Source organism: Haliotis rufescens, unplaced genomic scaffold (genome assembly GCF_023055435.1).
Source record: "Haliotis rufescens isolate VD_foot unplaced genomic scaffold, xgHalRufe1.0.p SCAF_5, whole genome shotgun sequence".
NCBI classification, from domain to species: domain Eukaryota; kingdom Metazoa; phylum Mollusca; class Gastropoda; order Lepetellida; family Haliotidae; genus Haliotis; species Haliotis rufescens.
In genome coordinates this window covers 44805380-44917276 of record NW_025964223.1, presented here as the reverse complement: position 1 = coordinate 44917276, position 111897 = coordinate 44805380, and the positions used below count along the sequence as shown (strand labels likewise).

General features: G+C 40.2%; 7 protein-coding genes across 11 annotated transcripts in view; all 7 read right to left on the bottom strand.

Moving 5' to 3' along the window:
- Positions 1–9501: 9501 nt before the first annotated feature.
- Positions 9502–21981, bottom strand: LOC124140068. Its single transcript, XM_046507421.2, has 6 exons — positions 21887–21981; positions 18081–18113; positions 17573–17890; positions 16757–16906; positions 15305–15386; positions 9502–10645 (listed from the first exon to the last, which is right to left on the bottom strand). The coding sequence occupies exons 1-6, from the start codon at positions 21978–21980 to the stop codon at positions 9991–9993; spliced, it is 1332 nt and encodes a 443-aa protein (XP_046363377.2). The 5' UTR covers position 21981; the 3' UTR covers positions 9502–9990.
- A 4498-nt stretch (positions 21982–26479) lies between these two features.
- LOC124139970 lies at positions 26480–37585 on the bottom strand. 3 transcript variants are annotated; one of them, XM_048384398.1, is made up of 7 exons: positions 37366–37585; positions 35847–35873; positions 34960–35295; positions 34720–34795; positions 34293–34420; positions 33666–33762; positions 26480–26988 (listed from the first exon to the last, which is right to left on the bottom strand). In XM_048384398.1, exons 1-7 carry the CDS (start codon positions 37412–37414, stop codon positions 26943–26945), a joined length of 759 nt encoding a protein of 252 aa, XP_048240355.1. In that variant the 5' UTR covers positions 37415–37585; the 3' UTR covers positions 26480–26942. The 3 variants fall into 3 exon arrangements, with proteins under 3 accessions (XP_048240355.1, XP_046363219.2, XP_048240354.1); XM_046507263.2 differs by having other exon boundaries at positions 37326–37584; XM_048384397.1 differs by lacking the exon at positions 35847–35873 and having other exon boundaries at positions 37326–37585.
- A 1639-nt stretch (positions 37586–39224) lies between these two features.
- On the bottom strand, positions 39225–47775 carry LOC124139971 (location of vulva defective 1-like). The gene is made up of 7 exons (XM_046507264.2): positions 47597–47775; positions 44463–44546; positions 43864–43896; positions 42946–43272; positions 41913–42449; positions 41180–41255; positions 39225–40983 (listed from the first exon to the last, which is right to left on the bottom strand). Exons 1-7 carry the CDS (start codon positions 47658–47660, stop codon positions 40602–40604), a joined length of 1503 nt encoding a protein of 500 aa, XP_046363220.2. The 5' UTR covers positions 47661–47775; the 3' UTR covers positions 39225–40601.
- Positions 47776–53771: 5996 nt separating this feature from the next.
- On the bottom strand, positions 53772–61080 carry LOC124139972 (mucin-5AC-like). Its single transcript, XM_046507267.2, has 6 exons — positions 60949–61080; positions 58119–58145; positions 57363–57701; positions 56780–57079; positions 55096–55168; positions 53772–54222 (listed from the first exon to the last, which is right to left on the bottom strand). The coding sequence occupies exons 1-6, from the start codon at positions 61034–61036 to the stop codon at positions 54060–54062; spliced, it is 990 nt and encodes a 329-aa protein (XP_046363223.2). The 5' UTR covers positions 61037–61080; the 3' UTR covers positions 53772–54059.
- Positions 61081–61820: 740 nt separating this feature from the next.
- On the bottom strand, positions 61821–75032 carry LOC124139973 (integumentary mucin C.1-like). Of its 3 annotated transcripts, XM_048384559.1 has the most exons (14): positions 74823–75032; positions 74339–74368; positions 70779–71105; positions 69933–70016; positions 69793–69845; positions 69687–69753; positions 69307–69336; positions 68651–68974; positions 68188–68394; positions 67100–67129; positions 66602–66925; positions 64296–64721; positions 63542–63617; positions 61821–62872 (listed from the first exon to the last, which is right to left on the bottom strand). In XM_048384559.1, the coding sequence occupies exons 1-14, from the start codon at positions 74899–74901 to the stop codon at positions 62506–62508; spliced, it is 2424 nt and encodes an 807-aa protein (XP_048240516.1). In that variant the 5' UTR covers positions 74902–75032; the 3' UTR covers positions 61821–62505. The 3 variants fall into 3 exon arrangements, with proteins under 3 accessions (XP_048240516.1, XP_046363225.2, XP_048240517.1); XM_046507269.2 differs by having other exon boundaries at positions 69687–69845; positions 74823–75031; XM_048384560.1 differs by lacking the exons at positions 67100–67129; positions 68188–68394; positions 68651–68974 and having other exon boundaries at positions 69687–69845; positions 74823–75030.
- Positions 75033–80323: 5291 nt separating this feature from the next.
- LOC124139974 (flocculation protein FLO11-like) lies at positions 80324–103786 on the bottom strand. The gene is made up of 6 exons (XM_046507270.2): positions 103516–103786; positions 102999–103025; positions 100812–101141; positions 83136–84134; positions 82348–82423; positions 80324–82119 (listed from the first exon to the last, which is right to left on the bottom strand). Exons 1-6 carry the CDS (start codon positions 103589–103591, stop codon positions 82074–82076), a joined length of 1554 nt encoding a protein of 517 aa, XP_046363226.2. The 5' UTR covers positions 103592–103786; the 3' UTR covers positions 80324–82073.
- Positions 103787–110731: 6945 nt separating this feature from the next.
- The window catches only part of LOC124139975 (mucin-21-like), a 5653-nt gene continuing 4487 nt past the window's right edge, over positions 110732–111897 (bottom strand). The window contains exon 6 of the mRNA XM_048384544.1: positions 110732–111897. This exon is cut by the window's right edge and continues 606 nt beyond it. The gene's annotated coding sequence lies outside the window, so the exon portion shown is untranslated.

Here is a 111897-nt window from a genome sequence, read left to right as displayed (position 1 = left end):
TGATATTGCTGGAATATTGCTAAAAGCGGCGTAAAACCTCAATCACTCACTCACTCACTACTAAAGAAGGTCCCATGTAGATACATCGGATAAATCACATTCAAGTGTTCATAATCGTTTCCTGTTGCAGTATGAAGAAAGTATTTGCCATTCAGTATTATTAAGTGGCTTAACGTCTATGTTTATCAAGTGTTCAATATAACTAACTAACCCCTATTTATCAATTATTAATTATTAGTTCATTAACTGCTCTTTTATGCCTAGGTATAATTGCCCTTCGAAAAACAGAATGATAGTGATGTATGAGTTAGCTCCCTTGGTTGATTTTCAATAACCATCATATTCAGATTGACATGTGATGTTTGATGCATTCGCAGTAATGACCTACGTGCTAAGGTAGCTTCATGGGTAACCATTGGCTCCTCAATCCTAGTGAGTGAGTGAGTGGGTTGGGTTAAACCCCGCTTTTAATGGTATTCCAGTTATATCAAGCCGTGTCAGCTTCAATTGGGAAGAAATCCTTAAGTGATGTCTGGCATGTCCTCAACCCGAAAACGAGGACATGTGTCCATCCTAAATGTCCCAGGCAGAATATGACTTGAATAGTGTTAAAAAGAGCTTAAAACCCTATCCTTGGAATCAATCTGCCCGACAAGAAAAATAGAAATTAGTTTTTCATTCTTTATTTTATTAAATAATGAGATAGTGTGTTTTAATTAAAAACAAAACTATATTTACTTGATATATATATCTAAAATCTCAGAGTAATATAAAACTGCATCACAGATCCAAATATACAGTTATACATCCAACCTAATCAGTTTACACAATGTGATATAGTGAGTGAGTGAGTGAGTGAGTGAGTTGGGTTTAACGCCGCTTTTAACAGTATTCCAGTTATATCGCGGCGTGTCAGCTTAAGGTGGGAGGAAAGCCCGAAGTGATGCAGGTCACAGACGTTTACCACTTCGGTGAAACCCACGAGCACGGGTATGGTGCTGACAAACCTAGAAACGCAATTGGGGCGAACCGGGATTCGAACCCCAAATCATAGGTTTCTGGCGTGCCTAAGGGACGAAACTCTGCACAGCGAATCGCGGCGCCTTACACGACTGGGCCAATATCAATATCAATATACACATATTGTATCTTTACCCATATATACATATTAGGCAATAAAGTATAAACGAGGGGAGATAATGCATAATTTTATTTTACATCAGCTTGTGAATCCCAAAAAGGAATCTGATTATCCATTTAATGTAAATAAAAGCGACAAAACCAGTAATCATAGATAATTCTGACATATTGTCAATTCACTCTAGCATCCTTATAACAGGATTGTGATACTTTTGGAAATGGTCTCAATTTTTAATAATCTTAACAACTGAAAAAAATCATTTATAGACGGGGATCGAACCACGGACCTTCAGAATTCCGGGCAGACTTAGTGGTAGCACAGTTGCAGAAGTAATAGTCTGAACTGTAGTTGTAGTCGAAGAATGGATAGTGATGAGGAAGTTGTGGTAGTAGCAACTGTTGCAGCACTGCTATCTTTGAGAAAGCATTGTGTATAACATCATCCGCGAATAGATTATGAATGTCCATCTTTCCTGCAGTATCGAATACAGATTGGTCATGAATTGGCGATTCACTTCTGAAACACATACTCATCTGACCCGTGAGGATCCGGGGTAGAATAGGTCTTCAGCAACCCATGCTTGCCGTAAAAGGCGACTAATGGGATCGGGTGGTCTGGATCGCTGACTTGCTTGATGCATGTCATTGATCCCAATTGCGTGGATCGATGCTCATGATATCAATCACTGGATTGATTGGTCCAGACTCGATTATTTACAGATCGCCGTCATATAGCTGGAATATTGCTGAGTGTGGCGTTAAACAACAAACCAACCAACCAACATACTCATCTTCATTGTCATATTAAACAAAGGGAGCGAGAGTTATGCGATTGAACATAATGTTTTCTTGGTCATTCAAAGTGACATGCATGAAGCAGTATTTCCTTCACTGAAGTAATCACTCACTTTTTTATATCTCGCTGCTCATGTTGTGTATAGGAACCAGTTCCTTTATAAGCTCATTCTCATGATCCCAGGGCTATGGATGCGGCTTTCATTAACACTAAAGTGAATATAACCTTTATCATGTTCCAGCGGACGGGGCGGACGGGGTGTGGCTGGGGGGTAACGACATCATGGCGGAAGGTCTGTGGGTGTGGGACAAGTCAGAGACATCTATTCAATACTTCGACTGGGGGAGCGGACAACCGGATGACAGTGGCAGCAAACAGAACTGCATGAGCCTATGGAAACACTTCGCCTTCAAATGGGCCGATCATTATTGCACTCATCAGCTTGCTTTTTTGTGTGAACAACCATAAGAATAAGATTATTGCTCTAAATAGCTAATGAATCATAGATAAAGAAAAGGTGATATATTTTTGCAGTGACAAAAAACGTAAGGCAATGTTTAATTTCCATAAGCACGTTTTCTGTGTTTGCAATATTCTGTAACACCAAACGAGTAATCATTTCATGTAAATGTGTACAAGTAAAACAACACGATTAATCTCATCTTATCAACAATAACTTAAAGCTGGTCAAATTGTCAGACCAAATAGGAAATGCAAATACGGTTCATGATCACAATTGACAACAAAAGACTTTCTTTTCACAGAGCAATATAGAATGGAGACGTCACATGCGGAATTATTCACCGAATCACCGTCTTCTGTGTGTGTAAACAACATGCGTATGTTAGATTGTGAGACTGAAATAAATATCTGCAAAAAATGATGTTGTTTTCAAGTTTGTCATTTAAAAATCACAGGGAAAGCATTCACGGTAGAAGGATTTCCAAGTCTTGTATCACTTGTCGATGTTGTGTTTGTTTGTTACCCTCAGCAATATGCCACCTTCATGACTACGATCTGTAAATAATCGAGCCTGAACCAGACAATCCGGTGATCGACATTATGAGTATCAATCGACACAACTGATGTATATATAACTGTATCAATGATAATACAAATTATTGGCATATACGATGAGCCACGACGCACAGGTCGGATTGCCCAGGAAAGTCATACATTGTTATGATCCCGTTTTCAATCTGCCCCTACGACTAGCCGGAGACACGTGTAATCCATAGCCTTACGAAATAATACGTAGAGGAAACAACTGTCTACTATAAAACGCTGGATGACAGAAGGGTGTGTCTTATTTCGGCTGAACAACGCTTGAAAGATAGGAAAATTCATTTTATGCTTTCATGTGTGTTCATATCCAGATTTGATTCTCCACATAACACAGATTTGTTGATTGGCAGTTTTGTCGTATGCGGCGCTATGGACTTTCCAAGATAGTTTTACTTCCGAATTGGCGCCATGTGATAAGTGAAAAAAACCGAAACGATTTTATCATAATCACGATGACCTGCATAGGAAGCGATAGCGGCTTAGTTATAGAAACACGTGTTTTTTTCTCACTGAAACTGATCACGTCACTCTTTATAAGAAGAACTAACGACACCTAACTTCGCCATTGAGCTCGACGTTAAACAATGAACAACACTGGACTATCCCTAGACTTCAGTGCTCTCGGAGCAACAAGTGAGTCTGCGTATGATACTACTACTACTACTACTACTACTACTACTACTACTACTACTACTACTACTACTACTACTACTACTAATAATAATAATAATAAGAAGAATAACAACAGTACTTCTTATTCTCATACTTCCCTTGATTGTCTGGATGTGCAGGCTCCCTCCCTCCCTCGACACCCCCTCCCACTCACTATTCTGGGGCTGCATGTAGGCCTTGATGTGTAGGTTCTCTCCTGCACATCAATGGGCCGATCATTATTGCACCGATAAGCTTGCATTCCTCTGTGAACAGCCGTAAAACTATTGAGATTGTTGTTCTAACTAAGCTAATGCATCATAGAAAAGGAATAAGTTATTCTTTTGCAGTGTCAAAAATGTAATGCAATGTTTACATTTTCATAACGATGTTTTTTTCAATTTGCGATATACTAAAATAGTAACTACGTAATCATTTTATGTAAATGTGTACAAGCAAACGACATACTTAATCTCATCTAATTAACAATAGTTGACAGTGGGAAATATTGTCAGATATTGAAGAAGATGCCCAAATGGAGCACTGTCCCTTTTTTACATAAACCCTATATTTTACAGAGCAAAATAGACCAGAGAGGTCAAGTGTGGAATTCTTCATCAGATACCGTCTACTATGTGGATAAACAACACGTCTAGATCTGAATGTAAACAACAGGTCAAGTTAAACGAAGGCAGGGACTAGGTGGTGTTTCCCAGAGTGAGTGAGTGAGTGAGTATGGTTTTACGCCGCTTTTAGCAATATTCCAGCAATATCACGGCGGGGGACACCAGAAATGGGCTTCACACATTGTACCCATGTCGGGATTCGAACCCGGGTCTTCGGCGTGACGAGCGAATGCTTTAACCACTAGGCTACCCGACCGCCCCGGTGTTTCCCAGAAGCAATGATTACACGAAGCTGGTATTAAGTATTCTCCGATGCGTCGAACAGCCTTGGAGAAAGCCTCCTGTACACCATGGCATGGACTACGCGATAGTAGAACTCTCCCTTCCTCGTGCGTCAATCTGAAGTGATGCAGGCCTCAGACGTTTCAGTTCCGTGATACCAACGTGCACGGGTATGGTGCTGACAACATAATCAGGACAAACCTGGATTCGAAGCCACGCTCATGGGTTGCTGGCACTCGTTTCTGCATCACTTTCCTCTCACATCACGAATGCATTGATACACATTCACCGACTACATTCATCGACGACGGCAATAAACCCCATTGTGTTAATACCCTATAGTGTGGCCCCTGGAAACGTACATGCAATACGTTCCCTATTTTGACTTAAAAATGAGTTCCCGTGTTTGCTCATGTAAACGCTTGGTTTGCCTTTGCATGTGGTTGTGACCGAGGCCCTCGGTGGTTTAAGGTTCATGTGCTTCTCGTTAACGCCGGGTGTCATCACTATTTGATGATGATTCATAAACACATGCTTAATAGTCCGAATCGTACAATAAATTTTAGCAGAGATTAATATTGGTTATGCAAAGGTGTTTTTACTGACTGCTTCTGACAAATCTTCTAACGATAGATATATAAATACAACAAAATGCTGTGTTATGTTCGTCACACACTCGAGAAAGTTATAGCGATGTTGAATTTGATAAAGAGAAGACATGAGTTGGCCACACTGTTAATTTATGATAACTATACACATTTTCCTGATGTATGATAACATAACCGTCACAATAACCTTGCCCACAAACAAATAATAAGCAGTCAGTTCACGCTTCAGGCTAATACAGCGTTATGGTACAGTTGTACATGGTCAGCATGTCATGATTTTACGGCCTCTTCCGTTTTTCTGCCACAAGTATAAGAATGGAAAGTTGATTACTGATGAGATGACCAGATGATATGCTGATGCCTATTACAAACAAACATAGACCTGATGAAGAACATTTAACGAAAAGCTACCAGATACTACCAATTGCAATGCAAATCACATGCACGTTCAATAGATAAAATGATAACATTCCGAATGAATCAAAATATCCCCGTTTATAAACGGATTAACTTGTTAGTCTAGGTATGAGTAATGGTTTAATGTTGATGCCACATCAACATTCCCCTGTCGCCGTGGCAGAAGAATACACTCGTTAACTTTCGGTGTGGATTTCGCGGGTTCGAATCGGCGACATACGTGTTTCGTGAAATTGTTCAATTATCAAGGTAGATATAGCTGGGGAAAGGCTTCGTTATTTCCGAGTGCTGTTTAACAAAAAAACTCACGGACATAATAAACTTCACCTAAAATATTTTTTGAATATATTTTCAACCAATGTCAAAATTCTTTTTAATATAAGTTAAAATATATCGCCTAAACGCAACTTATTCATTCCTAACATTGACATGCGTAAAATGAACGTGCTGGATGTGAAAATGCCCCATTATTGCTCGGAAAAATTTATATCCAATTTATATACCGGGTTTATACCCAATATATATACATGTAGTCATGTTCAATGAACTAAATAGTACCTGTGCGTTTCATTTTTTGAAGAGTGTATATTATTAATTCTACCATGTGTGTAATCACATAATGTGTAGACAATTTATCAGTTAACATTTGAACCCACTTCTTTTACTAAACACTAGAAAGAAATAATTGGTGAATCAGGTTGAAGACATCGTGAATCTACCAGCTGCATGGACACATTCATAGTTTACAGTATAACTAGTTCAGTCATAGTAACACTAATGCGAATGTAACCATGTCAGTCACTTGAAGGTGTATGAAGGCAGGATAGAAAATCTGAAGAGGTGGTACAATTGTTACCTTTTGTTAATTGACGTGGACCACAGCTGTTACAACAGTTCAAGTCTATTTCTGAGTGATATTATGAGAGTGTGTACATCAGAATTAATAAATAGAGGATATTTCGTGTGTTGAGTGAAATGTCATCTTTCTCTTATCGAGTGAATGGGGAAAAGGATATATTTCTCTCGCGAAAATACCAGCTTTCCCCCGTCACGAAATGAGAGAAACATGATATTTCACTCGACACATGGAATGCCACCGGAAAATATTTTTTTAATTACAAATGTAAAACCTTAAAACGTAAATACTCCCTACCTAACACGCAGGGACGTTTTACTAGCCCCTGTAATTGCGACCTAAAAGTAGTTTGCAAATTCTTAACCAATATAAACAAAAGTAATAACACATATATGAGGTCAGTAAAATTCTTTATCATACATTTGAGAGATGATTATATAGAAAAGCAACTTATATATATTATATATATAAGTTGCTTTTCTATATAATCATATATATATATTTGGATACACTTTCCTTATATCATTTTGCAACTCTGAGTTTCACGCACCCATGTTATTGCGTACGATCATCAGGCATAATGAAACCTGGTTTTTAGTTTGACCTTTTCTTTTTTGCTCGGGTTATGGGTTTACCATGGCGACAGGTGGACATGAGCTCGCTTCTTTTGTTTAGCTTGTTGGATGTTAGCATGAGAATCTCGAGCTTCTCAGAATTCATTCAGAATTGAGAAATATGAAAAAGAGACAGAACTCCCCAAGCACATCTGGAAGTTAAAACGAAACAAAACCAATTACAAAATCAAATGGGACATAATCAAGAATTCAAACACCAACAAAAGAGACTCAGGGATTTGCAATCTATGCATGGAAGAGAAGCTCGAGATGCTAACAGTGAAATATGAAGTGTTATGTTCACAGCAGTAAAAATATCCCTTTTCCCAACTTCATACAATAAAATGATCTATCCATGGTATTTTAGCAGAATGTAACAGGCCAAGGCAAGTCTGACAATGCACATTGTGTTGAACGTTGAATGAGAAGGCACTTTGATGGGCACGTTGGCTTTACATATGACATTGTGGGACATCATAAAGTGGTATTAGTGCTGATATCATTATGGTATTCTGCTAATGAACACAATATCAGTTTTTATATTAAAAACTTCGTAAAAAAGAGTGGGTATTTCAGTTATATCCGTCGTGTCAGCTTAATATTGAAGGAAAACCGCAGTGATGCAGAGCCAAGACGTTTGATGGAACTTACGATGACGGGTGAGGTCCTGACAAACCAAGAGTCACATTCAGCGAGAACCTGGATTCGAACCCATACATACTATTCCATGCTTGAGTCATATACACCTGATAGACATACATTGAATATGTGAAATATTCTACATAAATAAGGAAGCAACGTCCTGGTTCTTGGCATTTGAGAGAGACGGTTAAAGTCAGCTCCCTCCCCTCAGATACTTTTGTGGACACAGGTGTTAATTACAAGAAAAAAAACTACAATTTGCGTTATTGAATGAAGATTGAAGATTCGTAAAAGCCGTAAAAGGTGACTATGCTTGTCGTAAGAGGAGACTAATTGGATCTGGGGGTCGGGCTCGCTGACTTGGTTGATGCATGTCATCGTATCCCAATTGCGTGGATCGATACTCATGATGTCAATCACTGGATTGTCTGGTCCAGACTCGATTATTTACAGGCCGCCGCCGTCATAGAGCTGGATTTGTGCTGAGTGCGGTGTTAAACAACAAACAAACAAACAAACAAAATGAGAGCAAGCACTGTGTCGGGTGTGACAGGTGCGTACAACAGTGAGGTGACATGAGAAAATATACCACTGTAGTTAATATTACTTACAAAATGTCAAAACAAAAGTGCGCTTCTCAAGATGTGTCCATTTTCGTAGCGATATACATCGCTATTATGGTTTGATCACTGGTAACATTCCGACTGAGGATCGGCAGTCGGGTGACTGCGAGCGACTAGACAGTCAAGTCAAGGATTAACGAGTATGTCGGATAAACGAAATTAGGTGGTATAAACGTTCGTGATCGAAAATTGGACAACTACACGATAGATAACGATACGAATACGTGGGGAAAGGAAAAATGAAATATTCATATTGTTGTGTTACATTGTCAGCGGAATATGATTTCTAATCAGGCAAACACAAAACTACTGTTACGGACTGTATGACTGATTCACAATTGACTGATTTAAAAAGCATAGTCTGGAATGGAAGTCGCTAATTTGAAACTAGTGCCGCAATGCTTATGAAAGCTGCTTTCTTAGTGGCTAATGTCGATTTCCTGTCAGTAATTTCATTGGTCGGTCAACGTTCGCGAAAGGTCGTTCTGACGTGACCTGTAATGGGATGTCCTCAGCGGAAGCGAGAACTTGTATCCGACTTGAGATTGAGGTAATCTAGGCATGCGATTAATCCTGTTTTGTTTATATAAAGCAGTAATTGTGTTTTTAGCAGAGTGTGCAGCATACGAACATTATCAGCACGAACTGAAAGAAAAATACGTGCAGATTCTTACCCGGAGTGAAACCACGTATTCAAAACTCAATGATGATGTTTCTTGCTAAGTAAAATAGACGTTTCTTGAAAAGCGCACTTTGCAATTTTGTCATTACTGCAAGTAATATTCCTCATCGGCGGAATGGATTGTTTTCATTTTATATGTATTTGCATACATGCGGTTATCTTCGTGATTCTAGTATGTGGCGAGGACTTTAATCGTTACTATAAGGATAACGCTATTTTTCGGGGCATTATCATTTGCAGAAGCCCGAGGTTTTCCATAACTGCCCGACGAAGGAGGGCAGTTGAAAAGACCGAGGGCTTCTGCATATGATAATTCCCTGCAAAAGAGCGTTACCGTTATTATAGCTAAAATTGATGGAATTTGTTATCAAATAAAAAGAAACAACATCGGTTTTGAAACATTTACTGCAATCAACACGAATGTCAATGACCCCATTTTACAAATATGAAAACGTCATAGAACAAACCAGATGACGTCACTATAATACCTGACGTCACTTTCTCTACCCTATGACGTCACCTAACGGGCTTGATAATGTCCCGTCGTCAAGCACTATGAGGGCATTATCAAATTACAGTGGCCCGCTCATTTCTGATAACGTGCGGGCGGTTTAATGATAATTCTATCCATTTTAGCTATAATACTGAATGATTCAAAATACCCAGGGTTAACTCGGGTTAGGTAGCACTATAAGTTCTACATTCTGTGATCAATGTTTAGGTGTCACAATAAACAGGGTGCCCCCGTAGGGATTCCGGGCTATTATAGGTCCTCAGTAACCCAACGGTTGTATGTGGCGAGGAAGTGGATCGGATGGTTATGATCGGTCAGTTTGGTTGACTTTGTCGTACCCCGACAGCAATCCTAGCGCGACGTCCGCTTTGTGAATTACACTCTGTCATGATTGGGCATGCAATGTCGCAGTCGCTTGCTCCAGGGTGCTGTTGTACAAAACAAACTGAGGGGTACGACTACCGTAAGTCTATCTTAAGGTATGGCAGTTCCGATAACCTTAGCGCTGATATCGCTCTGTGCAACGGCACCAAGATCCCTAGCTGTTCCCGTCCTCGTCTTCAGGTGATCATAGTTGTACACGGACTGCATTTCATCCAGAAACATGGCTGCTGAAGCCATCGTGTCATATTCCACACTAGACTCGGGACGCTGACTTGTTCTACGCAGACAGCTGTAGTTATTAGTATTCATACTCTCGATATCACGTCCAGGTACCTCATAATGCGATGTTGGCAATGTACCAGTGCCATTGTCTGTACAAGACTTGGGACGCTGACTTGTCGTACGCAGATGTTCGTAACTGTGACGGTCACCTTTCTGGCTACAGCATGTATATGAGACGATATGCTGTGATGGATCCGCACGTAAATTGAATGTAACTGTGTTGTAGTTATCACGAGGTGTGGGAAGCAGATTCTGACGACCCAGATGGTCGTTGGTGTAGGAACTACTGCTCGCACAACCGTGTGGTAGGCTATGGGTCGACGGATCAGTGTGTACTTGAACAATGTCGTAGTTGTCTCCAGACGATGTGATAGTCACAACTTGTCCATGTGCTGGTTCTGAAGGACGTTTTGCCAGATCTTGGAGCTCATGTATTGGGATGTTTTCCGGATCACTTGAAGGCCTGAAAAGATTCCAAGATATGATGCATGATTGACCTTCTGGATAGGCGCAAAAAAGAATGTTGCATAATGAATATACGTCGTGTTGATCAAGTAGTAGTTTAGAAATAAATGCAAATATAGGATAACAAAAAAGATAAGTGTTCGAAAGACGGGCAGACAACAGAATTTCAGTAACAAGCCACCAGCTTATAATAGATAATTATAGCATGAAGAATCACGCACGGGAGTACTGTATATGAATATAACACTTTCATTCATGAAACAAAGTGTTTGTTGTTTCTAATTATATTTGGTGTCTCCCGCCGTGATATTGCTCGAATATTGCTAAAAGCGGCTTAAAACCATACTCACTCACTCACTCTTATATGTGTAGGCTTTTGCTAACAACACAACCGCATATTATGGAGGACTATAGCATCTTCTCTTTGCGTTAGCTGTGTGAATTTCATAATTATAAGATATGGATATCCAGGGTAATCTGTCGAGAGGTATATTTTTCTTATAGTGGCATATTGTTCTCATGTGAATATCACATGGTATTCATCTCCAAATTAATTCAAGGTTTTTCAGAAAACTCCGTACACTCCAACAAGTGACTTTAACATTAAGAGGTTTTGACGAGGTGACTGTGCGAGCCAATATTTCACTGATCTGGTCAAAAAGAGGGAGTCTGCTATTCTCCCAAAGTACCGAATAATTATATATAAAGCGTGTTCATAAAGAGACAAAGATACCGTTACAAAAATATATTTGGTCAGTTTCAATTAATTAGTTGTACATATGTTTGCTCAAACTATACTATTGATTATTAATCGTTTCCGAATCGTGTTCCTCATTAAGTAATGGTGATAATTAACTCTATCAATGTTTACGTTTGCTAAAAACACAAACTGACAAAGAAACTTCATGTCTATCGATTGCTTAGACAAAGATGTAAATCCCGTCTGAGATCCCTTTTGAACAAGTCCATTGAATACAATGACCTTTTCGCCTTTTACGTGAACGCCCACGAATTCCATACATGTGTATCAAATGAGTGAGTGAGTGAGTGAGTTGGGTTTAACGCCGCTTGTAACATTATTCCAGTTATATCACGGCGTGTCGGCTTAATTCGGGAGGAAAGCCCGAAGTGATGCAGGTCTCGGACGTTTACCACTTCGGTGAAACCCACGAGCACGGGTATGGTGCTGACAAACCTAGAAACATAATCGGGGCGAACCGGGATTCGAACCCACAATCACAGGTTTCTGCCCAAGGGACGCAACTCTGCACAGCGAATCGTGGTGCCTTAGATGACTGGGCCACCCGTGCCCCCGTGTTATTGTACAATGCACAATCAGGATGTATTCGGTTTTAACTAAAAAAATTGTAATGTTAAAATGAATTACAAAATAACCACACTGCATTATGTGAACATCGTATGACACAATTAACAAAACCAAATTTAAGAAAGGTCCTTATTTAGGATGCTAAACCAGGACAAACTCACCATCGTTTAGAAAGAGAATAATTACTTCCTTGTTATATAACTGCTACCAACGACCATAGTTTATCACCTATACATATTCGTTTTACTTCCCGAACTTTCCCAGTTAACTTATTTCATACATTTGCATACAATTGAGATCCGGGAAGATCCGGGGTAGAATAGGTCTTCAGGAACACATTCTTGCCGTAAAAGGCAACGGTGCTTGTCCCAAGAGGCGACTAACGGGATCGGGTGGTCAGGCTCGCTGACTTGGTTTATGCTTGTCATCGTATCTTCATAAGATTTTTTCCCAATGGACTGCTGGTGCAGCTTAACATTGAAGTCGCTCTGAATGTGACAGTAATACGTAGGATATCGTGAATGATGACGAGGTATGTGTTGAAGCAACAAATCAATATTATTTCTGTCCACAAACCCTTTACTTGTGTAACATATATGACCACAGTCATAACTTTAAGTCGGGACAGAACCTAGTAGGGGATTCACATTTGTCACAAATGACTTTGGCAGATTCCGTTGCTACCTGTTCTTACTTGCAATAACAGCTGAATGAATCTTTCTTTCTTTCCCATCGGACCAAGCTAACCATGACATTGTTTGGTTTGACATTCACGCGAACATGCTGTATTTTTGTTTGTGTTTAATAGAATATATTCAATCAAGCCAAGCGGCAATCACAATTGAAACAAGGAAAAATATATTTATTGTTTCCTGTAGAGGAAATAATCATGTTCAGAGATAGGACAACCTGATATAAACGTAGAGACTTTCTCATTCTCTTGGACTGTATAGTTTCTACATGCATCAGTAGAGCCAACATAGTGTTTTCATTTTGTCACTCACTCATTATGGAGTCACACAATCCTTCCTCCTATACATCGGCATCATTGTGATAATAACAATGCCATATTTAGACTTGTCACGAACACAAAATTTAATGTTTTCGATTGCTATCAAATTTGTATTATCACTATACTGAACCTTTTTACTCCTGTCTCCCATGTATAACAATGCGATTTCTTGGCCCTGGAAATAGAAATCCCCGTCGAAATCCATGTAATCACATATGTGCTATGGCATATGTTTACAAAGGTAACTCAGACGTTATCATTATTTTTTGTCATATAAAATAATTTAACACGGCCATTTAACAGCTTTAACTCTGAAAAATGTATATGAACACTTTCATTACTTTCATGCAATTGAATGTGAACTCAGCCCTCGTCTCGTAATTTTACGTATACTTTCCAATTCCAGCAGCTCCAGCCTTTGGTGTCTTCATTTCACAACTTTTGAGGCACAATCGAGCATGATCTTTGCCCAGGGAGAGGCAATGGTGTCACAGCAGCTCGGTACATTGATCAAGTCTTGAGACCACACGCGATACCTCATTTGGCACGTCGCCGCAACCACGAGTTTCAGCATGATAACGCCCGTGCCCACACTGCGAGAGCAACAAGAGACTTCGTACAGCAGAATGGCATCAGAACCATGCAGTGGCCTGCCCTCAATTCCGATTTAAATCCAATTGAGCACCTGTGGGACGAGATTCAAAGACGGCTGAATGACGTCCGACCAAGGCCGACAACTGCAGCTGAACTGCGTCAGGCGTTCCTCAGAGTGTGGGCTCAAGTGCCTATGGCTTTCATCAACCGCCTCATCCATTCCATGTATCGACGTTGCACGGCAGTCATCAATGCACATGGCGGACACACGAGATACTGACTGGTGATGCCATTTCTTCAGCGACTAGTGTTGTGTTTCAATTTAAGAACATTTGACACTTTGATTTCAACCTTGATGATCAGTTTTGCCAAGTTTCATCTTTTTAATATGTCTCAAGGTATGTTTACAATGTTTGGACGAATAAGGTTTCTCATATATCTATCCATGGTGACGTTTCTTTTGTGGTTCAGTATATTTCACATGACAGTTCTGGTACAAAAAATTGTTATTCGACACTGTTTTGTGTTTTAATATCATTAATTTTGATGTGCAACGACGTTAATAGTTTTTTTTTTATCACGTTCAAGACTTTATTAAAAATTAAATAAAGTTAAAACTATCAACACCGTTTGGCCTCTGAGGTTTTGAAGATTTGTCTCCCTTTGTCCCTTAACGTCTTAGGTTGTCAGTGTTAAGTTTTGAGTTTTAAGTTTTGACATGACATATGCGACAAAGATTCCAAATAGTGTAAATCTTTCGGCATAATAAATTCGTTATGGTGTCTTTAGTTGCCGTATACGGTGTCATATTAGGTTAGCAGAAAAATATGGCACCGTAAACGGCAACTAAAGACACCATAACCAATAAGAACACGTTGGGCGTGGGAGCATGCGTATGGTGCGGACATATCTAGAAACATAACCTGGGGAAGATTTAAATCCACGATCAATATATTCTGGCACACCTAAGGATTGCTGCGACTCAGACGACTGCTGTCTACTCGTGTAACAGACACTGTGGTATACTCGTGTAACAGACGCCGTGGTATACTAGGGTAACAGACACCGTGGTATACTCGGGTGACAGACACCGTGGTATACTATGGTAACAGACACCGCGGTATATTCGGGTAACATACACTGTGGAATACTAGAGTAACAGACACCGTGGTATATTGGTGGTATACTAGTGTAACAGATACGGTAGTATTCTCGTGTAACAGGTGCTGTTGTATATTCGTGTGACAGACGCTGTGGTATACTCGTGTAACAGACACTGTGGTATACTCGTGTAACAGACACTGTGGTATGCTCGTGTAACAGATACTGTGGTGTATTCGTGTGACAGACACTGTGGTATACTCGTGTAACAGACACTTTGGTATGCTCCTGTAACAGATACTGTTGTATATTCGTGTTACAGACACTGTGGTATACTCGTGCAACAAACTCTGTGGTATACTCGTGTAATAGACACTGTGGTATGCTCGTGTAACAGATACTGTTATATTCGTGTGACAGACACTTTGGTATATACGTGTAACATACACTGTGGTATACTCGTGTAACAGATACTGTGGTATATTCTGTGACAGACACTGTGGTATATTCGTGTAACAGATACTGTGGTATGCTCGTGTAGCAGATACTGCGGTATACTCGAGTAATAGACTGTCCGCACAATGAACAGACAGTCATCACAAGGTCTGCCATATAAAACTTACCCGCGGCTACAGACAGTAACGACAGCGACGAATACAAGGAGCATCAACAGCCCAGCGCCAACACCGCCGGCGATTTCAACAACTGAAACACATATATTTTCAATTACCTTTCTTGTTGACGGCCAATATTATGTTTAACACAGGTGTGAAGGTGGATGTTTTTAATACAGTTCATAACACGTGATATTATACATAATCCAATCACAACGCACCACTTCTCACAACTTAGATTCCCGAGTGGAACAGGTTGAGCACACGTCTTTTTGTGTATCGCTGTTATGTATGGTGAACATGTCAATGGCTGTTCCCCCGAGATTTAACAAAGATGTAGATGGTTATAATTATTCAACAGCACTGTTCCATACTGACCTATTGTTACCATGTTTGCATGAATGTTAAATTCAAACTGAACCATTTCATGATATTTGAATTTCGGTCATAGACGGTTGCTACCGGTGGAGCAGGACACGCTCACCGTTCCGCGAACACCTGGTGTCATCATTATTGCAAGGTGATTCATAAGCATAGGCTAATGATACAGTCGGAATCGTACACTGAATTCTAATTTTAGCACCGTTCTTTTTCGATGATTATGCAAATGGTTTTATCGCTTTTATTAATAATGAAAGATTGATGAACTTTTCTACACCGTTGTTGGTGTCTGGTTATAATGTATCTACTTAAAAGCTGCAAGACGGATGTAACGACACCTATCATTGGTGTATGTTGATACCTTTTCGTTATATTATCGAAAATAACCCTGAATGCATGGGAAGTTTAGTTGAGTTTACAAGGTTAAGATTATTGATTGAATGAAACAGGAAGCTATCTACTGTTCAAGTTGTAACTTGAAACGTTTACGAGTTGTAATTACGTTGTCGGTGACATAGCATGTATAATCACGAAATCTTGTGATCTGGACATCCGAGATATATCATACGCCTATGAACCGTGTTCTGAGTGTTTTATGATTAAAGCCACGTTCAGCAATATTCAAGCGGCGGCCCGTAAATAAGGACACCTTTCAAACAATAATTAGTATTATGAAGAACGTCCTACGCCGCCGAGGACCATGCCAACACCATCCTATCCATCTTGTCCCTCTTAAGGATCTGCCAGTTAATGGTTTTTTTGTTGGTATATGGGTTTGTTAGAGGTGGAATACTTTTGTACTTGTTCCAGTGCTTCAACTGAGATATTATATTAATGTAAAGTAGGCATCCACAACAAAATTTTCAGGATCTCCATGGGACATTTTATTATTTTCTTTTTAAGGTACCAGGCATGATTTCCGGGGACAAAAGGTTTCTAAATAATCCCAAGCACATCTCCAGAATATCAAATGGCCTATCATTTGCGACATACATGTAGCTCTATGCTATTGGGATCAAAATATTATTCCACATGGATCAGGGAAGTTATGTTGTCAATAGTCGATTACAATGTTCTTACCAGGGAGAGAAGTATCCTGCTTGACGTTAAGGCTTGATCCTGTCGTGAATGGAGACGTCGGCGTATTTTCAGATACAGGTTCACCGCTGTAGGAGACATTTGTAGTCGTTGTACGATGGGTACCAATGCATACAGTTCTTATAGTTGATGCTGAAATAGAAGAAGACCTGCTGCCAAAAGGTGTCCTAAAACTGATATGTGCAGGCTTAATTGCTCATGAAACATAATTTCCAAAACATGAATATATTACATTCTCATATTCTTAGGGAAGCGACATGCTGGGAGTGTTACATGGGGTAAAACAGTACGGACTATCATACATATGTGATCTGTTTGCAATTGGGTTTGGTTGTCTTATAATTAGTCACCTTGGATCACGAGAATAGTGTATATTAATATATAAAATCTAATTGATGGGATTCATTTACTTAGTGATCAGAGTCACTCTAATTATGAAATATCTGGTTCATGTGTAGACATAATAGATCGTGAGTTATGCTCTCTTTAGTGTATTTTAGAAACAAAACGCTAGACCGTCATGCCCTCCTACCAAAAACACACATTGTCATGAAAATTGTGTGATTGGCGGGTGCTTACGGTAGGGCGGGATATGGTCACCGTTGTCGCGAACACCTGGTGTCATCACTGATTTTCATTAAATTATCTATATACCTTTCATCACTATTTTGCCTTTGACGCTCAATTGAATCTGTTTCGGTAGCTAATCTGACTGATTTTGCTCTGGCGTTGGCGGTTTGAATTATGACAGACATACATATCATCACAAGATCCTTTAAATTTAGTTTATACATGTACCTGGACTCCCTGTCTGAACCTTCAAGCATTTACTGACATCCGCAGTGTTGGAGGTGAACGAAACCACATAAGTATCATGAGGCACAAAATTGTGTTCATAAACTGTCGTTGTACAGTTTCTTGTCGAACCACCTGGAACCGTCACTGTTCCTCCACAGGTAGAAGAAAGGGCAACGATTGTAAATGTGACCAGTCCTCCATCACCGATCATTGTCAAATTACAGTCACACCGCTGTACGTTTCCCGTCGGTGCGGCATACAGGTGGAAGTTTGATGCTGGTTCTGTTGATCTAGCTCTTTCGTCACACATCTCGATCTCTGTAAAACAGCGTTGGATGTTTTAACGCAGTGGTAATTTGATGACACTTCAGATTCTTATTCAGTGTATAAGCGGTAGTAATGTAAAGTTGTGATGAAGTTACAAATGTTCCATGTGATTGTAATAAGGATATTGCTATGATATCGGAAATGTGTAATATTATATATTCATATTTAGGAGTTTTGTTACCTGTAAAATCATTGTCCCCTCCACATGAGACCACTGTAAAGACAAATATTTTTTTTACAAGATTATTGTGTGTGGCTGTGCAACAATTGTACATGCATGTAAAGTGATATATATTATCTTCTGAAAGTCTTATTTTGGACCAATGCTTACTTTGCTCATAATAAAAAGTATTTAAAAATTGTGTTTCAACTATGTTTTAATTAAATTTTATTTGCATACATAATACAGTAATAAATATAAATATGTACATGTTACAGTATGTTTCTATGTTTCACCAAAGCCTCTTAAATGATTGGTACGGTAAACTAAATGTGCTTTTACACAACATATCCTGGTTTATATCTGGTATGAATACCTGGTATCATAACGATTTTATAGCGATACGTACACATGAGTTTCCAAGTTCCATCACAAACCATGGACGTTGGAGTAATTTTTCTTTTTGATGAAAGAAATGTTATGATGTTTTAGAAAATGTAAATGGAACCTTATATGGGAGATGTTTTCCCCATATTTCGCATCCGCAGAGAAGAAATCATATAACAATGCTGTCAAAAAGCCGCAATTGACATTCAAGTAATAAGTTTAATTTCCGTCCTTGACATAGCTTTAGTTGCTTGTTCTAAAAACATTTTCTTCATTATAGTGAATTATTATTTTAAAAAAAAGCATTTATAAAAATTAACTTTCACCAAAACATCATGACCAATTATACTTATAAACATGTTATTTTTGGTTTTAATACAAATATGTTATTTTGTAAAAGTTAATGCTTTCTGAAAATCCACAAACGCACGGAATAATTTCTTTTCTACAGCTTTTAATAATTCCCCATTATTTTTAAGGTTTGGGTTGACATAAAACCTTATAACAATATTTTCTGGGAACGTATTGTCCGGCGTTAACATTTTATTTTCAAATACTACTACCTGTGCAATACCACTGCTTTCTCCACCATTACTCATAATTATAATCTTAAAATCGTCGGTCATATGAACTTGAGCCTAAACTTGAACAACTTTTTAGTCTGTTGCAGACATTGCGAACACACAGATGTCAACAATGAGGATTATTGTTTGATTGTTCTTACTCGCCGATTGGCGCACTTTAAATATGCATCTACTTATTACTATGTCACGGGGTCATTATTTCGCTCGTGCCACGTCTAGTGACCTCATCGCTGCCCGGTTTTTTAATTCCGAAATCTCTCGGTAAAGTCCGGCGGTTGTACAGTGTCATTACATTTTGTGTCAGGGAATAAGTGGCCCGATTATTTCATTCTCTTGTGATTTAATGTCACTCTCATACCATAAATTGACTGGATGTATGTGATATCCTACATCTCCGCTACCTTATTTTTATTCTGAAAATGTTTTGTAACAACGATTTCCAAAATTAGGGGAATTTATATGTACACTCAGATATTTCTCAAGTAGTTTTGATCATTTATGCCTCATCAATAACTGTAAATAGCTTGTTGTAAATCGTTAATGTTACCGTTGGAAAGTGTATGTTCGGCGCTTTAATTTGATACTTACATCTTCAGAATAGATGTAGTAGTGAACTATAGTTAGCTCTTCGTGTTTTCCCCATGTTTAGAAACCCACGTTGGCTAAGCGCCTCAGTCTATTGTATTCCCCGGCTGTCCAGGAGAGATTGACCACAATGAGGATCGCACACAGTATATTTATGCTTCTGGATTCGTTAGGGGTCGTTTGTACGGGTCGATGTACTACTGGGTGGTCACGTTCGAAACTCAGGTGTTGTTAGTTAGCGGTTACGGACACTTTTCGATCTGGTATTGACATACTCTTGTTGTATTGGGGGAAGTAGTTAGGGTTTCCAATACTTACGTTTTCTAGTAATCCGTGGATAACCAACCTTCCCGTGTCTAGCAACATGTATTTGGGAATTTTACTTTTACTTTTTAATTTTACTCCTAGCTCAGTCAAAGTGACTGAATCTTTAGTCTGTTAGGCTAGTTTGATATTCAGACGTTCTCGTCTATTTTTATAATAGACTTAATTTATGGTAAAGCCCTCTAAGTTTATTTTCCTTTATTTAACCCAGTCGAGGTTATTCACTCATTCGCGAAATCTAATGAAGACATATTTCCCCACCACACCTTTTTTTAAATTACAAGATTTTTTTTTACCCTATTTTAAACCCATTCGCTCCTTAACACTGTCGCTAGCAATCGATACGTAAGTACACATGTACCAACTCGTGTATGCTGGGAGGTCTGAACGCTCTGCGATATTTCGTTCCCTACCAAGAGTTAGCGAGTGTGCCATACCCACATCACCTAATTGTATTTTGGTACCTTGTGGGGAGAAATTAGGCGATCTGGGAGGACACCATACGACCCAATCGTTTCATCGGGATATGAGCTGCGACAGCTGTTTCATTTTTCTGCATGATTCAAAGGGATGAATTTAATAATAATACGAAGATATTTGAGAGTGTTATCAACATGGTAGAGGAAGTACACTTACCCGTTGACATTTATCCACAACCTGCTTTGTCTGGACAACCCAACTCGTGTTGTAATGACTCCCAAAAGCTACATATATATATTATTCGTTCTCCGTTTATACGTATATCTATCTTCGTGAACTTCATTATTATATGTAGATGGTCTCATAAATTCTTGCGAAAAGGCTTCTGCTAAAATAAAGAATACTGCAAAGGACGATTATCGTGTTCATGCATGCTTGCACTTTTTAAGTGTGAAGAAACACTATTTTGAAACGAGGAATGCGGAGACTGAATTGAGATCAACACGCATGTGTGGAATTTAATAAAATTTGATAGTATCGATTGTCAATTTGTCAGTAAGCGTTGTGTTCATATCTCGGGATTTATTACGGTTAAAGACATTATTGTTATCTGTAACCGGACGTATTTCAAGTCACCCATATGGTCATGAGCGTGAGTTGGTGAGTGGGCATGGTATCACATCGTATTTAGCAATATTTCAGCAATGGACCTGACAGAATGTACCCATGTCGGGAATCGAACCCGGGCCTTCTGCGTGACGAGCGAACGCTTTAAGTACTGGGTCACCCCACCACACCTCTGACTCTAAGAGTGAGTGAGTGAGTATGGTTTTACGCCGCTTTTAGCAATATTCCAGCAATATCACGGCGGGTACACCAGAAATGGGCTTCACACATTGTACCCATGTCGGGAATCGAGCCCGAGCCTTCAGCGTGACGAACGAACGCTTTAACCACTAGGCTACCCGACCGCCCCTCTGACTCTAAGAAAGAAAGCGTACATAACTACCTCTAACGTACTAGAAAAACTTGATATTACAAAACAAAGTCAAAGAGGTAGAATCATACAACTTTCATATCATATTCGATGCATGTATTGTACAGAATCCACGACTAAAAATAAATTTACGAGCACTTGGCTTACTCATCAGTAAGTTATCAACACAGACCAATCTAATTTCAAACTGAAGTGATGTAGTCGTGTCGAATAGAGATCACATACATATGTTAAAGGTCTCTGTTTCCAAACGCCACAATTTGGTGTGCAGGTCTCTTAGACATGTCGGAATAGCATGATCGTTGGTTCGAACACTAGTATATCGATCCGGTAGAATAATATAAAAGCTCCTATGGGGTGGAAGCTGGAGCTTGAACTAAAACCAACCCACATACACATGTGTACTTAGGCAACCATGGGCACTGACATTCAGTTATTCTATATCCTGCATGTACGGTTAGTGAGCATGCCCTCCTCGGACAAACAGAGTTCACGTAACAATAATACTGTGAAGTGAAGTTTAACATTACCTGTCTCGATCATATCCAGAAAATGAAACCAACCCAGTATGACACAGAGACATCTCTTCCTGTCCATAACTCCGGAGTGGATAAAACTTGTCATGGACGTGACATACCATATGTATATTCACTTACTTCCTTGTGTGTAGGGGCACGGGCACGGGTGGTTCAAAAGGTTAGTCATTAAATTCAATGACATAGTGAAAAATAGAGTACTTAACTTTTCTTATTATGATTTCCTGTGCTTGCCTACGTTTTCCAAGTTGCTTCATAGACACCTAGGTTTGGAAGGGGCACGGGTGGCCCAGTCGTCTAAGGCGCCGCGATTCGCTGTGTAGAGTTGCGTCCCTTGGGCACGCCAGAAACCTATGATTGTGGGCTCGAATCCCGGTTCGCCCCGATTATGTTTCTAGGTTTGTCAGCACCATAGCCGTGCTCGTGGGTTTCACCGAAGTGGTAAACGTCTGAGACCTGCATCACTTCGGGCTTTCCTCCCACATCAAGCTGACACGCCGTGATATAACTGCAATACTGTTAAAAGCGGCGTTAAACCCAAAATCACTCACTCACTCACTCCTTGTGTGTAGGCTACGATGAGGTCAACCCACATGTAACAATGGTAATATGTTTTTCACTCAAACTTAATTTATTGAGGTAAGCAAAACACACAGAAATGTATTATAGCTTACAAAAGGCATTGCATATATACTCTGCAAAAAACAGAAACTCCCAAATGACTTTAGATGTATATTTGAAGTATCATATAAATAATCAATAGAGGGTGATCGGCTTTTCAAACTTGACACACATCATTATCATTGACCCAGGCCCCACGAGAGTCCAGAACTGACTGGCATATTCGTCCCATGGAAGCAATCAGATCCCGAATTGTGGCATGAGGAATGTTCACCAACTCTGCCTGCAGTGCTTGTGCCAACTGTTGGTGGTCATATGATTGTTGCTGACGTGCACGATGTCGTTGATCAAGTGCATCCCATAAATGTTCGATTGGTTGAAATCTGGAGACCTGGAGGGCCATGACGGGGCCTGGATGTTGTGATTCCTGAAAAAGGCTATTGCAAGTCTAGCCGTGTGAAGTCTGGCGTTGTCATTATGTTCGGTTGATGCATAATAGGAAGGGCGTGTGGCCGGAGAATATCATTCGTGTAACGTTGTATCGTTAAAGTCCCCAAAACTTCCACAAAGTCTGTTCTACCAGTGCACAAGATGGCTGCCCACATCATCACACTACCACCACTAAATCTGTCCACTTCCTGTATGCAGTTTCCTATGGCGCCTATAAACACGTCGTCTACCATCCTTACGGCGAAGCATTAAACGTGACTCGTTACTAAACCGAACTTGCAATTGCCTCCATCGCAGTCGTGGCCATAGTCTATGACCTTCACACCATTGACGTCGCAGCCAATGATGCAGACCCGTCAAACTGACACCTCGAATTGGTCGTCTAGCGTAAACAGTTCCTCTCTGTCTGGCCTGATATCCTACGCAATCCTGGTATTGTCGTACTGGTAGAGGTGGCCGTGGTTGTTCTTTCACGCAACTGACGTAGCCTAATGAATCTGTCCTGTGCTCTAGTGGTGACACGTGGTCGACTGTAACTGGGAAGGTCCCGTGGTGTCCCGTGTATATGATAACGGTTTCACAGTCTTGTAATGGTGCTTTGTACTACAGCGATCATTCTCCTGTTTGCAGTCGGCCGATATCGTTGTTGCGTTGGGCTTCCGTCAGTCGTGGCATGATTTTGCTGTTCATTTGCTATTCATTTGCTGTAAGATTGTGATGGCAAACAAATGAAAACTAAACGTTTTGATAGCCCAACAAGTGATGTTGCACGTGCATGTCATGTTCGTGTGTTTCGGCTACAGGCTCTCACGTGGTTGTATTTGTTGGTATCATACTTGTCGTCGTGAATTCCCACTGAGGTAAACATAACGTTTGTTATCCTCCCCCGTTAACCGACATGGTGTAATTTAACTTAAAACACCAACACGGTTTCATTAACCCTAAATTATTCACTCATTTATAGTCAATTTTCATAGACAAGAGGTGCGGCCGGGTAGCCTAGTGGTTAAAGCGTTCGCTCGTCACGCTGAAGACCCGGGTTCGATTCCCGACATGGGTACAATACGTGAGGCCCATTTCTGGTGTCCCCCGCCGTGATATTGCTGGAATATTGCTAAAAGCGGCGTAAAACATACTCACTCACTCATAGACAAGTTTGCGCTCTACACATACACTTCTGTGCACAATTACTTATCTTTACCTTCCTGGACTTTCCGCATGTATAGGTAGGTGGAGGGTATGACTGTTCACGGCAGAGTTACCCCTGCGCGAGGTCACTCAACTATACACAAGGGGTTATATAGTTGATATGTATAACTGGCACAACACGTATCTACATGAAGAATACATATTTGTTTGGAGAATGTCGTCGAATTAATGTTGCATTAACACCTCAAACCAGACTTATAGATACAATATTTACATAAGAAATCTTAGCTATAGCAGCTATCATGTTGAGTCTGATTGTAGTGTATTTGAGCAATATAGTTAGGCCATGCAAAGTAAATCTGTCATTGATTTTCATTTGATAAAGATATGATATGATACAAAGTTGATGGGCATTCTAAAGTTGTGCTGGGTGCAGGGGTTCAGGGGTTTTACAATGTGTGTCAATACCTGCTTTCAACGGCACCATTGGGCTCGGAGCGTGGATGATATTCGATGAAAAGTTTATTTTATAAATGTGACCTGAACCACATTTCAAGTAAATAAGTGACAAGTATGTTCTACACAAATGTAGTCTTAACATCAGGAGCGTCAAACACTGTAAGAGTTTATGAATGTCCTAGCTAGAAACCGCCTCCGTGGTCTAGTGGTAGAGCGTCCGCCCGGAGAGCGGAAGGTCCGGGGTTCGAACCCCGACCGCTTCATACCAAAAGACGTTAAAAGATGGTACTTGTTGTTACCCTGTCTGGCGCTCGGCATTAAGGGGTTTAAACAAGGACTAGTCGGCTCGGAGTCAGTATACTGTATCTGAGTAGGGTATTCATGTTAAACTGCGGCATGGTATCTCAGTGAGCTAGCACTATAAATCGGCATCAGTCCGGACTAGAACAAGCAGCCACACAAACACAAACACATACACGTACATGCACGTCGCTATATAAGTGCAATAATCTTGGACGCGACGTTAAACCAATTTCACCTCACCTCACCTCACCTAGCTAGAATCCTAGAATTCCCTCTATCCGAGAGGACTAGCTTCCACGTGAGATAGTGTGTATCAATACTGTGTTACATGTTTATCAATTTTAATTCATTGTATCAAGGAAAACATCGACATGTGTGTCAGTTCGTGTCGTATTATTTACCGCTATTTTGACGTGTTAGTTCAAAGTAATCGAGGCGTTATTTGCAACCGCCCTTTGCTTGCACGCACCACTGAGTTTGAATACCGCATCATGACCTGATCCGTCGATTTATTTCCCTGTGTTTCAAAACCTTCCTGGTTGTACACAATAGTTGCCTGTGAGCATGTTCCCGCACACACACTACATACAGATATCCGATAGTGGATAGTTTTTCACTCGATTATCAACAACAACTTTGTTTGACTTGCCAGATAAACATTCGTGTTGTACAACATGAAGTGTAGAGAACCGTATTTAAAGGCAACCATCAAGCTACACACAAAGGCTGGAGGACAGACACTGAGCAATATTCCAGTCATATGACGGTGGCCTCTAAATAATCGATTCTGGACTAGACAATCCAGTGTTTGTTATTGCGAGCTGTGACACAACGTCGGTCGTTTCCATAACGCACAATCAACCAAGTTACCGAGCATGTCAACCAATTCAATTAAGCACCTCTCACAACCAGCATAGATTGCTGGCTACGGCCATCAGTCATCCCCCTGATAGTACATGATTATATACAAACCTGTTCTTTGTATGTCTGTCCATTTTCGCTTATTTCAACAATCTGGCTCTCTTGCATATAGATGTTACGGAGTGGCGATGTGAAACCGCTGCAAATTATATTGCTGTTTGTAGTGGTCGGTTATTAATGATGTAACTGTTATTAGAGAGCAAGTAAAATGCAAAGTCATATTGTTTTTCATTCTTTCAAGTTTATTTAACAAGTAAGTTATTTACATGTATGTAACCAAATTGCATTTAGAGCCATTTTTTCATTGTTTTTGTATTATATTGTAACAATTTTACAAAGCACATTCCACATTATGCGCTCAGACCATGATAGATCGAAACAGTACCTAGAGCTCGGTTAATGAATCAGTGTGTTTTATCTCTTAAAACCCAGGAAGTATATAACCCAAGCAGTCTATGAAGTGCAAGAAGGTTAACACTCATATACTAATTACCATCTTCCCCTACCGGGTATCCATTCACTGCTGACCCGTGAAGATTCCGGGGTAGAATAGGACTTCAGCAACCCATGCTTGTCGTAAAAGGTGACTATGCTTGTCGTAAAAGGCGACTAACGGGATCGGGTGGTCAGGCTCGCTGACTTGGTTGATGCATGTCATCGATCCAAATTGCGTGGATCGATGCTCATGATATTAATCACTGGATTGTCTGGTCCAGACTCGATTATTTACAGACCGCCGTCATATAGCTGGAATATTGCTGAGTGCGGCGTTAAACAACCAACTAACCAACTAACCATTCACTTCTGGGTGAACACAGGAATATTGTGAACAAACTGGCCTAAACAGATATCACATATGTGCTTGAGTGCTCGACCGAAGACTGTCAGGAGGGTCATCCATCCAACTACTCTTCGGAACCGACGTTGCTGAACTTCTCCTAATTTGTGACCTGTACGCTATAGCCAGTACCACTTAACTAACCAGATTATCTATCAATCACATCTCATCTCTCACTCTTACAAACACTGGTGAAATGTAGATAACATCAAGTTCCGAAGGCTGTGGCTCAGCATGAAATCGAGGCATCATCACATGTGCTGACTCCTTGAATCTCCCTTGCAGCACATCACAACTATGGTGTTCACGTCATTCCGTTTCATCTTTATCATTCTTACCGGACAAGGCGTTTTTGCTGAAGAATGAGTGAGTGAGTTAAGTTTTAAGTCACATGGGCAATATTTCAGCCATAACGTGACTAAATCAAGTTATATATTAATACATAGTGACAATAAAATCTGTCGACAAAGGACAGTAAAAACACTAGACTATCACAGATGTAGATTGTAAAACTAGCATATCAGAATAAAATTCATAACAATTCAAAACAGTACACAATAAAAATGGGCTTTAGATCACCAATAGCCAAAGGTAGGTCACCAAACTAGGTACCATGGGGACTTACTATACTTCTGCTACCTACATGGTAACCCAGCAGGATTTACACCATCCCTCCGGCTACTGGTGATTGTCGGCAAGTTTAAGCCAAAACATTTAAAAACAACAAGAATTCTACGATTAAAAACATGGAAAATGAAAAATACTTTGAATGAAATGGGACTTACATACCTTCTCAGGGGGACAATTATTTTACGTTACTTCAACCCCCTTTGAAGGTACAGCCACTAACAAACTCAGTTATTACGTCATTCTACCAAATTAAAATCACATACTGTTTACAATACATGTACATATCAAAATTTATCAAGCAATTCTATTTCTTTTAAAAAACCAAGAATTAAATGAGAATTAATCTGATTAAAAAGATCCTTTAACGATGAAACTTTGAAATACTTATCCCTTGTGATGGAAAAATCAATACAGTCAAGCAGGACATGCTTGACCGTGATTCTCTCATCACAAGGGATACAGAACGGAGGATCTTCACCTTTTAACAAATATTCATGTGTGTATCGCGAGTGGCCAATACGACATCGTCGTACAATGACCTCTTCAAATCTGGACTGACAACCCAAGTAGGTGTAACCTATGGTTGGTTTTATAGCATGTAATTTATTAATACCTACTTGGGTGTCCCACTTCTGCTGCATTATATCTCTGATGTAGTTTCTTATTACAGGTTTATAATCGCTGTATGGAAGCAGAAGTGGTGTCACAGATTCGTTGAGTGCTGCTTTAGCAGCAGCATCAGCCATTGTGTTACCTGTGATGCCCATATGACTCGGTAACCAACAAAAGACGATGTCGTATTGGCCAGTTGAAAGATCATTGTAAAGTTCTAAAACATCTAAAATCAGTGGATGAGTGGAAGATACATTATGCAGTGCCTGAAGGCAAGAAAGAGAATCAGAAAAGATGATAAACTGTTTACATGAAGACTGGTGTTTAATATATATCAAAGCTGTAAGGATAGCATTGGCCTCAGCAGTGAAAATAGAGCTATTGTCAGGTATTCTAAATGATATGGTTTGTGATCCAACGACAGTGGCACTTGCTACTTTGCCACCACCCTTGGATCCATCAGTAAAGATTGAACGGTGAGTGTCATATTTGTTTCTTAATTGTAAATATTCCTGATGATAAACCAGTTGATTTGTTTCAGACTTGAGAAAGCGTGTCAGTGAAATGTCTACTTCTGGCCTCACCAACTGCCAGGGAGGAGTAGACAAAAGCCGAGAAGGAGAGATAAGATCCAAATCAAGATTTGCAACAGTAATATTGGATTTGAGCCGAATCCCAAGTGGAGGAACCAGCTTCGGTTTCTTCAGAAATAGATTTTCATAGAGGGGGTAGAATACAGAGGCATAAGCAGGATTAGAGGGGTTCGAACGTAATTTAGAAATATATTGAAGAGACAATTTAGTACGGCGTTGTTTTAAAGAAGGTTCATCAGCCTCCACATAGAGGCTGTCAACCGGAGAAGTTCGAAAAGCACCAAGACATAGACGTAGTCCTTGATGGTGAATTGAATCCAGCTTTTTTAAATTGCTCTTGCAAGCTCCAGCATACACAATGGAGCCATAGTCCAATTTAGAACGGATCAATGATCGATATAAGTGAAGGAGGGTTTTCTGATCCCCTCCCCACTTTGAATTTGAAACGACTTTTAACAAATCTAGGGCCTTCAGGCATTTGGTCTTCAGATAAGTAATATGTGGCAAAAAGGTTAAATGATGGTCGAAAATTAATCCTAAAAATTTGGCTTCTTTTACAATCTTGATTGGAGTGCCATCTAAAAAGAGTTCAGGGTCTTTATGGGGTTTATATTTCCGACAGAAATGTATACAATTGGTCTTCCTCTGTGAGAACTTAAAGCCATTCTCAAGACACCATTTATGAATTTTATTAAGACACAACTGTAATTGGCGTTCAATAGTACGCATATTTTTACCACGACATGATATATTGAAATCATCCACAAACAATGACCCATCAATTGAGTCATTTAATACTTTTGATAAACTATTTATTTTTATACTGAACAATGTGACAGACAAAATACTGCCCTGTGGAACACCCTGATCCTGATTATAATGATCAGACAGGGTTGATCCAACACGAACTTGAAATTGTCTGTCAGTTAAAAATTGCGATATAAAATGAGGCAAACGGCCTCTTAAACCAAAGTCATGTAAATCTTTTAAAATACCATGTTTCCATGTTGTATCGTAAGCTTTTTCTAAATCGAAAAAGATCGATACAGCATGTTGTCTATTTACAATGGAATTTTTAATGAACGATTCTAAACGCACTAAATGATCGATAGTACTTCTGTTCTTCCGGAAACCACATTGTATATTGGTAAGAAGATTATTTGTTTCCAAGTACCACACTAATCGATTATTTACGATGCGTTCCATCGTTTTACAAACACAGCTAGTTAAAGAGATAGGGCGGTAATTTGATGGATCAGAATGATCCCGCCCAGGTTTGGGTATTGGTATAACAATGGCATTATGCCATGAAGGTGGAAACGTCCCAGATGTCCAAATGTCATCAAATATAGTCAACAAAGTTTCAAGGCATGATTCTGGCAAGTGTTTCAGTAGCTGATAATGAATATTATCAGCGCCTGCTGCTGTATCATGAGCTTGCCCTAAGGCAGTATGTAGCTCATGTAGTGAAAATACCTCATTGTAATCTTCACCATTATCAGATGTAAAATTTACTTCTTTTTTTTCCTGTTGGAGTTGATACTTTTGAAATTCAGGAGCGTAATTAGATGAAGAAGAATGTTGAGATAACGTTTTCCCAAGTCTATTGGCAATATCAGATTTAGTCGTTAGCAAAGTATCGCCATCCTTTAGATGGTTTACTGTAGAATTTGATCCCTTGCCTTTGATCTTTTTGATCATGTTCCATACCTTGGACATGGGGGTACGAGAGTTAATTTTTGAGACATAATTCTGCCAGGATTGACGTTTATTTTGTTTAAAAAGACGTCTCGCCTTAGCATTTGAAATTTTGACGATGTTCAAGTTATGGACAGTGGGATGTTTACGGAAGTATTTCTCCGCCTTCTTACGACATTTCCTAGCGTGTTTGCAAGTGTCATCAAACCACGGTTTACGAACACGTGGGTTGATCGAGGACTTAGGTATTGATTCATCAGCAATTTCATTCAGTTGATCTGAGAACAACTGAATGGGGTCAATAACATTCTGAAAAGACGTAGGTTGTAATTTATCTTTGCATAAAGATTGAAATAAAAGCCAATCAGCCTTCACAAAATTCCATCGAGGTGAAGGTGGATCATCAACGGGATGAATGGGTTTAAGCACGGTGGGGAAATGGTCACTCCCACATAGGTCATCATGGACGGTCCATGAGAATTCATTCAACAACACTGAATCCGTCAAAGACAGATCTAATGATGAATACGTACCAGTTGCAGGGTGTAAGTAGGTGTCCGAGTCATCGTTAAAGATGCAGAGGTCATTATCAGAAACAAAATCCTCGATGACTTTACCCTTTTGATTAATGATAGAACCTCCCCATAAAGGATTATGTCCATTTAGATCACCCATGATGACACAGGGCTTTGGGAGCTGGTCGTACAGTTTTTGGAGATCATTACGCTGAAGATTTGAAGATGGAGGAATGTATAAGGAGCAAAGTGTGAAGGCAATATGCAGTGTAAGTCTAACTGCAACAGCTTGCATATTCGTGTCAAGCGGAACAGGACTGTGAACAACGCCCCGCCGCACCAAAATAGAAGCTCCTCCAGTAGCTTTATCTCCCGGAGGAGAGAAGGAATGATACGAACTATACTGCCTTAAATCAAATGTGTCGGTTGTTTTAAGGTACGTTTCTTGTAAAGAAATTGCTGATGGACAAATATCCGTTGATAATAATTGCAGTTCGTTAAAATTGTGCCTAAGTCCTCGGCAATTCCATTGAATTAGATTCGAATGATTCATGGTGGTTCTACCGGAGATCGTTCACGTAAACGTGAAGAGGAGTCACCACTGCTGTGGTGTGAAGATGGGGTGACATCCATCTCAAGAGGCTCAAAGTAATTGTGAACATCTACAGATGTTTCAGTGAGAGTAGGGATCTTTGTAGAAATTTTCTTGTTTTGTTTCTTCTTTTGTTTTTTTGGCATTTCAGTTGATGGTTTGTTGGTAGCTGGTTTATCAGGAGTGGGTGTAGATGGGGCCACAACCTGAGTCACAATGATAGAATCTGAAGACATTTCACCTGGGCTGACAGAATGAGTTGTTTGACTGTCACATGATGTTGTCAGAGGCAGCGGGTGTTCAGAATGTGTCCACGTCAAGTCCGTCTGACATTCTATAGATCTACTGGTTGAAGGGCGAGAGACAGCAGCAGCAGCAGCATAAGATTGTTTGGATGAAGGTGTCCGGCTATCATAGAGTTTTTTTGCATCAAAGTAACTGATGTTGTTTTGACATCTGATTGTCAAAATGTCTTTTTCACGTGTCCAAAAAGGACAGGATTTTGATGACGCTACATGTTGACCCTTACAATTTGTACATTTCAGGTCTGCTGTACAGCCTGAACCATCATGATTTCCACCACAACGGTGGCAAACAGTAGGACGATCACATGATTTGGAGCCGTGCCCAAACTTCTGACATTTGTAACACCGGAGTGGATTGGGGACATACACCTCCACTCCGATGTTAAAATAGCCTGCCTTAATAGATTGTGGAATTGTTGAAAGAGAAAAGGAGAACAAATAAGTATTTGTTGGAATGAAATTTTCACCATCTTTTCTATTGAAACGTTTCACTGATGTGACATTCTGTGATTTAAGTTCTTCCAAAATGTCATCTTCTGACATTTCAGCCAGGCAACGAGCTCTGTCGCGGATGATCCCTCGACTCGAATTCAACGTTCTGTGTTCAGAAACAACAACTTCTGTGTTAGCAAAGCTAGTACATTTTAAAAGATTAATAGCCTGCTGTCTCCGTGCACACTCCACCAAAAGAGAGCCGCTCCGGAGCCGTGAAACATTCTTCACCTCACCACAGATACCTTCAATGGCTTTAGATATTGCAAAGGGATTGATTTTCAAAGGTAGTTGATTATGTGATTCCACTACGATAAACCGAGCCCAAGAATTTGAAGTTCGTGAAATAGAAGCATCGTCGTCAGATGAGAAAATCTCAGCTTCCAGACGTCTCTTCTTGTCAGTGCGGTTTGAACCAGAATGATTGTGTGCCGTAATGAAAGTAATTGATTCAGCACCCCTGCTCCCCACCCACCATGGAGTGCTACAAAGAGCGATGTTTTCCTGCACCGGATCTCCAACATGCAAACATCAGGGATACAGAGGTGTTATACTCCAGTAAAAACAACATGAATAGCTGCATTTGTCTAACAAATAAAATGCCAGGCTGGTCCGGCCCATGACAAGAAATTGAAGACATACAGAACTCAGAGGTCGAAAGTACCAGATTGGCCCATGAGCCACCGCCTTCTGGCGTAAGACTCTAGGCAATGTATTCAATCCAAAAGTTAGAATACACACAAGTTAGGGACGGCCAAGGCCAAAATATACATTAAAATACAACACACGTGTGCATATACAATATTACGCACAGGGCCTGGCATGACCAGCCGATTGATAAGACCGGGCCCATCTTACCACCCGTCTAGGCGAAGTAAGGGTCGAAGTAGTGTGTTGGGCAAAGGAACACAGTTCCAGGAACCAGTGCCCTCAACTACCAGACTCCCGTCCTCCGCCGACACAGGGACGCAACCCACGGCAAACAGGTTGCCCATTTTAGTCGCCTCATACGACCAGCAATGGGAGGCTGTGGAATTATTCTGCCCCGGTTCCACACGGGGGAAGAGCTATTAGCGTTACCCAGCACTCACCACGAGGAGGTTGCTCTTCACGAGTGCCTTTTGCTGAAGAAAGAACATGTACATGGATTCCACAACTAGACTATGAAGATTTCATGACATCGTGGTACATATTCATAAATGCGTTCAGGAACCCCTTGTTAACATGTATGGCCATGACCAGGTTTCTCTTCATCACGACCCGTAAAGATCCGGGGTAGAATAGGTCTTCAGCAACCCATGCGTGCCGTTAAAGGCGATTATGCTTGTCGTAAAAGGCGACTAACGGGATCGCTGACTTAGTTGATACATGTCATCGATCCCAATTCCGTGGATCGATGCTCATGATATTAATAACTGGGTTGTCTGGTCAAGACTCGGCTATTTACAGACAACCGTCATATAGCTAGAATATTGCTGAGTGCGGCGTTAAACAACACACCAACCAACCTAATCTCTTCATCACAGTTGGATAAGAAATCGACTTCCTTCAACAGATAACTGTTAAATCAATTTGTATTCGCTTCTGAATCTTACCTGATGCAGAATATAACAACTGCGACGATGAATATAACAATGACAATTCCCACTCCGCCCATGACCCAAACCGTCGAAGTATAAATTCGGTTACCATCTGAAATAGATGATGATGGTAATAAAATGAAGGATTGCAGTGGATTGGATATATGAGGGGATATATCGGGAGGAGGACTAAGTACACGTAATTCATATAAACTACCATAGAAACATACACCTAGGCTTGATGGTGACGAAATTAAACAATGATCGAGAAATGGTTACTCGATGGTGATGTATTTGAAATGGGTATAAGAGCTGTGTTTTGGACCTTGGGCTTGCGAGTATTTTGATGACTGTGTCCGCCAACTAACGTTTTGATTACATTTGTAATTTTGGGGTCAAATTCAATTTTTCAGTGTAAACATCTTTTGCCCCGCAGTTAAGTACTAGATGTATGTATGGGAAGCCGGGACTCATATTTCTGGCAACCACATGCAAAATCAAAAGAAGACATGAATCTCTTGTAACTAGTATCTTTTTCAAAACAATTAGAAGGTTGAGCCTTATATAGCCATATATTGTAATACATGTAAATGTCCGTATTTCATAAAAGCGTATAGTAAATAGATGTACAAGATAACATACTTCTCACTGTTGTAACAGAGGTCGAGCTGGTTGAAGGAGACCTGTCGGTTGATGCAGCATCTCGCAAAGAAGACGCGGAAACTGTGTATCCTGTGTATCCTGTGAATCCTGTGGCGGTCGTCAATGTGCTGGATATAATGTAGAACGTCAACGCCAAAGAACAACCAGTCTCGATCATCTCCAAAAGCAGATGCCATTTGGCTCAAAAAGCAAAACAGACTTGAAAACTAAACGAATGCATCACTGAAAATAAGTGACAGCACCAGTTGTTCGCGAAACGGGTACGCATGTCCTGCGCTACGGGTAGCTCGCACCATTCACATAATGTGCATAGAAGGGTTAAATGAGTTCTTTTTCAGTTAGTATGATCAATATGGATCGAGTGGTCTGTTAAATACATAACCAGGGGCATGCGTTTGATACAGACCTAATAGTTGACCTTTTTCTTGATGCATCAGGTCTGATTTGAACCCTCGGAGAACATGCTATCTTGAACTTTGATTCTGTCAAAATAGTTAATATTATACTAGAGTTACAGTCAATTTGGTATTTGTACAGCAAAATTATTATCTGTTGATCATAAACCTAAACGTTGGCAATTTACTTTGAAACACTAAGCTTTCCTGGTGTGTATAATGTTTTAAAATGTACACGTGTTTAACCTTACTTTTTGCAGTATTTCGAATACCAATGCAGATATCTAGTGTGCCAAGTCCTGTGAGGTTCAACAGAATCTCTTGGGTTGAAGCAAAAGTTTCAGTGAAACTTCTATCCTGGAGACAGTGTAGACTGTAGATGGCAGCATTGGTAGTAGATAGTCGTTCATAGAAGTTCAGTTTCACTGTACAGTCACTGATGACAGTACCTGGCAAAGCAAAGATCTCCATCTCGCCGGAAAACTGAGAGATGGTGCAGGAACAAACCTCATGTTCATGAACCATTGTGTTGGCGTTGATGAAGAGGGACGTCGTTGTCACTTCACCACTCTGACACATCGTGACAACTGTCATGTATGAATGTAAAATATCAGGGTTGTTAAATCCAAACATAGTGGTTATATATATTCATAGTCGCATACGAAGTGGGGTCAGAGTAACGATGACAGTACTATTCATGAAAGTGCCAACAGATTGTATACATTAAATAACATGGCAAAGAAGGAGCATGACTTAGCAATCTTTTAAAAGACGTATACTTGATGGGGTAAAGAATATAAGAGATCTATTTGTTTTAAAACGTGGCAATAAATAAGTCCAGCCAGAAGGTTGCGCTGTTTAAAACTTGTCGGGGTCAGCTACATTTTCAGTGATAACCAGATGTCTTACTAGCTACCAAGGCTTAACAGGAAGCTACTGCTTCGTAGCTTCGTATTCTTATTCTAAATATATGAAAACACGATATCATGTGGAATCATTACTATTGAACGTACACTTTATGTAGTATTTCCTTTCGAATGCAATCATGCGCTGTCATATAGATACATGGTGTATTTAGAACTATATGCTTTCATAATGTTAGAGATGAAATGATATTGAGTATATGGAATTTACAAACCTGTAGAAGTATTTTGAAAACAGCCGCCTGCAAAAGGAAACAGTTGCCCAACGGACACATTATCTTATTACAACATCACAGCTTTACAACTATTTCACATAAATGTCTCTACGACGTCGCTTCGACGCCCTACGATGCCTTTACAACGACTCTACAACGGACCTATGTCTACGTCATACAGTGCATCTGCAACGTCTCTATAACGCCTCCACAAACGCCTATACAAAATGCATCTAAACGCCTCTCCAATGCTTTAAAAAGGCCTGTAACACGCCTCTACAATGCCTCTACAACGCCTCTATAACGTTTTTACAATGCTCCTACATCGCCACGAAAACGCCCATACAACGCGTCTACAAAGCCTCTACAACATATCTACAACATCCATAAAAACATTTATAACGCCTCTACAACGACCCTACAACGACAATGCAACGATTCTACATCTCTACAAAACCACTACAATGCCTTTTCAACGCCTATACAACGTCTCTACAATGCTTCACAAACGCCTGTACAACATCTCTACAAGGTCTCTACAACGTCTCTAAAACGAATCTACAACGACTCAGGTACGACAAAGTCTTTATAACGACTCTACAACGACCCTAGAGAGACCCCACAGCAACTTTACAACGTCTCTTCCATAACACTACAACGCCTCTACCTCGACTTTACAACGCTTATACAACGTCTCTATAAAAACACAATAACGTCTCAAGAACGCCTGTACCACGTCTCTACCACGCCTGTCGAACGTATCAACCACGCAACCACGTGAATAAGACTTCTCTATGATGTCTCTATAACGCCCCTAAAAGTCTCTATGACGCCTTCACAACGCCTCTACAACGTCTTTCAAACGTCTCTACAGCGCTTCCACGACGACTCTATATTGGCTCTACGTCTCTACAACACATCTACAACGTCTCTGCAACGACTCTACGAAACCTGTACATTGAAACACCCCCCCCCCCCCCCCCCCCCCCCCCCCATGTTTTTAAAACGTTGACGTCACATTGTGACGAGAACAAGTTATACATTATTAATATATATACTTAACATAATAACATGCCGTTGATGGACAGTCCAACAGCTGGACTAACAGAACTTTTATATGAAATATAAACCAAAGAACTATCATTCAACAACACAATACCAGGGACTGTGACATGAGAGAACAACGTCGCTCTGTAAAAGGTTTTGTTACCAATTCACATATGTTTTCAAAAAAAAGGTTTAAGGTACACTTTAGTATTTCGAAAACTGCAGTTATAATGTTAAAATGATGTATTACATATTTTATTATCACAGTGCAATGAAGCATCATTAAGTATTATCCAAGACATGTGCTTCTAAATTATTCAGTATATATGCATAGTACACTCCCTGTGTGTTCTTCATCAACTAATTTAATCTGTAAGTTGTATAGATGAATTTCGGTAACAATGCTATTATTAACAGTAACCTGTGACCAACCTCTCACAACAGGAACCATGATGATGAGAAATAGTCTCACCAAGGTGGAAGTGCGACCCATTCCCGATGCCACACAATCCAGAGAGCATCCACGCCACATCATGTACGGCTGTGATTGACCACGTGGATCAACACTGGTGTTGACGTCCTGCAGTGAATGTCGTTAATGGTCCAGGGTAAACTCACAACTTCCCAAACAAGGATGCATTTTCCATCTGCGTGCCGTAGTCATGCTCTGTATGCAGTAATCAGGATACATGCATGAAGCTCTTTTTCCGTGATACTTTGTACAAACGTACTGAATGTGAAACGAGGAGTCATAAAACCGTTTTGAGCCTGGCATTCATAAAACTAAAATATTGCCATCAGGTTTTATTATTCTTTATCATACATTACACTTGTTCCGTCTCCCACAATGTTGCAAAACAAATATATATTTCTTAAGCGATTTTTCTTTACTGACAAGCAGCGGAATCTCTGTACTTGTACACACACACAGACGTAATTTATATTTACATAATTTAGTTTCAACAAGATAAGCAAATGCTCTGAACTTTCTGGATCACCGATCACTTGATTGTCTGGTTTGTGTACAAGCCACCGTCGCATGTTATGACTACTGCTGTGCGGCTTCAGGCAATAAATACTTATTATTTATGCAAATTGTGTGATTCGTGGGTGCTAGCGGTAGGGCAGGCCATGCTTACCCTTTTCGCGAACACCTAGTGTCATCACTGATTTTACAGTGGGCCATTCGTATAATTCATTTTCACAGCTCCTTTACCCTTAACGCCAAATAGAATCTGTTTCGACGAGGAACCAAAACTGGCTCTTACCTTGCATTCACATTTTATAATATTCTCCAAGTCATGATCAGCTGCCCTTGTTTTCATGTTCATGTTCAGATACCAACCCTTCACAGCAGCGTTAAATCTCTGACCATGCAAGTTAAAAAAAAACTTAAACAGGTGGTAGTCACTTGGGGCCACGTCTCGTGGACTGGGTTCAAGCTTGTATCCACATTCCAGAACAGCAGCGATTGCAGCATGAGTGCTGTGAACTGGAGTATTGTCCTGATGGATCAGAGCATCACATCGAAGTGTGTCACGACGCTTCACTTTCCAATAAGTTGGCTAGTATCCACCATTTATTGTTGTTTCCCTTGGTATATAATCGAAGTGGATTGTGCCTTTGTTGTCCAAAAGAAGGTTTCGATAACATTCTTTGTGGATCTATTTGCTTTCAACTTCTTGGTGTTAGGAGACTTTTTTTGTACTCCATCCAATATTGCTTGCTTTCGGGATCATAGTGATGAATAAATCTCATCCCCTGGCACTAGATTAGGTGAAAGTCTTCTGGATTGCCCCTAACGATCCCTACTTATTGAGTGTAATGTGCCAGAATAGATGACATCAATGAACCAGTATGGACGTCATCAGTGTTTTCTTTTGTGATGCTTGTTTCGGGTCTACGAGAGAGAGTGAAAGTAGGTGTGGGTTTGTGAGTGAGTGTGCGTGCGTGCGTGCGTGTGCTGGGGTTATGCTTTCAAAAACAATTTGGCCTTAGGTGCACATGATGATTGTCCTCAAAGAGAATGTTGAGGTTCTCTCCGTTTGGATCAACTTTTGCAGGTCTTGAGGTAGTGATAGGAAACATTTCCTGTTTCTAACAAAAACAACATGTTTACACATGAGTATATATCACACACCGATACCCACAGAGCTCAGAAATAAATCACAGGGGTATACATGCGTATATATTGTATATCACACACTGATACCCAGAGAGTGAATAAATAGATCTCATGGATATATATCACACACTGATTCCCACGGAGTTAATACATAAATCATATGTGAAAATCACATGAAGTAAAGAAGAACAATGATGTGTCCAAAGAAAATATTGTATTTATTCAGCATTTCCTTTGTGGAATGTATAATCAATATAAATGAATGCATGGGGGTTATTTGTTATTGTTACTGTACAGAAAATAATAAATTAAACAAAATGCACATGAGATAATGGTAGGTAGTTGCGGTACGGGACAGTTGCGTGAGTGGGCAAGAACTACTCTCCTCGGAGTCATGATTGATATCATTGGCTTATTACAAGTATAAAATTCTGTGACATTTGAATAAACAAAAGAGTATCAAATTGACGTTTAGTCGCGACGTTGAACAATGTCGTGAAGGCCTGGAAACAGTATCCTCATTGCTTGTGTCAGTTTGATTGTTGTAGGCAGCATGTGTTGCACTGTGCAATAAATGAACATGTCCTGTTCCGAATACAGGGCATATGGAATGGAAAATGTGATAGTAGTATAAATAACATCGGAGAAATAAACTACTGTACATGATACAAATATGAATCTTTGATATCGGAGAATAATAAATCTCAATTATCCACCGAAACAGATTCCATATGGCGAAAAAGGCAAAATAAAGATGATAACTAAAGGGCTTGATTACTGGAAATGAGCGTACACCTCTGAAAGCAATACACCAACAACATTTGGACGTGTGAGGTAAAAGAGCGGACACCGAAAGTCAACGACGACTCAAGGCGCCCACGGAAAGGATAAATATATACCCCACCGGCTGCAACCGCAGGAATGCGTTTTCTAAATATTATGTTTTAGAGTCGTCCTACAGCGGGTTAATCAAAACGACGTGCGTAATGTCATATCACCGTGTCATATCACAATTCTCACAGAATAGCTTTTAATAAGATTCCGGAGTGAAGAAGGTCTGTTTAAACCAAGTTTCATTTCAATCAACTCAACGGAAACGTTTTTTGGTGTGTAACTTAGATCATTTACAGATGACACATTGATATTAATTCAACGGTAGCCTGAAAAGTGCAACCGTTTTTGTGCCTAAGGACATATATCTGTGTGGAGGTAAGCTCTAGCAGGATCCGCCGGCTGATGGTTCAAGTACCAAATGCCAGGAATTCAACTGCAGCCCGTAAAGTGTGACCACTGGATTGCCAGTGGTTGAAGGCGCTTCATCCTTCGGTGTGAAGGTTAGCTGTACCAGGATCCTCTGGTCGAAATGTTAAGTACCAAACCGATTTATCAGCACAACGCCAGGGTTTTACCAAAGGGATGTATGGCTGTCTTATCACGTTATGCAGACATGCTACGTCATAATATTGTTTTAACCAAAGTAATCACTCAATCTCTATAAAGCAGGATTACACGAGACAAGTTTCAATGTCACCATTACACGCCCAAACGATGCGGTGCTCTTCGTGCTAACCTTGCTAAGGTGTTCACAATCGATAAAGTCTCTGTGTGGAACCTTTCCTTCCACCAGGTGAACAATACGACATACGCTTTGAGCATTCTCTGCTAGGTTTAGTGACTAGTGTATACATCATCTCGACTTGATCCTGGTCTAACTCAGGGTCAGCGTCATTGACTGAGGGCTCCACGGTGTCAGGTTCTTCAGAAACGAAGGAGGATGCATTAGACACGTTGTCTTGGGGACGTGGTTCCCACTGTGGAAGAGACATCAGTTCCGGGCATTCACCGTACAAGGGGTTAAGGACTTGGATATGTGGGATGGACCCTTCCGGGCTGACCAGAGAGGCAGCTATGGACTTTATTCCTTCTTCGTCTAAATCGTCATCATCACCCTTCTGATGTCGGCACCTAACGAAGTGAAACACAAGAACGGTATTACACGGCTGTAGAAGGGCTGAAAAGAGGTGACAAACTGTTTGATTTTGTTCTAGAAAGAAACAATCTGGGTTTGACTATTAACATACTTGCTTCGTCCAATCGTTAGTTAGATAAGGTACATGCTGCATGTCACTGTTGTATATTGTATATCTGACTTGACACTGACCTGCAACACAGCACGATGACTGTCAAGACCAGGATAACAATTACTCCAACTGATAGGCCAACCGCTAACTCAACCACTGGAAATATATTAAGTTTCAGATGTAGTGACATACAGTCAACACGACTGTTAACACATTTTGTTTGTTGTTTATTGTTGTTTAACGCCACACTCAGCAATAGTCCAGCTATGACGGCGGCCTGTAAATAATCAAGACTGGACTAGACAGTCCAGTGATTGACATCTTGAGCATCGATCCACGCAATTTGGATACGATGACATGCATCAACCAAGTCAGCGAGACTTTACGGCAAGCATTGGCTGCTGAAGACCTGTTCTACCCCGGATCTTCTCGAGTCTACGAACACAACGAATATTAGCTTTGCTGCTTACAGAAATGTTTACACTGGTATAATCAATATTGTATAGTGATTCGCAAACACATGCTCATGATATTGTCGGAATCGTACAATCGACTCACTAATTAGCAGCAAAGTTTTCTTGTGGACATGGAAAAGGTTTTTGCCACTTTTGTGTTATATATAAGTAACGAATTCATTTCGAGGGCTGTTGGTTAAAGTGCAATAAATATCGTTTCAAAACTGAAATAGTCAAGTGCTTTCTTTGAATGACCAATTGCAATTATAAGTAAAACCTATATCATACAGATGAACCACTATTGTCGAAATGGCAATATTAAAAACGTGGAATGTATTATAGTTAACAACTGTTTTACCAGGGAAACGTATGCCTGGAGACTTGATATCAGGGTTCGTGTCGTTATCTGCAGTGGGAGTACTTTTAGCAACCGCCGGTCCAAGTGTTATTAGGGATGGGACAGTAGTTTCCGGCTCAGATGGTGGTGAAAGCGATACAAACTTTGCTGTTGATGGTCTCTGTGACATTTCTCTTGTCGTTACAAACACACTTGTTGCTGTATCTGGAGAAGTCGTTGATGAAAGGGATGTAATTCCTGATGCAGTTGTCGTATTAGTTGACGTTGTTGTTGAACCAGTGGGCGGTGTTGTGGACGTTACTACAGGTTCCGTCTTGGATAGCGTTGTTCTGGTTTGTGCCTTCGCTGAAGATAAAGGTGTAGTTGTTGATGTTGAATATATAGGTGGTGATGTAAATCTTATTGATGTTAAAGATGTTGATGGTGAGGATGTAGTTATGATTGTTGTCTTCGATGATGCGGTTGGCGTAGCTACCGTAGTCGTGGTGTTTACAGCCGCACTAACACCAGACGAACAATCGAGCCGGAGAGCAGTCGCTGCAATAACAAATGATTACTTGAGACAGGCAACAAATGATACCATAGAATTATGTTACGACGAAGACGTTGAAATGCAGGGGGCGTATTAACAACACATTACAGTTTGAGGCTATTCTAAGAAATACCAAAAGTTACTCTTCACTCCAAGAATTTTCTTAAGTCATAACTAAATTTTCATAAACACCTTTAGCACAAAGGGAACTCTTAAAATTAACCCTTCAAAATAGCAGATATTCACAGACAAGGATATGCCACATGCGAACTTTCAGGGACTATATGGTTGTGTTTGAACTGAATAAAGTGACTGCAAGACAATATTTCATTTCAATACAATATGTGACAACTATTTCATACTCCTCCATGGCTCTAAAACTAAATGCTAGAGTTTTATCATGTTCATATCGTTACTGATGCATATTAGTTTGACTTGATCCGGACAGTCAAATTATGCATTAAACACTTTTAGGGATGTATCTACTTCCCATAAACATACCTTTATCTTTTGTTTTAATATGTAAACAAAATTGGGCGACACCTTGACCTGTAATATTCAGTTTCAATGCCTGCGAACTGGTCAGATTGCTGGTAGCGGAAGATGTCGTGCCTTGGCAACCAACTAGGCTGTATTTGAGAACATCAAAACTGATCCGTGCTTGGCAGTTCGTCTGGTCTATTTTTATCGGGTATATCTCTATTGAGCTACTAGTAGCGTTGACAATACGTAGACTACATGAACACCCGACGAACTGTCCTGAGTGTAGGGTGTAGTCCAGGTACATGCTGGTTCCCTCCTTGATGTCACCCCGACACATTCCTACAACTGGAACACTGATTGTAATTAGCATCGCCACTCAATTAACGCTATATTATGCCGTCTATAAATAATCGAGTCTGGGATAGACAATCCTGTGCAACGATCCCTACAACCTGGACACGATGACACTGTTAATAATCAGATCATACATGACAATTGTGTCAACAATTCCTCAAATGGGTGAGCAAGAGGGCACACACAAGAAATTATCTCGACTCAATTTCACCATCTTGGGAGTCGAACTCGAGTCGTCAGCATCACCACTAGCTTTAACCACTAGCTATGACCCTCTCAAACAATCTTGATACACATGAACGCACAGTGTGCCTTTATTAGTCCCAGTTTCAAAATGACAAATATATACAAATTGAAGGTAATGTCAGTAACTTAAACAAATATTACAGTTTATTTTAAGTGATAGTATTGTTTGATAACCATTACTTAGAAGTTGACGGATGACAAACTAGACAAAATTTATGGATAACAACCTTTTTACAGTATGAAAGAAGCTGCTATCCATAAATTGGGTCAACGAAGTGATAGTAGTTGTCTTGTGTATGTACAGCTTAACACATTGTGACATATGGTATAACACACCTGGTATCAGATCCTTCTTGGGACACGCAGACACTGCAAACATAACGATCGCACATGAAATCAGTATAATGAATACAGGTATTTAACAATACAGCAGACGCATGACCTTGGGATAAGCACATGCAACAACACTATATGTATGCTGATATAAATACACTGTGAGGAAGGCACGGGTGGCCCAGTCGTCTAAGGCGCCAAGATTCGATGTGCAGAGTTGCGTCACTTGGGCACGCCAGAAACCTATGATTGTGGGTTCGAATCCCGGTTGGCCCAAATTATGTTCTAGGTTTGTCAGCACAATACCCGTTTTCGTGGGTTTCACCGAAGTGGTAAACGTCTGAGACCTGCATCACTTCGGGCTTTCCTCTCACATTAAGCTGACACGCCGTGATATAACTGGAATACTGTTAAAAGCTACGTTAAACCCAACTCACTCACTCACTGTGTGTTTTTATGACTTCAATAGTCTGGTTGTATTAAAGGATTGTGTTTACATTGCTGTTCAATAAGGACCTGGGTTAACATAATGAGTTATCTTTAAGAAACTATTTGAATTATGACAAATCTGTAATTAATTAAAACAACGGCATAATACCCACACTCTTTCTCATATGTAGCCGGTGCCGGCGGTGTCGCAGTTGTTGTTCTTGTAGAGGTGAAGGAACCTGTCGTCGATGACATTGCTGAAACATTCAGGTGGTTACTCATATCAATATTCTTTGAGCATACATATATTATGTTTTGTTTGATTGGTTGGTGTTTTGCAATTTCCACGTGCTTTGTATTTCATATTGTTTTATTTATTTGTTGTTTAACACTGCACTCAGCAATATTCCAGCTATATGACGGCGGTCTGTAAATAATCGAGTTTGGACAAGACGATCCAGTGATTGACACCATGAGCATCGATCTACGCAACTGGGATACGATGACATGCATCAACCAAGTCAGCGAGCATGACCCCCTGATCCCGTTAGTCGCCTCTTACGGCAAACATGGGTTGCTGACGATCAATCCTAACCCGGTTCTTCACGGGTCGTATTTCGTATTGTAATCATACTTAATGTTTTCAATATTATATTTAATGTGGTTGTGGGTAATAACAAGCATAGCAAAATTATAAAAGAATTAGAGTCCTTTGGACTATGGCGCCGTAATTCCCTTTGAAATGTTGCACCCCTTAAGCTGACCAGGGTCGTGGGTTAGAATTCCAGATTGGCCTGATGATTTGTCAATACCTTGAAATAACTGAAATACATTTCAAGTCGGTATAATACCAAATCACTTACTTAAAATCATAATTAGATTGCTCATGGCACTAGTCTATGTGGTAACAATAATAATAACCATCTCTTTGTATTATTTTGCAGGAAAACTTTTTATCTTTCTATCATTTCATTATCAATTGCCAGTGTGCACGAAGTGGAAAAAGTCATCGTGACAGGAAGTTTTCAACGAATTATCATACAAACCAGTCATATCATATCAACACCTACTTTTCATAAATGTGGGTGTGCCCGCGTTAAGAGGAAAGTCATTAAACATCGTGAAGTTTAAATACAAAGGATTTCCTTATTAATTCAACCGTGTAGGGTGTTGATCATTTGTCGAAAGGTTTCCTTGTTGGGCCTTTGTCAACCTCTGCGCATACACGTATATATTGTAGTCTCATTATAGGGGCGACTGGGTAGGCGTGAAGTTTATTTGTTTGCCCGTCACGGAGAAGGCGTGAGTTCGATTTCCCACATGGATACAATATGTAAAAACCCATGTCTTGTGTTCCCCTGTCGTGAAATTCCTGTAAAACTGCAAAACTTAAAACGCATTCACTTGTATTGCTATATTATCAATGTAGAATTCCTGAAAAGAGTGAGTGAGTGAATATGGTTTTACGCCGCTTTTAGCAATATTCCAGCAATATCACGGCGGGGGACACAAGAAATGGGCTTCACACATTGTACCCATGTCGGGAATCGAACCCGCGTCTTCGGCGTGACGAGCGGACGCTTTCACCACTAGGCTACTCGGCCGCCCCCCCTGAAAAGAGGCAGAGGTATTGCCTTCTGAGCGAGGATTAACAGAGCCGTGCAGATGTTTGTATGTGGATGTCATGCAACCTTGCTTGAATAACTTTGAAATCTTGGTTTCAAAGGTCGGGCCTTTGACAAGCACCCGCAAGATGTTGATATTCAAGTTATATCCTCTCAATGCAGGGTTTCAATACAATGCGGGAACACGGGTGGCCCAGTCGTCTAAGGCGCCGCGATTTGCTGTGCAGAGTTGCGTCCCCTGGGCACGCCAGAAACCTATGGTTGTGGGTTCGAATCCTGGTTCGACCCGATTGTTTCTAGGTTTTTCAGCACAATACCCGTGCTCGTGGGTTTCACCGAAATGGTTAACGTCTAAAACCTGCATCACTTCGGGCTTTCCTCCCACATTAAGCTGACACGCCGTGATAGAACTGGAATAATGTTCAAAGCGGCGTTAAACCCAACTCACTCACTCACTCACTTCGATACAATGCCTTGTACGTGTATCTGTATCAAGCAAGGTGAGAAACTAGATATGATACGATTATGCATCTTTCCGAAGCAAGCGTGTCCACAAGTCTATATCAAAGCCTAGAAAAGATGCGATTACGCAGATACTGTTTCTTCAGCTTCTGTTGTCTTCATTTCACAACTTACGATCGAACATACTCTTTCTACGATTATTTCAAAAATCGACATACGACTCTTGCTCAAAAGATGTTTGATCAGGGTTACAACATTCAAGGCCTTCGTAAAGCGTATAAATAAATGTGGTATGCATGACGAAGACATGCCATTGCATGTGTTTGTGACCCGTGCCACCTGTGGGGCAGGATACGCTCACCTTTACGCGAACACCTGGTATCATGCCTATCATATGGTCGGAATCGTTCAATCACCTCTGCTTTTTGCACATTTTCCTATGACTATAGAAACCGTATTTGTGGCTTTTGTTTGTCATTAAAGTAAACGGTTTTTTTCAAAGAAAGGCGTGACATTTGGTAACTTTCCTCTCAAATAGCGCAATTGTTTCATCATCATTCTTTTCGTTAATTGCTAATTAAATGAGCCAATTCATAAACCTTATCAAAGGTTCCTAAAACGGTTGAAAAACGTTCATAGCACGTGCTCCAATCAGATATATAGTAACTCGGTTTTCATCTTGTTTAATCTTACTACTGCCGGTTACCCTAGCTACATGGTCAGAGAGTGAGTGAGTACGCTTTCAGCAATATTCCAGCAATATCTGGGTTTCACACTTTGTACCCATGTGGGAAATCAAACCCCGGCCTTCGACGTGACGGTGGAACGCTTTATCCACTAGGCTACCACACTGCCTCCCTAAGTACATCGCAACACCATGCCTAATACAGACAAGGGACATATGCTTTTGTTAATTAATTATGTCGTAAAACAAATGATGGTAAAGCAAATCTCAGTACAGTAATGAATGCAGAATCTATAACCCCTAATGTTTATTATTATTTTCATAAAATATTATTTCAAACGGTCAGATAAACATTTTTTAATAAATTGTTTATTGCAGATTAGTTTGAAGGGGCAGACTGAAGTTCCTGTCAGGAGCATTTCAACACAGAAATATGTACAATATATCTTCCAAAACTCGTAAGTAACATATCAATGGCAAACCTTTATCCATGCGAGATTAAAATAAAACTTTAAGAAAAAGGAACTTCTCTTACCTATGCTGCTTCCGACACTCAAAATGAAAATATGTGAGACAAGTTTTAAAGCCCAGTCGCCCATCTTGTTACCAACGAAGCTATACACGCATGTGTGCAGATCCAATTGTGGTGGCTATGAGATCACCATTATCAGTTTCTGTTGTGTTGGAGCGTGTCCACAGCAGGCGGATGTTAAATGGCCAAATAGGGTGTGACCAGTTAGCTCTAGGTCGATAATCGTATGACGCATAATCTACATATTTGTACATATTACAAATTATTAATCACTGGACTGTCTGGTCAAGACTCGACTATTTACAGACCGCCGTCATATAGCTGGAATATTGCTGGAGTGCGGCGTTAAACAACAAACCAACCAACCAAATCCTGAAATTTGTCTGTTGTGGTTGCCATGCGACGTGTGATGAGTTGTCGATGACCCATGCTCATATCAAGCATTTTTTTCAAGTTTGTGGGGGCAGTTTAAAGTCGTCCTGATCTTGGATCACCTTCGAAGCTCTCGCTGTCTCTCTCCCTCTTGAACTCCGCTGTCCAATCTGGCATAGAAAGGAGCATCATCCCCTAATTTGTAAAGTTGACACCATTTCCGAATGGATGGTCGTTGGAGTTAGCTCTTTCAGGTGGAGATAATTGATGAGAAAGCGGCAGCAATGCCCTTTTCCCATAGTACTTAATATATGCAAGCCGTTTAGGGTGTACTATGCATTATGATGCCCAATATACCATTTCGATCCTTATTTCGTCTTGACGGGAGATATGATGAGCCCTGTCCAATCAATCGGCTGGTCATGCAAGGCTCTGTGCATCAATATTGTGTTGCACAAGTTTGTTAAACTTTTGAAATGATTTGTCAAAATGATGTAATGATTTGTTTTTGTCTTGACCAAATGTCACATTAGATGAATTCGAAATGTATGCTTTCAAGCATGTAATTTGAGTCATATGGCCAGAAGGCGCTGGCCCATAGGCCAATGTGGTGGGTCTTTTAGTTTTTTCTGCTTGAGTATATCATCCGAGTATCCTTTTGTTGTCGGGGATCCATTCGTTTATAGCATTGTCTTTATGGTACTCCATGTTGGATCCCGAGCTCGGATGATGAAACCTAAAAACTAAACATGGATTAAGAAACTCCCCAAAGAAAGCCAACCGTCCACTCGACACTGATCATGATAAAGAAATTAGACCGTCCAAATCCTCTGGATGCCGGCAACGTTCACTGGTTATTGAGACGCCTCTCACATTTAACCAGTTTGCAATATCTAAGGATATTCAAGGCATAGCAGGCGAGGTCAAACACAGCAAAATGTTACACTATCCTAATAGAATGTACCAGGAAACCGCAATCTACCACCCTCTTGTCAACATATATGTTTCTTGGAGTCCCTGTTATGATCTCTGCTCACAGAACACTGAAAACAGAAGCAAATTTATTGTGAGAGACAGGATAATTATTCACTGATGTGACTGAGATTGATATTGTTAACTTTCCAAAATGAGAGACCAAGAAGTCATATATGTCAAAAGGTTCACCATCCCGAAAAGAAGTCAACACACTGCCAAACAGACTTGACAAGCGTTAACTCGGATCATCGTGAAGTTTTCTCAACTGAATTATGTTTCATAAATAAATACCTGAACATGTCTGTCTAAGGTCTGGAATATGGTGCAAAGGATAAAGGGTAAAGGATCCAAATCTAGTGTTAACCTAAGGTGACATATTATTAACTGATAAATCTGATATAGCAAATAGATTAGATTAATGAATTAATGTAATAAACCGTACTTATCCGGGTTGGTTATTCTCTTTCTTACCAATAATAAAATTTAGTGCAAACGTCTCTTAATCTTATTTCTAACTACTTTCGAAATTTCTTACAGACACGCCCTCACACCAACTCCCTCCATCCCCCCACCCACACACTATAACTCCCTCCTTTTATACATTTCAGCACATTAACATTGAGTCATAATTTGGCTCAGAACATTGTGTAAAATTGACAATCATTAAAAAACGTTATAAAGAAGATTCTTTTCAACTACCTTGACTCAGTCATTATACTTAAAGACATCAGTAACACAGACCCTGAAACAAAGGCATCCAAAACAGTCCAATATTTTCTAGCATCAGGTCTGTGATACGTTCACTGCAACAGTGTTGACATTAAAATGATATTTACATATATCAATATATACAGAGGAAATGCTTAGCATTTATCTTTAAGGAAGTGTGCCGGAGTTGCTTAATACATATATATGTGAACATATACATGTATGTATGGACATTTGGATGGAAAGAGATAAACCTTCTTATGGGTATATATTTGCGTTGTATTACAACGTTAATTAATCAGTATATATTTGTTTTGCGCAAAAAAAATAACTCATATACACTCACAGACACTCTGAATATATATAAAAAAACGTAATTGTCTTTTGATATATATCGATAGAAACACGGAGAGTCTGTCTGAAGAAACCTGATGAAATCTAAACTTGTATGGGATCATTTGGATAGTTGTACTTCACGGTGAGACTAAAGCTTAGTCTCTGAGTGTACACTATTTTGATAAATGGGGTGGAAATTTAAGCCTGAACCTGTTGAGCATCTAGGCTTGTTTCATTTGGGGCTACAGCTTGACAGTAGGGACTGCGCGGAAGGGAAAATAATATGGTTCAGGGACTGAGTCTGTATCGTCGTCGTGATCTTTAGAGCTATGCAATTTGAGCCATCTGAGACAGTGACTCGACACTGGTTTGCACCCATCAGATACCAGTCACTACTGTCGCTACGTCTCTCTCCAAACGAACAATGTCGGAAGTGTATATTTTTAAACCTGCTAATTTACTATTCAGATACATGTTTTAACTTTTAAGTAATTATATGTAACTCGTGTTCAAAAATGTATTATTGCTATCTGTGATGCTGGAACAGTTTTTGTCGCCAATGTGTAGCTTTTGTGGAGTTCTTATGAATATCAAATACATGTATTGAAATATGAACTTGTAAAAGAGCTCATGATCATTGAACCATATGCAGTCGAACCCATTTAATTGGCGTGTACCAGTATGTTATCCATCTACTTATACACACGTATTCTGCACATATACAGAATTCCATTGTTCAATATTCAAAATGTACCCGTGAAGATCCGTGTTAGAATAGGCCTTTAGCAACCTATGCTTGTAAGAGGCAACTAACAGGAACGGGTGGTCAGGCTCACTGACTTGGTTGAGTCATGTCATCGTATCCCAATTGCGTAGGTCGGTGCTCTTGTTGTCAATAACTGGATTGTCTTGTCCAGACTCGATTATTTACAAACCACCGTCATATCGCTGGAATAATGCTGCATACGGCGTTCAACAACAAACGATCAAACAAAAACTATTATTGAACACACTATTATCCAACACTGAGAAATTATACTTGTTATTCTCTATATCTTTAGTTTTATTAATGAAATAATTAGATTAATATTTTAATCGTTTGCGTTGATATCTATTCTGCACATGTTCCAACCCCTAAACTTTGAATATAGTCCTAGGCCAAATGCAAGAAAAGTGCCTTTCTTTTGGGATGTCACAGAAGCAGTACAAGGGTTTTATCCATTGATTTGTATGACACCTCCCACCCTCCAGAAATTCCTATCAGTACGGAAATAGTTCCAGAATGTATCAGGTTACTACTATTAACAAACAGGGTTTTCCCCATTGTTTGACCCCCACAGCCCGTTGGTTGGATATGTGGAGCACAGTTTCTGATGGAGGTTTTTTTAATGTCTTTCAATTTCAGTAGTTAATTTACGGTTACTTTATCTTAGTTCAGAAAAGTGCACTCGATATTTCCTTCTTTTACACCGACTGAGATAGGGTTCGAATTATATTTTCATTTTTACCCTGTATGTACAAAGAACTTTCCTGTGCCTTTGGTTGCATTAACATCTGGAGAGTGTCCTTGAAGAGAGAGTCTTATTTAGACTTCATTGTCTCTTTGAAAGCTCGTGCTAGGAAATCTGAATTACATTTAATATTGTGTTTTTTTCTAAGAATAGATTGAGTTGGGATACCCATCCTATTCGTTTATTCACCAAAGTTATTTTGTACATTTTCCCGAGGCAAGGGCGTTAACTGACTATAAAAGTCCACTCTCCACCCTTGCCAAACTATGCTGGAATTACCAGACTAGATCGTAGCGCTTTTGCGAGTTATGTCCCTTCTATGTCCCTCCTACTGACTAATCAGATTCCACCTCTCATATCGCTTGCGATTGTTTCAAACAAAATGGCGGCGTCATGTCAAGTCGATCTGATCGATAATACATAGATCCGACCTGGAGCCATTTAACCGGTAGGGCGTCATCTTGTCCCCCAAGAGCTAACGATATCCAAGTGAACAGGCTTTACAAATCCTTCAATCATGGATCACTATACTTCAAATGTAATATGGGCACCCGTCAAGGATGTAGCCAATCTCATTAAAATCAGATCTTAGTTTTCGCTATCGCTAAACAAAGATCTGAGGACATCCCATTACGGGTTACGTCAGAACGACCTTTCGCGAATTTTAACCGACCAATGAAATGACTGACAAGAAATCGACATTGGCCAATCAGAAGGCAGCTTTCTCGAGCTTCACGACACTAGTTTCAAACTGGCGACTGCGCTTCGAAGCATATTTTGACGTATTCTCGAATAAACATTTTAAAACAAATAAGAAGAACATTCTGGAATGGCTTAAAGATGACACAGATTGTATGGATATAATCATAAAACCTGTTACTGTCGTTCGGAATACCCCGTGTTAAATATATCGTGGTTGCATGATTAGAAAACACATTCCGACTGTCACTTTCATGATCTGGTAAGCGACGCACTGATTGGTTCAACTTAGATGAAATGTCGTTCTGACGTGACCCCTAATGGGGTGTCCTCAGATCTTTGTTTAGCGATAGCGAGAACTAAGATCTGATTTTAATGCGATTGGGATGTAGCCTGTGCCCCCATATTTCCATCAACCCTCTTGCTACAATGTAGGAGAGGTACATATACATGTAGGTGGGAGAGGTCATTTTATATTTCCTCATATTTCTGATGTGTTTTCATTATTATTTGGAGATGATGTCCCATCTGTATTTGATACAGCGTTACAGCTTTACATTACGTATGTTCATATACATGTTACACGTTTCATATAAAATTGGGATGTTCTAGGTCTGGATATATGCCAAATTCGCATGGTGTCTGATCAGGTAAAAAAACCCAGTCCAAACATAAAGCAACAATCAGGCTCTTGATAAATCCCGCGTATCGAAACTGAAAATAGACGAATACTGACTCCTATTGTATTTTGTATGGCCTAAGCTGAATATATATATTGTATGTGAGGAGCTTCACCTATTGAGAGGCATGTATAGCCAAATAGATAGTCTCCACAGAGTTCGTCTTTTCCCCTTAAAATTCTATTATAAAATGAATGAAAGGATAAAGACTGATAAGACTGTGATACCAACTGAATTATACATGGTCTCTCACGAATGAAATCCAGTTTGGTAGATGTGTTTGCTTAACATGATCAGCATTGAATCTCACACTTCCGCATGTCTCAAAGCTGAAACTTTGTGCATGTCAAATGTTGATCCTGTAGACTTATCTCCTGCGATAAAATTCGGGATACGACTAACAGTGATTTCAACGTTGCTTCATATCTGTAACAATAAATTAAAATGTGAGACAAAAGTCTGTCACATGCTTAAATTTGCCACAAACTGTTAATTTAATAATGATATATATACCAGAGGTGGCTTTTGTTTTTACAGTTAGCAGATTTTGTCTTCAAACGCACTTAGGATGAACAGCCGTGGCATAATTTTGTTAATAAACAATTACAAATAAACCTTTGTAATAAATATTTAAAAAACTGTGTACCCATTTAATATCCATCTTATGTCTTCGGTAAAATAGTATTATACGTTAATACTTATGCAACTATGCATATGGAGTTTATTCATATATCATATATTACAGTGAGTGAGTGAGTTGGGTTTAACGTCATATCGCGGCGTGTCAGCTTAATGTGGGAGGAAAGCCCGAAGTGATGCAGTTCTTAGACGTTTACCACTTCGGTGAAACCCACGAGCACGGGTATGGTGCTGACAAACCTAGAAACATAATCGGGGTGAACGGGGATTCGAACCCAAGGTCATAGGTTTCTGACGTGCCCAAGGGACGCAACTCTGCACAGCAAATCTCGGCGCCTTAGACGACTGGGCCACCCGTGCCACCTTTATATATTACAGAAACATTTATGTCAGAAACACAAATGTTATTCATTCCAAGCAACGTAGACTCACTATGTACACTTATATACACTATTGCAGATTGCACCAGTCTCATTTACAAAAGATAACTGCACTGGTCATCATCTTCAGAGTACGAGGTGATAAACCAGGCATCACAGAATGAGTTCAGATGGCCAACGTTTCAGGTACATTGTAATACACTCTGTCTGACGCCGACTGGGAAATATCCAACGACTGATATTCATTTTCATCCGATGGTACTTGAAATGTTGAATAAACCTGTGACTGTTCTGTTTCTTGTTTGACGTTCTTTCTGCAAAGGGCATGTCTGAAAAAGATTGAATGTCTCACATGTCAATTTTAAACCATTGGGTTCTGTGAATAGGGTTTAACATTATTCCGGTTATATCAGGGCGTGTCAGCTTAATGTGTGAGGAAAGCCCGAAGTGATGAAGGTCTCCCACGTTTACCACTTTGGTGAACCCACGAGGACGGGTATGGTGCCAACAAAATCGGGGCGAACCGCTATTCGAACCAATAATTATAGATTTCTGGCGTGCCCAAGGGACGCAACTCTGCACAGCGAATCGCGGCGCCTCAGGCGACTGGGCCACCCGTGCTCCCTCAATATGAAACTTAAAGAGGTTACGTTAATTGTGTGTAATAGCGTTATATTTGCTAAGTTCTAATCGTTGTAATAACATTAACATACCATTTGTATGGGGCTTTTTCCATCCTGAATATTACACTATAATTGCATTATAACCCCGTCAATTAATCAGTGTGCACTCGAGTTTCATTCTCAACTTCCTGGGCAGGATACAACACACGCTGCCTTTGAGGAGGTTTAAGGTTAACATTGACATCTCATCCTAGAGGGTTTCCATTCACTGCTGGGTGAACACGCGTGTATTTTGAAGGCCCGTGCCCGAGGAGACATCACGTGTGTTACATGTGCTTCAGTGTGGGGCAGGAACGAAGACATAGAGCCAAGCTACCGAACAGGGTCACCCATACAAGGACGCTGCTTAGCTTCACCTGAGTTGAGACACGTGCGCTGTGCACAGGACCACGTGCCGCCAGACCTAGGTGTCTATGAAGCAACTGCATGCAATTGGAAAACGTAGGCAAGTACAGGAAATCATAATAAAAACAGTTAAGTACTCTATTTTTCATCAAGTCATTCAATATAATGACTAACCTTTTGAACCACATCACAATGGACAAGACGAGTACAATAATGAAGAGGCCAATGACTCCAATTACCCAGCCAACTGTCGTGAAAAAAAACACATTATCATGAAATTCGTGTACCAAACATTATGTTAAGAAAAAGTGAGAGTAATCAGACTTTTGTTTCTATGTGCTCCATTTATAGATGACCTGGAAGCTCTGGGACCGATGTGTCTGTCTGCGTGTGCGTGTGCGTGTGCGTGTGCGTGTGCGTGTACCTTCTTGTTTAACGTCGCTCTTAGTTACAATTAGCTGTATGGTCTCAAATTATCGGACTAGACAATCCAGCGACTGATGTTATGAGAAATGATCCAGGCAGACGAGGACACGCAAAGTCACCATGACTGTCCAACCGATTCATGTTTTCGCCTCTAATATACAGCATCTGGGTATGGTGTTGGGTGTGGGTGGAGAAGGGGTTTGGGGGGAGCCAATACTAGTCCAGAGTCACCGCAGGTGGCTGGTGAATTTATTTTTACTTTCATAGTTTACTGTATGGGAAACATGGAGGAAGCTACACAAATCCACCTACTGATATCTGTGGCCCGTGGGATACTGTTGATGATTGATCTGGTGTAAAGGATGCTGTTGTTTTTTGTCCCGCGTGGCTGGTCCTCTTGACGGTGTTGCTCCCCCCGTGATTGGCGCCTGTGCACTTTGTGCTTGGTACTGGTGACTCTGTTGGTGCGTGTTTAATTTGTGCTGGTATTATAGGTGTCTGTGTGGTTGGTCCGGGGGCCTGTGTGTTTGGTCCCTGTGTTTTCGGTACCTGAGTGATTTGTGCCTGTGTGGTTTGATCCCTGTGTTGTCGGTGCCTGTGTGGTTGGTGCCTGTGTGGTTTCGATCCCTGTGTTGTCGGTGCCTGTGTGGTTGGTTCCTGTGTTGTCGGTGCCTGAGTGGTTTGTGCCTGTGTGGTTTGATCCCTGTGCTGTCGGTGCCTGTGTGGTTGGTGCCTGTGTCGTTTGATCCCTGTGTTGTCGGGGCCTGTGTGGTTGGTGCCTGTGTGGTTGATTCCTGTGTTGTCGGTGCCTGTGTGGTTGGTGCCTTCGTGGTAGGTGCTGGTGTTGTGGAGGGGATTGAGTGTATTGTATGACTCAATAAATCTTTAATTTACAATGTTCTCATTCTCAATCATTTCTGGTCAAACTATATATTATGTACTTTAGGGACCATTTACCAACATTATCCCATTGGACAGACCTTGTTTAAAACAAAGTACACAAAAGCAAATAAAAGTGAGGAATCAAAGTTGCGGATATCGTACACCAAACATACTGGTATATGTCGTGCTTACTGACAAACATATATCACCAGAGACTGATACCTGGGAACTTGCCTTCTCGAGTAACATCATACCTTATATACCTGGACAATTGTCATCTTGAGTAGCAATATATCTAACGAGCCTGGGAACTTGTCTTGTCGAGTAACATCATACCTTATATACCCGGACAATTGTTATCTTGAGTAGCAATATATCTAACGAGCCTGGGAACTTGTCTTCTCGAGTAACATCATACCTTACGTACCCGGACAATTGTCATCTTGAGTAGCAATATAGCTAACGCACCTGGAAACTTGCCTTCTCGAGTAATATCATACCTAACATACCTGGACAACTGTCATCTTGAGTAGCAATAGATCTAACGTACCTGGGAACTCGTCATACGGTGATTGCGTTGATCCTACGACGGGGGTTGAGGATGTCGGTGTAGCTCTGGTCGCTGCATGTGATGTTGGCGCCTGTGTAGTAGGTGCCTGTGTGGTTGGTGATTGTTTTACAGGTGGTTGTGTAGTTGGTCGGGGTGACTGTGTTGGTCTTTGTGTGGTCGGTGCCTGTGTGGTTGGAGCTGGTGTTGTAGCGGCTTGAGTCGTAGGTGCAGGCGTAGTTGGTGGCGCAATGGTTGTGGCGACTTGGATCTTTGGTGAACACGTTATTGTTATCGTTGATCCTGGCGGGATTTTAAAACTGTTAAACAATATGTTAAATGAACATTGGAATATGACCCAGGCAGTAATATTATGTTTCCCTGACATTGAAGTTTGTATATGGTTTCATAAAAAAAATTGGTAACACTACGGCCGTGATACAGCCGTCACAATTATAATAGTGTTGTTGTCATAGTGCTGATTTATATTATTGCCCTACCTCCAAACATTTGATATAAGATTTGTTTTTAAGAAACAGGCTAGTTATGAATGCGTTACTAACATGTGCAGTGGAACTGTTATTACCTGTAGCAAAAGTGCGCATCATGACACAGGAGTCGATGGTTCCGGGACCAGTCAGGTTATACATGACTTCCGTGTTTGCTGCCATACTCCTGCTATACGATGCATCCTGCAGACAGTGTATGCTGTAGATGTTTGAATCCTGGCTTGACATGCGTTCATACACGTCCACTCGTACTGAACAGTCACTGAAGGTAGTGCCAACTACAGCAAATATCCCCACCTCTCCAGTCCTAGAGCTAGTGGCGGTACAGGAACACAGCTCATTGCCCTGGACGGTGGTGTTGGCCTCGATGTAGAGGGTGCTCCCCGTTATTGTTTTGCTCTCACACATGGGGATGACTAAAACATTATGTAACAAGATGTATTTTATGACTCATGGTCAGTGCTATTATCTAAATGGGGGCGGTCGGGTAGCCTAGCAGTTAAAGCGTTCGCTCGTTACGCCGAAGACCCGGGTTCGATTCCCGACATGGGTACAATGTGTGAAGCCCATTTCTGGTTTCCCCCTGCCGTGATATTGCTTGAATATTGCTAAAAGCGACGTAAAACCATAATCACTCACTCACTATTATCAAAAGTCTTTAGTTAATTGTCGATTTAAAGGAGCGGATTCAAAAGCACGAGCCAAAAGATTAATCCATCTGCTAGCTATTATCATCGTACATGTATATCATATTGTATAATAAATGTGTATCTCAAACATGCAAGCTTGCAATGTACAAATAACAACTATGTAGAACTATACATGGCGTGTACCTTTGTCCCGGTCTTGAAAGCAAGCGGCTGAAACAGAACATAAATACTTAAGAATTGAACGTCAGTTTGGATGGGTTCATTGAAGTGTGAACGATTTAAAGGCGCTGGTTAAACTGTGTGAACCTCCGAGCTTTGTAGTTTACTGGTCTCGCCGAATAATATCGTAACAATGTTTCCTTAAATTTGAAGTCCTCTGGTTTCGCCGAAGAACATTGCAACAATGTGATTTTGTCGGTATTTGCCGGCTCTCGGTCACATACGTTTCCCCACTCATACTCAGTTACGCAAAGAAACATAGTTCTTTGAATATATACAACATAATCTAGAAATATGTCAACATAATTTCATTCTCTGAACAAATTTACAAACAATATTTGGGATAAATCAAATCTTAAAAATAGGTTACAGGAAGGTGAACAAAAATATAAACATGACCTCGATGCACCGAGGCGAGGTCAACCTTCAAGCGCGGATTTATATATGACGTCACATAAGTTTTAAAGAGGTGCATTTCGAGTCGAACGGCAGCATGAGGATGAAATTTATAATTACTGCTGTTGAAAATGACGTTAATGGAGCAGTCATGGAAAACACCCCGACGCATGAACCCTGTCATGACACTAGCAAATTGGGAATATCACCGATTTATGATTGTGTTGCTTGTGTTTGGATAATCGCAAACCACTTCGGGCGATGCAGAATTGACTGGTGGGGATTGAACCGAGTGCTCTGAAACTTGTGTGTTTTGTGATAATTTTCAACGTCAGAGTGTGTTATATTTGGAGTTTGGGATTTGTCGCGTGTGATGTAATACTTTGCTTAGCTGGTGTTCCGTGTCACCTGAGATGGACCTACTGTGTGACCTGATGCCAGCTTCATTACTGTGCCCCGTCACTCCTCCTGTGACGCCGCTTCTCGGCCTAGAATGCACGGGGAAAGGTCGGCCAACTCAGAAACCGGAATAGTAGATTTCTAATTCCGCCTACGGATATTTTCTCGTCCCCGATGACCAATCAGTAAAACAGGTAGGCATGTTTTTTTTGTTTTTTTTACAAAATTTATGTTTATGTTTTATGGTTTCTCAAAATCGTAGATTTTTTCCCGATACGATAGTGAATCGAGTTTTAGTTTGGGATTGACCAGGAGCAGTCGCGTTTGCTCTGTGTCAGCGGCCACATCTGAGCAGGGTACTACATTGTTTTCATTATTGCTAGATTCCTGTCATTTCCGAAAACAAGGCATCAAAGTCAATATCGCATAATAAATCAATTTCGTTCACCTCAGTAATTTTACAGAATTAATTTTCTTTACTTGCGTTATTAGTATTGAAAGATAGCCATTCCACATCCAAATCACCGTAAGGACAATCCATTTTGTTTCATGTAGCAGCTAGAAATGTTACAAGACCAGGCAAAAATACTAAATTAATTATATTGCTGATAAATGCAGGGATTAAAAAGAAAATAGAAAAAAAACGAGTTGATCGTAAACACCGATCGAGAATTCGGGGAAACCCCGGAAAGTAGTTCCGGCAAAAGTTCACACGATCAATTTCACAAAAAATTGTTCACATCGTGTGAACTTTTTTTGTCCGTTCACAGTTGTGTGAACTCCAAATATAAGATCACGTGACTACCCCTTCAGCCAATCAGTATGAAAGAAACAGTGTAAACATCAAAGTATGAAATTATTTGCAAGTAAACACCAGTCAGACAGCATATAAGTTGCTCAATCACATGAAAACATCCCCCTAAAACATATTCGCAATATATCAACACCAGTGTTTATTACCACACTATATTAATTACCACGTATCAATAACACAAATAAAATATAATGCTTCTTAAAAAAGACATGTGGACAATTGTTCGTCATACAGACAAGTGTTGCGCCAGGCCCAAGCTTTCATAGACATTATTAGTGACAGTAGAACAGGCCAAAGCTTTCATAGACATTATTAGTGACAGTACAACAGGCCAAAGCTTTCATAGACATTATGAGTGACAGTAGAACAGGCCAAAGCTTTCATAGACATTATTAGTGACAGTACAACAGGCCAAAACTTTCATAGACATTATTAGTGACAGTAGAACAGGCCCAAGCTTTCATAGACATTATTAGTGACAGTAGAACAGGCCCATGCAGCCAGTTCTCCCACACAGGATGTCATTGTGGACTTTTAAGTGCTATGTACATGTAAATATGTTCATGGAATATTTGACAGAGAGTATACGTCTGATACCTAGAGCGTAAATACAGCGAGCATTATCTTTTGCACATACAAACGTATCAGTGTAACTGTTAAATCGAGGCAAGGTCTGTTTTGTGTGTGCTGTAGACAGCACGGGGTGGGCATTACATAAAGATGGATATTAGATAAAGTTAGGTAAATATGTAACGGTAGTTAGTTGGTTTGTTGTTTAACGCCCCACTCAGCAATACTCCAGCAACATGTAAATAATCGAGATTGTACCAGACAATCCAGTGATTGACATGAGCATCGATCCATGCAATTGGGATACGATGACATGCATCAGCCAAATCAGCGAGCTTGAACACCCGATCCCGTTAGTCGCCTAACAAGCACAGTCGCCTTTTACGTGTATGATTTGTCATGCTATCGCTGACTAATATGACCCATTTCATTATTTACAGGACGCCAAATGCAATATCCAATAACTCAGTCGCTCATATTTCCTGAGTGAGAGAATTTGGTTGTGTGCAAGATATAGAGTTGTCTTCGGTGTTAGATCTTCGTCTCATGATCTAATGTCGTATCAAGAATTATTAAGGAATAGCTACATATATATGAATTATTTCAAAGACATACCTTCAACGGACGAAAACCACAGGTAAACATACGTGCTGATTCCGATAAAAGCGCTATACTTTAGCTTCATATCCCACACATTACACATTTGGCAGCTGTGTGTGTCTCACGTCACTGGATGTCATCTATTTTTAAACTGGTTGAACGGGTTTGTCGCATATGTAACGAGCCCCTTCCAGTATTGTTCGGCAAACATATTGACACTCGAATCTTTCGCATGACTTTCCTGCTTGATACACACATTGCGTACTCTCCTGCGTGCATGTGCTTGGTACATACATTGTATACTCTCCTGCGTGCATGTGTTTGGTACATACATTGCGTACTCTCCTGCGTGCATGTGCTTGGTACATACATTGCGTACTCTCCTGCGTGCATGTGATTGGTACATACATTGCGTACTCTCATGCGTGCATGTGTTTAATACATACATTGCGTACTCTCCTGCGTGCATGTGCTTGGTACTTACAATGCATACTCTCCTGCGTGCATGTGCTTAATACATACATTGCGTCCTCTCCTGCGTGCACGCGCTTGGTACATACATTGTGTACTCTCCTGCGTGCATGTGCTTAGTACATACATTGGGTAGTGTTTATGCTCACAATGGAGTGTAAAAAAATGTCACATTTTGCAGCTGTAGCTTGAAGAAATATCCAGATTCAGAACAAAATCCAATAGGTAATGGCATTATGTATGTGGAAGAATATTCATTTATTGTATTTCAAATAAACGTAAATATGAGAGCATACATCATCCGCGAAATGGTGAATTATCTAGTAGTAGAACTACCAACACGTACATATGTATCCCATATCTTACTTGTTAGGAGAATGCTCATGTTCTCACCTAAAATATAGAAGCAGTATCAATTTGCATTATGAACATTTATTAAGTGATCAGTCATTCAAAACCATAGATGAGTACTTTGATTGTACACTGTAACTAATACTGGAATTGATGAATGTGTTTTAAGTATGGATCTCGAACAACCAACATTCAAGTTCTGGTTTACACTTTCATGGCACTTTCATGTTTTTCATCACCTCTGTTTTGTTTTGTTGAATGGTTAGTAGTCATGATTACTATTATAACTGAAATAAGGAAACCCACTACCAACATGTACCTGTCTCACACGAATTATATAAATGTATATGTAAACAGGATTCACAAGTTTCCTAACAAACAGAATGTGTATGCAAAACTTGTCTAGATTGTGTTTGTGTTCTCAGTAGCTTCTATAGCGATCGGTGTTTCAGGAAAGTGTACAATGACCACACAACAATGCCTTTACTGATTGCAGGCATTCTCTCCTCTTGACATCCTCAGGAAATTATATGTTATGACCTGAGAATGCAAAATATTTCCTCATGTTAAAAAATCTGTTTCTTTGGTGGTGTGAGATACAGTAGGACCCCTATCTGAGTGTTAATCCGAAATTGTGCAACAATTAAAAGTAATAATTTTCACATAGTTTCCAAGGAAGGTCTCACAGCACTGGTTGAGACATTTACCCCTCCAAGTCCCTCTGAAGAGATCAGTTTCATCACAAAACATTCACAATCGGTAAAGCCCGTGTGTAGAACCTTCAGTCTTCGTTCTTCCAGGTGGCTCCGTACAGTTAGAATGACCACGGTTAGGTTTAATGACTAGAGCATAGGTCAGTTCCACCTGTCCCGCGTTCACTTCAGTAACTGTCCGACCGGCAGATGGGCTGGGCGGACTTTCTGAAGAAGAGGAGGATACGTCTGAGCCATGTTCTTCAGGGCGTTGACGAGCTTGTTGAGAACACTCTGGTTCAGCCTCTTCGCTATACAGAGGGTTCAGCACTGAGACATTTGCAGATGAATATTCCGAGTCAGCGTAGCCAGCTATTGGTTGCTTCCGTTCGTCTTCCTCATCACCACGATGTTTGTCTTGAAATCTGCAAAGGCAAATATGTGATGAAACACTGACGGTGAACATGGAGTATGTTTAACAAAAATCGTGTTGTTTGCCATTCCCCCCGTTTGTAGCTGTAATTTTGAAATACATCATTCCACTGATTTGTCACATATAGTGAGAAGCTTTGAGCATGTCTCATTTTGAAATCCGTGACTGAGTTAACTGTTTACACCACATCTGCATTAGTGCAACCGCATAGCACATTTTGAATTGAAGTAGTCTAACCTTTCTGTCACATGACATGCATGGGGTTGGTAAAACGCCGATTCTAACGGCATTTCATATTTGAATCACGCCGTGTCAGCTTCTTTAGGGTGGAAAGCTCGACGTGATGCAAATGACACTTTGGTGACACCCATGAGGGCGAGTAACAAACCTATAAATAAAATCAGGGCGACAATAGCGATCTACAGAAGTAATAATCGTTAACTGGACATGCTATATTGTCGTAAACAATATTGGTTCAAAACAAATTATTAGCAATCTTCTTTCAGAGCAGAAACACATGGTTTGACATTTCTGACTAAAAACACTATTCTGTCATGAAAGAAACTCCAAGGATCCCAAGGAATATAATACAGTCGGTCCTTTAAAAGTTGATGTGCTACATTTGTTACTTCAGGAATAATTACTTCCACCGGTCACTAACCTGTTGCAGAGCAAGATGACCATGATGCCCAGCAGCACCATGATTCCTGCTGACACACCAGCCGTAACTTCAACCACTGGAAAGATGCATCCAAACATTAAAGCATCGATTATCAGCGCCATTGACACAATGTATGCTTACGGTGTAAAATTAGATTTCCAAGTTCTATTTTGTACATTAGGAAATAAATTCCAGGAATTCTTTTTGATCACCCCGCCCCAAAATTGCATGTTTAGCAAAAACAAACCAAGAAGTGGGGCTTGGTTTACACACTAATCCTCAAGATCACGAGTGACTTTACTTTCAGTGCTCATCGATAAATCATGAAGTGTCTTTCTTTATTTTATAATTGGCATATGACAGGTTTTCATCTCCACTATCAAGTTTTCCTTTTGCCATTTTCGAATATGTGGGATAAGTATGGGAGCAATAATATGTGTTCGGTTTAGAGGTTAAGATGTGTAACCCATAATGAGTTGTGACTGATTTTTACATGTATCCAAATATCCGATCGAAACCTTTGAATTAAAAACAGACCATTTGGCTTATCTTCTGGTTAACCTTTAAAGGTTAAAACATAAAGTCAGTGTTCTGATATTATCTTGCAACTTTAAAAACTACATGTGTAATACCTTGTTTTGCACCTTGAACGGGAAATGTATGACTGTATGAAATCCTTGCGATAACAAAACTAATATGAATACATGTAGTTGTAGTTTAGCTGATATGAAGTATCAATTTGTAAAATACATACCGGGAAAACTGTACCGTGTTGCTTGCGTGTCATCAAGAACAGTTTTGTTATCTAAACCAGTACTTTCGGAAACCGTCGTGGTCGTCGTAGTCTGAGATGGTACTGTCACTGGTACGGGAGTGATTTCTGTTGGAGATGTTGGTAGAACTTCCGTAGTTATTGTCGAGGTTGATGGTGCGGATGACGTTACGGTAGTCGTCTTGTGTGTCTTTTCTGTTGTTGGTTGGACTGTTGTTGTCGGTGCCTCAGTTATCGAGACAGGTGTAGTTGCAGATGTTGTTGTGGATGGTGTAGGCGTTGAGGTTGATGTGACCATAGCTTCCGTTGTTACAAACGGTGTTTCTGGAGTATATGTAGTCGTGGATGTGGTCGTGTTGACTGAGTCAGCAAACCTTCCAGAATAACACTGAAGTTGCAGCCTCACCTCTGGAATATAAGTTTCACAAGACACTCGACTAAGATGTATTCTGGATACTCTAACGAGATTACCCTGCTGTTATGACTTTGTGTGCTTATGATTGTCAATTTGCTTTTGAAAGGAAGAGATTGTTTGTTGATTAGATATCTTAGAGAAAGGTTGCATGGTGGTGGATTATGGAAAACATGTAATCATTATGATAAAGTGACTGGGTGATTTGGGTTTGATCCCGATCTGAACTAAAGTTTGGTTTGTTTGTTGTTTAACGCCGCACTCAGCAATATTCCAGCTATATGACGGTGGTCTGTTCGTAATCCAGTCTGGTCCAGACAATCCAGTGATTGACATCATACAAATCGATCTACGCAATTAGGATACTCCCGTTAACCAAGAAACAACATATATGTACGAAGTCCCATGTTTTCAATTAATAATGGTATAATGAACAGATATAGTTTCACACATATAACACGTATTCAAAGGCAAAAGTTATTGTGACATACAAAAAACACAAAGTGAATCGGTCAAAATTATTTGCCGTGAGTGCGATTTTATCTTGGAAAGTATGTCTAAAGGTCCAATAGCCTGCAACTGTCTAGGCAAATGAGTCATGACACCTAAGAGGGTTCGGGGCGATCGGGTAGCCTAGTTGTTAAAGTCTACGCTCGTCACGCCGAAGACCCGGTTCGATTTCCGACATGGTGTATAATGTGTGAATCCCATTTCTGGTGAAGCCCATATTGCTGGAATATTGCCAAAAGTGGCGTAAAACCATGCTCAACCAACAACCTAAGGGTTCCATACAGTCAGAAGCTAGTGTGTGCACCTTGGGCAGTGATACAGGCCTGAAACCTCTGCCTCATTGCGGACACTACACTTTGACGAAAGGATTGGGGAAAGATAATCGGTAGGTGGAGGAGTTGAAATATATCGTAACGATGTTCCGTTTCATCCCAGACATGATCACCTCGACGCCAGTAGACACGCATCCTCCCATCGGATCGGTGAAGGAGGAAACGTTACTCATTAGTAAGAGGACCCCTCTGCACTGACGTGCTGTCCACAATAAGTGAGTTAGTGAGTGTGTTGGGTTAACGCTTTGAACAGTATTTCCATTATATCATTGAGTGCCAGCTTGATGTGGGAGTAAAGCCCGAAGTCTCACACCGCAAGCGTTGTCTTCACCACTCGATACATTGACGTTGATGCTCTGCCGTCAAGGTTTGGCCATTTGGCTGAGCGACATGCTCGGATGCTAGCAGATACGTCTCTGTTGTCATGGATGGCACGGACTTGTTCTATGGAACCTGGATGCGTGTTTCGAAACCATATGTCTTGGTGAGGTGTTTGCATGGGTAGTCGGCCACTACTGGCACCCTCGCGGTCGTGATCGTTCTGTTGATGACGTTGCCATAAGTGCTTCATGTTGAATTGACGTGCGACGGCACGTTGCGAGGTCCAGGATTCAAGCCTTCCTACAGCTTGTCATCTGTCATTTTCACTTTGATTTAGAATGGTGATATCTCATTAAAGCGATCAAAAGTGTTGGTTTCTGAAGCAATTTCTCCTTAATATTGGTTATTTCTTGCAACGAACATGCAATACCAGCGATATTTCTTTTGTTGGCATTCTTCGAGCTTTTTCATAAATAGTTTTCCTGCATCAAGTCAGTGATATCAAGTTTTTAAGTGAAGAAAATCGAAGTCACAATAACTGTTGCATTTGAATATACAGTATTTAAGACAGAAATCTTTCAGCAAACGTGATCTCTATTTCACACGTTGGGCTTTCGTTTAAATGAATACTAAAGCAAAATTATGATGCATGAATTACGGCAATATAATCTTTCGAAAATATACTTGTTCATCAAATATATTCTTTTACGCACCTGTAGCTTTCGTTTGAATCAATAAGCAATATCTTCCAGCACCTTGGCCTCGAATATCCAAATCCAAACTGTCTAAACTATGAAGAAACGATTGTGCGTGATCGTTGCTTTTGTGGCAATCCAGGCTGTATTTGAGGACGTTAATGTTGAAGCTGACTTTGCAGTTCTTACGGTCTATCGTTGATGGGTAGATGTCCACTGATCCACCAGCAGCGCTGACAACCCGCAGACTACACGAACACCTGGAGAACTCGCCCGAGAACAGTGTGGAGTCCAGGTATATCCTCGTGCCTTGCTGAATCCCTGCACGACACATCCCAACAACTACAACATATTTGAAAGACATTTTATACAAACGCTAACTTGGTACTTTCATTGAGCAAAATAAATCCTGTGAAGTTTAAAGCTTAAATAATTACAAGGGACAGTTATTACAATAACAAAATAATCTTACAATACATTCTGACAAGTTGTAGAATAGAATAGCTTACAACACACCTGGTATGGCAGCTTGGGGACAAACGGCCACTGAAAACATACAAGTTGAAAATGAGAGTTTTCATTAAGTGCGGTAAGATTTATTATTGACCATGGTTACTTCGGTTAATACATAAACTGGTATATGTATACACATGGGTATAATCTAACATAAATGTAATGAAACATGAAAGAGGGTCTATGTTCCACAATCTTTTCTTTTTTTCAAATGTATATCAAGACGTTGTAATTAGTGCGAAGTTGAAAACTATGACACTGTGTCCTCGCATGCGTAATTAGGCAATCATGTACTTGTAGCTTGTTTATGACAGCAGTTGTGATCCAATATCCTGACCAACCGAAGTGAGAATGTTTAACTCAGACTGGCATTTGAGGTCTGCATGACAAGGGTCGTCATTCGAGGAGAGCATGTATACGACTCCCACTGACACTGCAGCATTGACATGCATGCCAGTTCATATATCTTCATTAGAGTTTAGATTTTATCGACCGTGTAGACGATGTGATAAAGGTGCAAAAAGGGGTAAGCATGACAGATATGGCGGCGGTTCACTTATTGTTTTTGGCACAATCAACTGATCTGAAAGTTCCTTAAAACAGGTGTTCTTTATCGTGATAAAATTCTTTATTTCTACGTGAGACCTTGTGCCAGTGCCATAGGACATTCATCCCGACGGACGACATGGATCGTGCAAGAGTGGTGTAGGATTACCTCTAGCAAGAGACAATCATTCGAATGCACTGGCACGTTCCCGAAAGCTAAATCTCAGGAGTTGCTGCTGAAGTTGTTTGTCGCTGAAGCGACCGGTTCCAAATTACATCAAATTAATCGGAAGAAGTTTTGGTCGTTAGCAAATGTTGACTTGTGTGCGCATTTCATAACAATTTAAGTAAACTTTACGTTAAAAGATTATCAGTGATTTAAGGAACCCATCATTCTTGGCTTGCCAATTGCCCGGACATACCACTTTCACAAATACATTTCTGGTTTGTCCAAGTCTATTTAGCACAATGGCCGTTTGTTTCCATTCGTCGTCATGAGATGTGGATCTTACAAGAAATATGTGAATTATGAAACTGTTCCTCACAATCATTCCCTTCTGTTACTGATGGGGGAGTGGTTATCGACTCTGTGGAGGTAACCTGGGAGGTGGTTGACGATACCGACTCTTTTGAGGTGGGCGTTGATGATAGGGATGATGTCACATGCGGTGTTGTTTTGGACGTAGATAATGTGCTCGTGTCTTGTACCTCGGCAGAAATCCCAAACGAACATTCGACTTGCAGTTTCACCGCTGCAATAAATAATCAGAATACAAACATGTCTAAAATGTATCCTTGATAACCTTATAGTATACTTCCTTCCTCAACATTTATAGATGATGTATATATTGTGTTACGTTTATATAATTTCTGTACAAATATATTTTCGTTGGTCCATCCATCCATCCACCCATTCATGAATTTACCTACTTACTCTCTTGTAACCTATTTGCATCACTTTTATCTTTTGAAAATACATCAGTTTATCGAATATTTTCTGGTACGCACCTGTAGCTTTCGTCTGAATCAATAAGCAATATCTTCCAGCACCTTGGCCGGAAATACTTAAATCCAAACTGTTTAAACTGTAAAGAAATCGTTGTACGTGACCATTGCTGGTTTTACAATCCAGGCTGTATTTCATGGCATCAATACTGATTCTTGATTCGCAGTTCTTGCGGTCTATTATTGTTGGGTAGATATCTACTGATCCACCGGCCTCGCTGACAACCCGTAGACTACAGGAACACCTGGAGAATTCGCCCGAGAACAGTGTGGAGTCCAGGTATATCCTCGTGCCTTGCTGAATCCCTGCACGACACATTCCAACAACTACAACATATCGGAAAGACTTTTGAAATCAGAAGTTCGACTGCAAATGTTATAAAACTTATTGACAACTTCACTTACAGCGGTGAAAGTAAATTCAATATAATTAAACAACTACAACATTTAAAAGTCATGTGACGTTAGAAGTTTGACACTGACGTAATGAACATTAATTGTACCTTTGGGACAAGTTTGTTGTTTTTGCGGCAACAATATATTGTCACTAAAAGTTATGTTTATGAATAACGAACAACAAGTCAAATTAGATATACCTGTTGCATGCCAGTTGATAGACATCTGATCATGATATTAAATATAATACATATCTTACACACCTGGTATATCAGATTGGGGACAAACGGCCACTGAAACATACGAGATTGACTGAAATTATGACAGCTTTATCATTAAGAGTAACTGAATAATATGATGTCGTGTTGATGGCCATCTTACTGAGAGAAAATGTCTTTAAGCTGGAGCACTTACACGCAGTGACATGATTCGTTAATACGGCAATCCTTACAATTTCAGTGGGAACGCTTCCACCTTGCTTCATACATATGTAATTCATAAATAATCCAGCATTTCCGCTTCTTATAGTTCAACATTTCAAACGAACTTTATTCGATTCCTGTGTGTCCAAACTTAATATTTTAACAATCAATACATAATTCAGTTCGAATCGAACTTCTCAAGCAATCGGAATTACACTCACACTGATTCTCTTCTGTTACTGGCAAAAGTGGTTCAGTGGGGAAGACCGAGGATGTTGGCGACGACACCTCCTCTGTGGTACTGATCTGGGACGTTGGGGACGACACCGGTACGGCCGATGTGCCCTGCGTGGTAGAAGCAAACGTCGTCGGCGGTATGACTGAAACATAAAGGCAGATGAAGTACGGCTGACACGACATGTAACCAAAACCCATTGTGGTTGAAACAGTGAGTACAAAGTAATTACCTTCTAGCGTAGTCGTTATCTGCTCTGTTGTCATAGGGGTTGCTACGGTAGTTGCTGCATAACAGGAAACAGCCAGCATCATCTCTGTAAAATATGAACACGTTTTGTTATCTTACAACTTTAAACACCCGGTCCCGAATTACAATGGTGTCGATGACAAGTCTATCAGTGATACGTAAAATGTAAAATGCCCATGAAGTAGGGGCGGTGGGGTAGCCTAGTGGTTAAAGCGTTCACTCGTCACGCCGAAGGCCTAGGTTTGATTCCCCACATGGGTAAAACGTTTCTTATATTTCCGGTGTCCCCGGCATGATATTGCTGGAATATTGCTAAAAGCGGCGTGAAACTATTCTCACTCACTCCCATAAATCAACTTCAGAAAAAAAGCCAATGTTTTGTGTTATGCAATGATTTAGGGCGCTTCACTTGGTACATCATATAAAGTGACTTGTTGTCAGGCACTCACATACATATGTACGCAGTGTCTCTCTTAGCTATTTCGTATAAGAACAGGCACAAAAATTCAGATACCTTCATTTAGAAACATACGCACTAATTTCTTGTCCGATGGAATATTATGCACATATTACACCCTTGTATATGAAGACAGCACATCTGTTGTGTATTTCTTGTTGACGAAATAGTGTTGGAATGAAATGGGTTAGACACAGCTTTGAAAGTATTAATTTTAATATCACGGTATGTAGGCTTCATTTCGAAGATAATCACACTTGACACATGTATTTGAAGTCTAGTTCTTTGGATGAGACATAACAGCATGGATAACGTGCCGACATATTAAGGTTCATGATGGTTAAATAGTTCGTTATTACTGATTATAAATACCTGCAGCCTCAGTATAGACCAGCATACAGTGGGAAACAGGACCTGACCCTTCCAGCTTGAGATCAACAGTAGCGTTGAAATCCAGAAATCCGCTGTAAGATCCACCAGATGAACAATTCCTTATGAAGTTGAAGGAAGAAACAACTATTGTTGCGTCACAGTTGACACTGTCTACAACGGGGAAACTGAAAGTGACGGATCCCCCTGATCCAGTGGCTGTAATGGAACATGTGCATGTGTCCATGTTGCTGGAGAAGTAGGACGTGTCAAGGTACACCCTCTTCCCGGAGATCTGACCACTGAGGCACATCGACCTCACTATGTTCTCTACAATCAAAGTAATGGATTATGGGTGGCATTTATTAATAAAGTGCATCTGCCTTTGATGTACGTTTTGCTTAAGTTTATAAGATATGCAGTGAATTAATCATTGCGAAGTAGAGCCGCCGTACCACCTAGAAATGAAATCCCTTTTCTTTGGGTCTTCCAGAGATATTTCGTAGCGTGATATCGACCCCATACATTGACGTGGAGGGACGCCATAATGGGCCTCTGGGTAGCTGTCGCGTACATGTAGCTTGTGTCATATTCAATATTAAATTATAAGGATTATGAGTATATTGAGATAAACATGTCGGGTTAGTTTAATTCATACACACACAATTAATGTCATATAAGTTCAGATAAGATATATGGATGAACTTACTTAGTACTCCAACTTCTAAATGCATCTCAAAGAAGTAATGTCAAAATTTGAATTCTCAATTCAATTTGTGACTACTGGTATTAGTGTGAAATTTAAAACTGTGAACCCTTCGGTGTCAAATCAAAGATTTCACACACAAGTAGAATCGCAGTGCGATTACATTGGCATGACAAAAGTGAAAACTGACTTTGTATAGGTGGATGGTCTGCTAACACACATAGACTGAATTACGCAATAATTATATATAAAAGCTACCTTGTGAACATTCCGAGAGATAAGATTTTGTCTGAACATGAATCGAGGTATTCATATTATAGTGCACAAGAAACATGATGCCAGGTGATAGGGAAGCGTCATGCAGTCCCCATGCACTGGCCGTGCCTGAAATGTATATTGCACTCCCCTCTCGTTTTTTAACGGGTTGTTGTTCAAATTGTCCACCCATATATTATTCAATATTAATTATAGTCACCAGAACGCTACATACTGCAATCTACATGTGATGATACTATCCGTGTGAACTGGCGACACGGGTGGCCCAGCCGTCTAAAGCGCCGCAATTCGCTGTGTAGAGTTGCGTCCCTTAGGCACTCCAGAAACCTATAATTTCGGGCTCGAATCCCGATTCTTTTCGATTCGCCTCGATTCTAGGTTTGTCAGCACCATACACGTGCTTGTGGGTTCCACGGAAGTGGTCAATGTGTAAGACCTGAATCACTTCGGGCTTTCCTCTCTCATCAATGTAACGTTCTTCAATGGCCCAACCACCAGGCCCGACCGCACACGTACGCGTCATGCACTTATCCAGCAACGTTACGTCATTCATTATAAGTATCAAGGTAATATTTTCAACATGAGATGAATTACCTCCCTTCTACAAACACATAACCTGGCTGGAGGAAACAGGTACAAGCGTGAAGCTGACGTATGTGTTTCCGTCAGGGTTGAATTGAAGCATTGATGGCTAAAACTGCAGTTGTAGAGTATTTGAAAAGAGACCTTGAATCATGTTTACATTTAATTAGCAACAGTGTCCGTATTGAATGCCAGTCATCTTGACGAGGAAGTGTACAGTCAGTAGTTTTTGTGTAAAAATGTTTTATACCTAGCAGGGAATCTGATCATTGTAAACATGTTCCTTCAACAAATTGTTGACACAAAGTTCCATTCGCCATGCATTGTTCAAGTATACAAGTATTAATGATAACTTGGATTCCAGTGAGTGAGTGAGTGAGTGAGTGAGTGAGTATGGTTTTACGCCGATTTTAGCAATATTCCAGCAATATCACGGCGGGGACACCAGAAATGGGCTTCACACATTGTACCCATGTCGGGAATCGAACCCGGGTCTTCGGTGTGACGAGCGAACACTTTAACCACTAGGCTACCCGACCGCCCCTTGGATTCCAGATTCCGTCGGGTGGGCAGGCTTGGTTGGTCGTTGCTCGAAATGTCAAGAACTGGGTTGTCTGGTTAATATTAAATTAGTTACAGGCGGGGTCACTTAGTCGCAATGTGCCATGAGTGCGGCGTTAAACAACAAGCATTAAAATGTATCAGGTACGAGGAAATCATTGCCCGTCGGTAAACAAGAACACATGATTCACATTCCGTGTTCAGCAACTTACAGCATGAATTGTTGTTGGTTTTGATAAATACAATGTATTCATTTTAAAACCATGGGTCGTATAGATAAAGCAAATCTATCCTGAAAAGCCTTTTTTCAAATAAATTTCAATTTTAATATGTGTGTAAAAATCACAATGCGCCTATTGGTATGAACTATTTACGGCGGGCCCTGAACACACGCACATACTAGCCATGACTCACAAAGACACAGATATCGCATGTCAGGCTTGTCCGTTGCTATTATGTACTCGAAAGCACACATAATGAGCAATGCTGTATCCATGTCAGTATAACATGCAGGGCGGTGGGAACAGTTCAACAGCTATTGTTTTCAACAAGACGCATTCCTTTAAATGCTTAATTATAGGCAATCACTCACCGAATATTGACATAGCATTACACTAATTATATTGCAAATGCAGAGCATTACCTGATATGTATGATGATGTGTTATGACATACGTGCCTATGTGCACTGTTTTACTGAAGAGACTGAGAGATCCTATCAGTATATCTTATTATTCGGGATCTGTTACGGTTTGAGTGGCGGTCGGGTAGTCTAGTCGGGTAGCCTAGCGGCTGCAGACCCGGTTCCTGACACTGGTACAATGTGTGAAGCCCAATTCCGGTGTCCCCCGCCTTGATATTGCTGGACCATTGCTAAAGGCGGCGTAAAACCATACTCACTCACTCTGTTACGGTGTATTACCAACGGCTAGTGGTTGGCACATAAACAAAATCATATGTGCCACACATTTGGTAATAAGGCCATTTTCAATTGTGTTAACTACTTAAGGTGTTAGGAATGCCAATTTTAGACTGATAAAGACCTTATTTTTCATTTTGGAACATTACACCGCAATATGATAGTTAGAAAACTTAAATTAAAATAGCTTTTCAATCTTGATTACTTAACACAATCATGCTATTTTAAATATAATATAACTGTGTTAAGGTGCAATACAAAATGCTTTAGAACTATGAATGAGTAAAGAAAATGCATTACATTTATTGATAAAGTGACACAGTGTATGGACAACAACTTTTTTATGTTAATGCAGCGGCGGCGTTTCGGTAAAGATCCTTATACCGTTGTCACGCAAGACTGACAACGGTATAAGTATCTATACCCAAACGTCACTATTACTGTATGATAAAAACTTTATCTATAAACTGTTTCGTCTTTGTCATCCGTCAACTGCTAAGAAGGCTTGTGAAACAATTACCTTCATTATCGGGTGTCGGGCACACTGCACCTGCAGTGAAAAGATGAAGTTAAAAGGCAGGTAATCCTAGGGAGACAAAGACATTCTTTATCCAACAAAGTCACTCTGACACCCCTGCTAGAACTCAGAGAATGCATCACTTACATGTCCACTCACTTGCCCAAAGCATAGGAGACGTAAAATATTATCAGATTTCAGAAAAATGGTAAATCCAAGTGCAAATTATGGGCCACAATCTCAAGCCACACATGAACGTAGATACTATACACATTAAGAGGTAGGTATAATTTCACAACCATTTTGATTTATTTATAAATCATTTCATCCGCTAATCCAATATGTTAACCCAGTCATTATTGGTTAACATGTATGCATATGCTTTATTTAATTACAGGGACAGGTTAAACATTGTAACAATTACATGTATCCCTCCTACGTAGACTAAAGGTATACAAATGGAAAGTTCAAATATAATTTCCCTTACCTTTACTGCTATTGATGATCAGGAGAAACATGTATATAACTATGTTTAATCTAACGGTGTAATTCCTCTCGATCTCCATAATTAATGAATGTATGTGCAGCTCTTACTCCTCGGACCGTGAGATCAACGTGTTTCCCATGTCAGTCACATTCTCTGTACTGTGGAACATACATACAATGGTGCGTTTGATGGTATCGTATTTCCACCCTAGATCGCGTGCAAGCTCACAGACGTGGAGGCCAAAGGTAGATATCGCAGTCTGATTTGAGAACACACCTACTGTGTACTTCTAACTGATGACGAAATGTGCTTGAAATGTGTGAGTGAGCTTGTTAACGCCTATCTGGACAGTTAATATTAACATATAAATAAGTAGTTCGAATGTTCGAGGAAAATTAAAAGAAATACCTTTACTACTGCTGACACAGGTAACACGATGTAAAATTAGATCTGACCAAGGATCATAATCGGACTGAGATTAGGATTCGAACTTACGTCGAGCGGCTGAAGTACGAATCTAAGTACAGCAAAGTATGGCGCATTAGATCACTAGACCGCCAGCGTTCGCCTTGTATGTTCAAAACATGTGAAGATTTCGACTGAAAGACACCTCATAAACGAGTACGTGTTGTGTAACTTCTTCTTTTGCAGTGATATCCCAAGCCCTCACACAATGAACGAGACATACAGGGATTTTGGCCACAAACACCGTTTGGTAAAAGTCAAACATATTTTTCAAAGTGCAACAAATGGTTGAAATGTCGAAATGGCGCTCATTGTCGCATTGTTTCTCTTTGGTAAATTTTGACACTGTTTGCTTGTGCCCTTAAGGGCGACAACGCGACCATGTCTCTTCCAGGGATCCGCACCATACTCGTATGCCATTACATTTAGAACGCTATTGTCCGGTGACTTTAGTTCATTGCTAGAGCAACACTCACCAGGTTCGGTAAAGGCATGAAGTAGGATAGACCGACTGTTGTGTGGCATTTAGACTGCAGACCACGGGGTATGTTTTCTGGTGGAGTGTGAACACATGTACAAATAAGGAAGTAATGAAAAAACTATATATAAATTGGCATTGTAAGAGAATTACCGCCCAGATCATCTGCCAAAAGAGATTCCACTTGGTGCAAAGGGCAAATGGTGTGGAAGTTATATGAATAGACCACTGAAAATCAGTGACGACACCAGGTGTTCGCGAAGGGTAAGCATGTCCTGCCCTACCGGTGGCACCCGCCATTCATACAATTTGCGTATTGCCTGACGCAGCACAGCAGTACTCCTGCCATGCGATGTCAGTTTGTAAATAAACAAAAGCTATAGGTAACAAAAGCTATGGGTAACAAAAGCCATGGGTAACAAAAGCCATGGGTAACTTCTGAACAAAGAGGGAGAGCATTTTGTGTCATGATCAGATTGTATAGGATACATTGGCCGTAAGTAAATAGTGCACTATTTGCTTCCGGGCACTCTGTGTTTGTTTCAAATTATGACGGTATTGCTCTGTGAATATCAGATCCCTGTGAACATACTACATGGATTCGACTACTGATCTCATTGTGAGATCCTTATACGCCTACCATACACGCCTGCCATACTCGCCCATCATACCTGACCACATCGACGCCCATCACGCAGGCCTACCATACACGCCTACCATACAGGTCCACCATATACGCCAACTGTACACGCCTACCATACACGCCCACTATACCCGCCCACCATACCTGACCACACCCACGCCCATCATGCAGGCCTACCATACACGCCTACCATACAGGCCAACCATATACGCCTACCATACACGCCCACCATACCCGCCCACCATAACTAACCACATCCACGCCCATCATGCAGGCCTACAATACACGCCTATCATACAGGCCCACCATATACGCCAACTATACACGCCTACCATACACACCCACTATACCCGCCCACCATGCCCGACCACATCCACGCCTACCATGCAGGCCTACCATACACGCCTACCATACAGGCCAACCATATACGCCAACCATACACGCCTACCATACACGCCCACCATACCCGCCCACCATACCTAACCACATCCACGCCCATCATGCAGGCCTACCATACACGCCTACCATACAGGCCCACCATATACGCCAACTATACACGCCTACCATACACGCCCGCCATACACGCCCGCCATACCCGCCCACCATACCCGTCCGCCATACCCACCAACAGACACGATCGCCATACACGCGAAACATTCACGCCCTTAATACACGCCAAGATACCCGCCCACCAAACACGCCAACATACCAACACGTGTTACAGCACAGTTTGTCAGATACCTTTGTCCCAGTGTAAAGTTGAAGGTGGCGTTCTGGGGCGCTATTGTGTGAAATCATAGAGCTGAAAATCTAAATTATCCTGTCCAATATATCAAACAATTTCAATTATAACTAACTGATTCACATTTTGATGCGTATGTCGCAGCTACTGTGAAGTAGTGTGATACTCCATGTGGCCCAGGATAACCAAATATGGAATAGTGACGACGATATGATACTGTGTATCGGCGAGAATATGGCAGAAAAGGTTTCATAAGCATATGAATAAGGTATCTAACACTTTTCATTCGAATCATCAGGGAGAATGAAGTTGCACTTTGATATCGCATTATCTTAGAAACAAATAATATTCCACAGACTTGAAAGAACAAGAGTTTACGAATTACGTGTAACAGCTAAGAGCTACTAGAATTTAGTCTTTGGAGTTTTAAATGTTATTTAACTTGAATCATGTATGAAGACATAGATATATGCTAGTATAGTTGGAAACAACATTTTGAAATCGCGATCTAATATGAGAGCCGCCGTGATATTGCTGGAATATTGCTAAAAGCAGCGTAAAACCATACTCACTCACTCTAATATGAGAGTATTTAGGTGTCAGCACACCGCATAGAGTTTTAATAATGACATTATACACTGTCAAAAGTAATCATCTCTTAAACTGATAAAATGCGTTATCTATTATTTTGATTGGGTTTCCTAAGTGTTGACCAATGTTGTAGAATCCTAAATTATTATGTTTTATTTACCGTAACTCAATTACACAGGTAAATAAATGTTCATGATATTGTTTGCAGATAAAAAGTTAAGATTTCGGTATTTTTCCCTAGGAATGCTTGGCAAACTTAAGATGGTACCTTGATATAAGCACACTTTTAACAATTCATCTCAAAACCAAACGGTATACTTCATACATTGTACTGTACAGAATGTGTACACATTCATAACAATAACATGACGATATCAAGTATGTCAATAATCAGTATGTACATAAGAAAACGTCACGGAGTCTACACCTGTGTTCTAGAGTATCACGGTTGGGCACTTTATCTCGAATAATGCTACATTTTAATGTGTTTACCCTAGTTCTTCAATCAAATACGTCTTTCGCTATATAAGGATTTACATGAACATGTGTATATCATATTTGCTTGAGTAGCAATACAAATTGATATGCAATTAGTGACACTATGATATTGCTGACCAACTTAATTTCGATTGCTTGCATCCTTTTCTACATCTTTACGTTATTTCTAAAGGAATCACATACCGTGTAGGACTATGAATACGTCATGCATTTGAATCCCAAACGTGCATGTCGTTTCCGCACATACGTTTCAGTTATGAAATGGCAGTTGATGTTCGAAATGCGATGTTCCCCGGTATGTGAAACACTCAAGTGGAGTTGTTGGATCCTGTACATGGTCTGAATGATTACAACGAATGTCGACACCGTAAACTACTAATCAGTCTCCTATAGAAGTACCATTACAAAATAAATTCATGCTGTTTGAGATAACGAAAACCGGTCGAAATATCTTTGCAACTGGTTGGATCGCATATCGATCAACAGGGCTTCAAACAACGTTAACCCATCCGTTTGAAATGTGCGGTAGCCTCTTTGTAGCCATTCGCAACAACCCTGGTTTCTCACTAAAATAATTATTTTGTGAAACTCTCCACGCCTATTTGTTACAACATTGTCTGTGGCAAGGAAATTCCATAGTCCAATATGGCATAACGCAATTGTGGGGTTTGCGTCATTTCGTGTTTCATGGAGTTTCGCTCCACGTATGATCCTTAGTTACATGCACTGATGATAAGCTGAAACGTCCCGGGGTGGTAACACCAGCTCTTACTCACTTACTCTAAAAGCGTTGGATAGCACACCCTCTGTGTACTCGAGACAGATATCCAAAGTTCAATACATTTGCATATTAGCTACCACTACTACTAACAATGTGTGTACTTATATACTGAACCACAAAAGAAACGTCACCCAAAGTAACATTGCATGAAAAGTTGTCATTTAAATATCTGGGTAATTTTTTTTAAAGTTTCTAAAATTGAACTTTGCCTTGTACGGAAAAAATGAAATTTGATGAAAAAAACCCCAATGCAGTTAAGAATAAAACCGATCGCCCAAACTCATCACGGCAACAGCCATGGTAACCCTATGCAAATTGAAATGCACATGCATGCGTTCCCCCATTTCTTGACCTATAAAAATCCACCCAGATCAGATAACATTCATTTGTTATTGAATTGGTACCACATGCCAAGACTGACAAGAAATCAGCGCCACAGCACCAGCATTGGCACCACAAGCAGTGGAGAAGAGTCCTCTTCTCAGACGAGAGCCGTCACTGTAACTCAACAGCAGATGGCAGAGAGAGAGAGTCTGGCGACGCCGTGGCGAACGTTATTCGGATGTTGAGAGACTCCTAGGGTGGTCCGAGCATGGTGTGGGGTGGAATTGGTCTAGCACAGAGGGTCCGCCCTGTGGTCTTCAAGTACATCGGTCCAGGTGAGTCAATGATGTCACAGCAGCTCGGTACATTGATCAAGTCGTGAGACCACACGCCATACCTCATTTGGCACGTCGCCACAATTACGAGTTTCAGCATGATAACGCCCGTGTCTACACTGCCAGAGCAACAAGAGACTTCCTCCATCAGAATGGCATCAGAACCATGCAGTGGCCTGCCCTCAGTCCCGATTTAAATACCATTGAGCACCTGTGGGACGAGATTCAAAGACGGCTGAATGACGTCCGACCAAGGCCGACAACAAGTGTGGGCTCAAGTGCCTATAGCCTTCATCAACCGCCTCATCCATTCCATGTATCGACGTTGCACGGCAGTCATCAATGCACATGGCGGACACACGAGATACTGACTTGTGCTGCCATTTTCTCAGAGACTAGTGTTGCGTTTCACTTTAAGAACATTTGACATTTTAATGTCAACCTTGATGATCAGTTTTGACAAGTTTCGTCTTGTTAATATGTCTCAAAGTATGTTTACAGTGTTTGGACAAATAAGGTTTCTCATATATCTATCCATGGTGACGTTTCTTTTGCGGTTCAGTATATTGCACTAGACTTCACACAAGCTATTTCATTAGTGGGCGTTTAGTAGTGAACAAATAATCAAAATGGAAATATCACAGTTTATTTTATTTCAATGTACACATGAATAATATATAGTCTTATTGAATATTGGCGTCAAACTTACTGGTTACTTCGCGCTGCTCTAAATGTCCTTACTAAAGGTTCAGACGCTTTGCTCCATAAACGGTTATAACCTGCATTTAATTATATAAGAATACAGTTTATCAATGCTGAAGTTATTGTATGTCAACTGTGAATGGTGAGGGTATTATTCTTAGTGCTGATAACACCTCAACCCTTTATAGAAATAGGCCATCCATGGGTTATAATACAAACATAAATCTCGCACATTGTGTAGGTCACACGCACTGCTGCTATAACTCCCCTCAACTGCTCATAACGTGCGATATATACCTCGGGCCAATACAGACGAAGTGCATGTAAATTTGCGTTATACACTTGAACTTCGATTTACGATTACCATCATGAATATAACCACGTTTGTCGATTTCGTCCTAAGAAGATTAAACTGGTATGAGTTTAATGTTTATCGTTCAAGACTAAAGTTTTGGCTTCTGAGAACCTATTGATTTATCATAAACATGTCTTTAGTGATGCAGAAAACTTTCTCAATTCTTATTTCGTACACTGAGTAAAATACTGTACATATAACATAATGAAAACTTTAAATACATCTGTAAAAATCATTTTGAAATTTGACCTGGCGACGGATATGGTTTGTACGATATCTGTGTGTACAAGTCAGCAGTTGTTGTGTTTGTTTCTGTTTATTAACAGACACCTGGTGGTTGTACATATGTAAACAATCAACGTGGTTTTCGTTTGAGGACAATTTACTGTCAGAAGTCCTTATGAATTGCTTAATAAATGTATATGTGTTTCACTCATATTTTGTGTACACAGGCCAGGTGTCTTCGTGGTATGATGTCTTAATTCCACTCATATTTTGTGTGTATACGTCAACTGACCTCTCGATATATTGTCTCAACTGCACACACATTCCTTGTGTCCACGTCCATCGTCCTGGGCCCACTTACACAAAGCAATCTTAGCACTACGACTATTGTAAGCCTATGTTAAGGTATGGGATCATCTTAGCACTAAGAACGCTTTGTGCAAGTGGGCCCTGATGATATTTTCTCTCTTAATATATTCCACATGTATTCTATGTACACAAATCAATGGTTTTAATATAATCTCTTAATTATTTCCACACATATGTGTTGGTGAACAAGTCAATAGTCCCTTAATTAATTCCACGCATATTCTATACTACACAAAAGAAGTTAAGGATCACCTGATTCTTTCATATTACTATAGTTAATCTCTCATGTCATGACAGATTAACTTTACCATTATGAAAGAATCGGGTGATCCTTAACTTCTTTTGAGTAGTATATGTGTACAAGCCAACATAACTGATGGTATTGTATCTCTTCAATATTTCCACAGATCTTCTGTGTGAACAATTTAATAGTCCTGATTGAATTTTATCTCTTAAGTTATGCCACACAAGTTCTTTGTGTACAAGTCAATAGCATTGATGGAACATTATCTCTTAATTAATCCCACACATAGTCTATGTGGACAAGCCAACAAAACTGATGGTATTGTATCTCTTCATTAATCCCACACAGATTCTGTGTGTACAAGTCCATAGAACTGATGGAATTCTATCTGTTATTTAATTCCACATATAGGCTTTCTTTACACCAGTCCAAGCGGTCCATTCCGACTCCAGCATGTATCCTGTATTCCAAGAACGTGGCACCACGCGTCCGTCAGTTGTCACACCTGAGGTGTGGCTTGATCGGCGTCCCTGGCTGCCCTGTCTCTACAAACAGGATGGAAACCTTTGAATAATCGTACTTATAAAATTGATATTTGTACATTTTGTAGTCAATGAAATTATGTTTCAATGTAATGAGATAAAAACGCACGTTCTCTTTCTGTTTAATATGCTGTCCATGAGTAACCTTTGTACATTACTCACGTTGAAAAATGTGTAATGAATGTTTACAACAGTTTTAATACTTTCAACAACAACAAAGAGTCCTTTTACCTGCAACGCACAAATAATCCAAGCAACACAAGGAGTAGAATGATGCCCAGGAAAGCGCATGTCACAAGAATGTCGTCTAGAACATATAATATACTTTACAGTTAGAGTGACATAAACTGTCTGACAAAAGTAAATATACACCTATGTTTGTTGGAGGCTTAAATGAAACCAACAAGAAATGGTTATTTGATGTTGCATTTTAGACGGGTATCATAGCTGAGCTTTGGATCTTGAATTGCAGTGTTTCGACTACTGTTTTCAGCCGAATAACGTTTTGATAACATATATAATTGTTTGGTCAAATCCGTTCAAGTGCATACATTCTTTTGCCCGGCAGTTTATATTGCTAAAACACGGGAAATGGCAATGCATCTCAATGTCAATTCTCCTCGGAATTTTTTCAATTAAAACACATGTGTAGAAAGCGTTGCCTGAAAAATGTGTTTTGCTGACTTGTCATACGGAATAATTACATGCAACATTTTACATATTTTTGAATTTACGCCGCTTTTAGCAATATTCCAGCAACATCACGGCGGGAGACACAAGAAATGGACTTCACAGATTTGACCAATGTGGAGAATCAAACCCGGGTCTTCGGCGTGACAAGCGAACGCTTGAACCATTAGGCTATCCCAACGCCCCACATATGTATGAAGAAACAAATGTTCATTATGTGATGTATATTTTGATATTACAGTGTATACGAATTTATATGGCATACATGTATACAAAATATATATGGTTTACATGTATCAATATGAACATAACAAATAAGAATACTTTACCTAGGTATGTGATGAACACACTAACGGCTTCCGTACTGGTCACGTTTGTTCCTCCAGGGGTAGTAATTGTGGACGGGCCAAGAGGAGTAGCTGTGGTATTTCCACTAGTAGATGGGACAGGCGGATCTGGAGCAGATGATGTATTTGTAGACGTTACCCCGCCTGTTGTATTTGTTGTTTTTAAACTGGTCAAATCAGATGATCGCGTGGTGGTATTGTCTGTGTTCGCCGAAACGGATAAGGTGGTCGAAGATGTGTTGGTAGTGTCAGGAGGCAAAACAGGTTTGACAGTGCTGGGTGAACCAGAGGAAGTTGCTGGAGGGGAGTCAGTAGTGTTCGACCCAGTGTCAGTACTGGTCGACACGGATGAAGATGTGGTAGGTTTTTCAGTACTGGTCGGCACTGATGAAGATGTGGTTGGTTTTTCAGTACTGGTCGGCACTGATGAAGATGTGGTTGGTTTTTCAGTACTGGTCGGCACTGATGAAGATGTCGTAGGTTTTTTAGTACTAGTCGACACAGATGAAGACGTGGTGGGTTTCTTAGTAGTAGTCGTCACTGTTGAAGATGTGGTAGGTTTTTCAGTACTGGTCGGCACTGATGAAGATGTGGTGGGTTTCTCAGTACTGGTCGGCACTGATGAAGATGTGGTAGGTTTTTCAGTGCTAGTCGGCACGAATGAAGACGTGGTGGGTTTCGCAGTACTGGTCGACACGGATGAAGACGTGGTAGGCTTGTCAGTACCCATCGGCACTGATGAAGACGTGGTGGGTTTCTCAGTGCTAGTCGGCACTGATGAAGACGTGGTGGGTTTCTCAGTACTAGTCGAAACAGAAGAAGTCGTTACAGATTCAGTGACAGGTGAGCTGGTCGTTGTCTGTGGCGTTGTCGGACTGGTTGTCGGTGGGTCAGTCAAAGGAGGAACTGTTGTAGTAGTTGTGACCTTGTCCAAAATGTCATTTATGTCTTGAGCGAGACATGTCAATTTCATTTGTCCATCTGAAAGCCATGAACATATTGAATTGAAATTACATACCAATGTGCATACACGATAGAAATACGAAAATGTCCTACCTTTAAACCTTTAAAATATGGCATATATGTTATGTACAATATATCCTCTGAGACATGACTTATATTTTAAAATATTTTATATGAAAATAGTCCCAATTTCGCTCTATGGTTCCCAAGTCTGGGGTCTACACCAGAATGATGAACCAGGAACCGTACACACATTGGCATGCAAGCGCTTTCTAGGTGTCAAATCGTCAACACCCAACAACATGGTTCGAGGTGAATGTGGGCGTTATCCATTATATCTTTATGCATGCAAAAGAGTAATTGGTTATTGGTTAAAGTTATAGGGTAAGTCTGATTGTCGCTATCCGAAGAAATGTTATTATATGATGCTTCAGGCAGAAAGTTATGGCAACATTAATTGGGTCTCAAACTGTAAATCTGTATTGTTCAACTTGGGGTTTCGCTCTGTTTGGGAAAACCAGTGCATAAGTCACCCTCATTCGTTTTTGTCAGAATTTATGTCGCATCTGAAATGTAGTCATGAACAGGAGTGGCATGGTCTTCTGGAAAAGGGTAGTAAGTCTTACTCTTATTCTCAATTCGTGGTATCGTTTGATACAGAGTTGTATCATAATTGTGATGCCGTCAATAAATTGAGAGTGGCGCTTGCTAAGTTTAGGTGTTTTTCGCATCAACTGTGTGTTGAAACTGGGAGATAATTATAAGCTAATATCCCAAGTGACAGAAGATTATGTTGTGTTTGTGATGCTGGGTATGTGTACAACGAGCATCATTTTCGTTAGCCCCGGTTATAACAAGTTACGGGTGGATCACTTACCAAAGAAATATTGTAAATATCCGACCAAACAAAAACTTAATATCATTATGTCTACAACTTATTGAAAATTAATTAAACGTCTAGCTATCTGTATCTATGAAGCGATGTCACTTCGTAGTACATTATTGTCAGAACAATAAGATCGATGGCCTACACTTACGAAATAAACGGAATTGAATTGAATTGAAAATAAAGTATTGCTTAATCTGGAGGTACCAACATAACAATATATACTTCGCAATAAGTCAAAATGAATTGAATATCAAACGTTTCAACATGAATATTCATAGTAAATATCTGACAAGACAAGCCCAAAAAGGAATCTAGTTATCGTTATGATTATTATCTACATTACGGTTATTTTACAGATTCGACTCCAGCTATGTGGATCCGGTAGCCCCAAAGGGCGATAAGTATTGATAGCTAATGGAGGAATTATCATCAGAAAATATATTTCCAGCAGCTGTGACTTAGCTCATTGACTGCCATGGTGGTCCCAGTAGAGGGATCAATGCTCGAACAATTAATCACTACTTTGGCCTGGTCCCGAATCGCTATGCAGAACGTAAAATGATACTGCAATATGTTACGAGCTGCGCCCTTCTGACTTTACTTCGTGGAAATATGAATTATCGACCGAGAGTAGACCTACTCCCACCTGTAGAGCAGATAATGATATTACACCTACAGAAAACCTGTTCAGTCTCAATTCTTCGCTAGGACCTGTCAACACGCTTTTCGCTATATCAAACCACGCGAGGATCTATCAACGCCCCCGGCCGCGTCATACCAAACGACGTTAAAAGATGTTACTTGTTGTTACCCTGTCTGGCGCTCGGCATAAAGGGGCTAAAAGGACTGGTCGGCTCGGAGTCAGTATACTGTGTCTAAGTGGGGTATTCATGTTAAACTGCGGCATGGTATCTCAATGTGTTAGCACTATAAATCGGCATCAGTCCAGGCTAGTACAAGCAGCCACACACACATACACATACATGTACGTGCATGCACGTCGCTATATAAGTGCAATAATCTTGGACGCGACGTTAAATCCCATTTAAGCTCACCTATCAACGCACTTGTTGTTATTTCAAACCACGCCAGGACCTGCCAACACACTTGTTGTTATATCAAACTTCGCGAGGATCTGTCAGCACACTTGTTGTTATATCAAACCTTACGAGGACCTGTCAACACACTTGTTATTATATCAAACCGCGCGAGGACCTGTCAACACACTGTTTATTATATCAAACCTCGCCTGTACCTGTCAACACATTAGTTATTATATCAAACCTCGCGAGGACCTGTAAACACACTTGTTATTATATCAAACCTCGCGAGGACCTGTAAACACACTTGTTATTATATCAAAACCTTACGAGGACCTCTCAACACACTTGTTATTATATCAAACCTCGCGAGGATCTGTCAACACACTTGTTGTTATATCAAACTTCGCGAGGATCCGTCAGCACACTTGTTGTTATATCAAACCTTACGAGGACCTGTCAAGATACTTGTTATTATATCAAACCGCGCGAGGACCTTTGAACACACTGTTTATTATATCAAACCTCGCGAGGACCTGTCAACACATTTGTTATTATATCAAACCTCGCGAGGACCTGTCAACACACTTGTTATTATATCAAACCTCGCGAGGATCTGTCAACACACTTGTTGTTATATCAAACCTCGCGAGGACCTGTCAAGATACTTGTTATTATATCAAACCTCGCCAGGACCTGTCAACACATTTGTTATTATATCCAACCTTACGAGGGCCTGTCAACACAATGGTTAATATATCAAACCTTACGAGGACCTGTCAACCCACTGTTTATTAATCAAACCTCGCCAGGACCTGTCAACACACTTGTTGTTATATCAAACCTTACGAAGACCTGTCAATATTCTTGTTATTATATCAAACCTCGCGTGGACCTGTCAACACACTTGTTACTATATCAAACCTAACGAGGATCCGTCAACACACTTGTTGTTATATCAAACCTTACGAGGACCTGTCAACACACTTGTTATTATATCAAACCGCGCGAGGACCTGTCAACACCCTGTTTATTATATCAAACCTCGCCTGGACCTGCCAACACATTTGTTGTTATATCAAACTTCGCGAGGATCCGTCAACACACTTGTTGTTATATCAAACCTTACGAGGACCACTCAACACACTTGTTGTTAAATCAAACCGCGCCAGGACCTGTCAACACACTGTTTATTATATCAAACCTCGCGAGGACCTGTCAACACATTTGTTATTATATCAAACCTCGCGAGGACCTGTCAACACACTTGTTATTTTATCAAACCTTACGAGGACCTGTCAACACACTTGTTATTATATCAAACCTCGCGAGGACCTGTCAATACACTTGTTATTATATCAAACTTCGCGAGGATCTGTCAACACACTTGTTGTTATATCAAACCTCGCGAGGACCTGTCAACACACTTGTTGTTATATCAAACCTTACGAGGACCTGTCAATATACTTGTTATTATATCAAACCTTGCGAGGACCTGTCAACACAATGGTTAATATATCAAACCTTACGAGGACCTGTCAACACACTGTTTATTAATCAAACCTCGCCAGGACCTGTCAACACACTTGTTATTATATCAAACCTTACGAAGACCTGTCAATATACTTGTCATTATAGCAAACCTCGCGTGGACCTGTCAACACACTTGTTACTATATCAAACCTAACGAGGGCCTGTCAACACACTTGTTGTTATATCAAACCTTACGAGGACCTGTCAACACACTTGTTATTTTATCAAACCGCGCGAGGACCTGTCAACACACTGTTTATTATATCAAACCTCGCGAGGACCTGTCAACACATTTGTTATTATATCAAACCTCGCGAGGACCTGTCAACACACTTGTTATTATATCAAACCTCGCGAGGACCTGTGAACACATAATGATGTCATATGTAAACAAGTCCTGCATTAGCGCCATGTTGTAGATATCATGTTATCAAACCAAGTCTGGGCCTGACTGTTGTAAATTCGATATAACTAGAGAACCCCTTCCCAGCCACACGTGTTGTTTCAAGCCTACATGTAGGACAGGCCTGTCCCTCCAAGCTGTTGCATTTTCAGCGTAACAGCGTTCAACCTTAGGCTACAATGACATACCAATATGTACATTGTAACTGTTACAAGAAGCCCTAATCAAGTGTTCTTTACAGATGATTTCAGACGTGTTGTTGTACCACCTAACTGATTTCTTATTATCATAAGTACATAGGTTTTACGTATCCCAAAATGAGTGTTTTTGTTCAATTAATATTGTGGAATACACGCGTCCTGTATTTGACGCTCTGTATATCACAGCATTCATCTCCATGACAACTAGTGCGTACATGTATCCTCGCCGTATTATCGCTGTAACCGTCAAAGTCGTATACTATACGTGCGCTAATGTACTGCTACTGTGTCAACGATAGTGTCCAACCTCCATGAAGGTTATACGTACCCCATTCTACTACTGCTGCCTATCATAGTGTCCATCCTACATGTAGGCTATATGTACCCCATTCTACTACTGCTGCCTATCATAGCGTCCATCCTACATGTAGGCTATACGTCCCCCATTCTACTACTGCTGCCTATCATAGTGTCCATCCTACATGTAGGCTATACGTACCCCATTCTACTACTGCTGTCTATCATAGTGTCCATCCTACATGTAGGCTATACGTCCCCCATTCTACTACTGCTGTCTATCATAGTGTCCAACCTACATGTAGGCTATATGTACCCCATTCTACTACTACTGTCTATCATAGTGTCCATCCTACATGTAGGCTATATGTACCCCATTCTACTACTGCTGTCTATCATAGTAGCCACCCTACATGTAGGCTATATGTCCCCCACTCTACTACTGCTGTCTATCATAGTGTCCAACCTACATGTAGGATATACGTACCCCACTCTACTACAGCTGTCTATCATAGTGTCCAACCTACATGTAGGCTATACGTATACCACTGTACTACTGCTGTCTATCATAGTGTCCAACCTACATGTAGGATATACGTACCCCACTCTACTACAGCTGTCTATCATAGTGTCTAACCTACATGTAGGCTATACGTCCCCCATTCTACTACTGCTGCCTATCATAGTGTCCGACCTACAGGTAGTCTATACGTATATCACTCTACTACTGCTCTCTACCATAGTGTCGAACCAACAATGTACATGTGGGCTATACTTACCCCATTCTACTACAGCTGTCTATCATAGTGTCCAACCTACATATAGGCTATACGTATACCACTGTACTACTGCTGTCTACCACAGTGTCCAACCTACAATGTACATGTGGGCTATACGTACCCTACTCTGCTACTGCTGTCTATCATAGTGTCGAACCTACATGTAGGCTATACGTCCCCCATTCTACTACTGCTTACTATCATAGTGTCCAACCTACATGTAGGCTATATGTACCCCACTCTACTACTGCTGTCTATCATAGTGTACAACCTACAGGTAGGCTATACGTATACCACTGTACTACTGCTGTCTACCATAGTGTCCAACCAACATGTAGGATATACGTACCCCATTCTACTACTGCTGTCTACCATAGTGTCCAACCTACATATAGGCTATACGTATACCACTCTACTACTGCTGTCTACCATAGTGTCCAACCTACAATGTTCATGTGGGCTATACGTACCCTACTCTGCTACTGCTGTCTACCATAGTGTCCAACCTACATATAGGCTATACGTATACCACTCTAATACTGCTGTCTATCATAGTGTCCAACCTACATGTAGGCTATATGTCCCCCATTCTACTCGAGCTGTCTATCATAGTGTCCACCCTACATGTAGGCTATACGTCCCCCATTCTGCTACTGTTGTCTATCATAGTGTCCACCCTACATGTAGGCTATACTTCCCCCATTCTACTACAGCTGTCTATCATAGTGTCCACCCTACATGTAGGCTACACTACTGCCTAAAAGTTCATTCCCCTAACACGCGTTGAGAACGCGTGTAACACGCATGTGACACGGGTGCTCAACGGGTTGCACACGCGATTCACACCCGTTGCACACCCGTGTCCAACGGGTGTGAATCGCGTGTGCAACCCGTTGCACACGCGTGTGCCACGCGTGTAACACGGGACCGGGTTCCAGTTGAAGTTGACAAATTTATCAAATGAATAGTGAAATAAAACAAAACAGTGAGATGTGAAATTTGAGTTAATGAGCGGCCATTGAGCTGTGTTCACCAGACCGTAAATACAAGGTCGGCCCATCTTAATTAGTGTTCGGTTGCTAGACTTTTATGGCATGAACCATTCCACTAGGGTCCAGTCTAGCCATTGTGGCTAGCCGACAGTAGAACAGTAGTGAATTTAGATGCGAGTTTATTGCTAAGAAACCCCCGTGTTGACACGATTGTCGCGGGTTGGTAAATGTTCGCCATTAATAAAATAATTGTTTGTGGATTGCGAACATATTCATTTGCCCACACGAGTCATTCCATTTGATTGCAAATATAACGTTTTTCGTTCGCCAAATTTATGCTTTAGACAGTTCAATTATGACATAGCCGTCACCACTACTAATGTCTTATTATTTCACGTAGGAATATGTCCCATTTCCCCACACCCAACTTTCTGTGTTGTATTTTGAAAAATAAATAAAAGAAGGTTTTGTGTGGGACACTTTTATACTAATTATAAGAGGATGTTGTAAATGAATATGAACAGCCATGCTGTCTGACAGTTGATAAAATTTGAGATCTTCACAATCACCGGGTGTGACCATGTAGACAGAATCTCGTTAGGGTTTGTGATTTTTACATTTGCCCAATTACCATAGTGAGTATTGCTGGGGATACCAAACGTAACAGTTTATTATTAGAGGTTGTGAGTACCTATACCACGTAGATAGGATATCTTTAGGATTTTAATCCTTCTTTGAGAGGCATTTAGAAGTTGGAGTACTACGTTAGGATAAGATTTATGGGTGACTTTAATCCTTTCTTTCTCTGTGGGTAATCCTTTCACGTTCATTTGAGGAAGTCACTCAACCAGGTCATGACAGGTCGTGAGTTTACTTACTAACTACTGTGAGCGTTTTTGGCATGACATCTTTTCTTGTATAAACATAGAAACGATGCTCACTCACTCACTGTTAATCTTCTGCAGTTTGCTGGCAAAGTGGGGATAAACCTCAGTGTCAAAGACGATCAAACTTAGTTCGAATCCTTGTTTATATGTGACATCTCCCAAATGGGGACATTTTCATAAACTTGGCAAGTGATGATGAATTTTAATATTAATATTATTATAGTTTATGAAATTGTTAATAAAACTTTAATAAAATTGTGCTTCACTCTCACGAAAAATATATTGCCTGTGAGTAAATTTATTTGTCACGTTACATCGGCATTTTTCAGTGATATTGGGACTACATGAAACATGGCTGGTTTTACATTTCTGATACAGGTGCTTGACTGACTGAGTAGTTCATGATCAATAAGATATGTTTAAATCAGTCAAGTTTGCAACAATAGATGAATAAGTTGATACATTTGGACCGCAGTTACCGATTAACAACTTAAGACATAGAGACAGGGAGGAGATATATAACCAAACCTATGATCCTGTTGAGACAGTTGACAGTTAGAACGTTGGATTAAACGACAGTAACTAATTTGAACATTCCCCAGTTATATCATAAAATACATCATAACCCATAACAGTCCGAGAGACAGCTTCCAGACATATACTAGTATTGAAGGGACAATCGCTTTTGACAGTTTAAAAATAAACTCACCTTAAGGTGCTTGGCAAATCAAAACTGACCTCCCTGAATATGTTTTTTAGGTTTGACAGCAACTATGCTTGTGGATTTCAGAGATAGACATGATTGGTTAGCTAGATGTTATTACAATAAGCGAAAATGTCTTAAAAGTCCACAGTTGGTTTAATAGTACAAAAAGTGTGTTATAGATCTATCAACGTTTTCTTTTATTGAACATAATATTTGCACTATATTGCTGTAAGCTGTAAATAATCTAGCCTCCCCATGTACGTAACTTACATATATTTATGTATGGCCAGAACAGCAAATAGAGTTCTGGTAGATAGGTACCTCGGAGATATAACGTGCGCTTTCCGACTTAAGCCTATCTCGCACACGGGGAAGCACTTGTACTATTAGGGTAAAAAAGGGTAATGATTAAATAAAGAAGTGCAATCTATTTTCTATATATATTTGTAGATATGAAGCATTCTAGTTAATTGTGGATGCACCGGGCAGACAGAATTGTGTTTATTTCCAGGCCATCCTGATCGTCGTTTACTACTATAAGGTGTATGGTTGGAGGCAAGATCAAAGGCGCCGCACAGCATTTATTAGATAACAGACGGGGTCGTCCGTTTCGCTTTGAACAACCACCCCACCTGTCTGTAGGAGTTATATAATCGGTGCGCAAATAATTGTGTCAAGTCCACTGCCGGGCTGATGCGGTGTCAGTGTCAGCGATGAACATGAATGCTCAAATTATAGACTTGTAGCACTCACAAGTTGCTTAGCCAAATTATTTGAAAAGTGTATATTCAATTCTCTGATAACAGGAAATATAACCTTAGGAAAAGATTCAACATACAAACAATCAAATGTAGAACACAGTCCTATGCTTATTATCATTTTTTCTGGATATGATCAACCTGCGGAACCCTCTATCCGATGAAGTAACTAATGCTCGCTCATTAAAAGAAATCAAATCCTTAATTAATCGTTCTGATGCAATTATTAATAATTTTGACTTCAAATATTTTCATAGATCATGCCAAATTGTCCACTGTCGCCTTAGGCTCGGCTGCAGTGACTTAAACGCTGATACGTTTAGACGACATGTATCAGACATACCAGACTGCACTTGTGGATATCACCTTGAAGATGCAATTCACTTTTTCTATAACTGTTAAAAAATACGATAATATCAGAAACACTGTGTATTTCTACACACATGGGTATGGTCTAAAAATTATATTACATGGCAGTAGTTAAGCAGTTCTACAAACATGACTCTTCTTAAATCAGTTCATGACATCATTGTCAAAAGCAAAAGGTTTGAGTAGCTTAAGTTTATGCATGTAGTAAAGGAAAACTGCATTACCTTATTTCAAAGACACCACTTGCTTGCTTTCATTTGTGCATTTTGTATGTTTATGTTCATCACTCTCTTATATATATCCAGCGGTTGTTAAGTTGTTACCTGGAGAGGTATTACATAAGCATGTTTTGCTTTTTTACCGATACAGATTTCTTTTGAAATAAAAATACGTTTAAGCCAACACAGCTAACGGTAAAACACATGATTGTAAACTATTCAAAAAGGGGCACTAATCTCTGGCTTCTTCTCGGGTGTCGGACTCAAACTCATTTATTCTTAGAATAACATGACATACAATTATCTACAATTTTTATTATGTACAATTTAATAAAAATAGGATACGTGGATACTAATACAATTTACCAATTGTATTGTACACATTGTTAAGGAATTTAGATAGGCCTTTAAGATTTCTTACACTGTTAGTGGTCATAATTTTCTTAAATGTTTGGAAACTTAAGATATTGCTTATTTAAGAGTTCATATCGCCGTTGGTGAAAAGCTTCACATCGGATGTAATGCAATTCATCTCCCACGGCGATAGAATCACAGAGTGGACACTGGTTGTCTTCCCTGGGAATGTTCAGCCATCGACCAGTTTCAACTGGTACTCCTTGGTTAGAAAGTTCTGACTTTTAGTATTGGGAGAAATATTGATTTTGAGAGCAGTAGATATTTCGCAAATGAAGGTTGATTCTTCAGGTAGCACGACCTTTGGATTTCCGCTTGGGCTTACTAGCTGCCGTGAGTCAATTTGCTCGTTAACGCAACCGAGCGTGACAAGAGACTGGGCTACCAGTCTGCAAGGACAGCTAAATAAACTTACGCATTTTTGAAAACTGATTGGTTACCCGTGATCTATGAAGATTTCAACAAAGGGCGCATGGTAATTAATTTCTTCAGCCTAAACAAACAGACAAATAACGGCGAAAGCTCATCGGATGTCGTCATTTGGAAATACCCCTGATTGTTACAGTTTGATAATAAAAAAGTATCCCTGAGTGAAAGCATTTGCGGATTTCGGATTGCGTGGATGATACAATTACTACTCCCTTGTTGTCATCCACATTTTCTGGTATAACCCTACACTTGTGTATTTGTCGTAATTCACTTGCTGCTCAGTTAATGAATTTATAACATGTATACTTAGTTGTAGCACAACTCAGATTACCCGATAAAGGTTCAAATTTGGTCTTTCTTGTACGTGGGGTAATTATTTAATCTAAATCCAGGTTTGAAGTGAGGTGGAATGTGAGTTATGCACGTCGCAGCCCAGCAAGTGATGTATGATCAGTTGCTTTACTTTTTTTGTAAATCAACTGATCATTCCCAGACATCAAAGGATCAACAGGAAATACGTTGATTGATTAATTACTGTTATCTTGCACAGTGGATACGTCAAAAGTAAGTGTTTACATGTGAAGGTAGGGTTACTAAACCTAGGGAATACTCATATCATGGCGTGAAGTACAGATGTAAAAACAACATACAGTCAAGTCTCGTTAATCCGACACTCGTTAATCCGACGCTCGGCTTTATCCGACACAAATGATGGGAACCGATTGATTCAGCGCTATTTAGTCCCGTTAATCCGACATTCTCGCACTCCGACTCCGACACACCTAATTTGCAACGAATTACTGAAATCACTCATTAATCAGTCTCGTTAATCCGACACAGTGGTCAGCGTACTCCGTGGTCATCTGCCCGCGAGTACACAACCCCGTGTTTTGACACGCACCGGCTGCAGAGATTAACTTTAACAATTAACACTAGATGCCAGGATCATAAAGAATTTCAAGCTTTATTATAAGAAACAAATGAAATTACACCTCGACAATGTTGATGCTGAAGGACCATCGAATGTACTTTGTTCAAAGGGTAACCGATAATACACTGACTAGTTGTTCATTGTTATCTAACTCAATGTATGTTTTTAAGAACCGTGGACATTATAAAAATAGTTGTCACGTGGGCTTTCACAGCTAACTTGGCACCTATGTGAAACAATTGAAACAAAATAAGTGATCAGTTAAGAAACAAACACGGGTTATACTATTCGATACATTTAAATAACGTTTAAAAACGATATATTTAAATATTTTAATATATTTCATATATATTCCAAATATTGTTTCCAAATATTGTTTCCAAATAATTATTATTAAAGTATTTGATTCTCACATAGACATTTTACATCGAATAAGTATTTTTGTACAGCTGCAGACGCAATGGATATTGTTCCTGTATGTTGATATTCCCGGATACATTATAACTTTGGTAGGTTGTTATAATGATATTTGCATTTTGTTTTCATTCATTCGCTGCAGCTTTGAACAGAATCATTCTTGTTCCTTTCCGTTTGGTTGGGAAGTTTTTCGATGCGCGATAGACGGTGTTTTCACAAGTATTTTCTTTTGTAAGCGTGTATATGTTACAGTCAATGTGTAAAATATGATTCACTCAGGCAATTTATTAAATATCTAAATATTTCAGTCATTTTACAAATTGACTGAATAATCCATTCATTTATTTAACCGACTGACTAAAAATGATAAAGACGACCAAGAGAGCTTAAACACATCACAATATATTAATTATGCTAAGAAAAGAAGCCAAACAATACAGAACTGTACTTGGTGATGGTATTAAACATATTTGGAATTCGTTATCATATTAATAAAGATGGACATATTTTTCAGTTAATTTGTGAAATAAACTGAATATTTAGGCGTTTTAATACATTTCCTTAGTGAAATCTGTTTACATTTTGAATGTAAACATATACACACGGTAAAATAAGCAATGTTCAGTGAAATATTTACTCTGTGTTGCAAGTCAAAATAGTGTACACGAAGATTGCACAATTACTAAGCAAGTGACTTATCAAAACTGCATCACCATTACCGATGCTCCCCACAAATATACCTACATTTCAAAAACTGTATTTCATTTTTGTTGATCAGTGTGACCATACGTCCTTCTACTTTCAATTAAAATGCGCTTACGAATGGCGAGCAAAGGTCGCGAACAAGTCTAGATTTCTGCTATATCATCCGGGTACTCACTGGGAAAATACAGTAATGCACAGGTAACAACTACTCCCGCGGAATTGCTTTAGATCAGTGTCCTTTGTACGTTGAAATACTATATATTGTGAAAGACAAAATGATGTATCAAGGATCAAGTAGAAGATACATTGACCGTTGCGCTGGGAGTTTATTCAACAGACCGTGAAAATAACACTGCTGTATCTTATTATTTATTTTAGATGATGCAGGCAAAGCTCACTTCTCCTGGCGGCCATTATCAAACGGCCAGCTAAAACACAACCCCGCGCTTACGTCTACAGGTCTCTTCCTGTAGTACGGTAATTAGTATTCTCTCCCTCAAGTGTATCCTCAATGATATAACCCACCCTCATTAATTACATGCTGCTCTTTTCCAGCCTCACGGCTATGGAGCTGTGATAAAGAGTCCAAGTCATCATAAAGTAATCAGGGTCCAATAAAAACAATGCGCCGCCAAACCTCATACATATTATCACTGAAAGTCGTACTACAGACGGTTAATGTCAAATCACAATAAAAGCATTTCAATTGCAATAACATGTTCCAGGACCATGTATTCTCTTAATTAACACCATCGGATTTAGAAGCAATGGTCGTATAAAACAAAACAGATCTATTTAATCGCAACAGTATTCATGTTATTCCCACAAAATCACATAAAGAAAGGAGACATTAGGAAATACATGTGTATTATCATTTTTCGTCAGGATAACAAAATTTTCTCTCCTTGTTACCACCTCCAGGTTCAGCTTAAGACGGGTCCTCCTTTGGTCAAAAGTTTGTTCCCCCTCTAATGAGTGTGTCACGCGTTGCACACGAGTGGCGGACGGGGTGCACACCCGTGTGCAACGCGTTGCACACGGGTCTCACACGCGTGACCAACCCGATGCACACTGGTTGCGTAACGCGTTGCCCATGCGTGTAAGGGGAATGAACTTCTAGGCAGTAGTGTATATGTACCCCACTCTACTACTGCTTACTATCATAGTGTCCACCCTACATGTAGGCAATATGTCCCCAACTCTACTACTGCTGTCTATCATAGTGTCCACCCTACATGTAGGCTATACGTATACCGATTTACTACAGCTGTCTACCATAGTGTCCAACCTACATGTAGGCTATACGTACCCCATTCTACTACTGCTGTCTATCATAGTGTCCACCCTACATGTAGGCTATACGTACCCCATTCTACTACTGCTGTCTATCATAGTGTCCACCCTACATGTAGGCTATACGTATACAACTCTACTATTGCTGTCTATCATAGTGTCCACCCTACATGTAGGCTATATGTACCCCACTCTACTACTGCTGTCTATCATAGTGTCCACCCTACATGTAGGCTATACGTCCCCCATTCTACTACTGCTTACTATCATAGTGTCCAACCTACATGTAGGCTATATGTACCCCACTCTACTACTGCTGTCTATCATAGTGTCCACCCTACATGTAGGCTATACGTACCCCACTCTACTACTGCTGTCTATCATAGTGTCCACCCTACATGTAGGCTATACGTCCCCCATTCTACTACTGCTGTCTATCATAGTGTCCACCCTACATGTAGGCTATACGTATACAACTCTACTATTGCTGTCTATCATAGTGTCCACCCTACATGTAGGCTATATGTACCCCACTCTACTACTGCTGTCTATCATAGTGTCCACCCTACATGTAGGCTATACGTCCCCCATTCTACTACTGCTTACTATCATAGTGTCCAACCTACATGTAGGCTATATGTACCCCACTCTACTACTGATGTCTATCATAGTGTACAACCTACAGGTAGGCTATACGTATACCACTGTACTACTGCTGTCTACTATAGTGTCCAACCAACATGTAGGATATACGTACCCCATTCTACTACTGCTGTCTACCATAGTGTCCAACCTACATGTAGGCTATACGTACCCCATTCTACTACTGCTGTCTACCATAGTGTCCAACCAACATGTAGGATATACGTCCCCCATTCTACTACTGCTTACTATCATAGTGTCCAACCTACATGTAGGCTATATGTACCCCACTCTACTACTGCTGTCTATCATAGTGTACAAACCTACAGGTAGGCTATACGTATACCACTGTACTACTGCTGTCTACCATAGTGTCCAACCAACATGTAGGATATACGTACCCCATTCTACTACTGCTGTCTACCATAGTGTCCAACCTACATATAGGCTATACGTATACCACTCTACTACTGCTGTCTACCATAGTGTCCAACCTACAATGTTCATGTGGGCTATACGTACCCTACTCTGCTACTGCTGTCTACCATAGTGTCCAACCTACATATAGGCTATACGTATACCACTCTAATACTGCTGTCTATCATAGTGTCCAACCTACATGTAGGCTATACATGTATGTCCCCCATTCTACTCGAGCTGTCTATCATAGTGTCCACCCTACATGTAGGCTATACGTCCCCCATTCTGCTACTGTTGTCTATCATAGTGTCCACCCTACATGTAGGCTATACTTCCCCCATTCTACTACAGCTGTCTATCATAGTGTCCACCCTACATGTAGGCTATATGTACCCCACTCTACTACTGCTGTCTATCATAGTGTCCAACCAACATGTAGGATATACGTACCCCACTCTACTACTGCTGTCTACCATAGTGTCCAACCTACAATGTTCATGTGGGCTATACGTACCCTACTCTGCTACTGCTGTCTACCATAGTGTCCAACCTACAATGTTCATGTGGGCTATACGTACCCTACTCTGCTACTGCTGTCTACCATAGTGTCCAACCTACATATAGGCTATACGTATACCACTCTAATACTGCTGTCTATCATAGTGTCCAACCTACATGTAGGCTATATGTCCCCCATTCTACTCGAGCTGTCTATCATAGTGTCCACCCTACATGTAGGCTATACGTCCCCCATTCTGCTACTGTTGTCTATCATAGTGTCCACCCTACATGTAGGCTATACTTCCCCCATTCTACTACAGCTGTCTATCATAGTGTCCACCCTACATGTAGGCTATATGTACCCCACTCTACTACTGCTGTCTACCATAGTGTCCAACCAACATGTAGGATATACGTACCCCACTCTACTACTGCTGTCTACCATAGTGTCCAACCTACATATAGGCTATACGTATACCACTCTACTACTGCTGTCTACCATAGTGTCCAACCAACATGTAGGATATACGTACCCCACTCTACTACTGCTGTCTACCATAGTGTCCAGCCAACATGTAGGATATACGTACCCCACTCTACTACTGCTGTCTATCATAGTGTCCACCCTACATGTAGGTTATATGTACCCCATTCTACTACTGTTGTCTACCATAGTGTCCACCCTACATGTGGGCTATACGTATACCACTCTACTACAGCTGTCTATCTTAGTGTCCACCCTATATGTGGGCTATACGTACCCCACTCTACTTTAGCTGTCTATCATAGTGTCCAACCTACATGTAGGATATACGTACCCAACTCTACTACTGCTTTCTATCATAGTGTCCAACCTTCATGTAGTCTATACGTATACCACTTTACTACTGCTGTCTACCACAGTGTCCAACCTACATATAGGTTATACGAACCCCATTCTACTACAGCTGTCTACCATAGTGTCCAACCTACATGTAGGCTATACGTTCCCCATTCTACTACTGCTTTCTATCATAGCGTCCAACCTTCATGTAGTCTATGCGTATACCACTCTACTACTGCTGTCTACCTTAGTGTCCAACCTACATGTAAGTTATACGTATACCACTGTACTACTGCTGTCTACCATAGTGTCCACCCTACATGTAGGCTATATGTCCCCCACTTTACTACTGCTGTCTATCATAGTGTCCACCCTACATATAGGCTATCAGTACTGTGTTTACTATTTCTTCACTTTTGTGTTACATCACATTTAGGCTATGCGCCTATCGAAGTATTCCGCCTATATTCAGGCTACACGTACCCCCACACCGTACTGCTGTTGTGCCTATCGAAGTATTCCGCCTATATTTAGGCTACACGTACCCCCACACCGTACTGCTGTTGTGCCTATCGAAGTATTCCGCCTATATTAAGGCTATACGTACCCCAACACCGTACTGCTGTTGTGTCTATTGAAGTGTTCCGCCCATATTAAGGCTTTACATACCCCAACACCGTACTGATGTTGTGTCTATTGAAGTGTTCCACCTACATTTAGGCTACACGTACCTACACAACGCACTGCTGTTGTGTCTATCATAGTGTTCCTCCTGCGTGCAGATTATACGTACTCTACACCGTACTATCACTGCGCCTGTCGTAGTGTCCAGCCTTCATGTCTACTTCCCGTACCATGTTATCCCACGGCAAATTTACACAAGTTCGCTACCTTAGTGACGTTTGGACAATAACAGTGGTCCACCTGGGACATAAATGCCCCACCAAATTGTTTTGACTATTATTATGCTATTCTAGGCTAGTGGTTCATATACACACCACCTGAGTAATAATCTGACTACCACAGTGTTCCACCTAGGCTAGACCTACCTCCGCCAGCTTGCTGTATATGGACACAAAATCCAACTGTTTCATCTTTGTTCTGTCTGACAAGAGTAACAAACGCGCCATTCCCAGGCTGCAGAGTTCCAATCACAGGCTCAGGAGATGACCCATCACATTTGATAAGGATCTTGATTGATGTGGAATACAACAGTGCCTGACAGTTTGTAGCAATGGCCTCGGCTGACACTGTGAAGTTTATAGGTCCGTCTACCGCCTGGAGCCGACACGTACAGGAGCCGGTGAAACCGTCTGAATCCACGCCGTCCAAGTACAGCGAGGGTGACTGTTTGACGTCAGATTGGCACATATTCACAACTGTAAAAAGACGCAAATACGTAAGACTAACATAGTGACACACACATGTTCTTGCACGTTACTTTTTATGTGAATAATTTTAAATAAACATATGGTCTTGGCATGGGTTATGGTTAGAATAGCAGTTTAGTTCATGATTGTCAATACTTAAAACGTTTTGTTCAATCTCGAAGAAGCATTGTATTAATGGCAATAATAAATCATATTTTGATATAAGGTTATATTTACAATTTGTGCTACTAAGACCGATGTACATTGCATCATTCCTGACGTACTGTGTACCGTCTCTTCTATATTGTGTGCCCAACCCGATCTGCTGTGTATCCACAACCCAGCTCTATGAATTATGTGTCTTGTCCGATACACCGTGTATCTACAAACCAGCACTATGAATTATGTGTATTTCCCGATCTACTGTGTATCCACAACCCAGCAATATGAATTAAGTGTCTTACCCAATCTCGTGTGTATCCACAAAAAAACAAGCCACAACCCAGCACTATGAATTATGTGTCCTATCCGATAAACTGTGTATCAACAACCCAGCACTATGAATTAAGTGTCTTACCCAATCTCGTGTGTATCCACAAAAAAACAAGCCACAACCCAGCACTATGAATTATGTGTCCTATCCGATAAACTGTGTATCAACAACCCAGCAATATGAATTAAGTGTCTTACCCAATCTCGTGTGTATCCACAAAAAAACAAGCCATAACCCAGCACTATGAATTATGTGTCCTATCCGATAAACTGTGTATCAACAACCCAGCACTATGAATTAAGTGTCTTACCCAATCTCGTGTGTATCCACAAAAAAACAAGCCACAACCCAGCACTATGAATTATGTGTCCTATCCGATAAACTGTGTATCAACAACCCAGCACTATGAATTAAGTGTCTTACCCAATCTCGTGTGTATCCACAAAAAAAACAAGCCACAACCCAGCACTATGAATTATGTGTCCTATCCGATAAACTGTGTATCAACAACCCAGCAATATGAATTAAGTGTCTTACCCAATCTCGTGTGTATCCACAACCAAGCACTATGAATTATATGTCCTCCCCGATCTACTGTGTATCCACAACCAAGCACTATGAATTATGTGTCCTATCCGATATACCGTGTATCTACAACCAAGCACTATGAATTATGTGTCTTTCCCGATACACTGTGAATTTGCAACCCAGCTCTAGGACTTATGTGTCCTATCCGATACACTGTGTATTCACAAGCCAGCACTATGAATTATGTTTCCTTCCCGATCTCGTGTGTATCCTCAACATAGCACTATGAATTATGTGTCCTATCCAATACACTGTGTATTCACAACCAAGCAGTATGTATTATGTGTCCTACCCAATCTCGTGTGTATCAACATCCCACAACCAAGCACTATAAAGTATGTGTCCTTTCCAGTCTACTATATATCCACAACCAAGCACTGTGAATTATGTGTCCTTCCCAATCTACTGTGCATCCACAACCAAACACTATGAATTAAGTGTCCTTCCCCATCTCGTGTATACCTACTACCCAACCAGATATATTCTAGAGCATAACCGATGTATTGCGTACCCATCCCGACGTATTGTGCACCGAGCTTGGAAGAGCGTTTCTCTTCTCCTACTGGGTTTGTTTATAGACTGTAATTTGTGTAGTATTGCTGAAAAAAATACTACAGGTCAAGGCTATCTGATATAAATTTCAACGTGGACTTGTATGAAAGAATACAGAGATGACTTATGGAATGTAACTTCATTGACACAATATCTTCTACTTCTACTTCAAATTTCTTCTTGTATCTTTAGTTAAGCCACAAGTTTTCAAACACACACTGCTAAATACATACCATTTGCATTCGCTGGACAGGTGGCACCTTGTGAAAAGAAAGCAAAGTACTGAAATGTATTTCATCCCTTCAAATATAATAATGGTATTAGTATTACTATTGCGTTACATTAGTATACAGTATTGTTATAAGTTATCGGAAACATAGCCGTCTACTGATTGACTTCTTGGATTAGTATAAAACTGCGTTATCTGAAACATCGTTCATTGGATGTACTGGACCATTGAACTTAAAGTACTTGGAGGTAAGCGAAGTGCCGATATACCGAGTCAAGATATAAGAACACAATGCAGAACAGGACAATGTGTGTGTTTAAGAATCTTGAAAGTTAGCCATACACTAAAATGGAAGAAAAAAACCTAGCTTTCTTCAGCATTTATACACACACCCAATGCCTTATATTCTCAAATAAAGTTAACTGATAGTTTGATAGCGCCAGAAACAATATACTGAGTTGAAAAAGTTGGCGTTAACGAATATTTGCTCTAGTTTTACGTTGTGAAAAAGGTGGGGTTACCGTGTGAAATATGAGGTATCATGATCCACAGCATCCAGCACAGTCCAACGTCCCATATTATCTCGATTAGTATCATTTTCCTTCAGCATTATAGTCCCAAAAAATCCTTCGGCTAGATTCATCATCCACGGATTTTAAAGCGGATGCTCATTCCATGGTACATCTTGTTACATTACTGACGGTACAATCCTGTTGTACCTGTGGACGTTGGTAACCCAACCCTTCCCTAACGCCCAAATAAGTGTACTGCTCACAAGCTGATCTTTACCGTTTACGTTCACTATTGATTCTGTGTAACATTTGCCCATTGAAACACGATGCAACAGTAAGGTATTGTTGTGTGTGTAAGCGTCTGTCGCTCACCTCTGCAATTGATCTGCCATTAACAATCCAATGTTGCTATTAGAATAAGGATAATATTGAACAACTTGTTCACAGTTTATTTTCATATCTATTTCTTTTGCTAAAACAAGAGTTTTGATTTTGGTGTTGGGCGGATAGATTATTATATAAACTATATAATATACGACTTCAAAAAGGGGACTTGTGTTTCTTTTAGTCCGAATGCACGAATATTCAAGCGAGACTACGGTATTGCACTTCGTCGTTCCGGGGACTCCTGATTGTGGCTTCCTGTTATATGGTCATTGATCTGTCATTACCCTTCCAGTGCTCTTGGGTCATCTTGGAATTAAGCTGACTCGCCGTGTCATAATCCCAATACTTTTCAAAGCGTTACAAATAACTCACACACTCATCATCTTGACCAGAACATATTAATGACTAATATGTACAATGTATTTGGTCATGTATGATTTTTTAGGATGGGTACGTAGATTATGTACAATGCACACAGGAATAGGTCCACACATTGGGAAAGCTAGAAGTTAGGTTCAGCAACATGACCGTAAATTTGTTCACACTTCTCACTAAAGAAACCTAGAGTTGTCTACCTTTGTCTGCAGCAGGGAAGACAAGGCAGCTGAATAACAACTCGCACATTGAAACATTAGCACGAGCGAACGAACGAACGAACGAACGAACGAACGAAAGAACGAACGAATGAATGAATGCGTTTAGCATATTATATACGACATTTTTTTAGTAGTATATTTCATGTTGAATGGTATGAGTATCATGTATTTTGACTTGTATTTTGACATGTATCGCTTGTTTGTAAACATAACGGTCAGTCGGTTGCGAGTTCAACTCCAAGCATGGTTGGAGCTACCTATCACAGTGGGGAAGTTTGACTGGTGGCAGCGATATTATAGAGAGCTCCGCTCTTGTTGGTAACAACAAGGGAGAGGCAACATGACCGTAGACTTGTGTACATTTCTCACTGAAGTTACCTAGAGTTATCTACCTTTGTCTACAGCAGGGAAGACCAGGCAGCTGTTTGTTCACCCAGCCAAATAAACTGAGTAACAACTCGCACAGTGAAAGCTTTACAACGTGAATGAGTGAATGAATGAATGGAAGAAGGAAGGAAGGAAGGAAGGAAGGATGTTTTTAGCATATTACATACGATATCATTTGGAGAGGTATAGTTAATGTTATTTCGACATGTATTTTGGACGAAATTAACTTAAGTTTCATTTATTTAGAAACATGGTCACCTGAAAGTCAAGGTGGTCGCCATTTGAATATTACTCCTAGCGTTATTTCGAGACTGTGGGTTGTTTGATCTGTCGTCGGTGTCACAAGTGACGATGATGGACGATGCTACTCAAAGGCAAGATGTTGGTACATTACTGTAATGCCATTATGCATAAGTATCGTGTAGGTTGATCAATAGCTTCATAATAGTGTGCACAGACCATGTTTCTATGAACGCTACACAGGTAGCGACAATAAATTGATTTTAATACATTGCAGTAAAGTTCATTTATAACGAACACGCTTATAACGAACTGACCTATATAACGAACTTATTTTTTAGTCCCGACCATTTGTTGTATAAATGCTGTATATATGCCTATAACGAACTACGGTTATTACGAACTAAAATTAGTGGTCCCTTTGAGTTCGTTATAACCGTAGTTTACTGTACTATTTTTAACTCAATAAAATTCAAATAACACATTCAGCTTTCCAGTAACTGCAGTGTATATGAGCCTCGGTGTGTGTACATCTTCGCGTGTGTATATGTGCGCCAGCGTGGATCTATGTGGCCGTGTAAGCCTGGCATTTCTTTCAATATAATGGGTTACCAAGATTATATTCACTTTTACTAGTTTACATAAATTTGCGATATTCCAGTGTTATTGATTACATGATAATGATATGGCTAATTATCATTATTGTCATAAATATATATACCGCACTTATCCATGTACTAGTATCTGCGGTTCATTTGTTCCCCGACCAGTGGGTTCATTTGACTTCCAGTCGTCATTCTCAGCTCCCTCGGGAGTATACAACACAAGCTGCCAAGGTGCGCTAGAGGGAATTTGCATCCATTTCACCTGTCGGGTACCCATTCCATGCCGGGTGATCAGAGGCACATTTGAAATAAGCCGCTTGCCTAGGGTGATTACAACACTGTAAAAATCTTTAAACATTGTTGATCCCTAGGCTGAATAATAATGACTGATGTATTTTGTTTATATTTAAACATTTGTCTTAACGCAAGGGGCCAATTTTTCACGAGAAAGATAACACCGTCACTATCAAATAAATTCTAAACCAACAAAACACACTGAAACAGTATTGTTGCAACGCCATGTAAGTGATGACACACGAACTCAGTAACAAATAAAAGCGACCAAAACATTACCATCATCATATATTATTAAAAAAACGTCAACGCCAGATTGATATACAGAGACTCTCGATTATCAACCGAAACAAATGCCAATGGGCGTAAAAGAAAATCTCTGGTACGCAATGTCCATTGTAAGATTTCGACTATATCATAATAATGGGTTTATGAATCACTATCAAAAAGGGACGATACCAGGTGTTCGTGATAAGGTGAGCGCAAGATGCGCCACGGGGAGCACCCGTCACAAACACATGCACGGGCAAATCAATTGTTCACCTATAAAACACAAACAACACGAGAACATATTTGTCCAGACATGCAATTGCATCGGTCATTTTTTTGTTACTGATGCGTCAAATTTGGAGGTGTCCCTCACCTGTCAACCATAAAACGCTTTGGAAACTTTACTGATGATTTGAGCAGTTGTACATGCATTAAATAATAGTTATGCAAGACGCATACTGTGTGAATCAAACCTTGTCTGCTTTATATTATATGCCGAGACTATGCATAACTTAAAAGATATATTATATGAATATATTATTTAATATAATTACATTTATATATTATACAAATGAAAACGAACACAAGATGTATGTTGATAAACAAGATTAATGTGTATTACAGTAGGTTTGTCAATGATGTCACTTGCATCCATCGTTGTGTTCACATAAAAGGGAACGAAACGTTCTGCACATAAACCCAATATTCTTAAGTTGTTTCATCGATCAAATGATGATTATTTTCACAGTTCATTTTACTTACGAAATAAAGGACGAGTGGAAGTTGTTTATCGTAAAATAAAACATTGCAGGGATATAAAACCATGAGAGGCACAGCTTCCCTATACTCGTCGTTATTTCTTTAAGGTTATATTCACATTAACGATGTTAATAGAATGTACAAGCTTCAAAATCATCTACCCGTATTTAAATATAGATGACTACTGGAATACAATTCGACCTCGGAAGTTTCGGACAAGTCCATGAACAGGGGAAACCATCTCACTGGACACTTCCCTCTAAAAACAACGTCATCCAATTTATGACGACATCAAGTTGCGAGCGCATTATCGAATCTCCGGAAATGACGTCATAATAGAACAATATTTATCGTCAAATAAAACACGTTTCGTTCTTCATATGTCGCCTAGCTCTCTTATATACCAGTATCATGTGTCAGTATATTTGTGTGAAAATCAATTTATTTTATTCTACAATATGAAAGAAACTCCGGTCCATGGAGCAGTACATAGAGCCTTTGGTGTCATACCTGAAGACGTTAAATGGCAGTACTTGTTACCCTGCCTGGCGATAGGTGATTAAAAATGACGGACCGACTCGGAGTCAGTTTAATGTGTCTGTGTGGCAATGGGGGTATCCATTTTCTAACTGCGGAATGCCATCTCAGTGAGCTAGCTCCATAAGGCACAGAAGTCATGCAAACTACACACACGTGTATGATCATGGAACCTTGTGAAAGAACCTTGAACGCGACGTTAAACCCATTTCATATCACTTAACCTACAACAGGACCTCAGCATGAGGAACCTGCTCCACTGTACGCTTCATGCCTACACGAAAATGAATACTATTTATTGCATGTATGCCGATCTAGGGGCAGCGATAATGATTATATAGCCTTATAGTATTACGAAGAAGCTATTTCATGAGCAAATACAAAAACGTTAAAGGACAGAAAACAACCAGCTGCGATCATTCGCCGAAATTCCGGGCGAAAACTATACAAATGGATCTCTCAAAATCAGTGATGAAACCAAATGTTCGCGAAAAGGGTAAGCGTCCTGCACCACCGGTAGCACCAGCCACTCAAACAATTTTCATTAAAAAAATAGTGTCTATTTGTTCCCAAACACCATATAGGAGTACCTATGCCATACGTCGGCGACCTGTAAACCAACTGGACAACGAAATGATGAACCAGAATATCCAGTATCACGAATTTACTGCAAAAGCTATCGTGCATATTTATGTGATTGTACGAACAGAAACATCGTAAATATTGTACTACAAGGGCAGTGACGCCAAACCAAGTTAGACTAAATCAACCATACTATTGCTGAGAGTACACTGGGGTGAAAGAGCTGAAAATGTATGTAAGGTGGCTTGTTTCAGGTCGATTTCATAGACTTGGGGCAGCTGTGACATTATACCTCCTGCTCTTTGATCTATTCACGAATAGAAATAGCTTCTCGCCCAAGTAGAGCAAATGAAATGACACAATGTCTTGCAAGAATGTTCCTGATGTCATGGCGCATCTTGTACCCGTATGATGTTTATATATTTTATTTCCAAACTCCCCATTTTGTCTTTTAATTATAATATTATTTAGTACATTTTGCATGACTGACTGTAAAGCCAATTGAAATTCATATGTGTCAGCTGTGGTGTGGAATGGTATTTGTTTTTATTTAAAATAAATATACTTTTGACAGTCATATGTATTGCTACATTTTCCCGTAGAGATGAATAATGCTTTTTATCGATTACCCAAGGGCTTAATGTTTTCCCAACAAAAACAGCATATTTAAGAAATAAATAATAACTAATACAGGCACTACTTTGGGTGTTAGACTCCAAGAATTAAGCCCAGAGAGCATGCAAAATGTTAGATATAATTACTTCGTTGGGTGCATGACATATTTCGACACTGTTACAAAGTGAAGGACAGAAACTCGACCATGTCTCACAGTAGCGCCCTATCTATCTCAGAGAACAGCGGTATTCACAACGCAATAACTCATTCATCTGTCAGGACAGAGCCTGGTAAATTCCTTCCGTTGATCACATTAATACCCCGTCTATTTGATCAGCTGTGACTGACACATGTCGACCGTGACCCAAATCGATGCATTGTTCGCACGCCACAACTGTCTGACCCACCTCATCTTCGACTCACATCAATCCTCGTACATGTGCCAAAACAGTGTTTGACACCTTGAACGACGTGACCCACATCCATTCGTGTCTGCTCCACCCCGTCCGTGGCAAACATCACATCCGCGATGTACATGTGGTTCACAGTCGACCTTGGTTCACATTATTGCCTCGTCTGTGTGCCCAACAATATGCGGTACACCTCTCCCTTGACTCACATTAATGCGTCGTCTATCTCCAACAGTGGGTGACACTTGCCCAAGACCCTCGCACATCCACCCAACGGGTGTCACTTCAATCTACCACAACAGTGTTGCGTTCTCTGTATACTGATTACCATACTTACAACCCTAATACAAATAATGCAGTCGATATGTGTTGTCGGTTGTTGTATGAGAACAGAGAAATGATTGGATTATAATTTTATTTGCACATATCGATCACATAAATCCAGGTATTTGGCAACACTCCAGCGAAAATGGCGGAATACATCCGAGATACATTCCAGGAACTATCATATAAGTTAATATGTATACTTACCAGTAGCCGTGACATACAGTCAGGTATTTGATCAAGCGATGAAATATCGCTCTGAGATTTGCACAAGTAAACAGTCGACAGGGGTGTGGATTATGAGACTTACCGATACCGCGATAATAAAGAGTCATACTATATGTGAATGAGTGAGTTTGGTCTAACGTCGCTATTAACAATATTCCGAGTATGTTTTTATCACACTGTGTCGGATTCATGTGCGAGGAAAGCCAGAAGTGATGCAGATCTCAGATCTTTTCCACTTTGGTGAAACCCACGAGCACGGGAATGGTGCTTGCAAACCTAGAAACATAATCGCAGCGAACTGGGATTCAAATCCATGATCATCGTTTCTTGCGTGTCCAAGGGACGCAACTCTTCACAGAGAATTGTGAAGTTTTAGACGATTGGGCCACCTGTGCCGCTTTCATGATGTATGTGTATTTAATTGTCTATGGGAATTGGTGCATGCAATTATGTTTATCATGTATGGATTAATCAACTGAATACACATGTACATGTGAATTCTGCCAAATGTGTTAACACATACACTTGCGCAAGTGGTATTTCGTACATTTCCATTACAAGTAATACCTAAGGGGCGGACCAATTGATTTTTTCTTTCAAGAAAACGAAACTCAAATTTTTATGAAAATAGAAAACTCAGCCTCCATTTTCTTCAAAAATAAACAACCACTCAGCCTCAATAAAAAGGCGCGACCGCAATATGGGGTTCCTCATTAATAGTGAGTATTGCTTGCCAAAGCCATAATCGTTGACAGGGAGGCATCACCATGAGAGACAATATGTCTGTAACCCTTATTTATTGATCATCATTTCAATTCTTCCATTTCAAGAGGACATATGATGTTATGTGTAATTAAATTGTATCCTTGGACAAGGTTAATGATTCCGCGTGCCCCACTGTGATATGGGTGAAACAGTTGTTGACTGTGATGTGAAATGCCCATTAAGCATCATTTACCCTTACTTGAAAAATATACAACATAAACATATATATAATTAAAAACAGTTTATTGCAATAAACTCAACTGACGAGCAAAAGAAACGTTACCAATGAGCATTAGTTGTTCCCAAAACAGAACAGAGATAATGTCACGGAAGATACGTGAATTGTCAAAAGATATGAATTATCAACATCATTACAAGTTATCCAATGATAATCAAGTTGGCCTCAAATGTACCCTATTGCAGATTGAGATGTATCAGTTGTGAGGATAAAGGGTTTCTCTTGGTCGGGATATGCAAGGATTGGGCGGCTTGCATAAGCTTTGTGATTGCCTGTTGGCAACTTTTGGATCATTTGAAACACAAGTTTTTTTCTGAAGGTTCTATAGAGGAGAAGTGATGCAAGAAAAAATTGCTACACATTTTCGGTAATACGAGACTCATGACATGGACATTTTTAGGGGATGGGATCTGTGTGACTGAATCTATTTTTGAAGGATCGACATGGATGCAATGTTTGCTGATGATATGCCCTAAGTAGGTGACTTGTTTTGTTGAATTTTGTCGAATTTACATTGAGACCTTCTTCTTTGATCTCTTGGAATAAAGCCTTGGAGAAATTCAAATGTTCTGAAAACGTTTAAGAAAATATTATGATGGCATCTACATATATTAATATGTAACGCCAGTTTATTTCTTTTAGTGACTGAAATGGTTTGCCGAAATGCTACAGGAGTATATTTTAGACCGAAAGGGGGCCAATTCCATTCAAAAATATCATCAGGTGTAATGAGAGCCGACTTCTTTTTTGCATCTGGATGGAGTGATGTTTGTCCAAAACCACTAGCACAATCAAGGACACTGAAAATGTCGCCTATATGTTGCATCAATGTCATCTTCAAAGCGTGGTAGAGGGGGAAATATAGGCTTGGTAACTGCATTGGGGCGTCTATAATCTACGGCAAAGTGGTAAGTGCTATTCCGTTTTTTAACCATGACAACAGGAGAGTGTCCTTCAGAAGAACTGGGCTGACTGATATTTGCTTCTAACATGTCCTGCACCTGTCTGTCACATTCTTTCCTTATGGCTGCGTTTGGCATCACCTGTTTCTATTTTGTGCTGATGTAAGTGTGAATGTTCTATGCAAACAACTTCAATAGGTTATAAAGCTTTATTTATCCAAACTAGTTAATAGTTTTAATATTATTATACTG

Bases quoted from the DNA above. Each gene is read 5' to 3' on its own strand.
- LOC124140068 (XM_046507421.2), bottom strand. From the start codon at position 21,980: ATGACAAGTTTTATCCACTCCGGAGTTATGGACAGGAAGAGATGTCTC. The intron at 16,907-17,572 runs GTACATGTATAA...CTTCTATTTCAG, and splicing joins GGTTCAGACAGGGAGTCCAG to CATCAACTATAAGAACTGTA. The intron at 15,387-16,756 runs GTAAGAACATTG...TATGTGTTTCAG, and splicing joins GCAGGATACTTCTCTCCCTG to TTGTTGAAATCGCCGGCGGT.
- LOC124139970 (XM_046507263.2), bottom strand. From the start codon at position 37,428: ATGATGTGGCGTGGATGCTCTCTGGATTGTGTGGCATCGGGAATGGGT. The intron at 35,874-37,325 runs GTTGGTCACAGG...TTCCTTTTGCAG, and splicing joins CATGGTTCCTGTTGTGAGAG to GCGGCTGTTTTCAAAATACT. The intron at 34,796-34,959 runs GTAAGGTTAAAC...CTATTTTGACAG, and splicing joins TATTCGAAATACTGCAAAAA to AATCAAAGTTCAAGATAGCA.
- LOC124139971 (XM_046507264.2), bottom strand. From the start codon at position 47,660: ATGGGCGACTGGGCTTTAAAACTTGTCTCACATATTTTCATTTTGAGT. The intron at 44,547-47,596 runs GTAAGAGAAGTT...TGAATGTTTCAG, and splicing joins GAGTGTCGGAAGCAGCATAG to CAATGTCATCGACGACAGGT. The intron at 43,273-43,863 runs GTGTGTTATACC...TCAGTGTTCCAG, and splicing joins CAAGAAGGATCTGATACCAG to TTGTAGGAATGTGTCGGGGT.
- LOC124139972 (XM_046507267.2), bottom strand. From the start codon at position 61,036: ATGTGTAATGTGTGGGATATGAAGCTAAAGTATAGCGCTTTTATCGGA. The intron at 57,702-58,118 runs GTACACGCCATG...ATAATGTTTTAG, and splicing joins CTTTCAAGACCGGGACAAAG to TCATCCCCATGTGTGAGAGC. The intron at 57,080-57,362 runs GTAATAACAGTT...AAATCCCGCCAG, and splicing joins GATGCGCACTTTTGCTACAG to GATCAACGATAACAATAACG.
- LOC124139973 (XM_046507269.2), bottom strand. From the start codon at position 74,901: ATGGAGATCGAGAGGAATTACACCGTTAGATTAAACATAGTTATATAC. The intron at 64,722-66,601 runs GTGCGTAAAAGA...CTTATATTCCAG, and splicing joins GATTCAAACGAAAGCTACAG to AGGTGAGGCTGCAACTTCAG. The intron at 62,873-63,541 runs GTTAGTGACCGG...TTGCCTTTGCAG, and splicing joins GTCATCTTGCTCTGCAACAG to ATTTCAAGACAAACATCGTG.
- LOC124139974 (XM_046507270.2), bottom strand. From the start codon at position 103,591: ATGATACTAATCGAGATAATATGGGACGTTGGACTGTGCTGGATGCTG. The intron at 103,026-103,515 runs GTAACCCCACCT...TCTTTTCACAAG, and splicing joins GATACCTCATATTTCACACG to GTGCCACCTGTCCAGCGAAT. The intron at 101,142-102,998 runs GTATGTATTTAG...GTCTTTTTACAG, and splicing joins CTGTCCAGCGAATGCAAATG to TTGTGAATATGTGCCAATCT.